Source organism: Neofelis nebulosa, chromosome 18 (genome assembly GCF_028018385.1).
Source record: "Neofelis nebulosa isolate mNeoNeb1 chromosome 18, mNeoNeb1.pri, whole genome shotgun sequence".
Taxonomy (NCBI): domain Eukaryota; kingdom Metazoa; phylum Chordata; class Mammalia; order Carnivora; family Felidae; genus Neofelis; species Neofelis nebulosa.
This window is the reverse complement of record NC_080799.1, coordinates 45,058,116-45,172,835: the sequence shown is the minus strand read 5'-3', so window position 1 is coordinate 45,172,835 and position 114,720 is coordinate 45,058,116. Positions and strand designations below refer to the sequence as shown.

The following is a 114,720-nucleotide window of genomic DNA, read 5'->3' as shown; positions in this document are numbered from 1 at the left end:
GGCGGCGGCGGCGGCGTCTGTTCTGGTACCGTGGGTACCTCAGCCTCTTCGGCAGCCTCCTCCGCGTCCTCCTCAGAGGCCTCAGCGGCGCCTGCCCCTTCGGCCTCCCGCCGTCGCCGCCGCCGCCGCCGCCTTCTCGGCGCCCTCCAGCGCCCGCCGCGCCGCCGACATGGGCCCGCGCCCGCCGCGCTGCCGGGCCGAGGGCAGCTGAGGCGCCGCGCGAAGATGGGCGAGGGCGGAGCAGGGCCCGAGCGCCAGCCCGAGCAGCCCGGGTGCCCCGCGCGCGCCCGCCCGCGCCGCCGCGGGGATGCCCGCGCCCGCCGCCGCGCCCTGAGCGCCTTTGTCTGCCGCCCGCGCCGCCCGCCGCACCACTGGCCTCGCGGGCCTGCGCCGCGGCCGGGGTCGCGCCCATGAAGATGGAGCCGGGCCGGCCGGCCTCCCCCGCGGGCGGCGCGTGCCCCGACCCGGAGCCCGGCGGGCCCGACGGGCCGGGGGCCTCCCGGCGCGCGCCCGCCGCCCCCGCCCCGCGCCGGGCCGTCGGCTCCCCGGAGCCCGCGGCCTGCGCGGATGCCGGGGCGGGCCTGAGCGCCGGGCGGGCCCCGGGGCTGGAGCGGCGGCAGCAGCCCGCCGGCCCGGAGGCGCGCCCCGAGAGCGGCCGGGCGCTGGCCACGGGCCCAGGAGCCTCTTACCTCCTGCCGGGCCCGGCCGCCCGCCCGGACCCCGAGCCCGAACCCGACCGGCAGCTGCCAGAGCTCGGCCCGCTTCTGTCCTGGACTGCAGAGCCCGAGGATTATGGCACCCCGGTTTTCCCGGACAGCGCCTGCCTCCGTGTGCCCGGCTTCAGCCACAGCCAGCACAGGAGGCCCGAGGTCGACTTCTTCCCTTGCTTCCCCTCGGCCTCGGTGGGCGAGCTGACGCTGGAGGTGGGTCCCGAGGACGCGGACCGGCCCTCGGACTTCAGCCAGACGTGCCCCCTAACGAGCGAGCCCGCGGCGTGTCCGGAGGACGGCCCCCGCCTGCGAGCCGTGTTCGATGCCCTGGACGGCGATGGAGACGGCTTCGTCCGCATCGAGGACTTCGTGCAGTTCGCCACGGTCTACGGGGCAGAGCAGGTAACTAGGCGAGCGCGCCCGGGCCCAGCCGTGGTCGGGGAGTGAGCGGCTCATACCGGCCGTCCCGCGCTCTCCTTTCGGGACTTCTTTGCTCGGCTCTGCCTGAATTTCCCTGGACTTCCTTTCCTGCCTTCCAGGAGCTTCTGTTCGAGGGAGTCACCTTCTCTCCCTGTGCCCACCCCCCCACCCCCGGCCCCGCACCACACCAGCTGGTTTTTCCCAGACGGAGAGGCGCTTCTGGCGTGGGGACATGCCCCCGGCCCTTCCCGCCGCCGAGGGCCACGCTGATGGACACCTGTTTTGAGCACAGTTACTTCACTGTGCGTGGTTGGCAGTGTTCTTCCTGGGCCGTGGTTTACTGTTCGGGACACCGTGGTCGCTCAGTTTTCGTGTCTAACCCTCTGTGTCCGAAGGAAGGAAATACACCCCAGGGGAAGGGAATGGGCCCTAGAGCCGGGTGGTGCGTGCAGACTGGAGAACTCCGCCCCTCTAGGAGGTGAGCGGTGTAGACAGGTGACCAGGATGCACAGGGCCGTGTGTCAGTGGGCCCACCCGGCCTCCAGGGCTGCGGCTGCTCCGGAGGAAGGTGGGCCTCAAGGTTTGTCCTCCCCCTGTGTCTCGCACTTAGGGACGTTTAGGTCAGGGTTGTGTGTTCTGACATCCCATAGGTTACTGGCGTCCGCTTTTAAATACTTTACTTAGTCGTAGGAAGTCCCTACAAGGTTGATTTGCTAGTTTTTACATTTTATTGACTTCTCACGTGCACGCGTTTGGTAAGTGGGTGTTAGGGTTAGGACTAGAGGTTTCTAAGAAAAGAGGTAAAGTTGACACCGTGCTGTTTAGGGTGTCAGTTATAACATTTACGAACCTTTATGGGGGACCCATGTGTCCCCCTGAGTATCCACAGCGTGCCTTGAGCTGTAAAGACCTGGGTCCTGAATCAGCCCGGGAAGAGGTGCGCGTCCCTGTGGGCATCCTGAGCGTTGGCGTCAGTGTCCTGCCTGCATTTAGCTCTGTGTTGGAAGACATTGCTGAGGATGGGCCTCCCATCTCTTAGTGTCTCTGTGTCACTGGCACAGAGACATCATAGGACTGGCAGTTTCCTATATTGGCAGCATGGATTGTGATTGTGATTGCTGGTTCAGTTTCGTTTCTTTTCTTTTCTTTTTTTTTCTTTCTTTTCTTTCTTTCATGTGTATTTATTTTGAGAGCAGGGAGGCAGAGAATCCCAAGCAGGCTCCGCACGGTGTGAAGAGCCTGATGTGGGGCTTGATCCCACGAACCATGAGATTGTGACCTGAACCGAAATCAAGAGTCTGATGCTTAACCGACTGAGCCACCCAGGGGCCCCTTGTTCAGTTTCTTTTGATGCTTTTCCTTCATGCCACTGGGCTGGAGGACACCACGGCATCCTTGGTTGTCGTGTGTGTGTGTGTGTGTGTGTGTGTGTGTGTGTGTGACTAGTGCCATGTGTCTCCTCCCCAAACATACCCTTCCTCTTTACACCAAGCAGCGATTTTAGAGAAATACAACATTTGATCTTGTTATCATAACCTGACTCTGTGGCTCGTGTGAAGCTCGTGTATGTTTTCACTGGAATACCGCCTTTTTCTGAAGTGGTGGTAAGCAGGTGGTTTTCATGTCACTTCACAGGTAAGGAACTGGAAACCCAGGAAGGATGAATCACTTTCCCAAGACCTGACAGATTGTCAGTGCTCCAGCAGGGACTCTCACTAGGTCTTTTGAGTCGTAATCTTTAGGTGGCTCTCACCTTACTACATTTGGTGGCTCAAAGTGTTTCCACAAAGTTTCGTGTTACTAACTGCCATAAAATCCGTTTCATTTGAGAAACGCCTTTTGTAATTGTCCTTGTCTATCACAGTGGGAAAAACTTGGGTGCTATTTGGGGTTGAGCTTTCTTGTGATCACAGAGTAGAAATGAGTCAAAATTCTTTGCTCTTATAGCTCCTGGTGGAATTTTAAATTTGGTGTCAAAGCCAGATGACTTGGGGTTTGGTGGAATGGGCGAGTATCCGGAGATCGCTCGTGGCATTGCCCCTTTCGTCTGCTGGCCCAGACTGTGCAGGAAGAAGCAGTGCTGGGTGTGATCTCAGCTTGACTTGGACAGACTTCCTGGGATGGTGGAGGAGAGCTCTTGTTTCGGAGCAGATAATTTACGGAGTAATGAAAGGTTGATTTTTGTGTCTGTGTAAGCTTTAAGCTTTGCTAGCCTTTCTTATGACTCAGGATTGCTTTTGCCAAGTCTGATGTCAGAATGCATTATAGAAGAGCAAAGAAAAGAAATATTTTCTGATAGTGAAGTCGTTTAAGGAAAAGTGAAGATTTCTGCCTCATGATGAGTATTTTTAAACTTTTAAATGAAAAGTCTTAAACATGTTCAAAGATAGAGGGAATGGTTTAGTGAAACCCCCCGCCCCAGTTGCTCTAGTCTTGGCTAATCTGTCAGCTCCCTCTTTCACACTGTGTGGGAAGTGCACACCTGACATTAGATTCCATCTGTATGTATTTCAGCGTGTCTCTAAAAGATAAGGATTCTTTTTTTAAACATTTGTGATTTAAAAAAAAAAAAACACCTAGGAACAGATAAGGTGGATAAGAGCAATAACGATAAGTTTTTGTACTTTCCACCTTGAGATTTCAAAATATTGAGTGCATGAGACTCTTACCCTGGTCACATTACTGTCTTTGATGATAGCAGCTCATTATCTTGATTATTGTCAAATTTTCAAAGGTAGCACGTTGAATAATCTGTTTATGAAGGAAGCATTTTAAATTATTTAAGCTGATTATCTGAATTTTTAATGGAAGCAGCTCCTATTTATAATACAGAAGGCTTTTGTGTCCCTCTTTCTTTAGTAATGTTATGGTGTGTTTGGCTCCCCTTACATCATCTGGGTGGTAGATCAGGTGTGGTGTAACATAACACAGTGTTAGTTATCAGCAGAGGGAAGGAGGAAAAGGACTATAGTGGAGCTTTCTGGTTGTATCTTACTGAAGCAGGAATTCATAGGCACTAGTCGTGAAGTTGGAATAGGTTATTTAAAAAACAGTTTTTTTTTAACATTTATTTTTGAGAGACAGAGAGACAGAACATGAGCGGGGGAGGGGCAGAGAGAGAGGGAAACAGAATCTGACACAGGCTCCAGACTCTGAGCCGTCCGCACAGAGCTGACACGTGCTCGAACTCAGGAACCGTGAGATCATGACCTGAGCCGAAGTAGGACGCTCAACTGACTGAGCCACCCAGGCATCCGTGGAATAGGTTATTTTTAAGGCCTCAACCATTTCTTTTTTTTTTTTTTAAATTTTTTTTTTAACGTTTATTTATTTTTGAGACAGAGAGAGACAGAGCATGAACGGGGGAGGGGCAGAGAGAGAGGGAGACACAGAATCGGAAACAGGCTCCAGGCTCCGAGCCATCAGCCCAGAGCCCGACGCGGGGCTCGAACTCACGGACCGCGAGATCGTGACCTGGCTGAAGTCGGACGCTTAACCGACTGAGCCACCCAGGCGCCCCAGGCCTCAACCATTTCTGAAGATTCTTCATTGACATGACCCCTTCATACTAAGAGGGCTGATGCTTTTGTAGCCACTAGCAACTCATCCTAAAACAGAATTGGCAAAATAAATTCCAAGAGTATTGTAAGAAAGGATTGGTTTCTTTTGGCTTTACTTTTGAAAGGAATTAATTACCACTGTAAAGATTATCTTCATGTTTATTACTACACTCACTTCAGCATTTACATTTAATAGTTACTGATCCTTTCCAGAGTACCTACACATTGAAACACTGAATGCCCTTCACTGACCTTGTAGGCACTGTCCTCTTCAGTGCTTGCATGAGTAGGCTGCTGAAGGAAGCGTTGATGCTCAGGTCTCCCTGCTTCTTGTTCCTGCCATGCTGCTGGAGGGCAGTTGGAAGTCCCTAGAGACACGGCTGCACCTTTCAGTTGCCTCAGTGTCCTTCCTGGTTTCTTTCCTAGCCTTGAATTTGAGTGTGGGTGTATCTGTGTACATGAGAGAGAATGAATGCCGGTGTGTGAGCAGGTGCATGTGGGAGCTGGTGTGGGGTGTGCGTGCATACTTCTGGGTCTGTGTGTTGGATGAATTACTAAAAGGCAGATGAGGTCCCTTTCTGTGCTTGGATCACAGGCAATTTTGCTAGTGTTTTAAAAGCATCTTTTTCATATTATAAAAGTAACACATGCTTATTAAAAATTGTGAAAACAAAGAGTAATGTAAAATATAAAACAAAAAAAAAAGTGACCAATAATCCTATTTTCCTGAGAAAAAATATCACTAACATTTTAGTGTATCTCCCTACAGACTTTTTTGTACACACAAGCACACACATACACAGAGCTTTGTACACAATTGAGATCACAGTGGGTAAAAGCTAAATTATTTTATTTTATTTTTTTTTTATTTTATTTATTTTTTTTAATGTTTTTTTATTTATTTTTGGGACAGACAGAGACAGAGCATGAACGGGGGAGGGGCAGAGAGAGAGGGAGACACAGAATTGGAAACAGGCTCCAGGCTCCGAGCCATCAGCCCAGAGCCTGACGCGGGGCTCGAACTCACGGACCGCGAGATCGTGACCTGGCTGAAGTCGGACGCTTAACCGACTGCGCCACCCAGGCGCCCCAAAGCTAAATTATTTTTATAGATGTTCATTGTTTAAAAACATGAGACTAAGTCATATCAGTAAGCAAAATAAGAAAAATAAAAACCACCTATAATTTCACCACCCAGAGTAACTACTTAAAATTTTTAAATGTAAATTAAAATATATGTAATGAATGCTTCATTGTACAAAAACGGTGTAATTCCCATGTCTGTTGTTCTGAACCCACTTTTTGACCTGTTTTTGAAATTAAAGATCTCTGATACCAGTTTACTTGTTTCCAGGAAGATTCAGAATTGTTAGGCGTTATTCCCACACAGAAACTGACATACAGGAAGAATTTAATTCCATGTAGACCGCACAATGTTGTAAAGCACACCAGGCTCATGAATTGCTTCCCTTCCAAATACTTATTTGTTTCAATTCCAGAAACAGGGTCCAAACATTAGTTAAAATTGAAATATCAGACACAAGAGTTAGGCATCCACTGAAGACTATTATGTGGTCCTTAGCAGTGGTTATTACAAAGTTACCAAAGTAATTTAGATTAGTGCTTCTGATGGAATGAATTGTATACCATTATTATAACTGTGAAAATTGTCCATGTGGAAAAGTTTTGAAGGAAATACTAAAAATTAGTTGTAGTGTGTATGTGTGTGTATTGGGGAGGTATATTTGTAGAAGGGGGTGAGTGGTAGGGATGGGCTTGGTTTCATTTGAGGTACGGGCCACATTTTCTGTTACGTTTACTGATTTTACTTTGGAAAGTAGTGTCTGTATATGTATCACAAATTTCAAGCCATATAAAAAAGAGTCTAGTAAAAATTTTATTACAATCTTTAGAAATAGAAAATTACACCCTAAAGATAAAATACTTACATGTCTTATTTTGACTCAGTTAAGGCTTTAGATCAAAATACAAAACACACCTAAAGAAACTCAGATTTTTCTGAGGAACTTTTTATAGAATATTGAATTAGCATGTTCAGACGCTTATCGAAGATAGACTTAATTTGTGTTGATATTTGGAAAAATGCATATTAAAAATGCCTGTAATTCTTAAAGGTTGGCTACTAGGTGGGATGGTGCTTTCATCAATGTCTAATAACATAAGTAATTCTGAGAGCTTCCTGGTGAAAAGAAATGCACTGTAATTTTTGAAAGTTCTTGAGAGTGGTAGAAATGATTCAGTATCATGGTTAGGGAGGAAAAGAAATTTTTTCTGTGGGTACAGTTTTATTTTTCTGTCCAAATATTTAATGCTTGTTTTAGGTAAGTTGGTATTACTCTGGTTATGATCTAGCTAATTTTTTAAAGACCCATGCCTTCAGAAGGATTTAAGAATATACAGCTCCTGGAATTCTAGTTTGTTAAATGATCTATTTTACTTTTTCTTCTGTTGGATAATTAAAAAAAAAGTTTACAGAAGTTTTACAGCCTTTTGTGCTGAAAGCTAAATCATCCTGCTGTAGTCAAAAGTGAGCTTGTCTGTTAAGATCCCTGTTTTGAGCTAGAGTTCCATGGGATTGGAAATTTATGCTGTTGTGTCAGAGGCTTTAATGATTCATTGTTCTTTTTCATTTCACATAATCTGTTCTCACTTCTCTTTAACCAGCTCAGATTATGATTGATGTGTGGTACCGGCTGCCTAAGTTTGTTTATAGGTAGGTGGTTTATATGTTCAGACAGGAGGAATTGTTCAGCACTTTAAGGACCATTATTGCCCTAAATCATTGGGTCAGTAACAAAACAATGTGCTTAGCATTTTACCGTCTTGAGCAACCTAGGGGTGTTTTGTAAACAGTTTGATTAAGCTGCCTGCCAGTGACTCATTAACTGAATATATATGTGTGTGTGTATATATATATACACACACACATATATATTCTTCAATAGATTTTATTTTTAAGTAAAAATACCCACCTAACGTGGGACACAAACTTAACAACCCTGAGATCAAAAGTTGCATGCTCTACTGACTGATCCAGTCTGGCACTCTTGAGTAGTCATATTTTTAAAAGTTAAATGTAATTTAAATTTTACTAATAGATTATCCATAATGAAAGGAATTAAAAGTCCACATGGACTAGAGACATTAGTGTTTCCTTTGAAAGCCTGCTAAAGTACATTTTAAAAAGTTCAGCCAGTGAAAGAAATTTTTTAAAACGTTTATTGATTTTTGAGAGAGAGGGAGACTGTGTACTGGGGAGGGGCAGAGAGAGAGAGAGGGACAGAGGATCCAAAGTGGGTTCTGCACTGACAGCAGAGAGCCCGATGCAGGGCTTGAACTCAACGAACCGTGAGATCATGACCTGAGAGAATGTTTTTTAACTTGAAATACAGACGAGGGATGGTAGAAGGCTGTGAGTTTCGAGTGAGGTCTGAGCAGAGCGTAGCTAGTTTCTGGTTCTCCTCAGAGCACTGATCATGTTTATGGGCTAAGTGTAGGGTCCAGTCCCTGGTCTCCCTGATCATATCTGTAGAGGAACCTCAGGTTTTCATCTAGAAGATGAGAGAGCATAGCCAGCCTAACACACCTCTTTGGCCCCACTGTGTTCTCCAGTAGGGGTCTCAGTAAGTTTTTTTAAAAACAAGATAAAAGACTGATGTAAAAACTCTTGAAAGCCAAAGGGGGAAAAAAAAGACAACCTGGTAGAAAAATGGAGAAGAGATGTGAAGACATCCCACAGAAAAAGATACACAAATGGTCTTGAAACATATGAAAACATACTCAGCTTCACTCATGATGAAACAGATAAATGCAAATTAAAATCACTTAGATAGCATTTCTCACTCATCCTGTTGGCAAAAATGTCAAAACTTGAACACATTCTGTTGGTGAGGCTTTTGGGAAATAGGCATGCTCTCATATTGCTGGGAGGGTGCAAAGTGGCACGGCCCTTATCAAGGGGAATTTGCAGGATCTGCAGACGTACTGACCCTTTTGCCTTAACAGTCCCACTTCTAGTAATTTACCCCGAGGATGTACCTCCACAGATAAAAATATCAGGTGCACACAGTATTCATCGCAGCATTACCTGTGAGTAAAGTATGGAAACAACTGAAATGTCCATCCAGGAAGAGTGAACTGAGGTTTGTTCAGGAAACAGAGCTGTGCAGCTGCAGAGATGAGGGGGGGACATTACTACAAACTGGTAGGGAGTGATGTCCAACATGCAGTAAGTGGAAAGAAAGTACAAGGTAGAATGCATAATTTGTGGTGAGAAAGAGTGGTTATTATGTGATTCCCCTGCTAGGTGGCTCCTAGAGGAGTCAGACCACATAGCTGGAAAGGAGAATGGGGCTGGAGGGGAGTTAGTGTTTAATGGGGAGAGTTTGAGTTGGGGAAGTTGGAAAAGTCCCAGAGATGGATAACGGTGATGGTTGTATAACAACGTAAATGTACTTAATGGCATAGAACTGTATACTTAAAAATAGTTAATTTACCACAACAAGGATGCCTCCATTAGGCATCCAACTCTTGATTTCAGCTCAGCTCATGAACTCCCAGCTCATGGGGTCACGCCCCACACCGTGCTCTACGCTGGCAACGCAGAGCCTGCGTGGGATTCTGTCTCCTTCTCTCTCTGCCCTTCCTCTACTTGCTCTCTGTATCTTTCTCAAAATAAATAAAAATAAACTTTAAAAAAAAAAAGGTTAATTTACCACAATTAAAAAAAAAAAAGGAAAAATAAGATGCGGGATCTGAGATGCAAAACCCTAAGTGAATGACTTTAGCTCAGAGGAAGGGGAATCGACAAACAGAATAAGAAACCAATGGGGCGCCTGGGTGGCGCAGTCGGTTAAGCGTCCGACTTCAGCCAGGTCACGATCTCGCGGTCCGTGAGTTCGAGCCCCGCGTCAGGCTCTGGGCTGATGGCTCGGAGCCTGGAGCCTGTTTCCGATTCTGTGTCTCCCTCTCTCTCTGCCCCTCCCCCGTTCATGCTCTGTCTCTCTCTGTCCCAAAAATAAATAAAAAAAAAATTAAAAAAAAAATTTAAAAAAAAAAAAAAAAAAAAAAGAAAGAAACCAAACCTCAGGGTGTCTGGCTGGCCCAGTCGGAAGAGCGTGTGACTCTTGATCTCGGGATCATGAGTTTGAGCCCACGTTGGGTGTAGAGATTACAAAAAATAAACTTTAAGAAAGCAAGCAAGAGGGGCGGGCGCCTGGGTGGCTCAGTTGGTAAAGTAGGTTTTTGTATTCACAGGCCCCAGGACAGGCCTAGGCCAGCAAGATCTGACTATAAGGAGGTCAGGGTGGTGGTGGTGTGTAGGGGGGGGGGGAGGTTGGAAAGAAAGAATGCAAAATTAGAAGAGGAAATAAAATGTATATATTTGTTTCTTTTTGCAAAAAGAAATCTAGGAAGGATAGATGAGAAAGCAATTTAAAAAACTTAAGTGGGTGGGGACAGGTTGTAAGGTATATATGGGTGGGAGTGAAACTTGTTTGAGTCTGCCTTTTTATATATTTTTGAGTTTTGAGCCATCCATATATTCTACATATTAAGAAAACAAATTAAGACCATGATATAAACCAAACTGAATACACATAGGAGCAAAGGAAACCGAAAGTGAGTCGAATTACTAATATAACCACCTAAGAAAGATTAATTCACAGGTCATGAACACAGTACTCTGTATTCCTTTAGTGGGTTGTATTTAAAAGAAAAAAAAGAGGGGCGCCTGGGTGGCGCAGTCGGTTAAGCGTCCGACTTCAGCCAGGTCACGATCTCGCGGTCTGTGAGTTCGAGCCCCGCGTCAGGCTCTGGGCTGATGGCTCGGAGCCTGGAGCCTGTTTCCAATTCTGTGTGTCTCCCTCTCTCTGCCCCCTCCCCGTTCATGCTCTGTCTCTCTCTGTCCCAAAAATAAATAAAAAACGTTGAAAAAAAAAATTTAAAAAAAAAAAATAAAAGAAAAAAAAGAACTACAAAGAAACTTAATACAAAGTAGGTTTGTTGATAGATCAGCATAGAAGTTCTGAAATCTCTTTGGGTGTATGTCAGAGCAAACAAGTGTACTGCTTCTGGGAACCAGGGTTCTCTGGGAGGAAGGAGGTAAAAACATTTTATGGAGGGGCACCTGTGGCTCAGTCGGTTGAGCCTCTGACTCTTGATTCTCTCTCCCTCTGCCCTGTCCCCCCACTCATGTTCTCTCTCTCCCTCTCTCTAAAATAAAATAAAAAAAAAAAAATATGTTATAGGAAAGGTGAGGGAGAGCCTGTTGTCTTGAGATTTAAATTGAGGGTATCGGTATGAATATGTGATTTAAAAAACAATTCCTAGCTCTGTCTTCTGAAAGAGTTTAGGAGCAGTGACACTCCAGTAGCAGTGAGGACACTTAGCCCCCCAGATACCAGTTACAAACACCATTTCCTACTAAAGCACTCAGGGGCCCTCGGAGAAGTGACTTACTTCAGGTTTGGGGCAGGCAAAATTCAATGCGAGCCTGGATTATCTTGTACCAGAAAGCAAGGAAGTGTTCAAAAATTGATAGGGACGTGTCAAAAATGGAGCAGCTTGAATGGGTTCCCAGTGGGCAAATCTGGGACATTGGGATTGTCAGCAAAGAGTAATGATGACAACAGATACATCGAATTTAAAAAGTCTGTGGCATACAGTGAGTAACAACCAGTCCTAGTCACACTCCAAAGGAGGGGCGTAGTTCCTTACAAATGGCCTTTGAAGGAGAAAGTGACAGATTTAGAGAATCAGTGTTTTGTTGTTGTTGTTGTTGTTGTTGTTGTTGTTTGCTTTTTTGTGGGGGGAATCAGTGTTTTGTGATGACCAAGGTAATTATTGATTCAAGTGAGGATCATCAGTGGTTGCCAAAAACAGTCTGAAGTGTCATTCCACAGATGATTGATTCCAAAGGTAAAGAGAAAAGTCCTTACATTTGGAGAAATATGTCAGACTCTACCTTGACCAGGTGATCAAACTCTGACTTCCCAGTAATGGAGATTACATTGCCCCTTGAGGGGATACAGTGGTGGGGGCGGGGATGTGTGTGTCAACATTCTTGCCAAAAATGCTTACCCTGAGTCAAGTAATGAGGAGTAACCAGATAGCCTAGAATGTAGGGCATTCTGCAGTTGCCTGGACACTTGAAAATATCAGTGTCATAAGAAGGGTGGGGGCCCATCTAGATTGAGGAGGTGAGAGAATTGTAACAACTCGTGACTGGTTCTTGATTAGAAACTGGTTTAAAAGGAAACAAAACAAGTGTGAAGGCCATTATTGGGACGACTCGGAAAATTTGAATATAGATGAACTTGGGATCAGTGGTCATAATGGTATTACGTAGGAGGACGGTCCTTGTTCTTAGGAAATACACGCTGAAAGGGTTTAGGGAGGCATCGTGATGTCTGTACCTTAATACAATTTTTTAAAGATTTAATGATTTTGTTATTAAGTAATCTCTATACCCAACGTGGGGCTTGAACTCAAGACCCGGAGATCAAGAGTTGCATGCTCTACTGACTGAGCCAGCCAGGTGCCCCTCTGCGGCTTATTTTTAATAGTTCCACAATTAAAGTGCAGGTGTGTAGAAAGAGATACAAAGCAAATGTAGAAAGACATTAATAATTGAATATAGAGGAGGGATATACAGATGTTCTTTGTGTTCTTTGAACTTTACAGTGGGTTCACTTCAAAATAAAAAGGAAAAGTACCATATGGGAAGTTCATTGAGGATAACCTGTACTTCATCTTGTACTGTACTTTAGATTGTGTGTCCTTTACCAATACCCGATATAACCCTGAAACCCTTTGTTCTCAAACATGTTTTAAAAGGAATGTTAGGGGCACCTGGGTGGCTCAGTCGGTTAAGCGTCCGACTTCGGCTCAGGTCATGATCTCGCGGTCCGTGAGTTCGAGCCCCGCATCAGGCTCTGGGCTGACGGCTCAGAGCCTGGAGCCTGCTTCCGATTCTGTGTCTCCCTCTCTCTCTGCCCCTCCCCCGTTCATGCTCTGTCTCTCTCTGTCCCAAAAATAAATAAAAAAATGTTGAAAAAAAAAAAATTAAAAAAAAAAAAAATAAAACGTTAAAAAAAATAAAAAAAAATAAAAATAAAAAAATAAAAGGAATGTTACACACGCACACAGGTTTTACTTGTTATTAACTTCACAGCCAAGGTAGCATTTATTGATTGACAGTTACACAAGGTATGAAAGGACCCTTTCCTTTGACACAGGGGTTGAAATGGGAAATTAACAATAGCTGTACGTTGAAACCTTATTTATGAAAGGATGGTGCTTCCCCAAGAGATGTAAATATCTTGTCCAGTGTACAGATTCCCTCAGAACGAAATTTATAAAGAGCTCTCTTTTTCCCTCCCTCCCATTATTCAAGTGGATAAATCCATGTTTGAATAAATACGTGAAAGGAGCTTTGAAATACTTAGGGTGTCTAAAAATTAATTTCCTGTTGCAGGGTAACTTTATGTATTTTCTGCTTTGCATTTTGTCTGGGTGTGAAAATGTTCAGTTAGATGCTGTTGTAGAGAATGAGGTGTCTCTGATGGGGTGTTGCACGTAGAAGTCCTGAGGTCATTTTGTTGTGGATTTAGGTATGAACAAAGTACAATAAAACTGGATTTGTGGTTTGGGTTGTGCTTATGCCACAAATATGTTAACCATATGGTTAACTATGTACTGTGACCTTTTAGTGATGGTCAGTCCTTGCTGGGCTGGTTAAAGCCCTGGACTGCTGGTTCGTAAACTCTTTGTCTTAGACACTGCACATTGTGATCTCCCTCTCTCTCTCAAAATGAATAAACATTAAAAAAAATTAAATATTAATCCATTACATGTTAACATTAATGACAATTTGTTTTTGAGAGGGCACACAGGGGAGGGGCAGAGGGAAGGAGGGAGAGAGAAAATTTTTTTTTTTTAATTTGTTTTAATGTTTATTTATTTTTGACAGAGAGAGAGAGAGAGAGAGAGAGAGAGACAGAGCATGAGTCAGGGAGGGGCAGAGAGAGAGGGAGGCACAGAATCTGAAACAGGCTGCAGGCTTTGAGCTGTCAACACAGCCCAACGCAGGGCTGGAACTCAACATCAGTGAGATCATGACCTGAGCTGAAGTCAGATGCTCAAACGACTGAAACACCCAAGTGCCCCGAGAGAGGAAATCTTAAGCAGGCTTCATGCTTAGTGCAGAGCTTGACATGGGGCTTGATCTCACTACTGTGAGGTCATGACCTGAGCCGAAATTAAGACTCAGACACTTAACCAAGTGAGCCACCTAAGCACCCCAACATCAATGACATTTTTTTAATTAAAAAATTATTTTTATTAAAAAAGATTTTTTTTAATGTTTATTCATTTTTGAAAGAGAGAGAGCACAAGCAGGGGTGGGGTGGAGAGAGAGGGGTGGGGGGGACACAGAATCCGAAGCAGGCTCCAGGCTCCAAGCTGTCAGCAGAGAGCCCGACGTGGGGCTCGAACTCATGAACCGTGAGATCATGACCTGAGCCGAAGTTGGATGCTCAACTGACAGAGCCACCTAGGCACCCCTAAAAAAAATTTTTTTTTTTTTTTTTTAAATTTTTTTTTTCAATGTTTTTTATTTTATTTTTGGGACAGAGAGAGACAGAGCATGAACGGGGGAGGGGCAGAGAGAGAGGGAGACACAGAATCGGAAACAGGCTCCAGGCTCCGAGCCATCAGCCCGGAGCCCGACGCGGGGCTCGAACTCACGGACCGCGAGATCGTGACCTGGCTGAAGTCGGACGCTTAACCGACTGCGCCACCCAGGCGCCCCCAAAAAATTTTTTTTTAAACATTTATTCATTTTTGAGAGAGAGAGTGTGAGCAGGAGAGGAGCAGAGAGAGGAAGACACAGAATCTGAAGCAGGCTCCAAGCTCCGAGCTGTCAGCACAGAGCCCGATGCCAGGCTGGAACTTGCAAACCATGAGATCATGACCTGAACTGAAGCCAGATGCTTAATCAACTGAGTCACCAAGTGTCCCGTCAATGACATGTTTTTTGTTTTTTTTTTTTGATTAAAAAAAAATTTGGGGGGCGCCTGGGTGGCTCAGTCGGTTGGGCGACCGACTTCGGCTCAGGTCATGATCTCACAGTCCGTGAGTTCGAGCCCCGCATCGGGCTCTGTGCTGACAGCTCAGAGCCTGGAGCCTGTTTCAGATTCTGTGTCTCCCTCTCTCTCTGACCCTTCCCCGTTCATGCTCTCTCTCTGTCTCAAAAATAAATAAATGTAAAAAAAAAAAAAATTAAATTAAATTTTTTTTTAATGTTTATTTATTTTTGAGAGAGAGCAAGAGACAGCGTGTGAGCGAGGGAGGGGCAGAGAGAGAGGGAGACACAGAATCCAAAGCAGGCTCCCGGCTCCAAGCCATCAGCACAGAGCCTGATGTGGGGCTTGAACTCACAAGCCATGAGATCATGACCTGAGCTGAAGTCGGACGCTTAACCGACTGAGCCACCCAGGCGCCCCCCCACCCCATCAATGACATTTTTAATGAAAAATGCTTCCTAAAATAGTGAGAGGAGTGGCATTGTTTTACATTTTTGCAAGTCCCTTAAATGTCTGGCTTAATTGAAGAGAACTAGATTCTTCTATCTGCTTCTGTGAGCAGTCTATGTGTCATGTGGCCTGCAGAAAACCCTGCTGTGCACTCGTGAGAGTGAGAGAGAAGAAAGCAGAGAAGGTCTTGGAGTGTCATGAACCTCATTTGGTCTTGCAGAGCACCCAGGACAGTCATGGTCCCTAGGACCCCTGAACACTCTTTGAGAACAGGTGTTTTAACTGTTGAAGTGACAGACTTGTTGCCTGATCTCACATGCTTGCACACATCAGGATCACCAGAGATCCTGTGAAAGCTTCTGCATCCAGCCCAGGGTGTCTGGTGTGGGATCTGGTAAGAAATGTTTTCTTTTGTTTTTTGTTTTTTTTTCCTAAAGATGGGCACATAAATTTTATTCAACTTAAAAAAAAAATGTTTATTTACTAGAGAGAGAGAGAACCGGTGGGAGAAGGACAGAGAGAGAGAGAGAGAGAGAATTGGAAACAGGCTCCAGGTGTGGGGCTTGAACTCACGAATGTGAGGTCATGACCTGAGCTGAAGTCGGTTGCTCGACCGACTGAGCCACCCAGGCACCCCGAGATGTGTTTCCAACCAGTTCCTGGTGATGCTGCTGCTCCTTGTCCTGGGTTCACGGCCAGAGAGCTGCTGATCTTGAGACTTTTGAAATGTTTGCATCTATTTATTTTATATTTTTATTTTCCCAGTTTGTGTTCTCTTTTTAAAAAAAAATTTTTTTTTTTTACTGTTTATTCATTTCTGAGGGAGAGACAGAGCATGAGTGGTGGGGGGGGGGGGGGCAGAGAGAGGGAGACACAGAATCCGAAGCAGGCTCCCGGCTCTGAGCTGTCAGCACAGAGCCCGACGCGGGGCTCGAACTCACGGACCGCGAGGTCATGACCTGAGCCGAAGTCGGTTGCTCGACCGACTGAGCCGCCCAGGCGCCCCTGTGTTCTCTTGACGCCAGCGCTCAGGCCTTGTGCAAGTACTGCCGCAGCCAGTGCAGCTGCTCTGTCCGCTGCTGCTGCTGCTTGGTCTTCGGGTTTTCCTCGTGTCTTCTTGCGCCGCAGATCAGATCAGGGGTTCGTACTTCTCACCCGTGTAGAATTTCCTGAGGGTCACCTTCTGAGTCTGGTTGATGAGGGTGAGAATGCAGGTGATGGATTTGCGAACAACCCGGATCTCGGAGAGCTTGGAGGCCGCGCCGCCTGTCAGTTTGGCCTCGCGAGGCTGGGACAGCTCCACCTTTAAGTCTTCGGCTGCCTGCCTAAGCACCTCCTCCTCCCCCTTCTTGCCTCACCTTAATCTTGGCCGCGTCTGCACCCTCCACCTTCGCTGCCAATGGAAGAGGTGAAGGAGAGAGTTTGCGTCTCTTTAAAGACCCAGTTCTATTTGAACGTCACTCTTCCTCACTCTGTATTTACTCCGACATTAATTTCACAAATGTTTACTTGGGGCCCACTCTGCTGACCCCTCAGGAGGCCTCAGGGCTGCCCTCTGCCCTCACTGCTTTCTGTTTGGTAGAAAAGCAGAGGTGAAGCCAGGACTCGGAGAGGGAAGCCCACGTGCACCTTGGCCCACCTTTGCTGCTCTGTAACTTCTGCTTGCTGTGCTCGTTTCTGGTACTTGTTTTAATGTTATATTTCAGTTTAATGTTAATTTTTATCATGTGTAGTTTGAAAAGTCAAATGGGGTACTGCACGCTGAACAACAGGAGGTAGCTGTGGTCTCCTTGCCTTTCCCGATCCTGGACTCCTGGCTTTTTCCTTCTCGGGTTCTGTCCCCCAGGTTTAGATGGTTGCTGTTGTGTTTCTCTTGGGGAAGGTACACCCGCATATTTCCCTTCCGTCTCCTCTGTTCTTCAATGTAGTGAATCCTAATGCGGATTAAATAGACCTTTTGTGTTTTTTTTTTTTTTTTTTAAATTTTTTTTTCAACGGTTTTTATTTATTTTTGGGACAGAGAGAGACAGAGCATGAACGGGGGAGGGGCAGAGAGAGAGGGAGACACAGAATCGGAAACAGGCTCCAGGCTCCGAGCCATCAGCCCAGAGCCCGACGCAGGGCTCGAACTCACGGACCGCGAGATCGTGACCTGGCTGAAGTCGGACGCTTAACCGACTGCGCCACCCAGGCGCCCCTGTGTTTGTTTTAATTGCAGATAATTTCCACAACTGCCCCATGTGGTGTGCCAGGAATACATTTCCTGCCTAATGCAAACTTCAGCTTCACCTGGAATCACTTTACATTGTTTTTTAATGGTTTTTTATTTTGAGAGAGACAGAGAGTGAGCATGACCCGGGGAGGGGCAGAGAGAGAGAGAGAGAGAGAGAGAGAGAGAATCCCAAGCAGGTTCCACACTGTCTGCCCACAGCCTGATGTGGAGCTCGATCCCACGAACCTCGAGATCATGACCTGAGCTGAAACCAAGAGTCAGACATTTAACCGACTGAGCCACCCAGGCACCCCATTAGTTTACATTTTCACGTGTTCTGTTTTCCATGTACCCATCAATAGTTCTTGCTAGCCTGTCTGCTGGGGATCTCACCAGTCAGCATGAACTCTTGGACTTCCATTGTTGTGTCCTGGCCCCTCTTCTCATGCTGGGGCTTGTCTCCTCACCTCCAGCCTGGTGTCTACTTTTGGAGCACCTCTGCTCGTCTGTCCTGAGACCGTATCCTCCCTGAGGTTCCATGTCAGACATTCACCCGGGCTTTTCTTGTCAGGTACGACACGTGATGCCCTTTCTACTTCCTGCACTTTGCTTGGTCATCTGGCATCCTCTCTGTGGCCATTATGTTACTGTGTTCTTTGCTCTAAGTGAGTGCCCACTTATCCATCCCCGTGCATCTTCCAGAAGGTCAGCATCTCTCCTCTGGAGCAGTGTTTTTCCAGTGGACTTCCAGGAGGGAGTGGAGAGAAACCCGGGTTTTCATTCCGTTGAACTCTATTTAAGGCCATTTCTCTCCTCGGCATCCTGCATGTGCGCCTGTCAAAACTGGCTCAGTGCTTGTCTCCCTCGCCTCACCATTGTCCGTGTTGTGGGTGGAGCAGGACTTACTAGTGTCCCACAGCTAGGGGACAGTGCCGGGACACAGACTGCTGCCCCTGTCCCTTCTCCCCTGATTATTGTCTGTGGGAAATCTGTGCCAACAAATGGTTTGGTTTGTGTTTCCTTATCTTGCATTTTGTGTGTGTGTGTGTGTGTGTGTGTGTGTGTGTGTGTGTAAGTTTTCACATTTTGACAAAGTCCACATGCATGAAATGAGGTTTTTGTAACTCTAGAATATTCCATTACATGGATGTACTAGGTATTTATTGTTTGTTTTCTCCACCAGGAGTAATGCCTGTATGCCTCCAGCTGTACAGATTAGTTGTCACAGCTTCTAGCAAGACCTAATTTTTGTGCTGGGAAGATTGAGGTTATTGTCTTGGGCTTTGGAATTGGAGGTATTTGGAAGAAGTGTAGTAAGGCTTTCTTAGCATGTTAGAGCTTTTCTGTGGCATAGTAGAGGCAGAACGTCCTTGGCTGTGTTGTGGGAAATCCCTCGTCTGATTCAGCAAAAGTTTCCTGTTACTGGTCTAAAATGTAGTCCCTGAGGGTCTCCTGGGGGACTCAAGTCGGTTAGGCGGTTAGGGATCTGACTCTTGATTTCGGCTCAGGTCATGATTGTGAGGTCCATGGGTTTGAGCCCCGTGTCGGGCTCTGAGCTGCTGACAGTGTGGAGCCTGCTTGGGATTTCCCCCTGCCCCGCCCTGTCCCTTCCCTACTCATTCCCTCCTTCTCTCTCTGTCTCTGTCTCTGTCTGTCTCTCAAATAAATACATAAATACATAAATACGTAAATAAATAAAACGAATGAATGAGTGAAGTCCCTGAAACTGTGAGTTGAGAAGCTGCCTGCTGCCTGCGTCTCCTCCCCCTATTCGGTTTGCAGGGGCCAGCGTGGCCCCAAGTGGTCACACTTGATGTGCTAGGGAGTGGAGTGTGTGGGGGCTGTTCTTTGAGGAGTAAGGTGCTATGGCCGATGCCACGCTGGCAGTGGCACTCCTGTGTCTATGTGAGGTCTTTACCGACCCTCAGCGAGATGTCGCGTACGTTCAGGGAAGCACAGTGGTGTCGTTGGGGCCTTAGAGTCAGATCTGGGCTTTGTTTCACTCAGCAGATGTGCATGGTGGTGTTTATTGAGTATCTTCCTCGTGCCAGCCAGTGTCATAGGTGCTGGGGACAGATGATACGCCAGAGCAGCATGCTTCCTGTCCTTTCGGTAACTGCCAGCACTGCCAGGTGCTGTGAAAGAAAAGCAGAGATTATTTAAGGTTGTGTAACAGGGAGCCCGACCTAGTTAGGAGTTTCCCTCAGGGGAGTCCCTTTCTTTTTTTTCCTTTTTCTTTTTTTTGAGGTAACTCTTAAGCTGACGTTCTGAAGCTGAGTAGAATTAGTGAAGCAAAGGGTGGCAGAGGAAGGAGGGTCCCAGGTGTAGGTGCAGTGGGGAGAGGCCTGTGTGGGAGGAAAGAGGGCACAGAGCTGGAGGGGTGGAGAGGCAGGGACCTCGGCACCTGCTGGGGAATTCGGGCCTGTAGTCTCTGAGAGAGGGGTAGGTGATAGGATCTATTGTTTAGAGAGAGGGCCCAGTTAGGAGAGGACAGGAGTGGATGGGGGAGAGCAGTCGGGAACCCAGCACAGTCCCCTCACACAGGACGAGCTATAGGTACGTGACTCCTGACAACATCGTTCACATCCGACCCTGCCTATTCCACTCAGCATGCTGGCCACTCTCTTCATGGTCGTGGCTGCAGCTGCCAGTGTCCCGGGGTAGAAAGAGGACCCCATCTCTCTGTCTCTGTTTAAGAAACTCCCCTGTGGTTTCCTGGGTCCACCGGCCCCCCCACCCCTTCATTAGCCATGCCAGTTCACAGGTGCTTTCCAGCCAGGTCCCTGCACTGCATGGGGGTCGGGGGATTGGAGGCATTGCAGTTGGCTTGAACAGTGCCTCCCCAAGTGCTGTCCCTGGGCCTGTAGCAGCAGCAACATTGCCAAGAGAGCTGTCAGGGATGCAGCATTCACCTTGAGTGTGAGGAGTGTGGGCATCAGTGGTTAGACCAGTCAGCTTTGCTCTCTTGACCTGGCTACAGTCAGCCTTCCCTGCTGGGACCCCCCCCTTGCCACTTCCCCTTTCCCCATTTTACTGTTCTCCCTAGCTTAGTGTTGTCTACAGATTCCATATTTTACTTATTCTCCTATCTGTCATCTCTGTCTCCATTCCCACCCACGTGCCACGAAGGTGCCTGGCAGGCCTGGCATGGAGCAGTGCTCCTGGCTGTTTATTACTGAGTCAGATGAATTAAAGAAGGATTGAAGTCTGTCGGCAAGGGAGAAGTGGAGAGTGGTGTTGGAAACCAGCCGGCAGTGACCACTGGTGCCATCCGGAGACCCCACTGGACACCTTGGGAAAACACCATCGACAGGGTCCAGCAGGAGGTGTAGGGCATGCAGGGAATGACAGGGAAGGAAGGCTGAGGGGCAGGGGGCCGTAATTATTTTAAGATGGGCAAGGGGGCCCTCCCATGTTGCTCAGCTGCTGTAGGCCTCTCTCTAAATGAGGACCCGGGACGCCTGGGTGGCTCAGTCGGTTGAGCGGCCGACTTCAGCTCAGGTCATGATCTCGCGGTCCGTGAGTTCTAGTCCCGCGTCGGGCTCTGTGCTGACAGCTCAGAGCCTGGAGCCTGCTTCAGATTCTGTGTCTCCCTCTCTCTGACCCTCCCCTGTTCATGCTCTGTCTCTCCCTGTCTCAAAAATAAATAAACGTTAAAAAAAAAAAATTTAAATGAGGACCCTAGGGGAACCTGATTCACAGGTGGTTGTGAGCAATGAACCAGTCAGGTATAGCACTTAAACGCTTCCTGACGTTTGGGGAGTGATGTTAGTTTATTATATGTGTGTGTGTGTGTGTGTGTGTGTGTGTGTGTGTGTGTGCGCGCGCGCGCGCGCGCACACACACACACACTTTTTTTAAGGTTTCTTTATTATTATTAGTTTTTAACAATCTCTACACCCATCGTGGGGTTTGAACTCACAACCCCGAGATCAAGAGTTGCTCACTCTTCTGCTCGAGCCAGACAGGCACCCCTTGGGGAGTGCTCTTTAAAGAAGTCTGCCTGATCAAGGGCTCACTGTGTGCAAAGCCGTGTTCTCTGGACTTTAATTCCCTTTTGGACATCCTAGGGGAGCTTTAAAACACTGCATGTGTATTTGTGGCTTGTGACTCCAGAACTAGGCCCTGGGGTGGCTTGGGGTTACTGACACCATGTGTCGGTGTTGCTGATTGCCGACTGGGCACTAAGCTCTGGGCTGGCTTTTTATGGGAGTTGCCAAAAGAAATTAGGAAACACGTTTCCTGCCTCCTGGGAGTTAATGGTTTGGGGCTGTTTGAATTGGGGTAGGAAGAGTAAATACTTTTCTTTTTCTTTTAATGTTTTATTTATTTTAGAGAACGCAAGGGTGCACGTGGGAGAGGGGTGGAGAGTGAGAGAGGGACAGATGCAGGGCTCGGACTCTTGAACTTTGAGATCTTGACCTGAACTGAAGTCGGGTGCTCAATCCACTGAGCCACCTAGGTGCCCCAGTACTTTCTAACTTTTAAAAGGAGATTTGGGGCACCTGGGTGGCTCAGTCAGTTAAGTGTCTGACTTCGGCTCAGGTCATGATCTAATGGTTTGTGAGTTTGAGCCCCACATCATGCTGTCTGCTTTCAGCAGGAGTCCACTTCAGATCCTCTGTCCCCTTCTTTCTGCTCCCCCTATGCTCACTCGCTTGTGTGCTTTCTCTCTCTCTCTCTCTCTCTCTCTCTCTCTCTCTCTCTCTCTCTTTTGAAAATAAACATTAAAAAAAAAACAAAGGGAGGCTCTATTTCTTGTCTGTGGTTTTTGTGTGTTTGTTTTTGCAATGTCTGGTTATTTAGGACCCTTTGAACAGATCACTCATTTTTTTTCCCCCTTTTGTTGATTTCTATTTAATTTTTGTGTGAAAAGTATTTATCCTACCTCTTAGGAATCTTGTGTTCCTGTTTCTGTAGGTGTGAGTAGCATTTTCAGTATTTCATTTCCTAAAAATAGGCATGCTGTAAAAACATGGTGTATTTACTTGGCTATGTGTTATACATTTTTATCTTATGTTATTAGTAGATTATATATTACATGACCTGGTGAACTTGTAGATAGTTTCCAAAATTGGAAAGTACTTAGAATGTTTTTGGACCACAAGTTTCTGTGTTTCTTTTCATTGTGTTGAAGACTGAGTAAGTGGCTTAAAACGCTTGAGGTGGATGCCACCGGTGGGGGGGGGGGGGGAGGTGAAACTGCTTACCAGGCGAGGGGGACCAAGGCAGTGTCCTCCTCCTTCCTGTTCTCTGTAGGCCTGGGTGGCAATCTTAATTTCCCAAAGAATTTTTCTGCTGGAAGAGAGCACCTTGCCTTGCCCTCAGACTCCTGCCTGTTGCTTCTGAGGTCAGACATGTGCCTTCCTCACAGAGACTTTCAGAAGATACAGTGAGACTTTTTAATCTTTTTTTTTTTATTATTATCACAGTCTTTTTATTTAGTATTTATTTTAGAGAGAGAGAGCGAGCTTGAGCAAGGGAGGGGAATAGAAAGAGAGGGAGAGAGAGAATCCCAAGCAGGCTCCGTGCTGTAAGTGCAGAGCCTGACATGGGGCTCAAACCCATGAACTGTGAGATCATGACTTGAGCCGAAATCGAGAATTGGAAACTCAACCGAGTGAGCCAACCCAGGCTCCCCAAACGCTTTTATCTTTTTAAAAATTGTTTATTTTTGAGAGGGGTGGGGGACACAAGCAGGGGAGGGGTAGAGAGAGAAGGGAACAGAAGATCCAAAGCGGGCTCTGCTCTGACAGTAGAGAGCCCAACGTGTGGCTGAAACTCGTGAACTTGAGATCGTGACCTGAGCCGAAGTCGGACACTTAACCGACTGAGCCACCAAGTACCCTGAGACTTTTTTTTATCTTTTATGTCAAGAAAGACTGCCTTCTGAAAACGTGGTGTGCTGCCTCTGGACATGTCAGAGCCTGAGACCAGCCACATCAGGAGAAGTCTGTTGATGGGGAGGGAGGCTCCCTTGTGTCCTTGATGGCACAGCTGGGGACTGTGAGGTGAGGCAGGGCATAAAAAGGTGAGAACAGGCACTCTATCCACACCCACCCACCTTCTTCCTTATCCACCTTCTTCCTCCTTTAGAATGGAGGAAGACAGGAGCGCCTGGGTGACTCAGTCAGTTAAGTGTCTGACTTCAGCTCAGGCCATGATCTTGTGGGTTTGTGAGTTCAAGCCCCGTGTCAGGTTCAGTGCTGTGTCTCCCTCTCTCTCTCTGCCCCTCCCCTGGTCGCTCTTTCTCTCTCTCTCTCTCTCAAATAAACATTAAAGGGGCGCCTGGGTGGCTCAGTCGGTTAAACGTCCTACTTCGGCTCAGGTCATGATCTCACAGTCTGAGTTCGAGCCCCGCGTCGGGCTCTGTGCTGACAGCTCAGAGCCTGGAGCCTGCTTCAGATTCTGTGTCTCCCTCTCTCTCTGACCCTCCCCCGTTCATGCTCTGTCTCTCTGTCTCAAATTTAAATAAACATTAAAAAAAAAATTAAAAAAAAATAAACATTAAAAAAAAAGAATGGATGGGGAAAACTTGGGTTGATATTCCTCATAGCTAAAGTCATACTCATTTGTCCATTATTAAAAAAAAACAAAGGTTCCAGAAATGTACACCACAGGACATGAAATCTTCCCCAGTTTCTGTTGGCAGTGGGACTGTTCTCTCACTTGGGATGAATCTCTCTCTCTGCGTGTCCCCCCAGCCCCCCGTAAAGTGCTGCTCGTTAATTTACAGGCCCGCATGTAGGCAAGTGACAGAATACCTGAAATAGTAATGAAATACTCCCTCATAGCTGACACTGCTTGGTTTCTGCCGCGAATTGGTTTCGTGTACATGAACCCTAACGTGAGCCAGGACTGGCGCAGCAGCCAGGCTGGAGTGCTCTGCCCTGAGCCGCGCTGTCGTCCTGCTGTCGTCTTGCTGTTGAGCAGGCGTACCCCGGGCTCCCCCCACGCAGGCCCCATTCCTCTTCCTACCATGTAGTGACACGTTCTTTGAGCGATTGGTGATCAGGCGTGTAGTTCTGACTTGTGTGCTTAGAGAACGGAGAACCTGGGTTCCAGTTCACAGTCTGCAGTTGGAGCCCCCTGTGTGATGCTACTGTTTGAAGTGGGTCGATACTCTCTCCAGTCTGTGTCTTGGGGGGGCTTTGGGGATGGTGATGGAAGTTACAAATGTAAACAAATGGAAGTTACAAATGTGAAAAGGATCTTTGGCTCTTTTTTTAGCCCTGTCCCCTGTCTCATCCCCCAGAGTCATCCAGGACTGGGCCTGACCCCCTCCCTCTGCATCCCCATCCCTTGTCAGCAAGGCCTGGCTGGGGCTGGAGAGTCTGCAGCCCTAGCTTGTCCCCAGGCAGTGCTGCAGTGTCCCCTCTGGAGTTGTGGCCGCATACAGAATTGACCAAGGAGCTACAGACTAAGGGGCCCAGCTGTGCCACAGTTTCAGTCCTACTCTCTGGGGGCAGGAGCAGGAGGAGTGCGGCGGAACCTCCCCTCTGTGAGGCTGAGAAATATGCAGCAGTGACGGAAAAGCCGGCCTCCCGGAGCAGGCGGGAGCACTTGAACTTGGAGCGGGTGTGGGTGCCTCTCTTGTGTGGGTCTTATTGAACACTGTGTTGTGGGTGAGGACTGTAACCTCAGACCTGGGGGCTTGATTGATGAACAGCTCTGAGGAGGCCGGAAAGATAGTTGGTGAGAGCTATCTCTGTGGAGGGTGCCCTGTGGGGCCCTGTCCCCTGTCTGGCTCGGGCCCAGTCGGTGTGAAGGGGGAGAAACTAGGGGGACAGGATTGGTGTGGTGCACAGGCTGTGAATTAAAGACATTTTTTCCCCTTTCATTCTGGAGCCTTTGATAATTCTCTAGAAGGCTGTCCTGGGCTGTGCTCAGGAGCTGCTATCCCTTCCACTCAGCTCGGTCACACCGGAGGCGTTTGGATGCTTTCATGGATTTCTGCTTCTGGATCAGAAGCAGAGCTGAGGTTTTTTTTTTTGTTTTGTTTTTTTTTTTGCTGAGCTGCTAGAAGGCACAGAGGTGTGATCAGAAGGTGTTTTGCATCTGTGCTTGGGTGTCAAGGGCAGTGCCTGTGAGTGACCCCTTGTGGGCAAGAGCCTGCTTTGCTGGGTGGCTCTCTGGAGAACGGGACAGGTGGACGGTCTCTCTTGTTGGGTGTGGTTTGGAGTGTGACCTGTGCAAGTGTCTGCCCTCCCCACCCGCTCCTTGCTGCCCTCCCCCTACTTGTTTACACAGTGCCCTGTCATTCCAGCATGGGGTGTGCTGGTTTACTTTACTAGAACCCTGGAGAAACAAGGCTGGATTTTTTTGCTGTGGGAAACAAAAAGCCCTTTTGTGAGAGTTCTTCCTTCTCAGTGTGGTTCACTCTGGCTGCTGAGGAAAGGCCACAAAGTCCCAGACACTTTCTTCTTAGTGATTTCATTTTTAAGAACCCCCTTCAAGGAACTGCCTTATGCATTTCACCAGACGTACCAGTTAGTGAGGCTTAATCAGCACCTAGAGAGCATTTGGCTTTCTCTTTTACCAAAGAACTTTCTAGCAGGAGGAATCTTAGCATTTGTGATGGTGAATCAAGAACCTGTTCTCATTGGTTCATATTGCCTTAAAATTTTTTTTTTAATGTTTATTTTTGAGAGAGAGAGACAGAGCACGAGCAGGGGAGGGGCAGAGAGAGAGGGAGACACAGAATCAGAAGCAGGCTCCAGGCTCTGAGCTGTCAGCACAGAGCCTGATGCAGGGCTTGAACCCACAAACTGTGAGATCGCTACTTGAGCCAAAGTCGGATGCTTGACCGACTGAGCCACCCAGGTGCCCCGGTTGTTATTGCCTTTAAAACAGTAACAAGAAACTTAAAAAGAAAAAAAAAAAGGCAAATAATGTTCGTTTAAATAAAAACGTGCAGATAAATGAGAAAACAAAAACTTAGCACTGTGAATCTTTAAACTTCTAGACTCTTAAATTGTTATTTATATGACTGATGGACAAAACCAGAGTCATAATTAACTTAGAGTTTTAACCTCCTCCAAATCAGTATATTGTCAGCATCTCGTGAACATATATCTACTTCCACAACATGATTTTAGTGGGTAGTTTTCCATCATATGAACGAATGTGCTGGAATTTGATTAATTCTCTGTCTTTGGTATATTTTCACTTTTCAACATTATAGGCTTTCGTGTAGCTGAATCTTCCAGCACAATCTTTATTATTTCCTTAGGTTAAAGTCTTAAAAATGGAATTGCTGGGGGAACAATATAGATTTTAAGAATTTATTTTTTGTGACCAAATTGCCCTCTAGGAATGTACTGCCAGTGTGATACAGGAGAAACGATGACCACTGACTGCTTCAATTTGCATGTTTCTTGTGACGGTATTTGATGTTCCTCTAAAGTGTTAATGAGGGGCGCCTGGGTGGCGCAGTCGGTTAAGCGGCCGACTTCAGCCAGGTCACGATCTCGCGGTCCGTGAGTTCGAGCCCCGCGTCGGGCTCTGTGCTGACAGCTCGGAGCCTGGAGCCTGTTTCCGATTCTGTGTCTCCCTCTCTCTCTGCCCCTCCCCCGTTCATGCTCTGTCTCTCTCTGTCCCAAAAATAAATAAAAAACGTTGAAAAAAAAAATTTAAAAAAAAAATAAAGTGTTAATGAACAAGTATTTCTGTGTCATCCTGTGCTGCTGACTGGCGTTCAGCCTCCGTTCCTTCACCTGTGATTGGGGGATCAGCTCAGGCACGCTCTAAGATCTGAGGGAGAAAAATCTAAAAAATGTTACAAGTTCCCGTAGAGTTCTTTTCTATTGTGTTATAAGTTTCAGAAATAGGCCATTGATCTATATCATTAAATAAGCAATAAATAGTGACTTTGTTTTGGTTTAACAGTCTGCTTTTAAAGAGCCGTGTGCAGAAGATGAAGGCTGAGAAAAATACCATGATGTTGAACACAATGAGAACTCAAAGAATGTTCTTTTTGTATGGACTTAAACGTTTTCTCCACTGTTGAATGATCTCTTGATAATTACTCAAACTATCCCTTAGACTTGAGGTCGGTTCTACAGTTCACTTTATTTAGCACTGGTGGTCTGAGGCTCCAAGATTTCATGCTGAGCATTTTAGAGTTTCTGGAATGTTTCAGTCCTCTCAACTTTGGATCCTAGACACTGTTCCAATCTAGGAACTGTCACTTCTAGGTTTAAACCGAATCTCAAAAAAACTAAAACACAGACCACCCCCAAGCTACACAGGAATCACTCTCATCTGGTCCGGTGTTGGGAATGAGATCTGAGGGGCGTCATCCCCAGTCAGGTGGCTGCACTGTGGGCCCCCGTACTGGGTCTCCCGCAGGGAGAAACGCTCTGCTGGAAGACCCGAGGGAGATGCAGAGCAGTGTGGCTTCTAGGCCTCACCCATTTCATCCAACACGTCGGGTTGTAAACGCCCGGCACACTCACGGGGGTCCGAGTTGGGGCTGTGGGTGGTTAGGTACTGTACGGTAGTGAGTCTTGTCTGTCTCACGTACCTACGTAGCTGTGTCTGTTCTTACCTAGTAAAATAGGCACACTCCCTTGAGAGGCTCTGCCATGTTCCCAGGCGTGTTCCCCTGCCTGCTAGAGAGCCCTGAGATGTGTGTGTGTCTTCCCAGTTCTTTTCTGTGGTTGTGTGTACCTTCCCAGGACACAGAGCGAGTGTTTGTGCCATGTCCTGATTATAGTCGTGACAACTGTGCTGGGCCCTACTGCAGGCATTCAGCACTGCCTCGTCTCTGGGCGGGGAGGTACCGTTATGAGTCTGCGCTTTTGTGATTGGCATCTTAGGCAGGCTGTCCTGCCGGGCGGCTCTGGGGTCCCTTTTCTTCCAGAGGAGAGACAGGCCTTCCCTTGAGGCAGAGCGTGGGGCCCAGGAGGGCTTTGGGTTCCCCAGTGGGGAGGTGGGGGTCTGTCCCCATAAAAGGGAAACATGAAAGTTGACTCTGGACAGCCGCCCATTCCAGGAGAAGCAGATGTTCTTATGGCCACAGTCAGTCCCGCCGTAGTGATAAACCAATGAGTCTCTTGACCAGCTTCCTGCTGTTGCTTCCAGCTCCTCGTCGTGGTGATGGATCCCTCTTTTCCCTGAGTGAATGTTCATTGAGCACCTGTTGTGGGCCAGAGGCTACTCTCGCCTGCGGGGTGTAGCAGTGAGCAAAGTGACTGAAACCCCAGGTTTTTTCTCATTGTTTTAGATGCACTGTATCTATAAAATGCAACAGGATTTAGTAACACAACAGATATGTTTCTAAAGGTCCTTTTATAGAATGAATCATTTTTCCACTTATTCCATTATATTCTCAGAAACATGTTTAGAAAAATAAAATTCTCCACCTGAAGTTTAGCCCGAAGAAAAGGTACACATTGATGACATCAAGTTAAAGTTAACATGACTGACGTTCATCAAAGCCTGAACTAAAATCCTACATGTATCTTACTGTAGAAGTTCTTTGAGAATTGTGCTCAAAACCACTGATTAATGTGAACAATTTGAGCACGTCAGCGGCCTGCAGAAAGGGGTGACATTAAAGGTTTAAAGCCAGCATTAGATATGTTGAGTTTGTTCTAAATAGAGTTATTTGATTTAAAACAGTAGGATGGGCGCCTGGGTGGCTCAGTCGGTTAAGCGTCCGACTTTGGCTCAGGTCATGGTCTTGTGGTCCGTGAGTTCAAGCCCCGCGTTGGGCTCTGTGCTGACAGCTCAGAGCCTGGAGCCTGTTTCAGATTCTGTGTCTCCCTCTTTCTCTGACCCTCCCCTGTTCATGCTCTGTCTCTCTGTCTCAAAAATAAATAAACATTAAAAAAATCAAAACAGTAGGATGGAAGTCGTATCTCAATAAAACGGTTATTTAAAAAAAAATGTAAGGTGGGTGTGGTAGGCTAATAATGGCCCCCCCAAAAGTTGCAGGTTCCACTTCCTAGAACCCGTGAATGCAACCTTATATGACAAAAGGGACTTGGCTGATGTATTTAAATTAAGGGTCTTAGGGCACCTGGGCAGCTCAGTTGGTTAAGTATCTGACTCTTGGTTTCGGCTCAGGTCATGATCTCACAGTTTGTGAGTTTGAACCCCACCTTGGGCTCTGTGCTGGCAGTGCAGAGCCTGCTTGGGATGTTCTCTCTCAAAATAAATAAACTTAAAAAATATATAAATTAAAGGTCTTGAGATGGGGTTTTCTTGATGGCCCCTACGTGTGATTGCAAGGGCCCTTCTGAGAGGGAGGCAGAGGGGGATTTGAGTGTAGAAGAGGAGGTGGTGATGTGGTGACTGAAGCCGAGACTGGAGTTTCCCGCCACAAGCCACGGAAGGCCGGCAGCTGGGGGACCAGGAAATGGGGGAACGGGCTGCTCCTGGAGCGCCCAGGAGTCAGCACTGCCACCTCAGCACTGCCACTGAGGTCAGTTCTGTCCTCATTTCAGACTTCAGATCTGTAGGAGAATAAGTTTCTGTTGTTTCAAGTTACAGAGCTTGCGGTAATTTGTTACAGGAGCAGTAGGAAGCGGTTTCCCAAGAAAGGGAAACAGCCAGTCTCAGCAGAGAGGTCTCAATGCAGAGCACTTCAAGTAGCTGTGGAGGGAGGATTGGAAGTGGGCAGAGACCACTACCGTTTTACACGTAGAAGATGTAAAGAGGATGTAAAGGAGACGACTTGGAGAAGTCGTGTGATAGTATTTACCCAGGTAGCTTAATACCACTGTGTTGTAATTACACTGCTCGTACAGTTTAAATATTTCCACACCCACGCTCACTGCAGCACTATTCACAGCAGCCGAAAGGCGGGAGGAGCTCATGGGCCCATCGGCGGATGGGTAGAATGTGGTCTGTCCACGCAGCGGACTAGTCCTGTACCTTAAAGGGGAGGAGATTCCGACACGCGCTCGGACGCGGATGGACCTCGAGGACGCCGTGGTCAGTGACATAACGCCTGTCACGGGAAGACAGTGCGGGTGCCCCTGGGGACAGAAGGAGACGGTGGTCCCCAGGGGCAGGGGAGGGGTGGGCACAGAGCTTCCATTTGGGGCCGTGGGAGAGCTGTGCGGATGGGCGGCGGTCGTGGTCCCACACAGCGGGGATGTGCCTCCTGCCACTGAACTGTGCTTCTAGAAACGCTTAAGGCGGGAAACTTTGATTACGTACACTTTACCACAATTAAAGAAAACCAAAAACACACGTCTAAAAGAATACTGTCATAGCCTTTCTGAAAATAAAGTAGCAGTAGGCATTAAAAATGTTCAGAAAGTGAGGCTGTCGACAGAACCACCCTGGTTCTAAATTAGGTGTGTGGAAGGCCACAGGGCTGTCCACGCAGGCTCTGCCTCATGACGACACCCTTGCTGTTACAGCCCACCTGTGCTTCTCGCCCTCACGCACGGGGCCTGCGCCGCCCATTGTTCCTCCGCCTCCGCCTGGCACTCGGTTCGTCCTCTCACTGGCCTGGGTGTTCCATCCTCACCAGGGACCAAGGGCCCAGGCCCACGGCCTCCCACCCCTTCCTCTGCACTCACTCCGGACTCACTTTAAAGGTGTCCTGTGTGCCCTCAAGCCCCCGACTTCATGCCTCTAGTCCGGCCTGCTCCTGAACTCCGGGCTCACACTTGGATATCGGATAGGCCTCTCAAACGCAGTAGCCGAAGGTTTGAGTGCCACGATCTCTGTTAACAGCAGTCCCACCCTCTGGGGATGCAGGCCATCCCTCTTTCACATCTGGTCCATCAGGAAACCCTGTTGGCCACACATCAGAACACATCCAGAATCCCACCATGTCTCAGGTCTCCTCTGCTAACTCCCTGACATGAACCACCATGTCTCTGTGTGTGGGGGAGCACTCCTCATGCTGTCACTGCCACCAGCCCACCCTCCAGCCGCTTCTCAACAGGCAACCAACACTCTTTAGCCTAATCATGTAATGCCTGTGCTTAGGGTTTTCACTTCCTACTGCCAACCCTCTCACCTGTTCTGCTCCAGCCACCCGGCCTCCTGGAGAGTCCCTACATACCACAGGCACACCTCTTTACTCAGGCCCTTTGCATTGGCTGTGCCCTCTGCCAGGGACACTCCCACATCTCTTCTGTCCAGGATCTCTCCTGGCCTTTTTCAACTTTTTTTTTTTTTTTTTGGGACAGAGAGAGACAGAGCATGAACGGGGGAGGGGCAGAGAGAGAGGGAGACACAGAATCGGAAACAGGCTCCAGGCTCCGAGCCATCAGCCCAGAGCCCGACGCGGGGCTCGAACTCACGGACCGCGAGATCGTGACCTGGCTGAAGTCGGACGCTTGACCGACTGCGCCACCCAGGCGCCCCACTCCTGGCCTTTTTCTACCTGGAGCTCAGAGTTTCCTCCACACGCATTAGGCATTTGGCAGAATTCAGTTCCCCTTGCGGTTGTGGGGCTGAGATCCCTGTTTTCTTGCTGGTTGCAGGCAGGCAACAGCCTTAAGTCCTAGTGGCTCCCCTCATGTCCAGCCACCTGCGCCTGGCCCTCTCACACACCACGACAGCTCACTGCTTTGCAGCCCACTCTCTGCCACAATTAATGTGTGCGCAGAGAGATTGGCTCACCACATTGGCCACGCACAGCTCTCTCATCATGTTGACACGCCCTCCCAGGGTCCTGCCTCCAAAGTGTCCAGTCCCGGAGCAGCCAGCAACACAGGAGCCAGGTTGCTGCCAGGAGTACCTGCTGGAAGGCCTGTTGTCAGTGAGCCCACCATGCAGACCACATTAAGCTTTTAATCAACTTTTAAGTGGTCACTTTTAACTATAAAGTGGCTGCTTACTAACGTTTACACTATCAAGGACCTCACATAATTGACGAAAGACTCCAACGAGAAAGGGAGAGATCATAACCAAAAACAAAAAAGAAGGAAGAGTAGAAGGCGCTTGAAGGGAAGAGAGTCAATGCAGAGAGCAGAAGAAAACTTGGAAAATAAAACTTGATTTATATCCGGTTAAAGAAGACATCGCATTAAGAGAACTAAAACATATCCTCAGAAATTAAAAATGAAATAAAAGCATCCAGTTGAAAGGTTAGAAGGTCAAGTCAAGAATAAATCCAGAGGGGTGCCAGGGTGCCTCAGTCGGTTAACCATCTGTCTTCGACTCTGGTCATGATCTTGCGGTTAGTGAGTTCGAGCCCCCGTCTGGCTCTGTGCTGACAGCTTAGAGCCTGGAGCCTGCTTTGGATTCTGTATCTCCTTCTCTCTGCCCCTTCCCCACTCATGTTCTCTCTCTCTCTCTCTCTCTCTCTCTCTCTCTCTCTCCCTCCCTCCCTCCCTCCCTCCCTCCCTCCCTCCCTTCTTCCCTCCCTCCCTCCCTCCCTCCCTCCCTTCTTCCCTCCCTCCCTCTACCTCCCTCCCTCCCTCCCTCCCTCCCTCTCTCTCTCTCTCTCCCCCACTCCCCCCTCCATTTCTCAAAAATAAACATTAAAAAAAAGAATATATTCCAGAAAGTTACTTTTTTCCCTCAGCTTTTTGTTTAAGTAATCTTTGCACCCATTGTGGGGCTCGAACACATGATCCTGAAATCAAGAGTCAGATGTTCTTCAAACTGAGCCAGCCAAGCCCCCACCCTGGAAAGTTCTTTAAAAGATAGAGAATAAGAGAGAAAAGATAAGGAAAGTACATGATTAACGAGGCATAGCACCTGACAGATGTGCCAGGGAGGAGGCTAGAGATGGTATCGGAAGCTCCCTCAGGAAGGCTTACAGAGCCCAAGGACTGCGTCTCTGTTTGAAAGGGCTCTTCCTGTGGTCAGAACAGGGAGGAAGTACCCCCAGCAGACAGGCAATTCCCGCCGATACAGAGGTTCTCCACAGCTTCCAGGGATTAAAACAGACCTCACACAGGGCATTAGGACTGGATGGTGGCAGGCACTGTGGCACCTGCAGGACTGAGCGGAAGCAGGGCACTGACCCCTCTGGCACCAGGGAGCTGGATTTCCCACCTGCAGCTCTGTGCATGGGCACCTGTCTCGTGGAGGGAAGAGTGCAAGGTGTTGCAGGCAAGAAGGGTCCCAGGTGCATGCTGTACACCCCGTCTCAGGAGCTACAGCCGTTTCTCTGAGAGGAGGGGGCACCGAGACAGGAGGATGCACAGGAAGCTCCTGGGGGCATCGTGGGAAACACCTAGGGGTCAGGTCATGGTGGGGAGGGTTTGAAGGGGTGTGCAGTCCTGTGGAGGGTTAGAGCAATAGGGATGCAGAAAGTAAAGGCAACAAAAAGCAAGAGAATTCTTAAGTATGGAAAAAGTGTACAAGAAAGGTGGTCCTGGGGGCGCCTGGGTGGCGCAGTCGGTTAAGCGTCCGTCTTCAGCCAGGTCACGATCTCGCGGTCCGTGAGTTCGAGCCCCGCGTCAGGCTCTGGGCTGATGGCTCGGAGCCTGGAGCCTGTTTCCGATTCTGTGTCTCCCTCTCTCTCTGCCCCTCCCCCGTTCATGCTCTGTCTCTCTCTGTCCCAAAAATAAATAAAAAACGTTGAAAAAAAAAATTAAAAAAAAAGAAAGGTGGTCCTGTAGTTTAAATGAGCAACAGCAAAAAATATTTATGTAGTCAATGATGTAAACACGGCAGAAGACCTAGGCAAGCTCGGAAGCGGGGACACTGAATTCTCATATTTTTCCATAGGAGGCCAAAACACAGCATGTAAATTTTGAAAAGCCAAGAAATAGCACCAGAAGCATATTAATTAGATATGGAGGCAATGATCCCTCCCAAACTACCCAAAGTTAGAAAGAAGGGCTTCAGGGAGCAGGGTGGGGGTGGGCGAGCATGTTCCAGGCCTTACTGTGCTGTAACATTTTGCACCGTGTGCCGGTATTTGATAACTGAACTTTCTCTCGGGTCTCTGTTGGGCCATGAGTTGAGGGATGTCTGGGTTCTCTGTTGAGTGCAGCGAGGTGAGGGGGTCGGTTGGAGGCTGGAGCAGTGTTCTGTGATCTGAACTTGGGTAGCTTTCCAGAGAAGAGCCGTGGAGGGGACCTTTTCCCAGCCCCTTGGAGGGGGCCTCAGGGCCAGGAGAGTCCTAGCAAGAGCTACTTCTCTTCCATTTCTCTGGTCCCCCTGACTCTCCTGACGACAGACCTGAAATGGAGAAATGCCTTGCTCTTTCCTCTGATTAATGTGGTTACGTACAAGTCAAATGTATGTGTTCTTTAGTTATTTTTATGAAGTCTGTGTTATTTCCTCAGTATGTTTGCATAAAACTTGAATGTATGCCCTTGACTTTTTGGAGTATTCTCATGTACATTTTGAGATTTTATTGTCTTTAAAATAACATGGAGATAGCTCTGTGAATATACTAGAAAACACTGAGCTGTGCTCTGTAAATGTGTGAATTGTATGGTATGTGAACTGTGTCTCCATAAAGGTATTAACAGAAATAACACAGAGTCAGAACTGGCGCGCCCCTGAGCATTGGGAGTCTGCCCCAGACCTGGGCCTCCTGCCGGCCTCCCTGCCTCGCCTCCCCTCCCACACCAAGGAAAGCTTCAGAGTGGATGGTGAACTTGTTAGGAGAGTTGCGATCTGCCAAAATCCCAGTGATGACAGATGTAAAGAAGGCAGCTTCTGGGTGCTGGAGACAACCCACGCCCCTGACCCAAAGCATGTCAGGAGGAGTGAGCCAGTCATGGCTACAGCTGGGTGCGGGCAAGCTCCTGTTGATGAGGGGCACGGCTGGTGACCTTTGGCACCTATTTCTGAAAGACAGGGATTCCTGAATGTGATACACGCCTCTTGGGGGACATATAGAATGACCTTTAACATGTAAGACCAACATGATGCCTTTATTGTAGAATTTTCTAAGCCTTCCCCATGAAACTAGGGATGATTAATATGCCCATCATCACAGATCTAGGAAGGTGTTCTTTTTTTTTTAAATTTTTTTTTTTTTCAACGTTTTTTATTTTTTTATTTTTGGGACAGAGAGAGACAGAGCATGAACGGGGGAGGGGCAGAGAGAGAGGGAGACACAGAATCGGAAACAGGCTCCAGGCTCCGAGCCGTCAGCCCAGAGCCCGACGCGGGGCTCGAACTCACGGACCGCGAGATCGTGACCTGGCTGAAGTCGGACGCTTAACCGACTGCGCCACCCAGGCGCCCCTAGGAAGGTGTTCTTTTACTTCAAGTGGAAAAACTGGGCTCCAGAGCTCCCGGCTGGTTTAGTCAGTGGAGCCTGGAAAGTGTGAGCCCCACCCCCGCTGTGTGTGGAGATTACTTAAGAGTAAAATCTTAAAAAAATAAATAAATAAAATCTTTTTAAAAATAAAGAAAAAGAAAAACTGAGCTCCAAATGAGCACATTCAGTGTTGGAAAATTTATCGTATTCAAACTGTCTTAATTTCAAATTTAAGTTTAGAAGTAAACCTACGTTGCCTTCTAAGTTGCCCCAAATTAGACATTCGATTTACTGAAATGACTTCATTTTTCCCCAGCCGGACACAGTAATTCCAAAGCGATTTAGGTGTTAGGGCGACAGCACGTCTTTATCTTATGTTCACACACCTGGCTGATTTTTTTTAAAAAGTAAGTGTTCCTTCTCACCTGGAGAAATCTGTGAACAGGGTCTTCAAGTATAAATTGCCAAGCATAATCCCTGAAAAAGTTACTTGATATAATAGTTGGTGCAAAGCAGACCTACTAGGGTTAAAAAGTCCTCTGTGGTGCTCTGCATCCAAGATCCCAAAGCCCTGATGTGACACTGTCCTGTAGGCTTAGGGAGTGTAACATATGGGAAGCTCTCTCTCATTTCGTTGGTTCTCTAGACAAGGAGGAAGAGAAGGAAGCTGGAATCATCTGTTATTTGTGCCTCGCTTTCAAAGGCTCTACGAACAAAGTTGTGACATTTCTTCTTATTTATTTATTTTTCTGGTCTCAGAACTCAAACCAGTGCCCACTCTGGTTGAGCACACAGCTTTTTCAGCTTTTATTGTATTAAGTGTGTCACTGTAGTGATTTATCAAGCATCTTTACACTTCTAAGATTCCTTCAGTTATCTCCAGTAAAATGAACCAACCAGCAAAATCCCCCTACTCAAGTGCATATCTGTACTCTTCATGATTACTGATATCAAGAGTTTTAGCTTCTTCGGAGTTTAAGCTAGAATAAATGACTCATTGATTCCTGGTGCTTGTGGGATTTGAAACTTATTTCCAGGGGGATGTTACAGAAAGAATTTTTACTAGTGATTTGGCTGTGTGTGACATACCTAAACCTATCAGTAGAAGTTGTTTTCTGTGATGGAGGGGAACAGGGAACAGTGTTACTGTGTATGGGCACTGTCTGCTTGTGCCTCCTCTGTGCATCTGTCCACAACTCTTCTCGTGGGTCTGTCTTTATTTTTTAAAAAGATATATACATTCATTAAAAATCTGAAGATAGTTAACAATTTATTGAAGTCAGAAAAAGAAATACATAAAATTTAGAAAGGTGGAATTAGGTTTCACAGGATTTAGAAAGAATTCCTTATAAAAGGTTTTAATATTACATTCCTTGTCAAACTGGGACTTGGAGGGCTTTTGGTATTTCACCCCTGACTGCCTGCCTTGATGAGTCAGTCAGCAGAGGCACATGAAATTGTGGATAGACAGGAGATGCATATTCACTCTTATCCAAATGTAGCAAAAAGCACCATGTTTCCTACTAAATAGAATTTGTAGTTTCTTCCCCAATTCTTTAGAGCAATAAGCCTTGGGAATGGGTCTGTCTTTAAATTTTTATTTTTATTTATTTTTGAGAGAGAGACAGAGTGTGAGCAGGGAGGGGCAGACAGAGAGGGAGACAGAATCCAAAGCAGGGTCCAGCCCCTGAGCTGTTGGCACAGAGCCCGATGTGGGGCTCGAACCCACGAACTGAGAGATCATGACCTGAGCCGAAGTCGTGTGCTCAACTTACTGAGCCACCCAGGCACCCCCTGAGGGGTCTGTCTCATTGCATCACGTGAATTCTTTTTTTTTTTTTTCCAAGTTATTTTGAGAGTCGGAGGGAGGGGCAGAGGGAGAGGGAGAGAGAATCTTAAGTAGGCTCCATGCTCAGTATGAAGCCCGACGTGGGACTTGAACTCCCAAACCGTGAGATCATATGAATTCTTAACCCATCTCTGGTACTTAGATTTTCTAAGGGTCATTGTATCTGACATAATTACTGTGTGATCAGTAAGATTCCTGTAAGAAATACTGTTCAGTAAGGAAACCAGCGTAGTGCTGAAAAGTTTGGATTATACTCCTACTGCCTCTCCCAGACATGGAAAATTCACTACTATTCTTTTCTTTTCTTTTGTTTAATGCTTAAGAGATGTGACTCCTATGACCTGTACCTATCCTGTCAGCTCCCTTAGGTGTGGAGAGAGACTTCTGGCGAGGAATGCTGGGGTCCTCAGGAGCCCACGGTTGGGAGTGAACCTGCGGGTTGGGTGATGGCCTCTGGTGGGCTCTTTAGAATGGGAGGGATTCCTGGAAAAGTGGTAAGTGGGAATGTCCCGTCCACGGCTCTTTCCTGCTGCCTGCCTGAATTTAATAAAGGATTCTTCTTATCCCACATCAGAAGTTGTTTCCCTCCTTGGATGAAGTTTTTACTCTGCCAAAAAGCTGATTATTAATAAGTTGCAGGAAGGGAGTGCAGACTGCAAAGTAACAATAGATCTGGGATTATGATAATCAAAAGGTTTAGATTTATATAGCTGGGTTTTTTTTTTTTTTTGAACAATTTAAGTCAGTTAAAATGTCCTCTCAATTCAAACTTGTTCTGCAGGAAAGAACTTACCTGACATGAAAATTTCCATCATTTTAATAATCTAATAGAAAATGGCAAATGCTTGGCAAATTTGAACTTCTACACCCAGTTTTTGCTTTTTTGTGCCTCTCCCTCCTCCTCCTCCTTTTTTGCTTTATTAAGGTATGTAATTCTGCACTTAAAAAAAAATCTTGGGGCGCCTGGGTGGCGCAGTCGGTTAAGCGTCCGACTTCAGCCAGGTCACGATCTCGCGGTCCGTGAGTTCGAGCCCCGCGTCAGGCTCTGGGCTGATGGCTCAGAGCCTGGAGCCTGTTTCCGATTCTGTGTCTCCCTCTCTCTCTGCCTCTCCCCCGTTCATGCTCTGTCTCTCTCGGTCCCAAAAATAAATAAAAAAAAAAAAAAAAAAAAAAAAAAAAAAATCTTACTGTTACGGAAATTTTCAACATATACAAAAATAAAGACAATCGTGTAACAAACTTGTGTGTGCCTATTGCTCTGCAAAACTGTCAGTTCCCGAAAGTCTTGTCCCCCCGCCATCAGTTTTCAAGGAAATCCTAGACCTCACATCATACTAAATACTAATATCTAATATCATACTAAATACTTTATCATGATACTGATATCATACTAAATATGATTTTTTAGGTTAGGGTTAGGGTTAGGGTTTGGTTAGGGTACCTCCAAAAGGTACCTCCAAAAAATAAGGATTCTTTTTTTAAAAAATCACATACCAGTATCACATCTAAATAATTAAAATAATTCTTTGGGGGGTCTGGCTGGTTTAGTTGGTAGAGCATGTGACTCCTGATGTTACAGTGTGAATTCAAGCCCCACGTTGCGGTGGAGTTTACCTGAAAAATAAAAATAAAAAATAAAATAATTCCTTGGTGTTATCAGTTCTTTTGTCAGCACCACCCAAAGGTAAATAGATGCTACCATCTCGCTGTTTTGGGGGTTCTTTTTTAAGAGAGCACCCTACACACATGGTAGGGTGTGTAGCCTCATGCAGCCCTTTTCCCTCCTCACCTGTTTGTCTCCATTTCCCCCAGAAGAACCACAACCTTAAATGTCTACTGAGAATCATAGCTCTGTCTACTTAAAATACGCCTGGCTTATTTCCACAGATGTCAGTAAAGAAGCAAAACATAAACATCTTTCCTGACGCCTGTTCATAAACTTTGAAAATTATAGGACATTTGGTATTTTCTCATTTTATCAAAATGACTTAATTTTTGCTCATCCCTAAGTAAGGAAAGTTGGAAATGGCGTCTTGAGTGTTGGTGCTTGCTGTGACACACACCTCCGGGTGCAGAGGCCAGTGGGGCTGTCGGTGGCAGAGAGCTCTGGGTGCCTGGGGCACTGGCTGTCCCCTGCAGGTGGGCGCTGGTGGGGGTGCCCCGGCTGGTGCATCTCAGGACACCAAGAAGGGCTTCTTCAAAGCAGCAGGGAAAACCCAGGGTATATGTGCTTTATTGGAAGAAGTGCAGATGCCAGAAGGTGGGTGAGGTTCAGAAATGATGTGTAATCAGGCTTTTGGGAGTTGCTTCCCTCCCTAGCCCCTCCTGCCCACTCACACAGCTGACCTGAAGTTTATGAATAGCTAGAGGGAGCCCCAGGAACCTTGTACTTATTTTCATGGCTTCCCCCTCCCCGCCCCCCAATACCACAGTTTGTTCATGCATTCGTGTGTTGATGGACATTTAGGTTGTTGCCATTCTTTTGACCATTGCAACTAAAGCTTCTCTGATCATTCGTGTATGAAAGGAATTCCCAAATGGTTCTCCAAAGTGGTTGTGTAATTTTACATTCACAACAGTGCCTCTGCATCCTCCCAAACCCTTGGGGTGCATGGTTTGGCCAGTCTTTTTAACTTTAGCCATCAAATAGATATGCACGTCATTGAAGTTTTAATTTGCCTTTCCCTAATGACTAACGATGTTGGTTTGAATCATCTTAAATGTATTGGAACTCGTTTTCTGTTTTCAGACTGTAGTCTCTAGAGGAATGTTACTCTGCACTCTTTTCGGCTGGAGTGTTCTAGAAGTGTGAGTTGGAGGTGACTTTCCATAAGAAAAGTTTTGTTGATTGAGAATATTACCGTCTAGGCATGGTAGTAACAACAAGGTGCAGAAATGAGGGTAGTCTGTCCTGTCCTCGTGCAGTGCTTTCAGCGTGATTGCTGGGAGAGCTGCCTCTTCAGCTGGTGCTGACTGCGGTCAGCAAAGTTGCTCTGGCTTCTCCTCCCACGTTGTGTGTCCGCATCTGTAGTAGAAATAGTATGATTTGTTAGTTTCTCAGAGGAACCCTGTAGGGAGGGACCAGCGGTATCTGTCTGAAGCTGCTTGCAGGGTGGTTTTCTCTCCCCTGGTGTTTCTGTGACTTACTGAATCCATATCCTGCAGAGGGTACGGGCTCGCTTTGACCACTCAAGTGCATGTCCCTTGGCTTGTTTTCTGGCCCTGCTGGATTGTGCAAGAAAGGGCATGTTCTTATTTTTCACAGTCACCTTACTTTGTCTGAAAGCTTCTGAATGGAGTACTTTGGGCTTAGAGAATTAGAATCATCCCCAAATCATCAGCCACATGGAAATTGATTTATTCTCCAAACTATAAAGAAAGCATAGTTAAAGTGGGCTTTAAAAATGTATACTTTGGGGCGCCTGGGTGGCTCAGTCGGTTAAGTGTCTGTCTTCGGCTCAGGTCATGATCTCACAGTTCGTGGGTTCAAGCCCCGCATCGGGCTCTGTTCTGACAGTTCAGAGCCTGGAGCCTGTTTCGGATTCTGTGTCTCCCTCGCTCTCTGCCCCTCCCCCACTGGCTCTTTGTCTCCCTCTGTCTCAAAAATAAATAAACATTAAAAAAAAATGTATACTTTGATTCCTCTTTGCTCATACTGACATGGTAACATGTCAAAAATTCTACTCTTAGTTAATGATTTGTTTAAAAGGCATTGGGTTAATGTTTCAGAATGAGCAGCTTGGTACTTTGTGTTCAATTCGTTAGTTGCTTTGTTGTTGAAATTCTTGGAATCTTTTTTTTTTTTTTTTTTTTTTTTAAGTAAGCTCCATGTCCAATGTGAGGCTTGAACTCTTGAACTCATGACTCTGAGATCAAGAGTCACATGCTCTACTTACTGAGCCAGCCAGGTGCCCCCAAATTTTTAGGAATCTTAAGGACAGATTTGTCAGTATGGATTCCAGGTTAGATCCCCGTTCATGTATCCAGCAAGATTCTCACTAGACCTCATGTGCTTTAGGAATGAAGTTTTTTGTGTGATAAGGAAGGAGGCCTTTTATAAATAATTCCCATTCAGTTGTTTGAAGAAGTCATTGGATGCATGGACTTCCAAGACCTGTATCTCAGTGGCACAAAGGCCCTGCGCTGTAGGGTCAGTGGCCCTTGCCTTCTCCGGGTAGCAGAGGGAGAAGGCGGGACTCAGTGTGTGACTCGAGGGCCCCACACCCTCAGGGTCAGTCAGCTTGAGCCGGGCCTATTCCACTCTGACTTTATGTTACCTGAATAGTGGTGAGGGGGCTGAACATGGTGGCTTCCAGCCTGCCCTGTGCCGAGGAGGCCCTGGGGACGTTTGTGGATGTCGTGGATTAGTGGGTTTGCTCTCAGCCGCAGTTCGTGCCTGCCGAAGTCTTAGCCCTGGTTTTCCACCTTTGTATAAATTGTTTGATTGTTTATTTTTGAGAGAGAGAGAGTGGTGCATGTGAGCGGGGTTAGGGCGGGGGAGGGGGACAAAGAATCCGAGCAGGCTTCCACACTGTCGGCCCAAAGCCCGATGTGGAGCTCGAACCCACAAACTGTGAGATCATGACCCAAGTCGAAGTCAGGACTCAGACACTTAAGTGACTAGCCACCCAGGCACCCCTAAACATGATTTTAAAAAGCAATTTATTTGAATCAAGATCCAAAAAGCCCCTCCAGGTCACAGATTGCTGTGTGTTCTGAGTCCCTTAGTGAGGGCTTCCCGTCTGTCCTTTTTGCTTTGGAAGCAGAAGGTCACTCATCTGTGTCTGTTGGGGCCTCACGGACTGGATTTGTTGGTTGCATCCGTGCAGTGTTGTTGAAACGTGTTGCTCTGATCATTGTGTTTTCCTGCAATTTGGTAGTTGGGTTCAGGCTTCATTTAGGTGGTGCTGCAGAGTTCGGTCAGGAGCCGTGTGGTGTCTGGCCATCTGTCTTTCTGTGGCCTCAGGAAGCACTGAGGGTCATTGTGCATTACTTCACTGAGGATTGCAGGCGTGACGTTTGGTCTCCATCCTTCCCCCATTTACTAGCTGGATGCTCCGTAACTACTTGATTCTTTCCCTTTGTTTATTTGTTTTCACAGTAATAACCTGGTTCACTCGTGTCCTTCATTGATGACCAGTTGGTTTTGTTTGTTTGTTTGTTTTGTTTTACCGTAATTATGCCTGCACAGTTTGAGGTATGTTTGTGTTTCATTCCCCTGAGCCAGCACTCTCACCCGTGCCCGTGTTGTCTCGTTTTGGGCTGTGAAAGCGTCTTCTGGCTGGCCCCTGAGTTACTGGATGTGACCCAGTGAGTCTCTGATAGCTTCTTTGCTCTCAGGTATGACTGGGTTCTAGGCTCCGCTTGCACACTTCCTGACACGTCTCTGCGGGTCCTGGTTCCTTTGAATGGGAAGTGGGGTTTAAATATCACAGTCTGGATGCTAGGGCAGCTTGCTTTTAATTGGACAGAATTGGAAAGTCTTCATTTTGTTTTAGTACATCGTGAGTGATACTTCACAGTGATAGTTCAGATTCAAATTCAGGGTTATGAGGTGTTTGCTGAATACTTTCACTCTGACATCCTTTGCTTCTTTGTCAGTCACGTGAGGGTGCCTGTTCTGAACAACGCTTCAAATGAGGGAATTGTCATATTCCTTATTACTGGGTATTCCTGCTGAAAAGTTTAATGATAATCAAATTTTCTTTTATAGTCACCTGAATTTTGCATAGCTTTTTAGAGGACTTTCTTTCCTTTAAAGTCCAAGAAACTCACCAGAGTGAGTCCCGATTGGATACTCAATACCCAATGTACTCTTTCAATATGTAGTTAAAATTACTTTTTTATTTTAAAGAAGTTTTCTTAAATATAGTTTTAATATTCTGTCCCTTTGATTTTTCTTCTCTGGGGCTTCTTTTATTCATATTGTGAGAAATAAGCCTTCCACCCCCATTAAAGGGGCACAAGGAGACTCGGAGCACAGTGAAGTGAGGCTTTAGTTGACGTTCTTGCAAGAGCAGGTGTCTGACTGAGACAGGGACACTCAGTGGTTATAGCAGACAACTGATCTCCTAGCACGTAAGTCCCTCCCCTGGTTCCTTATTGGCTGAGTGCTACAGAGGTTATGGCCTTACCCGGATGTCGCCTGTGCCCACGGAAGGCCAAAAAGTAGTCTGAAAGGAACAAGTGTACATTCCTTGAGGTGACGCAGAGACATCAGTTTGGTGGCACATGCTCATTGCAAAGCCCGCGAAATGGAGAGGGGACGAAGAACCAGGAAGTGAGGTGTGTAAGGGTTTGGGACTCCACTGTCGGGGGCTTGGGCGGGGCGGGGGGGGGGGGTTCATACATATTTCCAATAGGTTGTAAACCTATTGTTAACTAAACAGCACAGCTTTTATTTGGTATTTCTGAAAATGAATCATCTCACTTCTCACAATATAGTAAATTGTCTTTGTCTTCAATATTTGTCACTTTCTCTTGAATCCTTTTTATCTTTTTATTCATTTATTTTTAAAAGCTTTGTCAATGTGTAATATTTTTGAAATTGTTTTACATTTATTTATTTTTGAAACAGAGTGAGACAAAGCATGAGCGGGGGAGGGGCAGAGAGCGAAGGAGACACAGAATCCGAAGCAGCCTGCAGGCTCTGAGCAAGAGGTCAGCACAGAGCCTGTTGCGGGGCTCGAACCCATGAACTGTGAGATCATGACCTGAGCCGAAGTCGGACGCTCAACCGACTGAGCCACCTAGGTGCCCCTGTCGATGTATAGTTTACATGCCATAAAATTCACCCATTGTAAGTATATGATTGAGCGAATTTTAGTAAGCGTATAGGATCGTGCAGCTCCCACAACCTAGTTCAGTGTTTACACACCCCAAAAGGTCCCTCATGCTGCCTGCAGCCCGTGTCCGCCACCCCACACGGTTCCAGGCAACCACTGATGTGCTTTTTATGTCAGGAGAGTGGTCTTTTCCGAAAGCATTCTGTAAATGAAAGAATATAATTTGTGGTCTTTTGTGTCTGGTTTTTAATTTGGCGGAATGGTTTTGAGATTCCATCCATGTTGTGTGTGTCACTATTTCATTTCTTTTTAGGGCCAGATAGTGGCCCATTATATGGCTAGACCACACCTTGTTTACCCATTCCTCCCGTAATGTGATGGACAGTGGGTTCCTTCTCCTCTTACCTGGCGGGAGTGATGCTGCTTGCTGCGAACATGTGCATGCACACCTTTGTATGTGTGGTGGGACATCCCTGAGAGCGGAGTTGCTGTGTTGTGTGGTATAGTTACGTTTGACTTTTCAACTGCTAAGTGGTGTTCCCCACTGGCCAGACCATCTTCCCTTCCTCCTGGCATTGTGTGAGGTTCCAGGTCCCCACACCCTCCCCAGCACCTGTTGTCGTTGGTTTTTTTGGATACAGTCATTCTGGTGAGTGATGTCTCGGTTTTAATGTGCATTTCCCTGAGGACTCACAATCTTGAGCATCTTTTCATGTGCTTATCAGCCATTTGTCTATCTTATTTATTTATTTTTATTTTATTTTTTAAAGTTTATTTTTGAGAGAAAAACAGAGCATAAACAGGGGAGGGGCAGAGAGAGATGGAGACACAGAATCTGAAGCAGGCTGCAGGCTCTGAGCTGTCAGTACAGAGCCCAGTGCGGGCTCAAACCCACCCCACCTGCTTGTGAGATCACGACCCGAGCTGCGAGCTGGATGCTTAACTGACTGAGCCACCCAGGCGCCCCAGCCATTTGTCTGTCTTGTTTGGTAGAATGTTTATTTAAATGTTTTGCCCATTAAAAAAAAAAAAAATTGTGGTATTGTTGAATTGTAAGTTTTCTTTATACATTCTGGATACAAGTCCTTTATCCAGATACATGATTTGCAAATATCTTCTAGTCTAGGTCTGGTCTTTTAGTTTTGCTAATGGTGTCTTTTGAAGCACAGAAGTTTTAAATTTTGATGAAACACAGTTTATACTTGAAAGTATAAATCTATCTTTTTTCTGAAGAGTTTCATTCTCTAATATCCATGTGTGAATCATCTTACTTAAGATTTTTGATATCCAGCATCTTCTTGCCTAAGTTATTTTTACTAAGGACTCTGCACAGTTGGAAAGGCATGTCAGAATGGAAAGGTGGGACTGTGCTGTAGTAATAATCTAGATACCGGCTAGAATAATATCTAAAACTTCGACACTTCCAATCTTCACAATTAGGAAGCATGACTAATTTCTTTTTCAAAGTTTATTTTTATTTGGGGTGGGGGGAGAGCAGGTGAGCGCAAGTGGGGGAGGGGGAGGGGGAGGGGGGGTGGATATGAATGAATGAATCCCAAGCAGGCTGTCAGCGCAGAGCCCAGTGCAGGCCTCGGTCCCACGAACTGTGAGATCATGACCTGAGTCAAGAGTCAGACGCTTAACCGATTGAGCCCCCCAGGTGCCCAAGAAGCATGACTATTGACCTTTGAGAGCATAGCCTTAACTTCCACGATTCATGGTCCCAGGTGCCTTTGGCAGCTTTCTGCTGGGAGGCCACTTGTCTTTGGCTGGAGCTGTGGGTGGCGTTCGGATCAGAGGAATAAATGGCTCTTATTTTCAGTACCGCACCTTGCAAGAAGGCTGCTCCTCTGAATGTGGTGAAGGGGTCAGACACCTGGTGGACTCTCCCTCTGATTTTGTACGGCTTGGGTAACATACTCTCACTTGACAATTGCAGGTGAAGGACTTAACGAAATACTTGGACCCCGGCGGGCTTGGCGTGATCAGTTTTGAGGACTTCTACCGAGGGATCACCGCAATCAGGAATGGAGGTCAGTCTACCCCACCTTGTGCTTCCTGCTCGCATTCTCTCTTCCAGCCCTTGCCCTGCTGTGCCCTCAGCCAACCTTAAGAATACCCCTCACTCCTCAGGCTCCTTTGGCTGGGCTTAACATCTTCCCTTCTCCTCAAAGCCCCTAAAATACTCCGGTTTCAGGGTGCTCTCTCACTGTTCTTTGCTCCTCACACACCCTATCTTAGAGAACTAACTCAGTCTCTTATCCATAACGTTAGAAAGCTACTGCCCCTTTCCCCAGACATACCAGAATATCGAAAGGCTTACATGTGAGCACCCACATGCATCCTTGCCGTTGGTGCCCTACAGGCCACATGTTGCTGTATTTACATTGTTGTGTATCAGTCCACCGTCTGTCTGGCCGACAAGCCATCCTGTTTTTAATGGGATGCGTTTCAAATCACATACTCCCGTACACTCACCCTAACAAGTTGCATACTCCTGTACATTTCACCCTAAACACTTCAGCATGTGTGCCAGTCATTACCTACAGTTCAATATTTGTTTGCAGTCTTACCTTGAGTAAAAATTTACAGTGAAATGCACAAATCTTAAGTAAATCTTAGGCCTGGCTGAATTTTGACAAATTCTTATGTCTACTAATGCAAATCTCTACCAAGTGTTACCATCCCTGCAGACCTCTTCCTGATGGCCTCCACGTGGCCTCTCTGTCCTCTCAGCACCGTCTTGGCTGATTTTCATCACCCTAGGTCAGTTTTGCCTTGTAGGGCTTTGTTGACACAAAGAAAATGATCAGTATGTGCTCTACATCTGGTATCTCCCTGCGTGTGACGTTTTTGAGACGCACGTATGTTGCACGGTTGGGGTCTGTGTTTCGATTGCAGAGCAGTTCCATTGTATTCTTGTACCATGTGTCGTTTCTCTCTGCCTAGGGGTGGACACTTGTTTTGGGGCTAGTATGTTTCCAGTTTGGGGCTGTTATGAGTAAAGGTCCTAGTGACATTTGTGTATAATTCTTTGTGTGGGCACATGTTTTCATGCCTTTGGGGCCTGTACACAGGAGTGGGATGGCTGGCCTTCTGGGCGTGAGCTTAGTATCTCACGTGCACTCAAGTTGCCCGTATGCTGTCCCTTCACGTCGAATTCTGGAGCTCTGGAGAGCCCTCTTTTTTTCATGCCCCAGCTTCAGCCAGGTGTGTGGGGGTGATGGTGGCCGAAAGGCACTGGTTGCAAGCAAGCCCTTCCCTTCTTCCTGCACTTGTCAGAGAAGGAAGAGGGAGAACAGGGGCAGGACCTGCAGTGGCTGAGTCAAGGGAGGCCCTTGGATTCCAAGTCTTATCAGCAGTTGTTGGCAGAGTCACCTATCTTGTCTGTCCTCTGTCTACTGTATTGCCCAACGGTGTCCTATAGGAACTGGGTTTCCTGTGATGCTGAGCCCAGGTGGTTCTGAGATGTGCTCTGTGTCTCGGGACCTGTGTGAGTACTACCATAGTCTGGGGGTCCTGTGGTCCTTTGGGTCCAGAGCACATATTGAGAGAGGGAATGGTCCGTATGGTGACAGGGGGCCATGCCATAGAACCATGCAGCCTGGCTCTAGGTAGGAGCCCTCTGTGAGGAGGGCCGGAGGGGAGCCAGGTAAGGGTGGCTGGAGTGAGGTCTGGTCCAGGTGGCGGAGCTGTCCTGAGGCCTGTGATGAGGTTGGCTGAGCCCACTGATGGAAAGTCTGCAGGCCCTGGGGCCGTGGTGAGGATGCCACCATCTCCTGGGCAGATGGGGCCTGGGGAGAGACATGTAGAGCAGGTGTGAGGCAGGAGACCCTCTGGGAGGTGGTACTAGCAGGGGATGGATGACGTGGGTAACGCCATGCGGGCAGAGGGAGGAAGAAGAGAGCCCTCAGATGAACTTGGAGTGTTTAGGCTTAGCACCACATGCCTGTGTCTCTCCCCTTGTAACCAGTATGTTGTAATCCTTAGGTGATTTTCTGAGGCTAGACATGTAGTTAAAACAGGAAGTTGTTTAAGCCTTCACCCTTTTGCACAAAAAGTTTGATGGTGGTTTCATGCACATTTTGGCCTCTGCTCCACCTCCAGTGCCTTTGGAGGCTTCCTGAATGGAGCACATTCACTTGCCCCCAGCCATGCTCCTCAGGACCTCCCTGGGCCAGTGCACCTGTGCCCAGGACCCTTGGAATGGCTTTGTGCTCCAACAACTTTCGGTAAACCTTTGGGGGAAATCCAAGTATATGCTTTTTCCTCTGTGTTTTAAAATCCAGTATGATTTCCTTGACTCATCAATTATTTAAAAGTTATTTTAATTTCTAAGTGTATTTTTTTTTTAATGTTTATTTTTGAGAGAGAGAGACAGACAGAACATGAGTGGGAGAAGGGCAAAGAGAGAGAGGGAGACAACAGAATTCGAAGTAGGCTCCAGGCTCTGAGCTGTCAGTACAGAGTTCGATGTGGGGCTCGAACTTGTGAGCCATGAGATCATGACCTGAGCTGAAGTCGGATGCTCAGATGCTCAACTGAATGAGCCACCCAGGCATCCTGGTTTCGAAAGGTATTTTAAAATCTCACAGCCTGGAGCCTGCTTCGAATTCTGTGTCTCTGCCTCTCTCTGCCCCTCCCCTGCTCATGCTCTCTCTTTCCCTCAAAAATAAGTAAATGCTAAACAAACAAACAAACAAAAATCTGGTCATTAGGGGCATTCAGGTGGCTTACGTTGGTTAAGCATCAGACTTTGTGGTTCAGGTCGTGATCTCAGATTCATGAGTTCTGGCCCCGTGTTGGGCTTTGCGCTGTCAGCCACGGGCCTACTTTGTATTCTCTGTCTCCCTCTCTCTGTCTCTGCCCCTTCACTGCTCGTGTTCTCGCTCTCAAAAATAAATAAACAAACATTAAAAAAAGAAAAAAACTTGAAAAAAATCTTGTCATTAGTTTTAAACCTAATTGTGTGTGATAGAGAATGGGATCTCTGTGTTCACTTTTTTTAACGTTTATTTATTTTTGAGAGAGAGAGAGAGAGAGAGGGAGTTGGGGGAGGGGCAGAGAGAGAGGGAGACACAGAATCCGAAACAGGCTCCGGGCTCTGAACTGCCAGCACAAAGCCCGACGTGGGGCTCGAACCCACAAACCACGGGATCATGACCTGAGCCAAAGTCGGGTGCTTAACCGACTGAGCCATCCAGGCGTGCTTCTCTATTCACTCTGTTCCTTGTTGAGTTTATTTTGTGGTGTGCCACACAGCCGGGTCTCACACGTGTTGTGTGTGTGCTTGGTGGAATACTTACTCTCTGACCAGAGTACACGGGCTCATGCGTGTACGGTTGAGACTTCCTGTGTTCGTTTGATCTCGGTGTCACAGGGAGGAGACGCACATCTCACAAACGTGGTGGCATCATTAGTTTTAGATGGCTTTATTTCACCCTCGTGCTGGTTTGATGGTGATGGAGTCTGAGGAGCTCAGAACCGGTAGGTCATTGGAGAAGGCTTCACTGCTCTGCCTGATGGTTTGGGGGTAAGAAGGCGACAGATGTACAGAGGCCAAGTCTAAGTCCCCAGAAAGCAGTTAACATTGCCGGGAAAAACAAGAAGCCTAAAAAGAGGGAAAACGTGCTTCTAGAATACTGCGTGGCTGGGCAATGAATGCCATTTTACGCAGTCATAGTAATTAAACAGATTAACCGTTTATGTAATCAATGACTGGGACTTAACCATTTTGGAAGGTTAGGAGAGGGAAGGTGGAGAAGCTAATGCTAAAATCCTCAAGTACTATTCAGGATGTTGGAAGAAAATTCTAGAATCCAGGAATTCACAGGAACTACTTAGAAACACTGTGTAGAGGGACAAGGACGACAGGCTAAGGGTGTGAGGACTGCCTTGTGCTGCCTCAGCCTGTCAGCACCGTTCCGTTCTCTGGCCCCGGGAGTGATGACGTGTGCCCCCTAGGTTTGTCATGACCACTGTCCGTCACAGACAGGAACTCATCTCCCTGGGTGACCGCAGATGCACAGCGTGCTGGTCATGCCTGTCAGGTGGGAAGCTTGGTGTGTGGGCTTACTGATGGCACAGCCGCAGCAGCATCCATGGGCTTCCTTGGGTCTAGGGGATTGAGCAACACAGATTCCTCTGAAGAGTCAGGGCTGGGAACAGCAGTGGCAGCTGGTCCCGTGGGTCTGGGCAGGAAAGAACCCAGTGTGGCAGCCAGCCAGGTAGCCGGTGCCGTCCGTGTGGCTCTGAGGCCCTCTCTCAGCCACAGTCCAGGATTCTGTGGGCAGGCTGGTGGCTGGTCTGCTCTAATAGGCACAGTTCATGCAAAATGGAGCTCGGCTGGAGGAGTTCCTGGAGGGTCGTGACCTGGGAGTCAGCAAGTGCTCCTGGAAAACTTGTGACCCGCTGACGCCTGGCAGGGGAGAAGAGCCATCCCTGCACAGGCTGATTCTTTATCTGCAGAGAAGGAGGGGCTGCTGGCTGTTGCCCCGTGGGGCCGTCTCGTGGGTTGCATGTGTCTTGAAGTTGAGTGACTCAAGGAGCACATGGGTATCAGTGTGGTGCGAGAAGTGGCCTGTGCCCTTGAGTCCTGACCTCACCCTGACTCATTGAGACAGGGCCTCTGCCTGCACCTGCCACCCCTCCTCCCTCCTGCTTGCCTTTGTGTGGACTGTCCCCCTGTGTCTGTCACAGGAGCTGGCAGAGGGGAGCCTGAGGTGAGGCCCTGGGAGGGTCCTGGGCTGTGCCTGAGAGGGGCTGGCCAGAGTTGCTCTAGCCCGCTCTCCCCTGGGGCCCCCTCTCTTGGCTCCCCTGACCAGGGATACCTGGTCCCTCCCCACCCTCATGGCACCTGGCCGGCTGCGTTCTGTCTGTCCAGTGCTGCAGCTGCACTGCCTTTTGAACCTGGGAGCAGTGCCTCGCTGCTCTGAGCCTCTAAGTCAGGATACCACAGTGAAGTCCTGCCTCGGGCCGGCCCACGCACCACACAGAGCACCCACAGGAATTGTTTGAGTCTCAGTATTTTCTCATTCTTGCTGGTAATAGTTCCACTTTGGTTTAATTAAAAACAAAAACCTCCCAGTCAGTCCCAGAGTTAGCATGCATGCTCCAGGAAATAGTGCTGTGTGTTTTCCTTTGGCGAGAACATTCTGGAATAGAAGCGTCCCCAGAGGGCGAGGCTTGGTCTCAATGCGATGCCACATTGCAGGTGATGTCCCCCTGCCTGGAATTTAGCCTGCGCAGAGCAGACCCCTGCTCTCAAAGTGAGGTGGTGGGCCGTGGGGTCACATTCTGCTGCCAGGGTGCATGGCAGAGGGGCTCTGGCCAGAGGCTGGGCTGAGGGGGATTGTGGCGACGAGAGCTTGAAGCGGACGGCGTGAGGGCCGCAGCCAAGGGAGGCACAGCTGAGGCCCGTGAGGAGTGCGGGTACAGATATCATCGAGCCGGACTGATCTAGGCTCCAGGGACACAGCCCATGTGGAAGAACAGTGTCCCCTGCCCCTGGGAGCTGGCTTTCCAGTGGAGGACAGCCCGCAGACAGTGAGGCACGGCAGCTACAGGGGGAGGGTGAAGCAGGGGTAGGGGTAGGCGCGCGTTGGCGTGTTTGGGGGCTGCAGGGAGGCCACCATGGCCAGGTTGGGCAGGCGGGGTCAAAAGGTGGAGGTGAAGGCACTGGGGACATGGCCAGGCTGTAGGCAACGAGGGAGGACTTGGACTTCCCCACAGGGTGGGTGGGTGAGTGACTGGCCCCTGGGCTCAGTGCCAGCTCACAGGGACCACATCTGAGAGTGGGCGTGAGACGCTGGGCCTCCAGGTGTCCACAGCCCATGTGGGCTCAGGGGAGGCCGTGTTGGTGGGGATGCCCCACCTGCATCGGACATACTGTCAGGTGGTATCAGGGACTCAGGCTTTGTTTTTCTTTTCTCTGTAGTTGACTTCATCTTTTAAGTTTCATTAGGAAAGGAGACTGAAAATAAAATTGTAATGAAAGCAAGTCAAAGCTGATTTTGAAGTTGTGACGTGATAGCATTTGGGAGGGTGCAGCATGTGATCACGGACCCACATTCCATGGAGCTGTCTCCAGTGCTCCTCCAGCGTGCGGGTGGCCTGTCTTGGCCGGCGGGCCTCTTCTGCACCCAGGGGCGACACACCAAGGGACGCGGTGTGTTGACCCAGTTTGCAGTGAAGCACAGGGAGATTTTCACTGTCATACCACAGGCCTGCCTTATTTCAGGAATAGAATGAGTCGGGGCGGGGGGGGGGGGGGGGGACGCTGCAGATTGCTACAAATAGGCCATTACACTGGCTACGCCCTCCCCCAAGCTCTGGAAGAGTAGGATGAATGCACATTAAAAATGTCCACTTAACTGAAAATTGTTTTAATTCACATGGAGAAAACTTACTGGACAATCATACTTAGTTCCCATGAGGAATATGGCAGCACCAGCTTTGTCCCCACCCCCCCCTCCACAGTGTGGGGCAAGACCATTTGTCCACCCCTGGAGGCTGAGCACAATCCACCACATCTAGAACGATCGGTTGTGTTTTGAGAGCTTTGAATTTTGTGTTTCAGGCTTCGGAGGGCAGGGAAGACTTAATATCTGAGAGGGGAAATAGGCCAAAGACAGTGTAGCTTTTTACAAAGACACGTGCACGGGGGTGATTGGGGCCCTCCACCCCCTGCCCCAGAAACCCCAAACTTGTGTCCACAGCAACCTTCGCCGCGTCGCCTGCACCAGAGACCCCACCTCCCAGTACAGGGGCCCCGGCGTGTGGGTTCCCATGCTCCTCCTTGCCTGCTGCCATCCGCCCCGCTGGGATACTTAACCACACTCCTGGGGAAAATGGTGCGAAACAACAGCAACAAAAGTGCCCGTGATTCTTAAAGGCCACATAGGAGTTTTTTTGGCATAAGGGCTTTGATCAGTACTGCAAAGTAGCTTTGAGTTGACAAAGGCATCTCATAATTGCGCGATACATAAATATTTCAATTTACACTGTTGTTAAGGGAAAGCATTCTGTTTAAATTGAGAGTCCTTTATTAAAAAAAAAATAATGTTTATGTTTGAGAGAGAGAGAGAGAGAGAGAGACACACAGAGCGTGAGCAGGGGATGGGCCGAGAGAGAGGGCGACATAGAATCCTAAGCAGGCTCCAGGCTCTGAGCTGTCAGCACAGAGCTGGACACGGGGCTCGAACCCACGAACTGTGAGATCATGACGTGAGCTGAAGTCGGATGCTTAACTGACTGAGCTACCCAAGCACCCCAAGAGAGTCCTTTAGAGACAGGACAGAATGGCTGTGGGTCCTGCCATTGCTGTGTGGTGAAGGGCCCTTCAGTATCTGTTCTCCCTTCCCTGCTTACCGGGGCTCTTGCGGTAACTTCAAACCACCGAGTCTTCAGAGCCCGGCTGGAGGACATGGGGATGGCTAGCAGCATTCTCCCCATGTGGTCCCATTGGCAAAGTTGTCCTCTGGGGGCGACTGGCTGGCTCTTTTGGAAGGGCTTGTGACTCTTGATCTTGGGGTTGCAAGTTTGAGCCCCACGCTGGGCATAGAGCTTACTTAAAAAAATAAATAAGGGACTGATGTTACGTTAGATCATGTGAGATATATTAAATAACTTACGTACTTAAAATATTTTTTTAAGTTTTCTTATGTATTTTGAGAGAGAGAGAGAGAGAGAGAGAGAGAGAGAGAGAGAGAGAGAGAGAGAATGAATCCCAAGCAGGCTCCGCGCTATCAGCACAGAGCCTGACACGGGGCTCAGTCCCACGGATCGTGAGCTCATGACCTGAGCCAGAATCAAGAGTCGGACACTTAACCAACTGAGCCACCCAGGCGCTCCTAAGTGATGTATTTTAAATAAGTAATTCCTATTATGATCTGTGTTCTGTTCATAACACTGACACCAAGTATGTGGGATTTCCTCACTAAGTGATTCTCCAGTTCTCTGGGATCTCCAGTTCTCTGGGGACACCAGCTGGGTGTCCCACAATTTAATTTGCTCTGACACCAGCTGTCAGAGTTCGTGAAGACCCCACTTCACCCTCCTGGGCCACCCACACTTCTCTCTGACCTGACAATGAATCCGGGGTCCTCAGTACCCCTCCCTCAGGTGTGATAATTTGCTATAATGGCTCATAGAACCCAGGGAAACACTTTACTTACCATTAGCAGTTTACTCACAAGGTTACAAAGGAACAGCTAGATGAAGAGGTATATGGGGTGAGGTGTGCAAGGGTCTGGAACGCAGGGGATTCTACCCCATGGAGTTTGGGCTCACCTCCCGGTATGTTGGTGTGTCCACTAACCCCTTTATTTTGGAATTAAAATTTTCTTTATTATGAGATAAGACATTTATTGCTAAAGATAAAGTTCAACAAAAATGAAGGAAATAAAAACTGCCAGCGAGCCCAACACCGAGCGCAAGATGCTATTTTGGTATAGTTCCATCACACCTACATGGCCCCAAACACACACACAGTTTTTAAAAATTTAAATCTGGTACCTGATACTTTTTAAAGCCCGTGAACAGTGTCATGGGCTTGAGATCTTGCTCCCTCTCTTTTGCAGTGCTGTCGGGGGTCTAAAGAAACAAACGTTTTATCATTCTGCCTCTACACCACCTCTCTGGGGGGAGGGGGCACGTGCTTCTTTCTCCCCTGGGCTTCTCACTGGCTGTCCCGAGCAGGGCTCACCTTCACCCTTCTGGCGCCTTCCCCCATGGCCTCTGGGGCTGGTCTAGGCTTCCTGCTGAGTACTGGGTCTTCTCTCCTGCAGAGTCTGATGGCCAGCTGTGCGGGGTCGCACCTGCCCAGGACGAGGAGCCGCCCGCCTGCCCCGATGAGTTCGACGACTTCGTTACCTTTGAGGCAAGTGGTTCTCACTGAGGGGCTGAGAGGGAGTTTGATGTGACACGTCTTCCTTTCTGCCCTCTGAATCCCGCTCCGCTTAGTGGTACCGGGGATATTTCTGCAGGAAGTGGCAGGGAGGGCAGGGCAGGGCCCGCTCTGCAGCCCTGTGCGCGCGGCCAGGGCCTCTGGGGGGGCTCCTGGTTGCGGCAGAGGGTCGGCAGGTGTCCGCTCCACCACTGCTCACCTGAGATCATTGACGGGGGTCCCCTTGGGGCCTGTTGTCAGCAGAGAGCTGGGCTGGGCTGGTGGGGCTCTCCAGTGCGATTGCTGTCACCTTCTGCCAGGCTGCCAAGCGAGGCCAGAGCAGAGGTCTTGTGTAAGGTTTTCATGTTACCGAATTTCAAGTCGTTTTTGGGGTTTAGGGACTTGTAACACCTCGTGCTCCTTTGCCACCTGCCTCCAGGGTTGCTGTGGTTACATGGTGTCACCTGTAATTGTGGGTGTTTTGTTCTCTGCATGGCAGGGCGGAGGTCTGTGAGCACAGTCACAGGAGGCTACCACAGTTCTGTCCCCCCCCCCCCCCCCCCCCCCCCGCGTTGGAGGGGTGAGCAGATGCTGGGACAGCCCATGTGGCTGGACCTGCAGTTTTTCTTATTAAAAAAATACATTAGAAACTCCTGAGCGCCTGAAGAGCTGTGGGGAAGGTGGTGATGGTAGCCACCAGCCCCTCAGTCCTCTGTTGCTCAGAGGGGTGCAGGGAACAGGGCCAGGCTGTGACCCGGTGGCTGTGAGCCTTGGTGCCTTGGTAAAATGAGGGAGTTGCACAGAGTGGCTTCTCACAGTCCACAGGGACTCACTACTTTCCTTTGGGGTCTTGTGTCCTGGCTCTGAGAGGCTGCTCCAGGTATTGGTCAGACCTCAGATAACATAGGTTCACTTTCTGACGGTCTCTTCTGCTGGCATAGGCCTCTGGGCCAACTGGGAGCATTCACCACAGCTTTGTCCCAGAGTACCAGCCAAGTGTGAGCCTCCCGAGGGCAGGGACCGCCTCACCTTGCATCCTCTTTGGTGAGGTTGGTGTGTTCATTTTGCGTGTGACTTTGTGGGGTGTCAGGCCCGGTCCTGGCACTGGGCACCAGATGTCACATGGGGCACGTGTGGCCAGGTAGGGGCTGCAGGAGGGCAGGATTCTGATGCATCACATTTCAGATGGGCTGCCAGACCCTGTGATGTAGGGTGGCTGCTCTCATGACTGGAGCGGGGCTGGCTCCCTTTCCAGCAAGGTGGAGAAGCCTCTGTGCAGTTTGACACACCTTGAATTTTCCAGGAATGTACCTAAGGTCAGGGGAGTCCTTCTTTCCTTGTTTAGAGCATGTGAGGGGTCACAACACTTCTGCAGTCAGTGACCATCAGACCTCTGTCCCCCTCCCAGCGGAGCCCGAGCACCTACATCAGGATCTTCTGCTCTATCCCTGTCTCAGGTTTCTGCTGGATCATCATAGTGGGTGCAGTGGGTTGAATGGTAGTCTCCTGAAAGGTACGATCACTTGGAACCTGTGAACGTGACCTTATTTGGAGATAGGGTCTTTGTGGATGTAATAAGTTGAGGGTTTCGAGATGATACCATTCTGGGTAGTAGGCTGGGCCCTGAATCCAATGACTGGTGTCCTTAGAAGCCAGGAAAAGACACACAGGGGCCGTGTGCTGATGCAGCAGACGCTGGAAGGATGCAGTCGGGGCCACCAGGAGCTGGACGAGGCAGGAGGGAGCCTCCCTTGGAATCTTAGGAAGAGCTTATCCTTGCTGGCCGGAATACATTCCTGTTGTTTGAAGCTGCCCGGTTTGTGCTCATTTGATGTGGCTGCCCCAGGACGCTGATACAGGGGGTTGTCCCTCAGGGTAGTAGGAGGCATCAACACATTTTGTACTTCCAAGAGTTCATTTGGACCAGAAGTGTGGGAGCCTCTGATGTTGGGGCTGCCTCTTGAACCCTGAGCAGAGCAGGCCCGGGGGTCCTGTCCAACTCTGCATCTTCCCGTCCTTGTGCAGGTGGATCCCCGAGGCCCACAGGAGTGTGGTACCCTTGGGGGTACCAGCTCCCGCCTTGCACTCGCTTGTCACCTTTGGAAGGCATGGTGGGAACCCGATGTTTCAAAGAATGCAAATTTCAAAGGATGCTAATTTGTTTTTCAGAAAGGAGGATATGGTTATGTTTTGTTACTTAAAAAAAATTAATACACTTTGTATTTTAGCAGTTTTAGCTTTTCAGAAAATGAAGCAGATAGTACGGAGAGTCCCCATTCTCCCCTGTACACACACTCACACACACACACACACACACACACACACAGAGTTTCCTTCATCATGAATGTCTTGCATTAATTAGTGTGGTGCATTTGTTATAACTGATGATCCAGTACAGATCTGTTGCTGTTAACAAAAGCCCACAGTGTACACTAGGGCTCCCTCATGGTGGTTTCAACAAGTGGACAAGGTCATGTGTCCCCTGGGTAGTATCCTGCCAAGGAGTTTCACTGCCTTCCGCACGCTCTGCTTCCTGGACTCACCCTTCCTTCCCCGATAGCACCTGGCAGCAACTGACCTTATGCTGTATGCATAGTTCTGCCTTTTCCAGAATGTCACAGAGTTGGAATCCAGTGTGTGGCCTTTGCTGCCTGGCTTCTCTTGCTTAGTAATGTGCATTTAAGGCCCCCCCCCCCCCAAAAAAAAAAGGCTCTTCCGTGTCTTTTTATGATCTTTAGGTGTAACTTTCAGGGGACCGGAACCAGGTACTGTGAAACTTCTAGAAAGATGTTCTTTTAAAAAAGCTTGCATGTCATATAATCTTCCAAGTTCAAGGGCGCCTGGGTGGCTCCATCATTGAGCCTCTGACTTCAGCTCAGGTCGTGATCTCGTGGTTCATGGGTTCAGGCCCATGTTGGGCTCGCTGCTGTCAGTGCAGAGCCTGCTTTGGATCCTCTGTCCCTGTCTCTCTCTGCCCTTCCTCCTCCACCCCCTCGTGTGCACATACACACTTTTTGTCTCAAAAACATTTAAAAGAAAAAATTTCAGTAAAAATATGGGTGGAAAATATGGGCATTACTTGCAAATCTTACCCTCTTCTGGTGATCTTCAGAGATAAATAAGCTTTGTAATGACTTCTGGCCCAGCACGCAACGGTGTGGGGGCAGGGGTGTTTTGCAGTCCACTGGTGGGCTGCTCTGGGGTCCCCCCCCCCCCCCCCCCCCCGCCAGCTTCCTGTGGGCTCCTTGCTCGAGTCACCCCTAGGAGAGTTATGATGTGACCTCCCTGAGGAGTGGGGGCGGGGTGAGGGCAGCGGGGAGGGGAGGGGACGAGGCAGGCGCACGGAGAGGAGTGCCCCAGGCCCTGCAGCGTGCCGGCGGGGGTGGAGCTCTGCCCCCAGGGTTTCTGGAAGGGCCATGACCTTGGGAGGGTCAGAGAACTGGCACAAACAGAAATGATAAGAACTGTCCCTGCTGTGCCTTCTCTGTCCCTCCCTCCTCCTACCAAGGCCCCTAGAGGAAAGAACTTCCTTAATAAAATGATGGCGACCATGCCTTTTCTGTAAACTGTTACAACAGAGGTTTGAAAGTCAAGAACAAAAGCCACTGTTTTGAGGAGTGACTGTTAAAAACCCAGCAAGGACACTTCCTGAACTTTGTCCCCCTTCCCTCAGTCAGCACAGCAGGATGCTTAATGGAGCGTGTCTGGGAGCAGGTTAAACTTTTTTCTGAGGCTTCATTGTTACCTTCAGGGGAGCACGAAGGTTTTGCTGAAACGCCAGCACCACTTGCAGATAGGAAGGCCGCAAGGTTAGTCCAACGAAGCTAGTGACTGATCTGGACAGATGTCCCCAGTATTTCCATGGGAGGAATTCTGAGTATTTTCTGCGGGGAGGGCGTCTGTTTCGGAGAGCGTGCCCTTCCTGGGGCTGGTGCGTGGAGCCCACTGAGGCTGCCCGGGCTAGCGCCCGCAGGTCACAGAAACAAACAGTCACCATCCCACAGAGGGGCCATGACCTGGACAGTGAGGACCCCGGGCAGTGTTGGCCACATGGGAGCCCCTCGCCGGTGGCTCTGAACCCTGCTTCCTTGTAACCGGTGACATCAGTGCTAGCGTGTGGCGCAGCTGTCCAGGTGCACTTGATTTTCAAGTGAGTTCGTCCCAGCCTGTGAGTTTATAAGTACTCTGAAAGTGGATAGCATAGATTTGTGTGCTTCCGGGCAAAGTTGGGTCCCTTGTGGTAGCAAATTTGAGCTGATGGGGCAAGTCTGTGAGCTTGTCCCGTGTCTTTAGACTGCCCCCCCCACCCCACCCCCCCACCCCCACCCCCAGGTGAGCTCTGCCTGCTTCTCTGAAAAGACAGATGCTTACCTTGCTGCAGGCAGGAAAACTGCCTGGCTTGCTGGGATTTTTTCAGGGCATTCTTGAATTGTAAAAGTTGACCCTCAGGGGGTGAGGAGGTGTAGAACACGCAGCTCCTGTGCCCTGAGGCTCTGACCACCGCCTGGTAAGAGGCTATTTGCAGCTCTGCACCCCCAGCGGGTGCCTGACACTCCAGGACCCGACCTCCTCCGGGACACTATTTATTTATAATTTGGAGTGTAAGTGCAGATATGAAGCCTTCAGTGAAATGGGAAACAGGGCTCATCTCTTTGACTCTCCTGTGTCGGAGGAATGGCTTTGCTTGAGGAATGGGGAGTGGAGGGTGGAGGGGAACATTCGCCCTGCCCTGCCCTACCTGTTTAAAAGGTGAGTGAGTTCCCTAGAGCAGAGTTCCATGCCCAGCCTGCGGCGGGCCGCTTTGTGACGCCTTTGCCTCCTTGTTTCTGTGTCCGTGGACAGGGACTTGCACCCACAACTGTCCTGGCCAAGCCCCAGGGAGGGTTTAGGCCACAGCCCCAGCCTCACTTGTGCGATTCGGGTGGGCTCCTTGCACACAGAAGAGACAGGCCCGAGTGCCTGGACCCTCCTTCCCTTCCTGGGGAGAGGGCACTCAGCCCTCTGGCACACGCTGAACTGCCCATCGAGGGCTCGGGGTCCATGTGGGCCAGAGAGGAGCATTGTGGGGAAAGGGCGCTCAGCCCCCTGGCACACGCTAAGCTGCCCGTCGAAGGCAGGGGGTCCATGCGGGCCAGACAGGACCATCTTGGGGAGAGGGCCCTCAGCCCCCTGCCACACGCTGAGCTGCCCGTCGAGGGCATGGAGTCCATGAGGGCCAGAGAGGAGCGTCATGCTTTTCAGAGGTGCTGGTTCGTTGGTTTTTTTAAAAGCTGACCTCAGGAGTTAAGTCCTGTTTCCTGTTCCGTCTAGGAAATCATCTCAGGGTCCCCAGTCATTGTCTGGGGGCCCCTTGATGGACCTGTTTGGTGGGGATTGGAGGGTGTGGGTCTTGCTGGCTTCCCAGGTGTGAGGACTAAGTAGTCAAGGTGAGCAGGGCTGCGTGGGACTGTTTTGCAGATGAGGAAGTGTTTTCTTTTAGGGGTTTTCGTCTGGATACTAATAGCCAACACTGGTCTTTGTTGTTGTTTGAAGTCTAGGGGGTGGGGGAGGTCTTCCTCCCACCATTGGGTGAGTCTCAGGCAGCCCCCCCTTTGTGAGTGTGCGGTGTCACCTGGGCAGTAAACCAGCAGCCACCCCTCAGCAGAAGCCAGGAATTGGCTGTGAATTTTGTGCCTGCTCTGTTGTGCCTACCCTGCGGGCCAGCCCCGACTTTGAGGAGCCTGCCTAGCTCACCCTGCCCGTCTCTGCCCATGCTGCCCATCCGCGGAGCAAAGAGCCAGCCCTGAGCCTGGCAGAAAGTGGTACCTGCTCATTGATGGTGATGTTAAACAGTATTAGAGGCCATGCCTCTGAAAGGGATTTCCTGGTTTCAGGTTTTGAAGTGAGTGCTTTTTAGGAGTTCCTTAGTTGCCTTAGATTCCAAGGAAGATTTGGTTTTCCTTTGGAAACATAGGTAACGTCAATGAGTGCCTGCTCTCACATCATTCTGTTTCATTCTGGCCTTACAGACATTGGGCAGGGATTCTGCCTCCCCAGGGACTCGCGGGCCCCACAGTCCTCCAAGTTTCTGTACCTGCCTGTGTGGTCTCTTAATCCCAGTCCTACCTGACAGGACTCAGAGTGGTTGGGACCCCAGTGCAGGGGCATTGGGCTGGTGGATGGTGGACCACGGATGGACCCTGGCCTGTCATTGGCATGCTCGGCTCTTGCCAGCTCGACCTGGGCCCTTCACGCCTCTTCGATGGGACAAGGCGCCCCGGGAATGCAGCCAGGAGAGGCCCTCAAAGCTAGCGGAGGATGGGGGGCTTTTTGTTACCATGCACATCTGAGCACACTGTCCCCTTGTGACACCAGAGCAACTGGACAGAATGCACTTTCTTCCAACTCCTTTTCTGGAATCTCACTTGTTTGCAAGTGGTTAACCTCAGATTCTTTTGAGCCTGAAATGTTGGCTCCTTTCCCTAGCCAGTGCACTTGCATTGGAATTACAGCTGAGGTTATAAATTGAAAATGGCCTGTTGAATAGTTCTTTGGATTTAAGTCATTTGCGCTGCCGGACCCTGTGCTGGGTGCTGGGTCCATAAGAGTGGAAATAAAGGTAGGTTCTGTGGAAAGATCTTTAACCAGGGAACACAGTGGGTTGGTTAAATAACTGATGGGTTAGAATTTTGAGGTTAGACCACGTACTTGAATTTCAAAGCAGTAACCTGAACACACATAACACATATTGATGGTGACTTTTTAATTGAAAAACGCATGTTCTTATACTGTTCTTTGGATAGAAATAATTTCAGTGCTGGTAGCCATATGGGTGGTTCCACTCACACTTAATCCTACGGTGTTGGATACCTCCTGTTTTAGGTAACCTCTACAACTAACTTTCTTTTTTTTAAAAAAAAATTTTTTTTCCAACGTTTTTTATTTATTTTTGGGACAGAGAGAGACAAAGCATGAACGGGGGAGGGGCAGAGAGAGAGAGGGAGACACAGAATCGGAAACAGGCTCCAGGCTCCGAGCCATCAGCCCAGAGCCTGACGCGGGGCTCGAACTCACGGACCGCGAGATCGTGACCTGGCTGAAGTCGGACGCTTAACCGACTGCGCCACCCAGGCGCCCTACAACTAACTTTCAAAATTGCTTTAGTACTTACTCTGCTTTGGAACATGTGCTATGTTTCAGTTTTCAAAAATATTGGATTGTTTTGTAAGCTAACGTTTCTGCTTAGAGATGCTTTGGGGGCCCTGCCTGAGGCTGTCTCTCCACGCTGTCTCTTCGATGCCTGCAGCAGAGCACTGTGTGGAGCGTCGGGGTTTACTGACATGTGACCATTTCAGGGTGTGGGACTGACCCTTGGCGCTCTCTCCTAGGCCAACGAGGTGACAGACAGCGCATACATGGGTTCCGAGAGCACCTACAGTGAGTGTGAGACCTTCACCGACGAGGACACAAGCACCCTGGTGCACCCCGAGCTGCAAGCCGAAGGGGATGCCGACAGCGCCGGTGGCTCAGCTGTGCCCTCCGAGTGCCTGGACGCCATGGAGGAGCCTGGCCACGGTGCCCTGCTACTGCTCCCAGGGAGGTCAGTACCCTGCCCCTGCACAGCACGAGCATTGGTTGCAAGACACCAACCGAGTGGCTGTGCCCGAAGGGCAGATTGGGTTTCTGGACGGGTTGGTATCAGAGAGCTGTGCAGTCATTGTGGGATGAGCCCATGCTCATCGTGGCCCTGAGCGGGCTCCCAGCCCCCACGGACCTCCCTGCCTGGAGGTGCTCCTCCTGCTGGCCACAGATGACTCTGGCTAGACATGTTGCACAACTTCCTTGGCTGTAGAGAGAAACCTGATCCTGGATTTCTCACCGAAGTTCTTTTTTTTTTTTTTTTTAATTTTTTTTTTCAACGTTTTTTATTTATTTTTGGGACAGAGAGAGACAGAGCATGAACGGGGGAGGGGCAGAGAGAGAGGGAGACACAGAATCGGAAACAGGCTCCAGGCTCCGAGCCATCAGCCCAGAGCCTGACGCGGGGCTCGAACTCACGGACCGCGAGATCGTGACCTAGCTGAAGTCGGATGCTTAACCGACTGTGCCACCCAGGCGCCCCTCACCGAAGTTCTTAGAAACCAGGGCAGGACACCATATTCAGGGCACATCTCCCAGCAGGATCTTAGAACTCACTTGTCTTTATCGCACCCTTGCCCAGATCTGTTTTCCGCCCTCCCCGCCCCTGCTCCAGGCGTCCCCCTGTGATTGAAGACCAGCGAGGGGAGAGGGCAGGGTCCGACAGGTTCTGGGTGGCAGTTTGCCTCTGCTGTGTGGGAAGCCATCATACTTAGCTGCTTTGGAAGTGGTTTGGTTTTATTTTGTTTTGCCTGTTTTATTTGATTTCACTTTTTGTTTGGCCCTCACAGAGTTTTTGTTTTTCTCTTTAACTGAAGTATGGCATACTGGCCTGTGAGTGCAGCTGTCATAGGTGTACGGACCCGCCAGCAGCCTCACAGGCGCCCTCTGCCTGGCGCTTAGGAAGAGTAACTACCCAGTGGTGCCTGGGTGGCTCATTCTTGATTTCTGCTCAGGTCTTACTCTCACAGTCCATGGGGTCAAGCCCCGCATTGGTCTCCATGCTGACCGTGCAGAGCCTGCTGGGGATTTTCTCTCTCCCTCTCTCTCTTCCCCTCTCCTACTCATGTGTGCACACACTCTCTCTCAAAATAAATAAATAAACTTAAAAAAAAAAAAAAAAGTAACCACACAGGATTGTAGCCTTGTTACACCTGGCTGCTTTTGCTTCATGTTGTGGCTGTTGCGGTTCATCCAAATTTTTGTATAGTTGTCAGTTATTTGTTTTCATTATTACTAGAGTTTTCCGCTGTATGAATGTGCTGCAGCTTTTGAATTCATTGTTGGTGGCCATTTGGGTCGGGTTTACAGCTTTGGTTCTGTGAACAAAGTTCCTATAAACACCACGTGACTCGTGGCCTGTTTGTACCCAGGAGTGGGACAGTGCTGCATGTGCGTGTTGGGCTGTGAGGCTCCCACACCAACTGCAGTCCACACAGGTACGGATGGGGCTTCTCGTAGTTACCTGCCTGCCAGCCGCCTGCGGGGCTCTGGTCACTCCCCGTCCTCCACAGCGCCTGGGCTGCGCTGCTTTCTCGTGTGCCTTCTCCAGAGGGCATGGAGCTCAGTGTTGGTGTGGGATATTCTTAGTTGCATTTCCTTGGTGAGTGCCTTTTCTTGCGTTTAATGCCCATTTGGTGAAGATCCTTTTTTGTGAAGTGCTTGTTCAAGTCTTTTGCCCCACTTATTTATTGCAGGGATCTGCAAACTTTTTCTGTAAAAGGCCAGATAATAAATACTTTTTGGTTTGCAAGCTGTATAGTCTCAGCAGCCAAGTTCTGCTGTGAAGTGGAAAGTGGCGCAGCTCATGTCTGTGTCCCATTCCTACTTTCCCAAAACAGGCCATGGATGGGATTTGGCTTCTCCTGATCTGTTGGGTTGTCTTTTTCTTACTGATTTGTAGGAATTCTTTATATATTTTAGATATGAGTGCTTTCTCTGGGATGTGTATTACAGGATGTGTTTCCTACTCTGTAGGTTGCCTTTGCACTTTCCTGCTAGTGTCTTTGAGGAACATGTGTTTTGTTTTGTTTTTTAACGTTTATTTATTTTTGAGACAGAGAGACAGAGCATGAACGGGGGAGGGTCAGAGAGAGGGAGACACAGAGTCTGAAACAGGCTCCGGGCTCTGAGCTGTCAGCACAGAGCCCGATGCAGGGCTCGAAATCACAGACTGGGAGATCATGACCCGAGCCGAAGTCGGACGCTCAACCGACTGAGCCACCCAGGTGCCCCGAGGAACATGTGTTTTTAATCTTACTGTGGCTTGGTTCATCCATTCCTATTTTGTGGCTAGCACCTCTGTATTGTTTTAAAAACCTTTGCTTACTGAGGCGCCTGGTGGTTCAGTCAGTTAAGTGTCTGACTTTGGCTCAGGTCATGATCTCATGGTTCCTGGATTTAAGCCCCACGTTGGGTTCTTGCTGACAGCTCGGAGCCTGGAGCCTGGAGCCTGCTTTGGATTCTGTGTCTCCCTCTCTGCCCCTCCCCCATTCGTGCTCGTTCTCCGTCTCTCTCTCAAAACAAACATTAAAAAAAAAAATCTTTGCTTACTTCACACAACTATGATTACTTCTGCTTTCCTTTAAAAGCTTTTTGTTTGTTTGTTTGTTTCACCTCTGTGTTCAGATCTGTAATCTCCCCATAACTGACTTTTTGTGTGTGGTGTGACATAGGGGTCATCTCCCAAATGGGTATCCATTCAATTCAGCCTCAGTTTTGAAAAGATTCCTCCTTCCCTCACTGTCTGGTGTCACCTTGGTCCTGCGAGGTGGCTGAGTGTGTGGAGCTGTGTCTGGACTGTGCACTCTGTTCTGTCCATTCTCAGATCAGTACCACACAGTCTTGTACTCCAGCGTGTTGTAGATTGTACTGTCTGTGTAAGTCCTCCAGCCTTGTTCTTCAAGGCTGCGAGGCTGTGTTGGTGCCTTTTGGCCCTTTGGCCTTTCCATGTGGGTTTTAGAATCAGCTTGTTGGTTTCAGGACAAAGGCATTTGCTGGGATCTGGGTTAGGGTTGTGTTCATTATAGATGAATTTGGGGAGAATCAACATCTTCACATTGTCAGATCTTCAGTCTTTGAATATAGTATCTCTGTCCACGTATCTGAATTTCAGTGTGTTTATGTATATGCCTCAGGATGATGAGAAGTGAGATCATCCCCATCTCAGTTTACTCAGGTTTCCTTGTTCCTGAAAGCGAGTGTGTGTAAGACCACGGGATTTGCCCTGAGTGGCTTCAGGACTGCTCTTTGGGCACGTGCATTTCTGGGTGGGCAGTGGGCGCGTGCTCCGAGGGTTGAGCAGCCGTGATGGTCTTGGGGGCGTGCACAGGGACCCATTTCTGTCCCTGACTCTGCCTGTGAGACCCTCACTTGGTTCCCCGAGGCCCCTTTCCCCTTTGGAAAGGGGCAACTCTCAGATTCGTGTGCCCATCAGTGGTGATGAGCTTAATCCAGCCCTGGTGGAGGTGCTGGTGGAGCCACAGCTGTTTCCTGTTGTCCCTGGTGAAGCGCTGGGCCTCCCAGCACTGGCTCGGCTTCTGCCAGCCTCCGGCGGTGCCAGGGCACCTAGTGCTCTGGAAGCTCTGGAAAGCGGGTGTGCAGGAGTGACCTCTCTCTCAGAAGGATGGGTGCTAGCAAACCCTTTACCTTCCCTGCTTGGAATCCTGCTGTTCTGAACTTCACATCCCAGCAGACGTCTGCGCTCACACTCTCCCGCAGTTGTGTGAAGACAGCAGCTGCTGGTACGGGCACAGGTGCATTTGCAGGAGACGCGCTGAAGTGTACGGTGAACTCCCGGGTTCGAATACTTGTTACAAAATAAAGAATAAAGAGTCTTGCTTCTGAAATGATGATATTTGGGATGTGTTAAAATATATTGTTAAAATCAATCTCACCTGTTCATTTATTTCTTTCTAATGTGGCTACTACAATGTTTGAACCCAAGCCTGTGGCTAGTAGCACATCTCTGCTGGAAGGTGCCATCACAATATGGGTTCTGGAGCCACCAGTCACAGTGCGTTGCTTTTGTGTTGCCTTTGCAGATCCCACCTGCACAGCCAGTCCGTCGTCACGGTGATAGGTGGCGAGGAGCATTTTGAGGACTATGGTGAGGGCAGTGAGGCAGAGCTGTCCCTGGAGACCCTCTGCAATGGGGAGCATGACTGCAGAGACCCCGCTTTCCTCACCCCCAGGTAATGCAGCCCTACACTGCCCTGGCATGTGTGTGTGCGTGCACGCGTGTGAGGAAACGTGTGCATGTATGTATGTCGGAGAACATGTGTGCATGTATGCATATATGTGGGAGAACATGAATGTGTGACTATCCGTATGAACACATGTGAGACCATGTGTGTGTTTCCGTGCACACATGTGTGAGACCACGTGTGCGTGTATATGTGCGTGTGTGAGAGAACATGTATGCATGTATCGGCATACACGCGCGAGAGCATGTATGTGTGTGTCCATGTGTACACACGTGTGGAAGACCATCATGTGTACATGTGTGGGAACATGTACATGTATGTACGAGTGTGAGAGAGACCACATGTACATCATGTATCTATGTGCACGTGTGAGAGAACGTGTGTGTACACGTGTGAGAGACCACGTGTGTATCTGTGTGCACGTGTGAGAGGAAACACCTGTGTGTCCGTGTGTACATGTGTGTGAGAACATGCGTGTATGTATCCGTGCGTACACGTGTATGTGAGAGAGAACGTTTACAGTCTGCCCTCAGCGATTTCAAGTACATGATACCGTGTAGTTACCACGTTCTATGTTCGAGCCTTAGACCTTACTCCTCTTGCAGCTGCACGTTTGTGCACGTTTGATCAGCCTCTGCGGGGGCTTTAACATCGCAAGTGATTCTTTGGATTCATGCCCAAATTGTCTGGAACGTTCTGCATGAGTAGGTCGAGGTGCTAGGTCTAAAGGGTGAGACCTTTGCTCATGGAGTAGATCCTCTCCAGCCCACCTTTCTCTTAGGGCTCCGCGTGTGTCCAAACAAGGGACCTGTGGACCTGGCAGTCTTTTGCTGGTGACTAGCCCATCTGAGGACGTGCCTGCCTGTGCCAGCGAGGTCCCGCCTGGCTCAGCGGCTGCTCTGCGCCAGTCGCGGATCTGCTTGGCGCCAGGTTCCTCAAACCCTCTCTATTTGCCGACAGCGGAAGCCGAGTATCTCTGAACCTGCAGCCGTGAGGCCCTTCTTTTGCCGAGACCGTTGCCCTGGCCCAGAGGACCTGCGGCCCGGGAGAGGGCCTCTGTGGCGAGCCTCTGGGAGTTGGTGTGAGCGAAATATGTGCGTGGTTTTAGCAGCTTTTCTTTCCACGTGCGTGTTCGTGGTGGTGTGAGGCAGAGGCCAAGGACTGGACGCTGCTAACCCCGTGTCTGTCTAGTTGGGGAGTCTTTCTGGTCTGCTCGTCTGTGCCTCCCAGCCAGCCTTTTCAGTATTTTCTGTCTCAGGTGTGACTTCTGCGCTACCACTAATATTTCCCTTCAACCTGTCTTCACATGGAACTTCCAAACCAGCTTCCAAAAGCCAGCAGGTCCTAATGTCTCAAGGACATCACTGCCTTCCTGCTTTCATCTTCCTGTAGTGGGTGTCCCGCCAGTGCTGTGAAAGTCCATTTAAATTAGATCACAGGGAGGAAAACAGAATCTTGAGTTATTTTATTTAGCCAGTTAATTTATTTTTGAGAAAGAGAGCGTGTGCGTGTACAGGGCGGGAGCACAGAGAGAGGGAGAGAGAACCCCAAGCAGGCTCCATGCTTGGCATAGAGCCCGACGCTCAGTCTTAGGATCGTGGCATCATGACCTGAACCAAAGTCAAGACTCAGACACTCAACCTACTGGAGCTACCTAGGTGCCCCTGAATCCTGAGTTTTTAATGAAGGCCTTAAAAATGACAGAATTGTTGGTGATCATCATCCATGCATAGTTCTGTCACTGGTGGGCTTTAGAGCAGCGAGTAAAGGAGCTGCAGTACAGTAAGTTAAGCCCCACCTGGAGACGCGTGCTCTGCTCTCACACTGGTGTGTTTTTGACAAAGGACAAGGCAGCAGCATCTCCAGTCATTTCGCTTCTTGTTAAAAGAAGAGTTTGTATTTTACAATGAAGCCCATGGGCTACCTATTTCCTCTGAGCACCTGACCAGGAAGGAGCAGATGTGTGGCCAAGTCCCCTCACTGTTCCAGCTGGTGTGTGTCACCGGTCCTAGAGGTGACGCTTGAGGGAGGTGGGCTCACAGCAGTCTAAAAGCAAGAGCCAGAATGTTCCATAGCCTGACACAGTGCTTTTGTCCAGCCCCTCTGTGGGGTCACAGATAACCTGACGGGTCCTCGCTGTCTTCTGAACTGACACTTCTCGTCTTTCTAGCACTGATCCGCTTGCCGCAAAGCTGCACAGCATCCTCACTGATGAGGCTTTTGAGTTTTACTGTAGCCAGTGCCACAAACAAATCAACCGCCTTGAGGATCTTTCTGCTCGCCTGAACGATCTTGAAAAGAATAGGTAACTGACTAGTGCCTGGCCTTGCTCTGTTCAAGTGGGAGGGAGACTCCAGTTACCCACAGCTCCTGCCAGTGGGTCTGGCTGGAGGCGCTGCTCACTCGGCTGGGCTGAACCGCAGCCCGGAGGCAGGACCCCTCCCCTGCCCCCGCCCCCCCCCCCCCAACCCTGCATGTGCTGAACGTCTGCCCTCCTCGCCCTGTGCATGTGACACCCTGGGTGTGTGCTGCAGCCTGAGTCACTGCTTCTGTTCCCAGGGGAGGAGACTCCCTTCCCATGCTGTGTGTCCTGGGAGAGGGAACCCAACGTAGGAAAGAGAGTCTGCACCCGGAAAGAGATACATGTTTCATTTTACTAAAAGGTTTCTTTAACTGGGAGTCACTCCAAAGAGCTTTGGGAAATTTAAAGTGAGATTTGGTCTTTAAAAAAAACAAATTCGTAACAGCTTTCAGAAGTATATGTTTACATCCAGTGAGCTCTTCCTTGAACTTATTACTTTATGTTGTTGGGGGTTTTTTTCCTCTATATGTTGTTTCTTTAAAGTTTTTTTATTTTTTTAAATATAGTTTTAAAAACGTTTGTTAGTTTATTGTGAGAGAGAGTGAGCACATGCACTCAAGCAGGAGAGAGGCAGACAGAGGGGGAGAGAGAATCCCAAGCAGGCTCCACACTGCCAGCACAGAGCCCGTGTGGGGCTTGAACCCACAAACCATGAGATCATGACCTGAGCTGAGGTCACGAGTCAGATGCTGAACCGACCGAGCCACCCAAGTGCCCTTAAGATTTTTATTTTTAAGTAATCTCTACACCCAGGGTGCCAACTTTGCTACCCTGTTTTTAAAATAAGCAGCCGGGACCCAGCATGTGCCTGCTGCTCCCTGGCCTTGGTCATCCCCGGTCTGTCCCTCCTCCCCGTCTCCCAGTTCTGGTTTGTGTCAGAGTGTTAGCCTCCCTCTCAGCCATCTGTACCCAGCCCTACTCAGGTTGGAGCTCCAGAAGGAGACCGTTCCTTTTGCTGGATCCCCACAACTTCACACCCTCCAGTTAAAGAAAACATGTTTGAGTAGCTTGCACATATTGACGTCCATGGAGCATATTGTTGATTTAGGCCCCAGGCCAGCAGAGTTGGTGAGTGACCCACAAAGAGCTCTCACACTGGGCAGGAAGGGATGGTTTGTGCTGGTCAGTGGTGTGGGCTCCCAGGCGGCAATCTCAAGTGGCTGTCTGAAAAAGAGGGGACATGGCTGGTGGGAGGTTACATAAAATGTGGCAGAAGGGCAAGCCATCCTGACAGCTTCAGCCTGTTTAGAGTGGTCTTTTTTTTTTTTTTTAATTTTTTTTTGACTTTTTAAAATTTATTTTTGAGACAGAAGCAGAGCATGAATGGGGGAGGGGCAGAGAGAGAGGGAGACACAGAATCGGAAGCAGGCTCCAGGCTCCGAGCCATCAGCCCAGAGCCCGACGCGGGGCTCGAACTCACGGACCGCGAGATCATGACCTGAGCTGAAGTCAGATGCTTAACCGACTGTGCCACCCAGGCGCCCCTAGAGTAGTCTTCTAAAAATTCCTCCTCTGTCTTGAGGAGCCTGCCCCCCCCTTAGGGCATCAGCCCAGGGCAGCTCAGTCTTCCTGGTGGGTCCCCGTGGCTGAGAGCCCTGCTGTGCTCCTGACCGGCCTCCAGTTCCAGCTCAGGACATCTGATGTCTTCACCCCTTTGTCTTCCGTTCTGTGCAAAACTCACCACACAGACCGCAATCCAGCAAATGCCCAGTTGGGTGGAGAAGATTCTTTGTGGCCAGTTGGAAGCTTCAGAGGGGAGTCTGGGGGGAGGTCTCAGCAGTACCGATGAGAACCTAGCCTTCCAGGGAGACTTGGGGGAACTGTGGCAACTAGGGATTTCGAAGACCCACTGGGCTCTTCCGTAGGGAAAACTAGTCTTCTTGTATGTGGTTAGCTGGGTGTTCAGTGCTCCGGGAAGGTCCCTCCACCCGACTGGTGAGGGGTCACCTGTCTTTCCCAAATGGAGACCGCTGTCCTGCTAAGTGGGTTTGAGTACAGGAATGCCATCTCTGTTCTTGAGAGTAAGCACGAAGACCTGTCTCATCTCTCATTTCTGAAGACTTTTGATGCAGAAGTGATGTTTTGCCGTGTTGAGAACCTGCCGCATAACGGCCAGGATCGCCTCTCTAGGGTCCCCTTTTTTTTTTTTTCAGCTTTTTTTTTTTTTTTTTTTTTTTTTTTTTTTTTTTTATTTTTGGGACAGAGAGACAGAGCATGAACGGGGGAGGGGCAGAGAGAGAGGGAGACACAGAATCGGAAACAGGCTCCAGGCTCCGAGCCATCAGCCCAGAGCCTGACGCGGGGCTCGAACTCACAGACCGCGAGATCGTGACCTGGCTGAAGTCGGACGCTTAACCGACTGCGCCACCCAGGCGCCCCACTAGGGTCCCCTTTTGAGAGGGGGAGCCTGGGATGTGGCTGAGTGTGGCCGGCAAGTCCAGTGGGGCCTTCTGTCCAGTCTGAGCCATTCCCTGAGAAAGACCCTACCAAGGTGGGTTCATGTGCCATTAAAATCGTTATTCTCATCAAGACACAACTGTCAGGAAAGTTGTCCTGAACACTGAAGTTAAGGAGATCTAAATCTTGCTTGTTGGTTTCCAAGAAATTGTCTCAAAATAAATGTATTTGGTTATGGTTTGTGGATGATGAAAGGTGATTTAGTCCCAACTGTGTTTGGAAGCTTTGATGTCATTTATATTTTCTACCCAGTGAACCTCGGAATGTACCCACAGTGATCATACTTTCCAGGTACTTACCGCCTGTATGAAAACAATTCATTTTGTAGAAATTAAGAATACTAAGAAGAAGTTAAGAGTAATAAGGTCTATTTACAAATTGTAAACCTCAAAACTGGACTGGCAGTGCAGCCCCTGAATAAGTAAACCGAGTCTGTCCTGTCCCATCAGCCTCAGGGAGTCCCCAGGATATTAGGGTGACATATGTGGTGTGAGTCGGGGCCCTGCCAGGAGAGGGGACACACAGGAGTGGGCGTGAGGAGTGTGATGAGTGAGTAGCCCCAAAGGGATGGAGCGATGAGGGCCCCGCGGGAACAGCAGCTGTGAAGAGGCCAGGCAGCGGGTGTCCCCCTGACGGCACACCAGTGGAATTTGCTGGGAATTTACCTTCTAGAAGTTGATGGAAATCTGCCCTCTGGCCTGTACCGGAGGCCCTCCATGGCAGAACTGCCCGGGGAGGCGCTGGCCCCTGGGGAAGCTGCCAGGCAGGATCTGGGGTGAGCCCCACCAGTGTCTCTCAGAAGCTAGGTGTAGCCGAGGACACATGGGGACCCTCCCACGAGGGCCCTCTCCAGCACCCTCTGCTGGTAGAGCACGGCAAAGGAAGACTGGGAAAAACGCCCCAATCCTTTTCCACAGAATAAGTGGGGAGGAAGAGTCTGGAAGTGGGCAGCTGTAAATTGGTAGCTGACACAGTGTAGGTTTTTCTGCCCGAACTGTGCGGGAATCACAGGCGTGTCTCGGATGAGCAAGCTGAAGGGAGATGCCATGGGTCTGGTTCCTGGCGTGGGAGACGAGGGTTGTCCTTGTGTTGGAAGAGGGCGTGTGTCTTCTCGTGGGCTGAGGCCGGTAGCTTAGCAGTTACATTTGAAAATAAAACTCGGGACTTCAGCAATGAGAGGTAAGGTAAGTTTGGCCTTTTTTGCCACCTCAGAGGATTCTGTCAGCCGGACGATGGGTCCCAAGGCGGCAGGGGGAAGGGCTTCCAGATCACCGCCCAGGTACATGAGGTTTCAGTGCCTGAGTTAAAGTTCGAGTCCGAACTTTCCTGTCACAAACAGGCTTACGTCACATTTCATGTGGGGCCTCTGACGGCCAAGTGATTGGAGGGTAAGCGTTTGGCACGTGGCACTCGTGCAGCCCACCGGTGGGTGTGGTGCTGGGCTCGGCCTCGGAGCTAAGGTCTGGTCGCGGCTCCATCTGGGACCTCTGGGAGTAGGAAAACGTGACTTGGCGAGGCCCTGGGACTGTCCCCTGTGTCCCTGAATGTTTTGCTGAGCAGGCCTTTCTGTGTATGGCGCTGGTCTCGGCGGGTGCTGCACGCTTGTGAACATGCCCCATCCCCGTATCTCTTCAGCCTGAATTTCCTGTTTCCTCCCCTTCCTCCCTGTTCTCTGACACGATTTTCCTGTTTATTTTGATTTTGCACAGTCCAGCGAAGCGGCTCTCCAGCAGGAAGGTGGCAAGGTAGGAGACCCTTGGTTATTTACAGAGATGTTCTGAAATGTATCATTAATCATAGCTCTTTAAAACGTGTTTAGAAAATAGTATCTTCCAAGATAAGTTTTTAAAACTTTTGGAAGTCACCTCGCATGGTTTGGGACTGAACATAATTCCTGGGGATGGGTTGTGAAACCAGTTTCCACCGCCACACCATGCCACGATCAGACCCTGGTTTGTGACAGGGAGGTTTGTGCTGAAAGCTCCCGGCATTGTGCCCATCTTACCAAGTCTTCGCAGAAATGTCCTCAGGCGGCCCTTGGCATCCCCACGTGTCATGTCTGCTGTAAAGTAGCCCACGGTGTTATCCGCGAGGGTCATGGCAGAGCCCTGGTCTGGGTCGGCCTCCTTCAGATGCTCTGCCCTTCACGCCCACGCTGGCTCTCCAAGGTGAGAAGAGGGTGAAGGCGAGCCAAATGCCGAGTTTCTGAAGAACACACTCTTGTGGCCATTTCTCCACCTCCCAGCTTTGGGTCTACCTGTCGGCTTCCTGTGTAAGAGGTGGCAGCACACACAAGTACCCTGTGCGCCCCAGGGCTGGCTCACCAGTTTTCACTGGGCTTGTCTGATGCCAGCGTTTCTCACAGGAAGCCATGGAATGCTCACTTACTTCCTTTCTCTGACAAGTTGCCACTTCTGGAGTCAGTGATGGCTGTGATATTGCCACTTGCCTCGCCTTCTCGCCGCACCCCTGCCTGCCCTGCCCAGCTAGGGCCTCTGCCCTCTGCATGGGCACCATGGCTGTGGGCAGTAGCACTGTGGTCCCTGGCCTGCACTAAGTGTGTGTTTCAGGGCTGGGGTCATGCTGCTCCCTGAACCCGTCTCCCTTCTTTTATCTTCATGTTTTTTGTTCGGCACATATTGTAGCTTCTTGAGAAAAGAGGTGTCCAGGAGATACATTTTTGAGACCTTGCTGGATACTTGACTCCCGTGTGTGACTTCATACAGAATTTGAGGTTGGGAGCCCCTCCTCTGAGGAGCTGTGCACACACCGCCCAGTACCTCCCAGCGCTAGGGCTGCTGCCAGGGCCCTGAGGCTTTCACGTTTTCTTCACAACTTTCTCCCTGGAAGCTGAATTTTCAGGTGTTTTCTCTATCCCTGAAGTTTAGAAACTTTGTGATAAGTCTCATGAGTCCTTCCTATTAATTATGCTGGACAGAATGACAGACCGTTTAGGTCTGGGAGTCTCCACCCCTTGGTCCCGTGGACCTTTCTTAGGCTGTTGGATAGCTTCATCCATCCCCCATCCTCCCTCTGGAACCTCCTTGCTGCCCTGTGTGCCTCTGCTCTGGTTCCTCCTGTGACAGCCACAGCGTTTTCTTCGTGTCTCTTCCCCATGTCCTGGTCCGGGCCATCTTTCTAGAGACTTTTCCCTCACAACTGGGGCTGCTGCTGTCCGTGCTGCTGTGGTTGCTTACAGCTGGCAGGTGGCCTCTGGCCCATGTGTGGTGTGGATAGGCCTCGGGCCGGCTGGTGTCCCGGAGGGGGATCTGTGCTGGGCCTGTGTGTGCGGTTCTCCTCCTCTGTAAGGGTGTGGTTTGGAGCCGCTCCTGTGTGGTCTCAGGTGCTGGGCCTCCCTGGGTTCTCCAGAGCGACGGGCTGGCTGCCAGCGCCTCCCTGGCCGGCCGCAGCCCTCCTACCCACTTCCAGCGTGGGCACCTTTTCTCTGGTACGGCCTAGTCTCTTCTTTGCCCTTGGCATGGGAACCTCCTGTGTTTCTTTTTCTAGTGTCTTAGGGGTTTAGTGGAAGCAGAGGTGAAGGTTGTCAACCCTTTTCTGCACTTGTTCTCACCAACCCCCTTGTAGAGGAGCATCGAGACTCCAGGGAACATAACGTGCAGTCCAAACTACACGTTTGTTACAAGTTTGGCATTGCTTTCCTCCTCCCCACCATGTTCCACCCCAGACGGCCTACAGATGGTGACAGGAAAGAAGGTAAAATCTCTCCCCCCAGCCTCCTGTATCCAGGATGTGGACAGGCCCTGGGGTCCCTGGGCCCGTGCTACCTCAGCTCTTAGTCTCTCTCTGCCTGCTCCTTTGAAATACTCTCTGAGAATTTGATCTTTCCTTCACAGATACCATTTGGTATGAAAAAGTCTAGTCTGCGACTGTTTATAGTTTGGTTCACAAACAGCATATTTACAGTCTACACACGCAGACGCACACACACACACACACACACACACACACACACACAGTTTTAATCTGCCATTTTACGCTTCAAACCATCACTAGAATTCTAAGGAAAACTCAGTCACAGGTGCTTTCGCTGTTCACATTGTCTCAACTCTTTACATGTGGCACTGGACCGTGTGGTTTGGAACCTCCAGCTCTGGCCTCTGAGACCTGGCTGTGTGCCTGGCCTAGATGGAAGTGGTTCTGGGGTCAGTGTGCGTACAAGGACCCGGAGGAACCTGCACACAGCACAGCCGACCTCAGGACAGGGGGCAGCACCAGCGGGATGGCTACAGGGCTGACGGCTGCCATGCACAGAAGGCACCCTTGGGGTGCATCAGGCATCTCCCACAGCCCCCTCTCCTGGTGGGTCTCCTGCGTGGTGGTGGATTTAGATAAACAAGGCCTAAAGGGGCCACACGGTGAGGCCACATATTAGGAACCCATGTTGGGGCCAAAGTCATGGAGGGGTATTTAAACACAGCAGTTGGACAAAAACAGGATGGCCCTTTGGGTTTAGCACCCTTCAGGGAATCAGATGAAATCCACAGAAAGGTGCTCAGTGTCCCACCCAGGATACCTCCGCTGGACTTCTGATCCCCAGGGGTGAAGATGTCCTCCTTTTTTGTTCCCCTTAGAACATACCTCGAAAAAGATTTAAGGAATGTATCAGCTCAGTCAGTGCTAAAAACGAAATAGAATTTCATGCCTTTGATAACGTAGAAATCTTCAGTGTAGTTTTTAATAGCATTTTAATTGAATTCTTATCGTGTGTTGTGTCCTTAAAAGGAGCTGTTTATTTATACAGCCTCATTTACACCTCATAATAGCTCATGATCCCCATTTTTATAGGAGAGTAAGGCTCAGAGAGGTGAGCGGCTTTCTCAAGGCCACACAGCTGTGAGCATCAGGCTACTGAGTTTGGAGCCTGGGTCATCGTGGGTAGACTTGCTGCTGGGACTCTGTGCAAATGGTCTGAGCGTTTTAAGTGCAGGTAAATTAAGCTGATACAGTGTCACCGTAGCCAGTGAGACTGCCTCTGGGGTGACTGTGAACATAGTTTGCTGAGCACCTGCTAGGGCGCCAGTGGCTGGGGAACGAAGGAGGGCCTCTGAGGCTACTGAGGGCGCTTCTGCAGGTCCACCTGGCGTGGCCCACAGTGCAGGGCTGCGGCCGCAGGGGTGCTTGCGTCTGCGCGTCTTCCCAAGCTTGACCCCGGGAGAAACTCCAGGCGCGGCCTCGAAAGAGACCCCTGGCCTCTTGCTGTTACTGCCACGTAAGGAGTGTGTTTGAAAACCAGGTAGCAAGAGTGCGTGTGGGTGACGCTGCGTGCAGAAGGTATGATCCCGAATTAATGTTTCACGGGCCTGTGGCCGAGAGGAGATTAGTTCATATCGCAGAGAGGAATGAAGTCGTGTTTTATTACCCGAGGACAAAGTACCCTCATCCATTAGCTTCCCAGGAAGGCGGCCAGGACGTCAGGTTCCAAAGAGCAGCGGGGCTATCCTGTGGCCCTTGGGTGGCTGTGTCCTGCCGGGACCCCCTTCGGTGGAAGCCTGGGCCCGTGGTGCTGGCTTCTGGTGTTCAGCCCAACAGATGCTCACGTTTATAGAGCTAGTGACTTTTCCTTGCTGTGCTCTGCTGAGGGACCTTTTCTGGACTGGGCTATTGTTTCTTCTCCACAGGTACCTGCACCAGTCAGGGGCCCTGACTGTGGAGGCCCTACAGGACCCTGCCCCAGACCCCGTGGAGGGCATGGAAGAGGACATTGCTGATAAGGTAGGCCCTGGACCACCTGCAGATGGCACAGCCAGGTCTGAGGACGTGTGCCGGTGCTGCCGCCTTGGGGTGCAGGCCATGCTGGGGTGGGGGGTGCCAGCCTCATCAGAGGCCCCAGCGACTGTGCAGTGGAAGGAGCGTTTCCCGTTGTGCATGGAGAGGCCGGTTGTCAGCCGTATCTGCCCGCGGGCCCATCTGGCTGCACCGACGTGCAGGGACTCTGTTCCCCTGACTCCTGGAGGCGGAATCTGGGGGTGCTCGAGGTTACAGGGTGGTGACCACAGAGCCAGACAACGTGTGGAGTCAGAGTTCCCAGAGAGTCCGTGTGGGGGGTTCCTCGGGGCAGGACAGCCATGCTGTGGAAGCGACCCCAAGTTTCTCAAGGGCCAGCTCAGCCAGAAGGGAGGAGGAGTGGCAGAATACCCGCAGCTCTTCCCGGGTCCCTGCTTGCTTCCTCCGTGAGCTGGACGGACCCCGGTCCCGCCCAGTGGACACCGCCTCCTGATTCTGAAGCCCCTGTGTCACTCCCGAGGTCGTCTTCCTGGAGAAACGGGTGTCGGAGCTGGAGAAGGACACGGCTGCCAGCGGGGAGCAGCACAGTCGGCTGCGGCAGGAGAACCTCCAGCTCGTGCACAGGTGAGGAGGGCGTCCGTGGCCCTGGCTGCCTGTCCGCGTGTGACCCCGCAACCCCCTTGCTGCCACGATGTGGCTCACACGTGGGAGTGCCCCTCCACCAGCCACCGGGAGCCAGGTCAGGGGATGGTGCCAGCGGCCTCCCAAGCGTGGTTCCCACTTAGTGCTGCCCCTGCCCCCGGCGTGTGTCCGGCCCCAGGGGAGAGACCAAAGGGAGGCACCACCTCAATTGTCAGGAGTATGACGGCCAGCACCCAAGCTGCCTGCGCAGAGTGTCCAGGAGAGGCTGGCGGAGGTCACATGTGGAGAGTCATGGAACTCTCTGGTAGGGTCCCCGATGTGTGTCCCTGTTTCCGAGAACCTGTCCTGGCCCAGAGATGCCTGGAGATGGGCTTGCTGCTCTGTGACTGTTGCTGTGCTTGGTACACCCCTATCGTCCCCTCTACCGTGTCCTGTGAGGCAGGTGCCACCTAATGTGCCATCTCGCAGGCGAGGACACCGAGGCACAGGCCATCGTCAGAGCCAGCCAGTGGGGCCAGGAAGGGTAGGGCCTCCAGAGCTCCTGCACTGGGGAGCTGGACCCACCCTGGAGCACGCGGGCTCTTGCAGGGACGGGAGGAGAGCGGGAGCCACCGGCAGAAGGCACGCACAGTCTGGCTCAGCTGGGCATCCGTGCTGACCTCCCCCACCATTGTTTTGTCTGCATTTTGGAACCACTCCTGCCATGTAGCCTCACACCCAGTATAAGGGAGGACGTGTCTCTTGCAGCATATGAGTTTGGCTCAGGAGCGTCAACTCCCTGGGCTGTGCCTGCACGCAGCTGGGTGTCACGGGGACACAAACAACATTGTGGGGACGAGACAGTGTGGGGAGGCCCTGGAGGCGGGGGGAAGGCTGGAGGCTCTGCCCTCACTGGGCGGCCTGTACCTGGGCCCGGGCCTGAGGCTGGCTCTGCCACACATTCTGTGATCTCAGGCTCACCTGAGTAGGTGTTGTGAGTGCTCCCGATGGCAGGACACAGGCCCGCGTGCACTCACGGCTCCAGGGGTTGCTTGGCTCCTGCCGTGATATGTTCATCCTGGAAGGCACTGACCTTCCCCACCCGTCCTCCAGTCTCCTCTTTGGATGCTGAGAATTAGAACGAGTCGTGTTACTGCACACCTACTCCGTATGTCACTTTAACAGTAGAAACAGGTTCCCTATGTAGTCGAGGGCCTGGGTCAGGCAGCTGCACGCCCTCCAGGCTCTCACGGGAGGGTCTGCCCGTGGCCTTGCTGCAGAGTTGGGTGGGGTCGGCACGCTCATGGAGGGGCTTGGTTCCAGTGCTGCACAGAGCATCTGCCACATCTCCGGAGGCGCGTGTTCTCCCTCCTTGTTCGCGTCCAGAGGGACGTGGATGGGCCACCGCACTCATTTCTCAAGCTGACTGGTGAGGCTTCGTTTGATCCGATGACACTTATCAGTTATCCACGTATGGAGTGGAAAGTCCACGTGCTGTGCCCCGGGGCTTGCCACGTCCAAACCTGTGGTATTTCTTTAGGTGTTGCCTGAGCTCTCCTAAAAACAGCATGCTTCTGCTGCCTTTCCTGCCATCCCAGCGACACCCTCCCCCCCCCCCCCCCCCCCCCCCACGCAGGTTCTGGTGCTCAGCTTCGTACTTTCTGGATCACCACCCCGGATGATCACCTGGGGCGGGCGGAGAGAAGCAGGTTCTGTGAGGCCTTGTGTGTCTGCAACGTGTGTGTCTGCTGCCAGTGTGACTGGGTCTGGAGTTGTTCGGAAGCATGGGTCCCCGGGACCTGGCAGGCAGGCTCTGGGCCTTCTGACCACACTGTGACCTCAAGCCTGGCGCTCCTGTTCTTCCTGCCCTCTGTGGGGTCTGAGTTCTCTGCCTGGATGCCGGAAGGGTCTCGTTTCCTGTGCTGGCACGTGGTTTCCAGTCTTTAAATCTGGAAGCTGTGCTTCCGCTTTGGGAAGATTTCTAGAATTATTTCTCTGCACGGCTTGTTCCATTTTCTTATTTGTCTGAACTTCTGTTAATCCAACGTTAGACCTTCTGGACTTTCTCATTTTCTTTACTTTTCTATTCTCTTTGTCATTTCCGTCTTTTAAAATTCTAATATCCTTGTTTTTCTTCTTCAGCTCTCCTGTTGAATTTAAAATTTTTTCTTCTCATGTTTTTAATTTCTGAGAATCACTTTGTAAATTCCCTTCTGGTGTCCTGTTCCTGTTTCCTGGAAGCAGTGTCTTTGCTCTGAGGCCTGGGTTACAGGGCTTTCTCCTGCATGAGGTCCTTTTTCTCTGTTTGCTTTGGCCACTTTGTCAACACCTTTCCCATGGTTTCTGGTGATCTTGGGCTCTCCGTTCACTCTTACGTGTGAGGCACCCCAAGGAGGTTGAGAAGCCCTGTGTGCATCGACAGCTTGTGGATGTGGGCTCCATGGGCAGGGCCCCGAGCCCTTCTCTCTGGGATGGGCATTCCCTGCTTCCTGCACGTGGGTGTGGTGGTCTGGGAAGGTGCCGGGGTCAGGGCCCCCATGTGCACGTTTCCTTTGTCTCCGGTTACTGCTAACACCCACCCGTGCCTCTCCCATGGGTGACCTGGGTGCTCAGCCTACAGTGTCCGTGCAGGGTGCTCCCGGGGGCGGGCTCCTGGTGGGCTTGTGCCCCTGGGAGGGTCTCCTGGCCACACGCCGAGCGAGCTTCCCGAGAGCGCTGGAGACCGTCCCTGCTGTCACAACTTTGCCACCATCTCGAGGCCCTGGGTGCGGGCATGGGAGGCCGAGGCTGTCTGGGGGGTACGACCCCTCCTTCAGAACCATCCTTGACCAGAGCTGTTGGGTGGGGGGGGTCTCTCTTTCTCTGCTGCCCCTCCTTCCCTTCGCCTTCACAGAGCCAATGCCCTTGAGGAGCAGCTGAAGGAGCAGGAGCTGCGAGCCTGTGAGATGGCGCTGGAGGAGGCGCGGAGGCACCGGGAGCTCGTGTGCAGGATGGAGCGGGAGCGCAGCATCGAGGTGGAGAGCCTGCAGGCCAGGTGGGGCGTGCAGCCCCGGTGGCTGCCCCTCCCAGCACATCCGGTGTCTTAGAATAAAGCCGATGTTAGAGAAAGGGAAAGCCCAGGCGAGGAAAGCTGTAAAAGTGCTCAGTGTCACAATTCAAAGACTGACCCTACGTGGATGTCCTTCTGAGTCCGTCTCTAGTTGGGGTTCTCCTAGTCAGAACGCCAGGCCTCTTGCAGACAACTTGACGCAGTGCCTTTGTGCTGCTCCGGAGGTAGGAACCTTTGAAGAGTCAGGAAAAGTGGGGAAAGCAGCGTGGGTTTGCACGCCCTGCATGAGACAGCCTGTCAAGGCCCAGGAGCAGCAGCAGCCACCACGCGGGGTGTAGGCCGGACATGCGGCACACGCGTATGGTTGTCTCTGCGAGCGGGGGTCTTACAGCGTTGGGGAGAGAGAGCCCGCGTGTCCGTCAGCGGAGAAATGCTTGAACAGGCCGTCTGAGATCTCCCCAGAGGTCCTCCCCAAGGTCAGAGAGGGCAAGGGCATCTGATGGCTCATTTCATAGCTGAGCTGGAGCCACTTCCCGAATTTGGGATACGGCAGGTGTAACTAGATGAGTGGGTTTCCAGGCTCTGCAGCCCGAGTGTCCCTCCCCCACTCCTAACGCTGGGGTGCATTGGACTTGACTGGAGAAGAGCTCCTGTGCGTTTTTAAGAGTAGGGGTGCAGGAGGGGCTGCATGCAGGGCTGTGCCAGCCACCTGGACACGAGGCCCCCTGGCATGTAGACGCAGTGGGGTGCTGCTCTGGGTTCAGCCGGGCCCAGATTCCGGCTTCCAGAGGACAGAGAAGGACGGGAAAATGCACCTGACATAGTACACACCCGGGAAACACACCTTCACCAGGCGATCCAGGTCAGCATCACCTGTGGGGAGTCGTGAGGACTCAGACACCCGATCTGGTGACGAGAAGGGCACCTCCCCTCCATGACCCGTCTCATCACGAGAAACACCAGATCAACCCAGCGTGAGGGACGCTACCAAATAAGTGACCAGAACTGCTCAGGACTGTCAAGGCCATGAAAAGTCAGGAAAGGCCGGGAGACTGCCACAGACAGCAGGGGACAAAGCAGATGAGGCAGCGTGTACAGTGTGGCCCAGGGACTGGAGGGCACGATTGGGAGATGACATGAAGTCTATGGTTTGATGACTAGTATACCCCGCAGGGCTGTGGTAAAGGCACCACGTGACCACATGACGGGCAGATGCCATGCAGGAAGCAGTACCGGCCAGGCCCACAGGGACTCCACGCCACGTCTGCAACTTTTCTGTAAACCCCAAAGTATCCCCAACCCCAAGTGTATTTTGTTTAATGTTTGTTTAATTTTGAGAGAGAGAGAGGCAGAGCACAAGTGGGGGAGGGGCAGAGAGAGAGGGAGACACAGAATCAGAGGCAGGCTCCAGGCTCTGAGCTGTCAGCACAGAGCCAGACATGGGAGCTTGAACTCGTGAACTGTGAGATGATGACCCAAATTCGGGTGCTCCACCAACTGAGCCCCTGAGGTGCTCCCCCCAAGTGTATTTAATAACTGTCCCAGCGTAAGGGAAAGCTTGGGCCCAGAGTACTTGAGTGGTATGTAGGGTCGGAGCATCTGAGGAGGCCTCTGTGGCTCCCTAGGCAGCTCCTGGCAGGGCTGCTAAGACACTGGGTCTCCCTTGCCCCAAGGAGCCACGTTTCTGGGTTGAAGTCCCAGCTTTGTTCTTGTGTCCCAGGCTGCAGCAGCTAGATGAGGAGAACGGAGAGCTAAGGTCCTGCACGCCGTGTCTGAAGGCCAACATTGAGCGCTTGGAGGAGGTGAGCGGTCAGTGGGGAGCACAGAGTGGGTGGAGCCCAGCCCTGTCACATGTGGACACACGGTCAGCCAGGCCGGCTCACGGGCCTGCCACCCTCTGCACCTCATGGGTCCTCTGAAGCGAGGCAGCCACTCGGCCAGCCACGGGGTGGGACCAGAGGCCAGGAAGCTATGCTGTTCCGTAGCGCAAGCTGTTACCCTGGGCCCACCGGCCCCATACGGTGAGGACAAGGACAGCTCGGTCCCCGCCTGGCTTCCCAGCTTTCTCACGGATCCAAGAGTTCAGTTTACATTAACCTGTGGTCTGAATCCAGGGATGATGTCCTCCAGGGGCTGACACCCAGCTGGACCCCTCGTGCCCTGTCCTGCAGCTGTTCACTCGAGAAGCCTCTCCTCCCCTCCTCTCCCCTCCCGGTCACGTGTCCCCTGGGAAGCTCCGAACCCGGAGAACATCTGAGACCACCTGGGCTCTGACTCCCATGAACTATTCCCTCTGGGCAGCCGTGGGTCAGATCCTGCTCTTGCATGGATCCTTTCTGCCCTGCCTCGCCTGAGGAACAGTGTGGCCTGTGCAGACACCCTGCGCCAAGGGCACCCCAGGCGCATCTGCAGGCGCGGTGCTCGGGGTCAGCACTGCTCCAGGAGCACCATGCCCGGGTGATGGGATGGCTGAGACGCAGCCATTATGGGCTGAGCCCGGGGGCCACGGAAGACTCGGGAAAGCTGTGTGGTTGGGGCAGCAGGCAGGCTTATTTCCACAGGAGAAGCAGAAGTTGCTGGATGAGATGGAAGAGTTATCCCTGCGGCTCAGTGATGAGCAGGAGAACAGGAGGAAGCTGGGGGACAGGCTGAGCCACGAGAGGCACCAGTTCCAGAGGGACAAGGAGGCAACCCAGGAGGTGAGCGTGGCACCCGGTAGGGGTGGGACCTGCGTCCCTGCGTGGGGTCCGTGCCTGTGCCCTCCACATCCTGAGACCAGCTGGCGGCCATGTGGTGCTGGGCGTGAGGTGGTGTTTGGGAAGCATGGCTGGCATTGTCCTCCCACTTGGACGTGGCGCTCGGACTGACCCAGAGGTTCTGAAGCTGAGGGCTGAGCTGCCACTCGCTGCCTCGGGTGCCCGAAGGCCTGCTCACCCTGTGGTTGCCTGCAGTTGATCGAGGACCTGCGCAAGCAGCTGGAGCACCTGCAGCTCTTCAAGCTGGAGGCCGAGCAGAGGAGGGGCCGGGGCAGCAGCATGGGTCTGCAGGAGTACAACAGCCGCACCCGCGAGAGCGAGCTGGAGCAGGAGGTCCGCAGGTTGAAGCAGGTGCGGGCAGCCACACCCCTGTATCCCCGCAGAAGCTTCCAGGAGCCCAGCATGGGGCAGGGGGCACGCAGGGAGCTGGTGCCCGAGCCAGAGGCCACTCCAGCCACTCCCTATGCGGGCTCAGCCACTAGCGGGGGCCCCCCGCCCCGGGAGTGACCCTGTCGTGTCCCCTATTCAGGATAACCGTAACCTGAAGGAGCAGAATGATGAGCTCAATGGGCAGATCATCAACCTGAGCATCCAGGGTGCCAAGAACCTCTTCTCCACGTCCTTCTCAGAGTCCCTGGCTGCGGAGATCAGCTCCGTTTCCCGAGATGAGGTAAGGCCCATCCAGGCCCGGCCACCGGGATGTGCCACAGTCTGTGCATCAACCCAGCACTGACCGCTGCTCTTCCCACAGCTCATGGATGCGATTCAGAAGCAGGAGGAGATCAACTTCCGCCTGCAGGACTACATTGACCGGATCATCGTGGCCATCATGGAGACCAACCCATCCATCCTGGAGGTCAAGTAGAGGCAAGAAGGCCCAGGACCCCACCCGCACCCAGGAGATGGCCACGGCGCACACACAGCCGAGACAAGCGGCTGGGCTGGGGTGCATAGAAGGGTCTGCACAGGGAAGAGGAACAGGAGCTCCGGGGCCAGGGCCCACGCAGGAGAGGGTGGGGCTGGGCCTGCTCTCTGCAGAGATGTGGGGAGCACGGCTCAGGCTCAGGCGAACCCCTCTGCGAGCTCTCTCTCATGTGGCAGATCTCTCTGCTGCCCTACTTGTCAGGGAAGAAAGGAAGGACACGTCCCCACCGGGACACTGCCATCTGCATCTGCTCAGGGGCCCTCACCTGGATGGCACAGAGGCCCCAGGACCCTCTCACCAGACGTGGTGGCGTGGGAAGGACTGCCAGGCAAGGCGGTGCACATCAGGCTCTGGCCGGGAGCTGCAGGACCCCGGCTTTCCTGGGGCTGTGACTCTTGAGCTGCTCCGCCCAGCCACCCATCCAGAGAGGGCACCGCAGTCCAGCTTCAGACCCAGGGGCTCTGCAGCTGGCCACGCAGCTGTCCCCATGCCCCAAACCCTTGCTGCGGTAACAGGGCTGGGGCCGAGCCTCTGCTCCGAAATCAGGACCTGAGAGTCCCACCACATGGAGCATGCTCCCTGCGCAGGGTGGGTCTCAGGGCCCCTCTGACTCCAGGTGTGGCAGCATCGTGGTGAGAAACTGCTTCCCCATGGGTGTGGTCCCCGGCCTCCTGGAGCCCTCCCCTCCCTGAGCACGTCTCAGCTGCTCTGGGTGAAGTCCCGGTCTCCCAGGCCAGAGTCCACATGTCTGGCACCATGGTTCCTCTGGGAGTTTGAAGTCACTGAAGTGGCCATCCTTCCCCGAGCTGCATTTTGGAGGAGGCTGGGTGGTGCAGGTTCTCTAAGTACATAGATCCGGAGCAGAGATCAAGGCCCTCCTGGCAGCTTGTGGGTTCCTTCAAGAAAGCCATTGCCTGGCTCTGTGCCACCACCACCAGGCACTGCACCACCGTGGGGGCTGCTGGGCCTGCCCCCACCCTGCGCCTGAGCACTGTCCAGGAGCCTCTGGGTGCTCCAGGTGGGTCAAGACCCCACACACAGACTGGCCACTGCTGCGTGCAAGTGCGTATGTGAGGGCGTGTGTGTGTGTGTGTGTGTGTGTGCGTGTGTGTGTGCGTTGCCCTGTGTCCCTCCATCCTCCGTGTGGCCCACCTTCTACACTAAGATTTAAGATGTTGCCTCGTATTGTACATTTTGGGGAAAGCCTTGGGTGTAAATCAGTGTAAACTTGGAGGAGAGATTTTTCTATCATGTAGAGTAGGTATTTTTTATAGATTGAAGGTTGATCAATTTTTTAATACTTCCAAGAGAGAAAACTATCTGTGTATACACATGAAATATATATATATATATATATATATATATATATGTATGATAATAAATACTGGAACTCTGCTTTCCGTGCCCAGCCCTGCCCCCGTGACACAGACTTGGATCTGTTTCTGTCCATCACCCAACGGTACCGTAGCTGTAAATATGAGTTGCAGGGAGATGTTTCATGCACACACCCAGGTGTGGACTTGCACAGTGATCCTCTTTCCTTCCCCTTGAGAAAGACTTTTCAGGCAGAGCAGTGGTGACCTGGATACTAGAGGGCAAGGCCAGGACGCTCTCACCGAAGATTAAAGCTTTCTATACCCACTGAGGCCGGCTTCTTCCTCCGTGGGGTCTGAGGGCTGGGTGGGGGTGCCATGGGCCTCGCCTGGTCCCCCAATGTATTTGGGGGTTGGAGGCTTTGCGCCACGTGAGCTCAGACAGCAGGAGACCTTCTGGTCAAGCTGGCCCTTCCTGGAGGCCCCAGGGTTGCACCTCCAGTCTGAACCCCCAGCGGAGCTCAGCCAAGGGTCCCTCCTGGGGCGGGGCCATGTGATGGGGCTTTGGGGGCCATGGGTGTTTATGGGAGGACACAGCCCGAGTATAAGCTGGGCTGAGGGGTTGCATCGCAGACCTGGGGCTCCTCAGTGTCCCCATGGGACATGTAATCGGATAAAGAACAGGCCTGGGGTGGGGGGTGGGGGGGGGTTGGGTCACGCAGTATACCCAAACTGAAAGCACAGGGGAAGCACAGGTCCCGACAGGATTTGGCTTGAATATCAGGAAGAAGGTCAGGCTGGGTGCCCAGGCTGAGGAGGAGAGCTCAAGTGCCACCGTAGTCGGGGAGGACAGTGAGAAGGTTCTATGGGCAAGTGACTAAATCTAATTTGAAGTGGGGGTTGTTGGCCAAACCCCCCAGACTCGATTCCCCAGCCCAAGTATCCATAGGAGTGGCAAACCGTGCATATACCACACTCCTCGCACTAAGCTACCTGCATGCCAGTCACAAAACTGAAAGGTCCAGGGAAGACCAAAGACCCCACCCCCAACCACCCAGCAAGGCCCCAAACGGGCTTGAGCCCAGGTGTGCTGGCCCACCGGGCCAATAACCTGAGGGCCATGGGGAGGGGACACGGTCTGGCCTGTGGTGAGCAGGGGCCCCAGGACTCCTCCCCAGCTGGGGCTGCAGCAGCCGGACTCCAAAGGGTCACCAGGGTCAGGCCTGGGAGCCCTGGATCCTGTGTGGGTGGCAGTGAGGAGGGCAGTGAGGACACAGACTGTCATCCTGCACGTGGCCCACTTGCCCCTGGTCCAGCATGTGCGTACCACCACCGAGGGTCCCTGTGCCCGAATCCCGCTAGAATCTCCATTCCGTGAAGGTCTTTGGGTATGTCGTCTACTGCTGTGTCCCAAAGCCGAGAACAGCATGGGCGCACGTGGGATCTGCACAGGGATGCTTGAGCCAACGCCTCCCACCGATACACAGGGCTCTTTGTCACAGGGCTGTTTGTGTTCGGCCCTTTCCAACCCTTTTCCAGCTCCCTCCCCTTTCCTTGGACACAGAGCCACTCCACAGTCCTGAAAACTCCTCCTGAGGCCCGCTTGTAGTGACTGGGCTTCCGGCCCCTTGCTGGGAAGGGCAGGAATGCTCCTCTCTCCTTAACCGCCCCCCCCCCCCCCACGCCCCTGGTGTATGGCCTGGCTCTGAAAAACTCTGCAGTGAGCTGACAGGAATCTCGATTCAGTTGCTTATCTTGTTGGGAAGTTACATGATACCAGTTGAAACACAGCCACCCCAGGCAGTGTGCTTTGGAAGGGGCAGGGGAGGGAAGGGGACCTGTGGAGTTTGGCCCTTGACTATCTTCTGTGATTCCACAGCCATCATGCGGGGGAGGAAGCTAGGGACAGGCAAGTCACAAGCTTGCTGCTTAGAGAACTCAGGAAGGGGCACCATCCCGGCTGCAGCATGCGGAGAGTCAGAGAGAGGTTTTCCTGGGGCTTGGTCTCCTGGGAATACTGAGCTCTGTCCCTGTAGGTCCTACTGAGGTTAGCTTAGATTTTCTGGACACTGAAACAAACCAAGCTTCCACTTAAATTCTAAGTGTGACACCTGGATGGCTCAGTCTGTTAAGCAACCGACTCTTGATTTAGGTGCAGATTTGTGAGTTTGAGCCCCACACTGGGCCCGTCACTGACCCTGCAGAGCCTGCTTGGGATTTTCCCCCGCCCGCCCCCCCCCCCATGCTATGTCTCTCTCAAAACAGTTAAAAAACAAAACAAAACCCAACTCTACCCTATCTGGAGGCAGAATTGAGCCACAGCCCAGTACTCTTCCTGACTCTCTTAGACTACAGGCCTGGTTTTTCTTGTCTCTTGCATGACCAGTGCCTCCTCAGGCTCCCCAAGTGCCCCCTGAACACGACGAGTCTTTAGGGCTCTGCCCTCAGCATCCTGGCTCCCCATTCCACAGCCTCCCTGTGCTTCGGCTGCAAGTGAACGTTTTACTGCATGTCCTGCTGCCTCCAAACATTTAGGCGGCACAGGGGCCTCCAGTTTCGTGACCTCTGGCTGGGTGACCTCAAGCTGTCCAAAGGGAACTTAGCGGTCAAGACCAGACCTAGGAAGCTCTTTTGTGAATGGTGGTGGCGGCGGGGCGGGTGTGTTGAGAGGCCCCCGTGGAGCAACAGCAGCTTCCCGGGTTTAGGGGTCTTCCTGTCAGGCACGAGGCTGAGCGCGCCGTGGGTGGTATCTCACTTCGTCCCCCTCCACCGAGAAGGAAACCGAGGCTCACAGAAGTAATGTGACCAAGTCACGCTGTAAGTGCCCAGGCCGTGTCTCCACCCAGGTCGGTCCCACCAAAACCGGAGCTTTTGACCACGAAGCCTTGAGAGGACCCGCGGAAGCAGACAAGTTGCAAAGAGGATTGCGGCCGATGGGAAGAGGGGAGGTAAGAGGGCTGGGGAGACCCTGGGAGGACATCACGGAGGTCTGCGGGCCCCATGGAGACGGAGGGACCAGGGCCTAGTCGGGCGCTCCTCCAGACAGCCGCGGAAGCAACCGCAGCACCACACCTGGGCCTGCAAACGCATAGCCTGAAGTTCAGAGACCGGCGGGGTGGAAGTCCCGCCCCTTCCTCCAGCTCAGGGCATTCTGGGAGCAGCAGCGCAGTCCTCTCCTGGAAGGATTCCTTCCATCACTCCGAGCCAGACCCGACACGCAGCGCCGCCCGTGGCGCGGGTCTTGGCATTCTCCAGCGGTGCTGGCGGGCGGGGAGGCCCGGGAAGTCGGCGGGCCCCTGGACGGAGACGGTCGCAGCGGCTGTTAGCCAACACCCGAGGACTACAACTCCCGGCCTGCGTCGCGCACCGGCCACCTCCCCGAGCTTCCGTCCTGGCGGTGCCGCGCGGCCCTGTGGGAGCGGTAGTCCGCTCGCGCGATTCACAGCGCCGCGTGCGCCCCGGGCGCGCCGTAGCCGCGGGGCCCCGGCCGGGCGCTACGCTACGGAGGCGGCGTAGGGCGGGCGCCGGACGCGGGCCGGGTCGGGGCCGGGCCGGCCGCGCGGTTGCTCCGCCGCTCAGCGCGGGAGGCCGGCGGCAGAAGTTGTGGATCGGCCGGCGCCGGCGAGCAGGCCTGGGGCCGCGCCGTCCGGGCCGCGGGGACTGAGGAGGCGTCGCCAGGTTGCGGAGGTGAGTCCGGCCGGGCCGGGCCGGGCTGGGTCGGGGGCGCGGCCTGGACCCCCGCCGGAGCCCGGGCCCGGCGGGCGGCGCTTTCCGAGCGCTGGCCGGAGCCCGAGCAGAGCTGGGGGCGCCGCCTGAGAGGGGAGCGCGCGCGGACCTGGGTCATCTGGGTCACTGGGAGACCAGCCCCGGGGTGCTGCGGACGCTGGAAGCGGCCTCAGCCCCTGCTGCCCTTGAGTGCCCTTATCTTCCAGGCCTGTCCTGATCCCGCTTGCATTAGGAGATGTGCCCCCTGCTGCCCCCCCGCATCCCTGCCCATAGCGCGTCTCCGGGCACTTCCCCGGGGGCGGCGCCCTCCGGCCACCCCACACTTCCTCTTTCACTTGGTTTGGCTCTCCGGAGACAGGGAAGTTACAGGGGGTGGCCCCTGAGAACGTTTGCCAGGCTGCTGGCCACCCCTTCTCATACTAACCAGTGAACCCTTGTGTGGTCAAGTGGCCCTGACTGAGTGGCTCGGGGGGGGGGGGGGGGGGCCGCGGGGACGGGAGTGGGGGGGAGGGGCGCTTCATGCAGGAGAGTTTGTGACCGGACTGCAGGCGACAGGGCTCCTGGGCCACCAGGCCTGGGAGGGCAGACAGGCCCAGCTGAGCCTGCTCTCCTCCCTGAGCCCCTCGTCTGGCCAGGTCTAGTGGGCTGTGCCATGTCCGTGACCCCCTCCGTCCCCCCAGAGACTGGACTAGAGCAGGAGGGGGATGTCACTGCATCCCTCCACTTCTGACTTTCTCAGATGTGAGCAGAGAGTTTCCCTGGTCTGACTCACAGAAAGAGGGCCCCAGACAGTCAGGGGGCCACACTCAGCCTGGCCTCGGGTCGGGCACATCTTACTTTCTGCTCCCAGAAGGAGCACTTCTCTCCCTTCCCTTCCGCCTCTAAAATCTCTCTGAGTTGATTCTGGGCCCACGGGCCGGTGACCTCGTGACCTCCCGAGACCCAGGTTTAAGCCCTGCTGAGTCCAGGGCTCAGCGATAACACTGCCAGGCTGGGACCTCCGATCTCGGGTCCTGCGTCTTTGCTCTGGGTCCCCTGCCCTTCACCCCCAGCTCTCCGGGCCCCTGTCCTGGGTGGCTCCCTGGTAAGTCCTGCTTTCAGACGAGCAGACTGAGGCCAAGGGGCCCAGGGGGCTACACATCCAGGCCTCCAACCCACGAGGCTGCCTTTGTACCTCCTGGTTCCATGGCCTGTTACATTTGCGGCAGTTGGAAAGAGTATTCTGCCCTGAAATATCCCTCGAAGACCGCAGGTGTCTTTTCTGGACCCACGGTGGGTGAAGAGCCCCAGGGGGTAGCCACCCACAGGCTTGCATTCGTGGCTGTTGGACACAGAGCAGCCTCTGCCTGCCCCCCATCCCCCCCCCCCCACACAGTGTACCTCAGGGAGGGTGTGGTTAAACAAACTGGTTAGGCTTTTTGAAGAACCAGGAAGCCTTGGTGACTGGTCACGTGTGTCCATGAATGTCTTGGGTTGCTGCTCTCCCCCGGAGTGTGAGGCTGCAGTGAGAGGCCCACATCAGAGTGGGGACAGGCATGGGGTGCCTTGGGTGGCTTCCTCATCAGATTTTCAAAGCCTGGGCCGGCATCCCAAGCAGGGCCACTCTGGCTCCGGGCGTCCGGAACGAGCTCTGGGGTCACTCAGCCCTGGTCCTGCTCTTCCCTCCTACCTGGGCTGCCAGCACCTCCTCAGTGCTCCATTCCTCTGGTCCCGCCCTGCACCCCATTACTCAGCACCAGCACCCCAGGAATGTCCCAGAGCAGGACTGTGATCGTGTCTGTTGCCCAGTCTCTTGTGCAGAGCTCCTCGGCATGGACTCCGACTCCCCCACCTTCTTCCCTTCCTGCTCTGCCGAGAACACCCAGGAAGCCTGTGCCGGGCTCCGACTCCACCTCTCGGGCCCTGTCCCTGGCTCCTTGTGTGCATGCGGGCCCTTGGTGCTCAGCGGTGTCCCGTCCACACCGAGTAGGTGCTCCCTGAGCTGCTTGCTCCCCACCTGCTTGCTGGCAGGTAGCTCCAGGCCTCCCAGGGGAGTACAGAATGGCACCCCACAACGTTTTGGGGGATTAACCGTGGCCTTGCTGGCTTCCACCCTCTGTGAACGAAGGTTGGGCTGCTTCCGTCTCTCAAGCTTAGAGACCTGCCCAGCCACACCCCATCATTCTGTGGGTCCCTTCAGGGTCTGAGTAGGGGCTTGGCAGACAGCTCTGTGAATGCCGCCAGGACAGGGCCGACTGGGTGCATGGGGCCAGGGGCCGGGGGCTGTGGGAGGACAGAGGGCTGTCCTGGCCCAGCACAGACACCCCAGGAGTGGCCGCTCGGGAAGTCAGTGACTCCGTCCCTTCCACAAGGACTAGTCTGGGTACCAGGGGTGGATTTGCAGGAGATGGGAGTGGGACACATGGTGGCTGTTCCGTGCCCTGTTTCTCTTGCTTCTGCATGCTTTGTCCCCACCTCCCTGGTGGCCAGGCTGAGGGACGTGCCTGGACGGTGCTGTCAGGTAGTCAGGGAGGAGAGCGGGTGGATAGCTGCTGACCAGCGGTGTCACGTGTGTCTGTCCAGAGGAGGCCTTCACTGCAGCCCCTACCCACCCCTGCTGTCACAGCCCGGACCTGAGGCGGAGGGGGTTCGTTCTGGAGCTCCATCTCCCAGCATCCACACTTCTCCAAAACGTTGCCCTTTGCAATTAAATTCACCTTGAACTCCAGGACCGTCTGCCCTGGCCTGATAGTCCCCTCCCTCCACTTAACAGGGAGGTGGTACATTCTGGAACCCTGCCGTTCGGGAACAGTGGCTGCAGGGAGGCCTGAGCTCCTGGGACCTAGGCTGCACGGCTCCCCGACTCCCCGACTCCCCGACTCACCTTCTTCCTCCCTTAAAGTGAGCTTCAGGCTAGGTGTCCCCACGGCCCCGTGAAACCTGTGCTGCTGTGAGGCCAGAGGCCACCAGGCCTCCCTAGCCAAGGAAGGCGCCCCAAGTGAGGGGGTACATCTGGTGCTTTTTCTTTCCCTGTAGAACATATCATCTGACATTAAACAATATTGAACCTGTGAACTAAGAAACTGAGACCCTGAGAACGTCCCTGTTCCTCTGACAACAGCGTTTTGGAATGTGTACCCTTTCTCATGATGCACAGCTGAGGTGGTGTAGGCCTCCACAGACTCAAGGATGCTCAGTGACCCCGCTCCCCTCCGTGCAGGCAGCCCCGAGACCCCTGTGCGTGAGTGCGTCTGTCTGGAGAGGCCCTCCTCTCCTCTCCCCGGTCACTGGCTGCCTGTTTCCCTGTGACGAGCAGAGGTGCTCCATGTGCCCTGGCGCCGGGACCTGACTGATGTGGACAAGTCCAGAAATGCCGACGAGCGTGACCGCCATCCTGTAGTGCCCTCAGGCGGCAGCTCCTGGTCCTGAGGGCAAGGGTTTGGGACAGAGTATGGTTCCTTTCAAGTTTGGTAACAGGAAGTGCTAGGTACCCTTTCGGGGCCCACGACCTTCACCCTGCACCTGGCTCTCTGAGCTCAGCAGGCTGGTGACATCACCTCCCAGGGCACAGTGGCCTGCGAAGCAGGTGGGGGAGACCGGCCTTGTGTTTGCCTAAGGGCAACAGAGGGCTGGTGGAGGAGGCCACAGGGAGGCGGAGTCTGGGCCCTTCTGGCCTGAAGGACCGAGCAGGCCGCCAGTGCCCCTCCCCACCGCGGTCATCCCGTACCAAGGAGCACAGCTGCACACGGTTGCCCCGTCGGTGGGTAGAGTGGCCGGTGGTGCTGGGGTCTGAGTCCAGGTGAATCTCCGTAGCTGGCAAGCTGCTGGCCTGGAGCCCTGCCCACTTGGGCACCTTTCTCTGGCAGCCCCTGTCCCCTGAGGACTCAGGATCTTCAACAGCCCCATCTGCCACCCTGGCTGGCCCATGGAGTTCAGGGGTCTTGAAGCAGGCAGCAAGGGGCTGGTGAGCCACGCAGCTGTCCTGGAGCCCCTAGCCTTCTCTGGGTAAGGGACAGATGCAGCTTCTAAAGGGACCTAGTCCCTCAGCCACCAACCTTGGAAGCATTGTCCTGCTCCCTGGCACGTCAGGGTCTAGCACAACAGGGGAATCCATCAATTTGCTGCAATGACAAATAAATATATAAATCAATGTCCCATATTTATGACTGCGCAGGACCCAACTTTTGGCCCCAGTACTCTTTAAAAAATATGTCGAGACAACTCCGTGATCGTACTTAAAAACAGAGACCTCTGAGACCCTTTCTGGACGCCGCCCCTAAAATTGCAAGTGCTTCTTCAGGGATGAGGTGTCCACCAGGCTCCCATCTGGACGTTTTCCTCAGGGAACCGTCCGGACGGCATACAGCCTAGACAATGAGGGTTGGTCCTCGTCCAGGCCCACGTGCCCAGGGTAGGACAGCCTTCGCGTGACCCTGGCCCGGGGGTGAGAGGCAGAGCCTGGACGGAGTGGACTCTGGCTCGTGCTGATAAGCCTGGGGGTGGGTGTGCAGGCCCAGGGCCAGAGTCCAGAACCTTCCAGGAAAGGGAGTGCCCTCCGGGTGGATGTACCGCCGGCAAGCCTGCTGTCACGGAGCCTTCCCTCTGCGTGGAGGGTCTGGCACCTGAAGCGCTGGGAGGGCCCCGTCCCAAGGGCTGTGGGTGCGTCTGGGCCACAGGGCTCGTGTGCAGTGCAGGCAACCCCTCGCCCTGCCCAGAGAGAGCTTGGCTCTCGGGGCCACCTTGCATCAGGGCGTGCTGCAGGGAACCCCTACTCGCCTGGTGGTCCAGCCCCGACTCCGGCACCCTGGCGGGATGGCCTTTGAGGGAGAGTGCTGTCCTGTCAGTCCTGGGGTACAGGAAGGTCGAAGTCTGGCTCTCCCCAGGGCGGGTCCGGCCCGATTGCACTCAGGCTGTGGGGGTGCTGAATGACCGGTTTTGTGTCTGCTGGGTGCGATCCTGGGCTTCAGCAGGGTGGCTGCTCCCCCATGTCCCCCCACCCCTGCCAGCAGGCTGCTCCCCGCCGTGCCCCCTCCGTTCTCCCCCCCAGCAAGCTGCTCCCCCCATGCCTCCCTGTGCCCCCCTCCCCCGTGCCCCCCCAGCAGGCTGCTCCCCCTGTGCCCACCCCTGTGGGCCTGTCCTGGGGCTGACCTCAGGCAGCCTGTCAGGGTTGCTGTGGTTCTCACCATTATTGTGGGACTGGGAGGTACATGTAGACTTGCTCCCTGGGACACCTGGGTGGGGGTGTTGTGGAGCTGGGACACAAAGTTCGCCTTCTCACCTGGTGAGAACTAGCACAGCACGGGGAGCATGTGCAGCGTGGACATAGTCGTGGTGCTGCGTGTTTGGGGAGGGGCTTGGGCGAGGAGTGTGCATACGGAAAGAGGCATCATTAGGCAGCATACAGCTGTGTGGAACCCGGGTCGTTGGCACACGGGACTAAGGGACCCAGGAGCACAGGACACAGTGGGCCGTAAACACCCCAATTGGCTCCTGGGGTGTGACCCATACTGTGTATTCACCCCCGCCCCCAGCCGTGGCTTTTACTTGCCCGTAGGCTTCTCGGTTGACAAGTCATGGTGACCCCTGCGGGGTGGGTGGCCCCTGCTGGGTGTCACCTGGGTGAACTCTCACTTGGCGGAAGCAGCTCACCTGACCCCTGCACCTCAGCACTCCACCCCTACTCTCCCCGCCCTGCGCCTGCTGAAGTCTCAGTGCTCACCCTCTCAGAGGGCCCACAGGGGCAGGGGAGGTGGGTGGGGGGACGGAGTAGTCCTCATCTAGCCCTTCTCGTGCTGGTCCCTCTGGGCGGGTCGTGCCCTGCCAGGCGCACGCCTCACCCCCCGCCGGGGGACAGGCCGCTCAGCCCCCGCTGGTCAGCACCTCAGAGCGGAGACTGCAGCCCTACCTCCGGGCTTCCATGAGGCCAGATCTAGGCCACTGCCCCGTTTAAATCTAGGGCAGCGGCTCCCGAACAAGGCCGAGGGGGCCCGTGTGGTTTGTCAGGCGGCGGGCAGGGCTTTGCCCTCGGCGCCATGTTGCCAACCGAGCACGCTGCCCTTTGCGCGTCGCGGGACTCTGGCGCCACCACCGTGTGCGCTCTGGCTTCCCCCCAGAGACGTGATGTTCATCGCGCTTGTCCTAAGGCACGACAGCGGAAGGGGCGCCCTTCACGCACAGGGTTCGAGTGTTGTCGCTTGCCCGGCCCACGCGGGCACCTGACGGGTGTTGGCTGAGTGAGCGAAGATGCAGGAGGTGTGGATGTGTGGCCCGTGTCCGCTCTTTCGCCTGGGTGAGGGCTTTGCCCACCCAGCAGGCCCTGCAGGAGAGGAGGGCGGCGTGATGCCCGTCACCTGGGGTCGGGGTGTGCTCTGCCCCACAGGAGGCCCTCCCCTGGGTTTCGTCTTAAGGGGCAGGGCCTGTGGAACTGGGTGTGGAAATGTCCCCGTGCCTGGTTGTTCTGGCGCGGAGCCAGCGTGAGAGTCCGGGACTGACCAGCCTGCCTGGCGGAATTTCCCGCACGTCACCTCGCGCAGGTGGCACTCTCGGGTTAGCACGGGGCTGGTGGCCATTCCCCAGGGGGCCTCACTACTCCCAGTGGGGCCCAGACGGAGGATGGGGTGCAGGGTGCCGTCCTCCCTGGCGGTCCCAGAGAGGCCCTCTGGAGCCAGCTGCTCTCTGGGGAGCATTTCCCCTTGCAGGGCACCCCTTGTCTTGAGCCCCTGGGGAGAGGGACCCTGTGCTGCCTCTGCCCTCCCAGGAGACGCTGGGCTGCTACCACATAGCCCACCCCAGACGGGGCCTGAAGGGTCCCAGTTCCCCAAAGACACGTCAGGAGGCTGTTGCTCAGGGAGCCACGTGCAGGGCTCCCTGAGCGACCGGGACAGGCCTAAGCGCTCACCGCCCTGCCGCCGAAGACCTGTTCTGGGCCTTACTGAGGAGCCGGTGGGTCCTCGACGGTGCTTCGGTGCTTCGGACAGCACGCCCAGCCTGTGCGAGGGCCTTGAGACCTCTTCCTTCCGGGCAGAGTCACATCCCCCTGGGAAGCCTGGGGCCACACCCTCACTCTGCTTGGGGGCTCGTTTCTCCTCAGCTCTGCCTGCCTCGGGTACGTGTGGTGCTGGCACTGACTCAGGGCGGGTGGCATGGTCCACCCCCCGCCGGCCCTCTGCTCTCCCGGGGGGGCACAGGCAGAGCTCTTGGTCAGGGACGCCCCAGCCCTGGAGCCAAGCCTGAGCGTCTGCGGTCCCTCCAGTGCATATGGCCCCACCTCAGGCCCCTCTGCCCTGGATTTGGCTGTGAAAGGTGGGTCAGAAATACTCGGGCCCTTCCTAGGAGGGGCTCCCGCGTGGACTGGAGTCCAGGGGGCTGTTCTGATTGTTCGGGGTCTGACTCGAGCTCGTCTCGTCCACACGAAGGGGTGCCATCACAGCGGAGTCCGAGGATCTCGCCTGGAAACGTATCACTAGCTCACACGTGGTTTTACCTCAATTTCACGCCGACGCGGGGACAGTTAGGATGTGTTGGGTTGCATAAGATGCATCTTTCAGAGTCCGCTCATGTGTTTTACCTTCCTCACACGGCTGCCGGGAGACTGGAAAGGGCATCTGTGGCTCGTGCGGCGCCTGTGGGTCGGTGCCCGCAGACATTCCTTCATGGATGGGGCGGGATGGCGTCGGTGTTGCAGGCCACGGGGTCTCTGCCTCCCAGAATCTGCTCTGGCGGTGCCCCGTGGGGAGGCCCGAGTGGTGGGGGCTGGCGCTGCTCTGTCCCACCCACATCCCCATTCCTCCAAGGCAAGGCTGTGCACAGGACCCGGGTGATCTGGCTGGAGCTCTTATGGGGCAGGGGACCCAAACTTGTCCCGGCCCTGGCCTCCAGAGCCGCGTGTGTGCTGCTGGTCACTCTCGGCTCGGGGAGCCTCTGGCCCCACCCACATACGCTGTCCCCGTGGCCCTCTAGAGCCTGGGCGCCCACTGGCCTGCGCTGCACAGAGGCCTCCCCCGGTCCCACCCCAGCCGCCGGCCCCCTGGGGGCTGGGCTCCTTGACCCCAAGCCTCATTGGAACTTGCCTTGTTTGGAACAAGCCTCGAGGTCTCTCCCTCGTCCCATGGGGCGTCAGACGGCCTCCCCTGAGTGCAGGCCGTCTCTGCCAGAGTCCCCTTGTCTTCCTGGGCCCTTGGGGTCCGTCTGGCCTGGGAGGCTCACCCTCAGGAAGGCTCCGCAGAAGCAGGTGGATCAAGTCCGCTTGCCTCTGCCGGGCCACATGGGTCCTTGGTGGCCCCTCCCGAAGGCCGTCCCTCAGGCTCCCCAGCTCCACTGCACACACTTCCTCGCTCCTCTGCTTTCAGCCTGATGCTCCTCAGGCCTTGTCTCTACAATAAAGCGTGATCCTGTGACTTCTTTCTCCCTGAGGGTGGGGCCCTCTGAAGACCAGCTGGACACGTGCCCGACCCCCCCCCAGGGGCAGGTGATGGGCTGGCTGTGGTCGGTCGTCAGGAGCGGAGCAGGGGCCCTGGTGGCGGGGTGGGGGTCCTGGGTCCCCGAGGTTGCTTGTGCCCCGGGGAGCCTCCCCAGGCTTTGGGGGTTCATTCCCGTGAGTCATGCTGTTTCTCCTCTTTCTCTTTATTCTCTCTGTGTTTATTTCTGTCGTGTGACTGACCAGCCCGGCCGCCCTGTCTCCGGCGTGGGCGCTGTCCTCCCTCCATGCTCCACCTCACCCGCTGCCGGCCGCGTGTGACCAGGCCCGGGTCTCAGCGCGGCCGCCACCGCGGGGGCCATGGGGAGCTCCGCCTCCTCGCTGGCCACCGAGACCGAGTCGGACCACGGCTTCCCCGGGGGACCGCCTTACCCTGGGCCCCCTGCAGCAGCCGGCTGGTGTAGGAGCGGCCCCGGGGGGCCTGTCTGGGGTGGTGCCCTGGTCACCCGGCAGCACCCGTCCCCGCGTCCCCGGGCCCGAAGGTAAGAGGGTGGGGAGGGGAGGGCCCAGGGGGCGGGAGTGCTGTTGTGTCAGAGTGACCCTTCCTGGGCAGAGGGCGGCGGGGGGGTCCTGTTTCTGAGAATCCTCTGGCAAGTCGCTTCCCCCACAAGGCCCGAGACTTGAGAGGCTCTTGGAGAAAATCTGGGGCGCCAGCCCTCCCCTCACACGTGCAGCGTGGGTCTGGGCCTGGCTGGCTGGTGTAGTTGGGACAGGGACTGTGTGGCCTGCTTGCCAGGTACAGGGCTTGCTCTGCTGCTCCTCCTGCCGTGGTGCCCCTGCCCGGGCAGGCCTTCACGTGCCAGCCCAAGCCAGCTGCGGGCACGGCCGGGCTCCACCCAGGTTTCTCCGCCGAGGCCGCCCATTGAGTCACCTGGGTACCCTTCCCCAGGAGTTCTGGGATGACTGGTGGGGAGCAGCCTGGGCGCTGTGCCCACTGCTCAGGTCTCGGAGGGGAATGGGCTCAGACGGCCCACCCCTGACTTTGGCCCATCCTGTGGCCTCGCTGGAGAGGGGAGCCTCGTGCTCAGCAGGCACTCAGGGTACCTCCAGCGGTAGCCCCTGCTCTCTTGTGACTCCCGCCAGTGGCGGCACACCTTCCCTCAGGCACCTGCCATGCTGCGTGCGCTTGGCCGTCACTTCCTGTGGGCGCAGCTCACTCTGCAGGACAGTCTTCCGGTGTCTGGACCCCAGGCCTGTTCTGGGGTCACCGGCTAGGTGGATAGTAGACAGGGTCCTGACGGATATCCCTTCTGGAATGGCATTGGAGGCCCCTGCAGGGTGCTGGAGAAGTGAGCCCAGCCGGTGGTGGTATCTGGCCGTGTTACCTAAGTTACCCCGGTGGCAGGAAGCACTGGGCCTGGTGGCCCAGTGAGCGACAGGAGGAGTTTCCTCTGTTCCCTCGTCACGGTATTGGTGACGCACGGGTAGACATCTGTGTGTCTCTACTTGCGTGCCCTCAAATTCACCCCCTTGTAAGCGTGCAGCTGCCTGGTTTTGGACATCCATAGAGTTGTACGCCCAGGTCTCTGAGCCCCCGGGGACCCTGCCCATTTGCCACCCTTCCCCAAGCAGCCATCCTGCCTCCTGCCTGTAGATTTGCCTTTTCGAGAAATTTCATACCAGTGGAATCGTATAACTTTTGCATCTGGCTTCTGTCACCGAGTGTAACTTCCTCAGGGTCTGTCCACGTGACAGTGGGTGTCAGGGCTTCATTCCTTTTTGTGGCTGAATAATAAATACCCCCTTGTACGGATGGACCCCATTCTGTTGTATCCATTTCTCAGTTACAGATACTTGGTTGTTTCCACTTGGTTTTCATGGATCGTGTAGCCGTGAGCATTCACGTACAAGCGTTTGTGCAGACACACGTTTTCCTTTCTCTTGGGCGGGGACCCAGGGGTACAGCTGCCGAGGGTCACTGTAAGTTTGCCCGACCTCCTGAGACAGCGCCAGCCTGTGTTCCACAGCGCTGTACCGTTGTGCGTCCCTACCAGTGATGGGGGGGGAGGGTTCTAGCTTCTCCCCGCCCTGACCAACACTTGTGACCATCTGCCTGGTTGAATCCAGACACCCTGGCGGGTGCGGGGCACTACCCCCATGTGGTTTGGTTTCCGTCTTCCTGACTGATGATGTGGGGCATCTCCCCGTGTGACCCGTCTGTCCACACGCTTTTCACAAATTCCCACTTCCTTCCTTCCTGGGGGTAATTCCTTACTGGGTCCTGGGGCGGGGGCTGGCCGAAAGGAGCAGCAGGCCAGGTGTGGGCCCTGCAGAACACACCCCAGCGTGCTGAGGGACACGTGTGCCCGTCAGACTTTGGATCCTGGCGCACGCTGCCGAACCAAGTCAAACTTTTTCATTCTGGCCTCCTGCCAGGCTCTTCCCCTGGGCTGGGGCACCGGCGGCTCCTCCTGTTGCCCCCTGCAGCCAGCCAGACCCGGGGCAGTCCCTGTCTGCCCTCGCGAGCAGCAGGCAAAGCAGGAGGAGTTGACAGACGCCCCGACTGCGGATGAGAAACGGTTGGGGGGAGCTGCACCAGGCAGATGGCCGGAAATGGGGCAGAAAGGCAGGTGCCCACGCCCAACCACCCCTCAGGACCCTTCCCCTCACACACACCTGGACGCGCGCACACACGCATTGGGCGCTCTGCCAGTCTGGAGGGCGCCGTTCACTGAAGAGCCTCCGTGCCTGGGCGCGCTGTCTCCTTGGCCGGGACCGTCCCGTTGCACCGGCTTCCCTGTAACCCACCGCCAGGCCTTGGGAGCTACTCACCTTAATCCACAAGCGGTGGACGAGGGCATCGTCGCCTGCAAGCCCTGGGAACACAGAAATGAGGAGGATGACCCCAGAGGAGGGCACCTAGGCCTGCCTCGAGACCTCGGGTCAGGGGTTCTGTGGTCACGGCCAGTGGGGCATCCAGACCTTTTGGCGTGGCCTGCCCAGGACCCTAACAGCCTCAGGTCTGGCGGCTTCACTGAGGGCCTCGAGTGTGGACACCACTTACCACTCTCAACTGTCTGGGGAGGAAAGGCATCCCCCCAGGGCTGTGCTGCACCCTGCGCTGATGACCACTAGCGTCCGTGTTCCTGCAAACGTGCGTGTCCTGGGTACTAGGGGGAGCTTACAGTGTGCCCCCAGAGGAACTCCGTAGCCTCCCTTTTGAATTGGAACCGGGTGCCGGCGACTCCCGGAAGACTGAGGGCACGGTGGGCATTTGGAGTTGGGATTTTTTGGACAAGTGCCTCAGTTTCCCATTGACTTGGCCTTCTGTTGTAAGGAGTAACTCAAGTCTTTCCGTGGGCAGCTGGCTCCTCCCAAGACACAACTCAGCCCGTGTCCTGAACTGTGTGGTGTCGTGGCGCTCAGGTGCGCTTTGTGTTGGAGTCCTGCTTGGCTCCGGGTCCCGACGCCGTTGCTTCCTCCCAGGCTGCTTGGGCGCTCTGGCCTCTCTGAGTGTCTTGTGAGCCCTCAGCTCCTACCCGGGCCCTGCGTCACATCGGGGCGACCTGGGGTTCTGGGGTTGTGTAGTTGGAGGTGACCTGAGGGAGGTGAGGGCCAGGGGCCTCTGGTCAGCAGGTCACTGACCTCTGAGCCACTTCTCAGCCTGCCCAGTGACCCCCAAGATGTGGGCTGCAGGGGTCAGTGAGGGAGCACAGTGCCCTCACCACTGCCTGTCCTGGGAACCCCTGTGCCACTGCCGCCATCCCCAGGGCCGCCCCTGCACAGGGCTAAATTTGAGTTTTGGGCACTACTTTGATTTAACCCTTTCTGACCCCCAGACAGAACCTTCCTGGTGTGTTTTGTCCACCACGATGGCTATAAAACCTGCCGCATGCTGCCAGTGTCCCCAGGTGCTGGCCAGGACCAACAGACACCATACCTCAAGTTTACTGGGCCCAGATGGGAGACTGGCCAGCTGGCAGATTAGGAGGGCAAACGGCAATTGGGCCCCTTCCCTCCCCATGCTGTCCTTGCTTAGAGCATCTGGGACCCCCAGAGCCCTGGATCCAAGGGCAGATGTGTCCTAGAACAGGTGTCATCTCCCCTTCCTGCACCGGGGCCAGGGGCTTTTCTTTGGAGACCCCGCTCAGGAGTGGACAGTCTCCAGAGTGTCATGTTAGCTCTGGTGGCCCCCGCGACCAAGCCAGGTGAGGTGTGCGGGGTGAGTGACCGTGCCCTGATCCTGGAGCTGGGGTGAAAGCAGCCTAGGACTTAACCCATGCTTGTGTGCGTGTCTCTGGGCACACACTGTGACCCACACCCTGACTGTGGACCCTTCTCTGAGTGGGGAACAGTGTGGGGGAGGGCCCAGTGGTCTCCAGGAAGATTTCTTAGGCTTTTTGTAGCACGGAAGCCAAGGCCAAAGCTCGTGTGCCCCTCTCTGCTGGTGCTGAGTGCCTGTACCGAGCCCAGCCTGGCACCCATTCACCCCACCGCCTCGTCTGTCTGCTTGGGCACTGCCATCTGTGGGCAAGGCTGTGTTGGCTCCTGAGCCTCGGCCACACAGGCTGGGAAGGTGGCTTCACAGAGTTTGCCCTGGGCCCTGAGAAACTTTCCTGTTGCTTGGGTTTTTGTTTTGTTTTGTTTTTTTGTGTTTTTTTGAAGAGGCAACTTTTCTTTCTTCCTGAACCAAAAGGTTTTGGCATAAACAGCATCAGAAGCACGGGCTTCATGCCTTGTAAAGAACAATTGATTTTTCCGCCAGGCAGAACAGCTACAATCGGTGAGGAGACTGTGTGTCATGGAGTGTAGACGCCCCCTTGCACCCAGATTAGCCCTTGAGAAGCAGGTCGAAGGGCTCTCTCCGCCCCCAGGCATTGACCCATCTGAGGCGGCAGAGGAGCCGGGAGCACCCCCCACACACACACACTGCCCTCCAGCGTTACTAGACCCATACACGCACACGCCACAGCCCAGCCGCTGGGAGGTGCTGTGTCCTCTGTGGCCACTACACCTGGCATCTGGGGCACACAGCCGTGCCTGCAGGCTGCCCCCTCGGGACGAGGGACAGGGGCTCCAGGCAGGGTGCGGTGCACTGTGAGTGTTGCCAGCCCTGCAGCCACCCGTCCTGGGAGGGGCACGGGATCCCTCGGGTCTGGGCACTGCCAGCACTTCAGGATAAGCTGCTGGTGGAAGGGGCTCTCCCCTTTCTCCCGCCTCCTTTGACCTTCAACACCTCCCCCGGGATGCCCCTGGGCTGGGCAGCTCCCCACCACAACCCCACGGGACTGCCAGCTGCGGGTGGGCCTCACCGGGCGTGGCCCCCGCAGCTGGGCTGCGTGCCACGGGAGGGCAGGTTCACACGGTGCCGTGGGGCCACACAGGGCGGGCCTGCGGTGGTCTGGGTTGGTAGTGGGCAGGTGAGTGGGCAGTGCCCAGCCCCGCAGGATACAGCCTGCCCCTCCCTTGACCCAGCGGGTGAGCCTGGACCACTGCTAGGCTGCTTTTCGTGGTCAGATGTCTGCCCAGGGTCCCCAGAGAGACCAAAGAAGTAGCTGGGCTGGGGGAGCCAGCCGTTGGCCCTGAGTGGGCATGACCCCCAGTCACTTAGGCCCTCCCCTTGAGTTTTCTTTTTTTTTTTTTTTTGAGATGAAATTCATACAATATCGAGTAACCATTTCAGAGCGAATGACCAGTGGCATTTAGTACATTCACACTGTGTGTGCCCATCACCTCTACCCAGTCCCCGGACTTCATCACCCCGGTGCTCCTTACGAAGCTGTCCCCAGCCCTTGGGGGTCACCACACTTCTTACTGCCTCTGGGTCTCCCGTCGTGAAGATTTCCTGTAAATGGACTCCTACAACGTGTGGTCTTTTGTGTTTTTGTGTTTGTTTTCTCTCACTTAGCTCCACGTGTTCACGGTTCATCCACATTGCTGCCTGTGTCGGAATTTCATTCTTTTTTAGGGCCAAATAACAGTGCACAGTTCGTTTACGTGTTTATTCACTGACGGGCCTTTGAGTTGTTTCCATCTTTGACTGTCGTGAATAGATCTGCTCTGAGCATGTGTGTGCGTCCTGGGGTACCAGTTGTCATTTGTTGGGGGTGCACACCCAGGAGAGGAATTGCTGGGTCAGGTGGTAATTGTCACGTGCTGAGGGCCGCCTCCGCGTTCCCGCTGGCGATGCGGCGTCGGGTTCTCTCTTCTCCGGTGCCCATGGGTCCTTGTTGTCATCTGCACTGTGGATTCCGGCCAGCCATCATGGTGCCTCTCGGAGGCTTCGGTTTGCCTTTTCCTGGTGGCCGGTGATGTTGAGCATCTTTCCACAGGCTTCCATAGCCACTTGTGTGTCCTCTTTGGAGAAATGTCCGTTCACATCCTTTGACCATTTTTAAAACAGAATTTTTGTTGTTATTCAGTTATAGGAGTTATTTATATTTCCTGGATGCAAAACCCTTGTCAGACACGTTTGCAAATATTCTCTCTCGTTTTTTTTTTGTTTTGTTTTGTTTTGTTTTTTAATTTTTTTTTCAACTTTTTTATTTACTTTTGGGACAGAGAGAGACAGAGCGTGAACGGGGGAGGGGCAGAGAGAGAGGGAGACACAGAATCGGAAGCAGGCTCCAGGCTCCGAGCCATCAGCCCAGAGCCCGACGCGGGGCTCGAACTCACGGACCGCGAGATCGTGACCTGGCTGAAGTCGGACGCTTAACCGACTGCGCCACCCAGGCACCCCTATTCTCTCTCGTTTTATGAGTGATCTTTTCACTTGTCCAGCTGTGCCCTTTGAAGCATGGAAGCTGTTCATTCTAAGTCCGATTTTCCCCTTATTGGCCTGTGCTTTTAGTGTCGTAACTGGCCCATTGTCAAATTCAAGGTCACAGAATTTTCTCTTTTTTTCTTTCTTTATTTTATTTTTTATTTAGGTGGCCATTATGCCCAGTGTGGGGCTCAAACTCACAACCCTGAGATCAAAAGTTGGATGTTCTACTGACTGAGCCAGCCAGGCGCCCTTCAGGGTCCCAGAAATTTACTTGGGTTTTTTTTTGTAGGAGTTTTATAGTCCTCACTCCTACATTCAGGTCATTGATCCATTTGGAGTTACTGGTGTGAGGTAAGGGCCCCACTTCATTGTTTAGTGCCTAGATCCTGCTTTCCCAGCACCATTTGTTGACAAGACTGCCCTCAACCTGAGCGGCCTTGGCACCCTTGTCTAAAATCATTTGGCGAGGGGTGCTCAGCTGGCTCAATTGGCAGAGCATGTGACCCTTGATCTCAGGGTCGTGAGTTTAAGCCCCACGTTGTGTGTGGAGCCTACTTAAAAAATAAGAAGTTTTGGCCATATGTGTGAGGGTGTCTTCCAGACTGCTCACTTGTGTCCTGTTGGTCACACAGACCATATGGAGATATATGCTTTGTCCTTGTCTTGAGTTTTTTTGCAAGATTGTTTTGGCTAGTTGAGGGGAGGGGGGTGTCCTTGCAGTTTGATACGAATTTTAGAATCAGGTTTTTCCATTCCTGCAAAAAAGAAAAGAAAAATGGGATTTTGATTGGGCTTGCATTGAATCTGATTTTATCAATCACTTGGGAATTACTGTCATTGTAACCGTATGAAGTCGTACGGTCGAGGGGGTGTCTTTCCATTCCTTCATGTCTTCTGTGATTTCTTTCAGTGACGTTTTGTACTTTTCAAGGTACAAGTCTCTCCTCCTTAGTTACATGTATCCTTAGATATTTCATTGTTTTGGATGAAGTGGTATTGCTCTCCTAAGCGCTTGCTGGCCTAGAAACCCAGCTGACGCTTGTGTGTCAATCTCGTGCCCTGTAACGTTGCTGAATTCATTTATTAGCTCTGGTGGTTTCTCTTTTTAATGTTTATTTATTTTTAAGAGAGAGAGCACGCACATGAGCGGGGGGGGGGGGGGGGGGGGGGCAGGTGGCAGAGGATCCCAAGCAGTGTGAGGCAAGATCGGAGCTGAAGGTACGGAGCTGAAGTTGGTCACTCAACCAACTCAACCACCCAGGCGCCCCAACTCTAGTATATTTTTTATGGATTCTTGGGATTTCTAGAGGTAGTGTTACTTCTTCCTTTCCAGTTGGATGCCTCTTACCTCTTTTTCCTGCCTAAGTGCTCTGGTTGAGACTCGAGTACAATGCTGACCAGCAGTGCTGAGCCCCTGGTCTTGGGAGGAAAGCACTCAGTGTGTCACCTCTGGGTATGATGTTCGCTGTAGATTTTTGAGTATGCCCTTTTTCCCGTCCAGGAAGTTCACTCATGCTCTCTCCTGGAACTGGCTAAAGACTGCCTGCCTCCCCAGCAGAGCGCTGTGGCCACTAGGGTAGCATGTCTTGACCCCATTGCTCTGTTCCCACAGGTCTGCCCCTCCAGAAGGGGTCTGAGGACAGACCTGTGAGGTCCCTTGGAGGCCTTGAGGGCTCCTGACTCCTCAGAATCCTCGAGCCCCTCATAGGGTGCGCTCTTGGGGCCGATGTCTGTTACAGCCCAGAAGGACACAGACGCTGCGGCTCAACCCCTTTGTCCCAGGTGGACACTCGGGCCTGCACTGATCAGGACCTTCCCTTGCAGCCACACGCACTCTCCTGGGTCCATGGCCGCGATTGGGGAGTGGTCCTGTGCGCGCTGCACCTTCCTGAACCCAGCCGGGCAGCGCCAGTGCTCCATCTGTGAGGCCCCCCGGCACAAGCCTGACCTCGACCACATCCTCCGGCTCAGCGTGGAGGAGCAGAAATGGCCCTGCGCCCGCTGCACATTCCGGAACTTCCTGGGCAAGGAGACCTGCGAGGTGTGCGGCTTTGCCCCAGAGCCTGTGCCTGGCACGTCCCTGCTGCCCATCATCAATGGGGTCCTGGCGGAGCCCAGGGGCAGCTGCAAGGAGGAAGCCGGCCCCGTGCGGACGGTGGGGCTGGCGGCCTCAGAGCCAGCTCGGGGGCCGCCTGAGGAGGAGGAGGAGGAGGAGGAGGAGGAGGAAGAAGAGGAGTTAGAGGAGGAGGAGCAGGAGAGGGCAGCAGAGCCTGGGAGTGGCTGGGCCTGCCAGCGATGCACACTGCACAACACGCCCGTGGCCAGCTCCTGCTCGGCCTGCGGAGGCCCCCGGAAACTCTCGCTGCCCAGAATCCCTCCCGAGGCCCTAGTGGTCCCCGAAATCGTGGCCCCCGCCGGCTTCCACGTCATACCTGCCCCACCCCAGCCCGGGGAAGGCGCCGAAGCTGACCCTCCCTCTGCCACCGACCAGGAGCCCCCCCGGGCGCCGTCCTTCAGTCCTTTCTCGCCCACCCTGCAGAACAACCCTGTGCCTCGCAGCCGCCGCGAGGTTCCCCCCCAGCTGCAGCCACTGGTGCCTGAGGCCACCCAGCCCTCACCCACTGCCGGCTCCAAGGGGCCCCCCCAGGGCCCAGGGCGGACCGCAGCCGGGGCCTCCCGCTTGGCAGAGCTGCTGTCAAGCAAAAGGCTGAGCATGCTGGAGGAGGAGGCCACTGAGGGTGGCCCTGCGCCGCACCGGTGTGGCTCCTGCTCTGTGCCCGGCCCCGCGAGCCCTGCCCGCTGCGAGGCCTGCGGTGCTGTGCCGGGCAGCGACGTCATTGACCTGGCTGGAGACACTGTGCGCTACAAGCCGGCCAGCCCCTCCAGCCCCGACTTCACCACCTGGTCATGCGCCAAGTGCACACTTCGGAACCCCACGGCAGCCCCCAGATGCACCGCGTGCGGCTGCTCCAAGCTGCATGGCTTCCAGGAGCACGGTGAGGTCGCCACCCGCTGCCCCGACTGCAACGCCGAGAAGTCCGGTCCCTGCTCAGCCCACAAGGCCAGCTGCCCGGTTCTCGTGGGGCCGCCCGACCGCCCAGGCCAGTGGGCCTGCCCTGCCTGCACTCTGCTCAACACACCCAGGGCCAAGCACTGTGCCGCCTGTCACACGCCCCAGCTCCTCGTGGCCCAGCGCCGGGGCGTCGCGCCCCTGAGGCGCAGGGAGAGCATGCACGTGGAGAAGCGGCGGCAGACCGATGAGGGCGAGGCCAAGGCCCTCTGGGAAAACATCGTGGCCTTCTGCCGGGAGGTGAGCGCCCTGCTGATGGTGGCCCCGCTCCGGGTCTGGCACTCTGCTTCCACAGACCTCTCCTCTTTGTGGGCCCCCCCCCCCCCCGCCCCGTCCCCCGACCAGGGTGTCTGCGCCTTCTGTCCTTTCTGGGTGGTCCTTCTCTGGCCGGAGGGACAGCACCAACACTCTTTTCCCCAAGCTCTGTGCACCAGCCTGCTCTCCTCCCCCTTGCCCTTTGATCCTGTCTACACATGAGGCTCTGTACTCCTGACCCCTCTCAGCTGTGATCTCCCGTAGATGGTGAAGCCAAGGGGAGGTGGGGACACAGGTGCAGGCTTCTTGCCACAGGCAGGCCTGGTGCCTCCTCCAGCCAGGGAGACCCTGCGGAAACTCGGGGTTGGGACACTTCCTCACTCTCTTCTGCCCTTGTAGCTGTGGGGGTCCTGAGTCCAGGGGAGCCTTGCCCCCCCCGCATCACTTGGAGGGACTATCTGTCCCCCCCTCAGGTTGCTGCCCCCATCACTGCCAGCAGCCCACCCTGACGGCCTGTCTGGGGGTTTGTGCCCTGGCTTCCCCATCCCAGGTTCTCCGCACCCCCATGCCTGCCATCCCTGTAACTTCCAGGCTGGGGATGTGCAGTGTCCCCCGTGTCCACATGGCGTGGTGTGGCTCACACAAAGCCTTGGCCAGGACCTCCAGATCGGTCAGGGTGGCTGCACATACCCACCCTCTTGCTTCCGGGACTCAGGCAGCATTTTCAGGGTGCTGGCTCTGGCCTCAGCCAGGAGGAGACTGAGTGTGAGGCCATGGCCCTTGCAGAACAGTGTGAACTTCGTGGATGACAGCTTCCCCCCTGGGCCCAAGTCTGTGGGCTTCCCCGCGGGTGACAGCGTCCAGCAGCGTGTGCGGCAGTGGCTGCGGCCCCACGAGATCAACTGCTCCGTCTCCAGGGACCACAACGCCTCGTGGTCCGTGTTCCACACTCTCCGGCCCTCGGACATCCTGCAGGGGCTGCTGGGGAACTGCTGGTGAGCGGGGCGCCCACAGGGGGCTGGGCAGCGGACGGCCCAGTGTGCTCACAGCAAGGCCCTGGTTCCGTACAGGTTCCTGAGCGCTCTGGCCGTGCTCGCCGAGCGGCCTGACCTGGTCGAGCGGGTGATGGTCACACGCAGCCTGTGTGCAGAGGGCGCCTACCAGGTGCGGCTCTGCAAGGACGGCACGTGGACGACAGTGCTGGTGGACGACATGCTACCCTGCGACGAGGCCGGCTTCCTCCTCTTCTCCCAGGTGGCGGGATGGGGGGGCCTGGGGCGGGCATCATGGGTCTCGGCGGGCGCCAGGCCTCTCGACTCCAGCCCCTCCCTGTAGGCTCAGCGGAAGCAGCTGTGGGTGGCGCTCATCGAGAAGGCGCTGGCCAAGCTGCACGGCTCCTACTTCGCCCTCCAGGCGGGGCGCGCCATCGAAGGCCTGGCCACGCTCACCGGTGCCCCCTGTGAGAGCCTGGCGCTGCAGGTCAGCTCCACTAACCCCCGCGAGGAGCCCGTTGACACTGACCTCATCTGGGCCAAAATGCTGAGTTCTAAGGAGGCTGGGTAAGAGGGGCGGGCGCTGTGGCGGTCAGCGGCGTTGGGAGGAGAGGCGAGACAAGGGGACGGCCAGGCCGGGGCCTGGAGCGGTGGGAGAACCGGGGCACGCGCCCTCTGGCCCGCACCCTGCATCTCAAGTTCGCCAGCATCTCTTACGGCAGGCAGGATGCTTGCCCATTGGCCTGACCTGGAAGGCCTCATCCTGAGTTGGGCCTCTGGTGACTGTCAGGGTCCACTCGGAGCCGCATGGAGAGAGAGCCCCACCGAGGCACCTGGTGGGAGTGGGGCTTGCCTTCTAAGACCTGGCACGCGCTGGCCAGGGTGTCTGTGGGAAGGGCTCAGAACCTTAGGCCTGGGAGAGACGGCTTATGAGTGCCAAGGCCTTGTGCTCTCGGCTGATAGTGGGCAGTATTGCTGCCCTCCGAGAGCCACAGCCTGGAGCCGGCAGGACCAGCCAGCCTCAGGAGGCTCGTGGGGACTGGAGCCCAAGGCCTCTGAGCTCCTGGACCACAGCGGAGGGGGCTGGGCCAGCAATTTCCCGAGTCCCCTGTGTCTCATGAGGGTCCCACAGGCAGGACCCCCCCCTCCCCCCACCCCTGCTACCTTCCGCTCTCCTCCTATCCCCCCCCCCCACCCACTGGGGGGCAGGGCCAGCAGTCGCTGAGGCTGCTTACTAAGGGCCCCCAGTCGCTGAGGCTGCTCTGCCCGTGCAGGTTCCTCATGGGTGCCTCCTGTGGTGGGGGTAACATGAAGGTGGACGATGCCACGTACGAGAGCCTGGGCCTGCGTCCCCGCCACGCCTACTCCATTCTAGATGTCCGGGACGTCCAGGGCTCCAGGTAGGGGCCGGGTGGATGTGTGGTGGAGGCGGTGGGGGCACGGCCATGGCCCTCAGCCCTGTGGTCCGCAGGCTCCTGCGTCTCCGGAACCCGTGGGGCCGCTTCTCCTGGAACGGCAGCTGGTCAGATGAGTGGCCGCACTGGCCAGGGCACCTGCGCGGTGAGCTCATGCCACATGGGAGCAGCGAAGGCGTCTTCTGGATGGAGTACAGCGACTTCATCAGGTACCCAGACGCTGCAGGCAGGCCCCATGGCAGCCCCTGTGCTTCAGCCACCTTCACCTTGGCTCACCTGATCTCTCTGCCCCAGTTGACCCGTCGTGTGGTGCCCTGCCCTGGGGACCCCACCTGCCCTTCCCGACAGCTTGAGCGGGGCGGGGGCATTCCAGAATCCAGCTCAGCACAGAATCAGTGAGGGAGGGGCTTGTATTGCCAGGGCTGGGCCTCCTCCTCCTCCCCGCTTCATGATGCTCAGGGCTGGGGACCCCTGGTGGTGTCCAGGGGCAACAGGCCGGGACCAGGGCTTCCCGACCCTGGTCCCAGGAGATGCCCTGGGGCAGGGAGTGGAGAGGGTGCAGAAGTGCCTGCACCGGAGCGCAGCGGGGCTGTCCTCTCGCTGCCCAGGTACTTCGACTCCGTGGACATCTGCAAGGTGCACTCGGACTGGCAGGAGGCGCGCGTGCAGGGCTGCTTCCCCAGCTCTGCCAGCGGGCCCGTGGGGGTGACTGCTCTCACGGTGCTGGAGCGCGCGTCCCTGGAGTTTGCCCTCTTCCAGGAGGGCAGCAGGTGGGCGGGGCCCTGGGCTGGAGGTGGGCGGGGCCGGAGGTGGGCGGGGCGACTCCCCTGACCGCAGCCCCACCTCTGGCCGCAGGCGCGCCGACTCGGGGGACAGCCACTTGCTGGACCTGTGCGTGTTGGTGTTCCGCGCGTCCTTCGGCAGCGGTGGCCGCCTGAGCCTGGGCCGCCTGCTGGCCCACAGCAAGCGCGCGGTCAAGAAGTTTGTCAACTGCGACGTGATGCTGGAGCCCGGCGAGTACGCTGTGGTGTGCTGTGCCTTCAACCACTGGAGCCCCGCCGCGCCGGGACCCCCAGCCGGCTCGCAGGGTAAGCCCCACCCCGCCGCCCCCCACCCGCAGGGAGGGCCGCGCTGTGCCCCCCCCCCCCCCCCCCGCCTCCCCCACTCACGCCCCCAACTCCCGCCCCCCACAGCCTCCAGCCCCTCGGCGGGAGTCCCGCGCTGCGCCCCGCAGCCGCCCGGCCACGTGCTGGCCGTGTACAGCTCCAGGCTGGTCATGGTGGAGCCCGTGGAGGCCCAGCCGACCACGCTGGCCGACGCCATCATTCTGCTCACGGAGAGCCGGGGCGAGCGGCACGAGGTGGGCCGGCGGGCGGGGTCCTGGGTGGGGGGGAGGAGGGGAGGCCCGGTCCCAGCCCACTCTGTACTGTCTGGTGTCCAGGGACGCGAGGGCATGACCTGCTACTACCTGACGCACGGCTGGGCAGGGCTCATCGTGGTAGTGGAGAACCGGCATCCCAAGTCCTACTTGCACGTGCAGTGTGACTGCTCCGACAGCTTCAACGTGGTGTCCACGCGCGGCAGCCTGCGCACCCAGGACAGCGTGCCCCCCCTGCACAGGTGGGCACCGCCCGGGCCCCGGCTGCTCCCTCGACGCCCGCCCCCTGCCCACCCCGCTTCCTCTGCCTTCGCTGGCCCCTTCCCCCCGGTGGGCACCGGCCCCACCCCTCACCCCACCCCACCCCCATCCTCACCGGCCCCCTCCCCCAGGCAGGTCCTGGTGATCCTGTCCCAGCTGGAGGGCAACGCAGGCTTCTCCATCACCCACCGCCTGGCACACCGCAAAGCCGCCCAGGCTTTCCTCAGTGACTGGACGGCCTCCAGGGGCACCCACAGCCCCCCTCTCACGCCGGAAGTCGCTGGCCTGCATGGCCCCCGGCCTCTGTGACCACCCCACCTTCCCAGCCCCCACGTGCACTTTATGAGGGAGACCCCCACAGAGGCCGCTTGAACCAGAATCTCAGGACCCCGCCCGGGGAGCCACTAGCTGCAGTAGCTTCCCCTAGGCCTTCCTCCCTGCCCCTTCCTTCCTGCCCAGGGCCTCCCAGCTACCAAGCAGAATACCTCGAACCTGCCTCTGGCACACGGGGCCTGTACGCCGGCCCCCCTGACCGGCCACCTCCAGGTCGGGTTCAGGCTGCCAGGGCCAAACCAAGGTGAGGCTTCTCTTCCCTGGGGGCCTGGGGCCTCCTGCCTGGGTGAGGCAGCCAGGGGCCCTGTTCCTAGAACCAGATCTGGGCAGGTCAGAAGCCAGGACCCCAGGGTGAGAGCAGGGATCGCTCCCGTGTAGGGGTCGGAGACTGGGACTCCAGGCTGAGCAGGGACCACCACCTTCTGTGGGGGTGAGGACAGGGACCACCCCTCATGGGACATGAGATCAGGAGCCTTCTCGCCTCAGCTTACCCCCAGAGCACATTTCCCTGCCCTCCAGCCCCCACAAGGCAAGCAGGGGCCCTTGGAGTCCCAGCAGTGTGTCCCGGGAGGCAGGTGCCTGGCGACCGTGGGCTCAGGGCCAGGGATGGGGAAGGTCCCAGCTGCCCCTCTGGCGACACTATGCAATTCCTGGAGCGCCTGCCAGGATCGAAGCCATGCCCCGGGGGCTGGAGGTCAGAGCCTCCCGGTCAGGGTCCAGCCAGGCCCAGGTCCCGCCCTGCTGTTTGGTGTCCGCATCCCTGGCAGGCTCCCTGTCTAGGCACATGTAGGGCCCGGCGGCCCCTCCCTGCTCCTCCCCCACCTCAGAAGCCCAGGGAGCTGAGCCGCCACTTGGCCACCCGGCCATCCTCCCTTGAGGTTGCTGTCAGGCCAGAGAGCTGCAGTTGCCCGCAGACATCTGAGGCCAGCTTCCTGGGGGCCCCACCCGGCCTCGGTGTCCTGCAGCTCCCAGTCAGCGGGCAGCCCTGGGGGCCTTTTACACCTGGAGAAACACCGGGAGGCAGTCCACTCCCCTTTTACTCTGAGCTGTGAATATTTTTAACCCTGTATATATGGCCAGCTCTTCTGACACAGAGACTATTTTACCAATTGTCAGTCCCCATCCCTGTAGGATGGCTCTCCATGGGTGTTTCCAGACTCAGGCTCCAACGGACCAAATAAAAATGTTTTGTTTTGTAACGACGCCTGCTCGTCTGTCTGCTGCCCCTGCCAGGGTCCCTGGCCTCTCCCCTCCCTGTGCAGGCAGGGCTGTGCCGAGGGGCACCAGCCTGCCCGGTGGCAGCACCTCACTTGAGGGGGGCTTGCCAGCTGCCTGCACGTCAGAAGGGCTGGGGCTGGGGGTCCGGGCAGGGCAGAGGCTTGGGGCAGACCTCGGGGCTGCCACGGTCAGCAGGCGGATCCCACGCATACAGCACACCCTGCCACGGCCAGCAGACCAGTCCCCACGCACACAGGACAGTACTTTTCCCTGTGGAATCTGCTTCCAGGGGTCCCGTCTGAACCCGTCAGGCTCGTTAGGCGGGAGCAGATGGAGTGAGGGGCTGCACCGGGAGAAAAGTTTCCGTCTGGGACGGCAGCTGTCCTGCTCCTGCTCGGCCCCAGCCAGCCCACGTCCCCTCCTGCCCATCCTGGGAGGCCCCATCCCCGTGTCTCGGGTGGCGGGCCGAGGCGGGCGTGCCGAGTGGCTCACCGGGCTGCAGTTTGCACAGCGGGGGCCGCCCCCCCACACACACACCCAGAGGCTGCGGTGGGGGGGGGGGGGGGGGGCTGCACAGGCCGGTGCTCGGGCGGGTGTAAGAGGCCTGTCACAGGCCAGCCTATCGAATGTGAAAGCAATTAAAGCCACCAGCAGTGTTCGCTCCGGGCGGGCCTCGGGCAGCGGGGCAGCTGCCACAACACATCTCACGGGCGCCCTGCTCCACCGCGGCTGCGCCGGC

General features: G+C 53.3%; 2 protein-coding genes, 2 long non-coding RNA genes and 1 pseudogene across 8 annotated transcripts; 4 read left to right on the top strand and 1 right to left on the bottom strand.

Moving 5' to 3' along the window:
- Nucleotides 1-295: 295 nt before the first annotated feature.
- Nucleotides 296-86,504, top strand: RAB11FIP3 (RAB11 family interacting protein 3). Of its 2 annotated transcripts, XM_058710964.1 has the most exons (14): nt 296-1,112; nt 46,177-46,270; nt 55,025-55,116; nt 62,490-62,701; nt 66,783-66,932; nt 73,473-73,508; nt 77,403-77,496; nt 78,029-78,132; nt 81,023-81,163; nt 82,899-82,980; nt 83,740-83,877; nt 84,130-84,285; nt 84,464-84,604; nt 84,686-86,504. In XM_058710964.1, exons 1-14 carry the CDS (start codon nt 411-413, stop codon nt 84,797-84,799), a joined length of 2,256 nt encoding a protein of 751 aa, XP_058566947.1. In that variant the 5' UTR covers nt 296-410; the 3' UTR covers nt 84,800-86,504. The 2 variants fall into 2 exon arrangements, with proteins under 2 accessions (XP_058566947.1, XP_058566948.1); XM_058710965.1 differs by lacking the exon at nt 73,473-73,508.
- LOC131501198 (uncharacterized) lies at nt 4,657-6,028 on the top strand. Its single transcript, XR_009256686.1, has 2 exons — nt 4,657-5,518; nt 5,775-6,028. It is a non-coding gene; the product is annotated as an uncharacterized LOC131501198 (long non-coding RNA).
- On the bottom strand, nt 16,275-32,080 carry LOC131501569 (large ribosomal subunit protein uL29-like; annotated as a pseudogene).
- Nucleotides 32,922-37,227, top strand: LOC131501197 (uncharacterized). The gene is made up of 3 exons (XR_009256685.1): nt 32,922-33,749; nt 33,991-35,346; nt 35,596-37,227. It is a non-coding gene; the product is annotated as an uncharacterized LOC131501197 (long non-coding RNA).
- A 2,865-nt stretch (nt 86,505-89,369) lies between the features above and the next one.
- On the top strand, nt 89,370-113,962 carry CAPN15 (calpain 15). Of its 4 annotated transcripts, none has more exons than XM_058710962.1 (13): nt 89,370-89,859; nt 98,540-98,835; nt 106,884-108,369; nt 109,171-109,379; nt 109,455-109,638; nt 109,720-109,943; nt 110,651-110,776; nt 110,848-111,000; nt 111,400-111,561; nt 111,647-111,879; nt 111,985-112,151; nt 112,233-112,411; nt 112,566-112,708. In XM_058710962.1, the coding sequence occupies exons 2-13, from the start codon at nt 98,654-98,656 to the stop codon at nt 112,573-112,575; spliced, it is 3,315 nt and encodes a 1,104-aa protein (XP_058566945.1). In that variant the 5' UTR covers nt 89,370-89,859; nt 98,540-98,653; the 3' UTR covers nt 112,576-112,708. The 4 variants fall into 4 exon arrangements, 3 of the variants coding, with proteins under 3 accessions (XP_058566945.1, XP_058566944.1, XP_058566946.1); XM_058710961.1 differs by having other exon boundaries at nt 89,374-89,859; nt 112,562-113,962; XR_009256684.1 differs by lacking the exon at nt 111,985-112,151 and having other exon boundaries at nt 112,562-112,700.
- The last annotated feature ends 758 nt before the right edge of the window (nt 113,963-114,720 follow it).

Bases quoted from the DNA above. Each gene is read 5' to 3' on its own strand.
- RAB11FIP3 (XM_058710964.1), top strand. From the start codon at position 411: ATGAAGATGGAGCCGGGCCGGCCGGCCTCCCCCGCGGGCGGCGCGTGC. The intron at 1,113-46,176 runs GTAACTAGGCGA...TGACAATTGCAG, and splicing joins CGGTCTACGGGGCAGAGCAG to GTGAAGGACTTAACGAAATA. The intron at 78,133-81,022 runs GTGAGGAGGGCG...TCGCCTTCACAG, and splicing joins AACCTCCAGCTCGTGCACAG to AGCCAATGCCCTTGAGGAGC.
- CAPN15 (XM_058710961.1), top strand. From the start codon at position 98,654: ATGGGGAGCTCCGCCTCCTCGCTGGCCACCGAGACCGAGTCGGACCAC. The intron at 109,639-109,719 runs GTGGCGGGATGG...CCCTCCCTGTAG, and splicing joins GCTTCCTCCTCTTCTCCCAG to GCTCAGCGGAAGCAGCTGTG. The intron at 112,412-112,561 runs GTGGGCACCGCC...CCCCTCCCCCAG, and splicing joins AGCGTGCCCCCCCTGCACAG to GCAGGTCCTGGTGATCCTGT.